This window comes from Lonchura striata, chromosome 5, assembly GCF_046129695.1.
Source record: "Lonchura striata isolate bLonStr1 chromosome 5, bLonStr1.mat, whole genome shotgun sequence".
In the NCBI taxonomy this organism is placed as follows: Eukaryota; Metazoa; Chordata; class Aves; order Passeriformes; family Estrildidae; genus Lonchura; species Lonchura striata.
The window spans coordinates 25,345,025-25,489,203 of record NC_134607.1 but is presented as its reverse complement, the minus strand read 5'-3'; the positions used below and the strand labels follow the sequence as shown (position 1 = coordinate 25,489,203).

Below are 144,179 nucleotides of genomic sequence, written 5' to 3'. Positions count from 1 at the left end.
TGGAAGGAAGAGTTGGTCTTCTACTCAGAGGGACACAAAGCTATTTATAAATGATACTGAGAAGACTGTCCTGTTTCTTTTCTGCCTCAGCATTCCCTGGAAGAAGAGTGAAAAAGGCTATGAATTCAGGTAGAAATAGAAAATCTGCTAAGAGGAGAAATCAGTAAATTTTTTTTTTCCCCAAAAATTTCTCTGGAGCTAATGAAATTTCACAGGTAATTTTGGAAACCAGATGAAGCACATCTGACAGCAATTAGAGGCTAATCACTAGAAAACAGAGGATGGGTACAGTTGGGAACCTGCTTATCTTTATGATGAGGAATAGAGTGAACTGGGGAATTGCAGTCTTGCTGGTTTATCTTCTTCTCCTAAAATGGGAAGAAATAATCCAACCATCAGTAAATACCCAGAAGATAATGAAGAATAAGTAACAGCTATCAGGGATTTGTCAGGAACATAAGATCTTTAGCAAAGGTCATTTCCATTTACAGCAGCATGAGAGGCCTCGTGGGCTGCGGGAAGGAGGTCAGCACCACATTTCAGAAAGGCTGTGACACACAGCTCCTGTTTCTGCACTTTGATGAGCTGGCTGCAGGACCATGATGCATGCTCCATGGCCAACAGAGACACACCAGACATGGTTTCCATGGGCACCTCTCCTGAGCCCCTTGTAACCAAATATTTTTCCCAGTGACTTGGTGATAAACTAAGAACTACATTTATTCAATTTTTAAATAGCAGAGTGCTAGAAAGGGTTGTGAGTGTACTAGGGGGTGGGGTGAGGTGAGATGAGAAAATGCTTCTGACTGATCCTGCCACAATCAGATGTGTTTTCTGTAATGCTTGGTCGCTGACCGCAGTGGCCCATGTGAAAGCCCAAGCACCAAACTGCAGTGAAGGCAAAGGTCTCCTTGCTGGGTCCTGCCAAACCTCTTGTGGCCTCAGCACAGGGCTCACAGACGAGGTGGTCTCAGCACCTTGTCTTCCCCTCTCCTGTCTTGGGGTACCTACACTGCCAGCCTGGCTGACCTGGGGGCATGGAGACTTTCACCTCCTACAACACAGCCAGCATGGAACAAGGAATGAGCCTAGCCAAGGCCAAGCATGATCTTCATGATCTACTGCTCAAAGCTCACCTTGCTGCACAGGAGGTGCTGTGGATGGGGTACATCCAGGCAGCCCCAAAAGGGGCTATGAGTCCCACATGTTCCCCAGCCATGTTCTGCTGCCATGGGGACTGCTTCAGCACTGGGACTCAAAGCCTAAAAATCATCATAACATGATATTTGCTTTCATAATGATTATTGCTTTAATAACGATTTTCACTTGGGCTTGGAGTTGCATATGATCTCTATGTTCTACAGGGACATTTAGTGCTGCCTCCCCTGCTGAGAGGCAGCTTTGTGTGTGGACAAGCAAGTGCCCAGGCTCATAAAGGGAGGGTGTACTCCCAGACCTGGTAATCCTGCTACAAAGCTACTGCTGCCAAAATCTAGAGGGAAGAAAACTGGGCTGTGCTCCACCTGCCAGGCTGCTTCCTGCTCTCACAAATCCCTTAGAAAAATGAAACCAGTCAAAAATTTGCAACCTGCCCTAAAATAAACTTTCTAAATGTGATTCAAACTTTGAAAGATTTCAATCTTGAGTTGTCTTGAAGTAATTTTTTAAATGTTAATTTTCTACCATTGACCTCAAAAATCAGTCATTTAGACAGCCCTGCTCTGTGCAGAAAGGATAAAGCTTATCACAGAACCAAACACAATTTTTCAGGACCTGTTGGGAAGAGGGAAAGACCATACTGCTTTCCATTATAGATTCAGAGCACGTTTCTTTGACCTGTCCTCCTCTCAAGATAAGCATAATGCATATGCAAATAACTGTAACAAATGCCATCAACAGGCAAGTGGAAAATAAGTATCTCAACCAACTAAACTAACAATTTAAACTGAAGCATGCCTCTCTTCCTGGGAAAAGATAAACTAATAAGTGCCTGACAGCATGTTGGGCACCTCACCTTCCTTTTGAATGGTAAATCATGGTTAAAGCCTGGGAGTAGTAATGACACTTTTGTTGTCCCCCATTAGCAGTGGTGCTCCCTGAGGTCCCCTGGTCACAAAGCACAGCAGTGCCAGCACAGCCAGATCCTCTCTGGGGACATGGATGAGGAGAAGACCAGCTCATTTCTGCTTTGCTGTGAGCCCAGAGAGCTCAGCACCATGGAGTGCCAGGAATGGGCTGCAGCATCACCACGTATGCAGTGCCCAGCTGTGGACATGTCTTCTGGACACGTCTCTAAGGGTGGACAAGCCCTATGTCCAGAAGACATTCTCCAGTCATTCATCACTATATCTGTCCAAAATAAGATCTAATCCCTTCTTCCTTCTACCAACAAAACACAGTTAAAGGTAATTTTGAGCACTCAGTTAAAAATCCATGCCTGTGCTTAGTCTGTGTTAGAGGGTGTCACTACAGCCATCCTCACTGAAAACTCTGCCCAGTATTGTGCACTGCCAGGGCTGGAGGCATCAAAGGCCTCTTGTGCATCATCCTGTAAAAAACTCAGAGTTTCCTTTGTGCAAAAATGCTAGCAAGAGGCTATCTAAAATCTCAGTTATATAGATAGATATTTGTAATCTCCCCATCCTTTTCATCCCAAATCACCAAGGCTGGAATTTGATACCAAGGGACAGATGCCTATTCCTGCTGTTCCCAAAAAGAAAACTGTGGGCTAAATATATCCCACAATTTGAAGGCAACTTGTCAAGGTGCATTTAAAATAAAAATCTGATATCGAAAAACTAAGGGAATGGCCTGCACTATCTGACCCACAACAGTACCCCTGTACTAACACTGTATTAACTTAAGATATGTTAACACAAGAACATACAGTTTGCTTTTACCAGGTCAGGAGAGACTATTGCTTATGGGTGTTTCTGCATGGGGAATTCCAGTTCTGTCAGAAATTTGCCTCTGTCACCATCTGAGCTCTTGAAATTTTTTTTTTCTTCCAGTCATTTTAAAATGTAATTACAAAAATGAAAATGCTAACAGATTTGAAATCACTTCAGGACATTTTGCCAACTAGAAACATGTTGACTTTTTAAACAAATGGCTTGCTTTCCCTGTAATTAATTTTAAAACATTTTTGTACTGACAGACATCAAGCAGCTATTCTGCAGCTGTCTCAGGATTTCTGAGCTTGACCTTAATAAATAACACAAAGTTTTCTTAATTTGAAGATTAACATATGCTTTTCTTCTTCCCCACTGAAGTGGGTCCATTTATGTTTCCTGCAGCCAATGTGTTTGCTAGGGCAGCATATGCCTTTTGCACAATGTGATTACCTTTATGTGGGCAAGTAGGCCACACCATTAACAATTAAATATTTCTAGAACTTTACATTTAACAAGAAAAAGATTATTGTCTGTTCCCTTTCCCCTTATGTGATGGAGGATGTAAACTGTGAACTTAAAATCTATATTTCTCTCTGCCCATGAAGGCTCTGCCATTAGCTTCTGATGGTTTTCACCCAGCATGTGCACATCCTCATGGGCAGTGCTGGGAGATGCAGCTGCGACACCAACCCAGCTGTGTCCTCAGGAGCAGAGGGTCACTGAGAGGCACTGCCAGCTTCTGGGCTCCTTTTGCTGGATCTCCTCAGGGAACCCTTTCCACAGCAGGTGCATATGCCCACAGTAATCACCTGCCAGCCTCCTACAGACCAAGGAAGACAGACCACTGGTGAGGCCAGCATGTGCTGCTGGCTTTGTGTGCATTCTGAGTGTTCTGAATTCATTTGGTTTGTGAATTCATCAGGTTTGCCAATCTCCAGAGCCCAGCAGTCCTTAGGCAAAGTCCACAGGCTTGCCCTCCCTTGTCCAGTCTTTATACTGCTGTTTTTTGCTTCCAATCTCCATAAGAATGTTCACAGGTACTTGCAGAGGCCATTCACCCAAACTCACACAAGGGGGATCTTTATACAATCTAGTGCCTGTTGTATATGCTACTTTGAGGACAAAGAAGGAGATAGGCCCAAGTCTGTGCCAGACACCAAGGAGTTAAAGCAATTGGGTGCAACATGTTTTATTTACTCTCCTGACACCATTTCTTGGTGCTGCAGCTCCTCATGCCATAACATCTGCCATCAGTGAGTGCGGGAGTTTGTAATTTTCCCTTCTTCCCCCCATTCCCCCTCCCCACTTCCTGCGCGTTCCCCCTCCCTCCTGCGGTACCTTGTCCCATTCCTGCGTTCCCCTGTCGTTCCCCCTCGCCACGCAGTCCGGTCCCTACCCCCCCTGCCTTCCCATCGCTGTCCCCAGGGTTTCCCTGCCCCTCTCCCCTGCCTCCCGTCCCATTGTCCGTGGCTCAGGTTCCCCCCACCCTGGCATGGGGTATAACCAACCCGTGGGTCAGTGCCCCGGTGTCTCGGGGACACGCTCCCACAATAAACACGTGTTTGCACCCGAGCCCCATTTCGTCCTTTCATCTGTTCCCGCGCTAGAACTGAGCCTCGCAGAGACGAAGGGGAAAGCGGCCCCGCCTCTCCCCTCCTCCCACTGTGTCCTGCCGGCGCCCGCCCGGAGTTGGTAGCGAACAGCAACAAATGGTAGCCGAGGATGGTTCTTCCCATCGATTTGTGAAAGGGGGGAGAGAGAAAGGAACTCTTCTGCCACAAGAGCTCTGCAGACACTAAGAGGAGTGGATTCGCCGGGCGGAAAACAAACCCGAAGTTCCGGGACCCTCTTTGTCCTCGCCGCGTGCTCTCTAACCCGTCCGGGAGCGGCCGCGCTGCGGGGGCAGCTGGACTGCAGGGGCTGGGAGCCGGGTAGACTTACCCGAGGACAAAGAGGAGAGTTTGGCAGAGGCTTGATGGACTGAGCTCAATGAGTGGCCTGTCAGGGGACAGCATTGGAATGGAGACCAGAGGCTGACAGTGGCCAAACCCAGAGATTCAGGGGACGAACTCTGGGTTAACGGGAACACCCAGGTCTCTGGGACAGCCAAACTACAAAAGAATACATCCTCAGTTTAGCGCGATTTTCCACCACCGAGGAGAGAGATAGAGATTTCACCACCCGAGCCCAGAGGGTAAGTTGGGTCAGAGCAGGGTGTGGGACCCTGGCGGGTGGCTGAGCTACCTTTTTATCTTTTGAGTTTTAACCACCGTCCGCGTCCAGACAGGGGCTGTAGGCTTGCATGTCCCTGGCGGCCGGGAGGCTTTTTTCTTTTCCGAGGAGGACACAACATCGCTCGGTCTTTTCTGGGGTAACTCATACTGGAAAGCTCCTTCTCTTTCTCCAAAAGCTGCCTTTTCTACCCTCTCGTTCCTATTCTGGGCTATGGGGTCAGGTGGGGTCGAAAGGACACCAATGGGACAGAATTGTAAACGGCGACACGTCAGCTATGGGAGAATTGTTAACATCCTAAGAGAGGCCCTTCACATCCACGCATTTCATCAGCTTCCAGCCACCTCAGGCCCCTCTCCTGTAGTTTTCCCCCTCAGCTTCTGTGAAGCTTCCCCTTCCCTTTTCCCCACAGACTTCCCCGAACCTCCTCCCTTGGGGATGGCAGCGGCCAAGCCGCCCCAAGCGCCCTGCCAGACACGGTTATACTCCCTTAGGGGCGGCATTGGCCATGCCTCCCCGGGCGAGATGCAGTGCACCCGGCACCCCCTCCCAAGATGGCGCTGGCCACGCTACTTGGAACCCATTTTCCCGCCTTGACCCTTCTTTTCCGCCCACGTTTTCCCGCTGGCCCCACCCCTCTCCCAATGGCCCTGCACCATCCCTGCATGAGGCTAGTCCCTATTGTGGGGAGATGGGGTTGGATACTCCTCAATCCTTCTTCTGGCTCTTCCTCCGGGGGGAAGGATCGGGAGGGACCTTTTTCAGAGGAAATGGAGTCGAAACCCGGGACCGGGAATCCGTCATTTTATTTTTCCCCTAAGATGGTGGTATCCTGGTCCACTCCTTACCGATTCCCCTTATTATTCATGACAATCACTAATTAAGTGATTGTCTGATGTTCCTATCCTATTCCTTAATGTACCCTACCCAATGTTCCCTTTTATTTTGCTACAAATTCTTCTTATTGCTTTTGATTATTTTTGGAATAATCTGTTTGTTGAGTTATATTTTATAGAAAGAAAGATCATCCCATTTAATTAATATCCAAGATATTATGCCTACTTCGCAACCCAATAATCAAATTGGAGAAACCGCATCGCTGTTTGCTGCCTGATTCTGCTCTGCTAGAATTTGAAAACCACAAGTATCGCATCAGGAATCCTGCTTTCATCCTCAATACAGAATATGTTTATGATAATTTAGTACCCTTTATCTTCAGTTGTAATGTAAAAAAGATTTTTGCCCCATTCATTGTAACTATGATTGGTGTATCACTTTCTGATGTCTTTTTGCAACCTTGCTAATTTATTTTAACCTCAGAACTCCCTTTCCTTTATGTTAATACAAAAGAGTGAGCTGCGGGAGTTTGTAATTTTCCCTTCTTCCCCCCATTCCCCCTCCCCCCTTCCTGCGCAATCCCCCTCCCTCCCACGGTACCTTGTCCCATTCCTGCATTCCCCTGTCCTTCCCCCTCACCACGCAGTCCGGTCCCTGTCCCCCCGCCTCTCCCATCGCTGTCCCCAGGGTTTCCTTGCCCCTCTCCCCTGCCTCCCGTCCCATTGTCCGTGGCTCAGGTTCCCCCCCGCCCCGGGACGGGGTATAACTGACCCGTGGGTCAGTGCCCCGGTGTCTCGGGGACACGCTCCCACAATAAACACGTGTTTGCACCTGAGCCCCATGTCGTCCTTTCGTCTGTTCCCACGCTAGAACTGAGCCTCGCAGAGACGAAGGGGAAAAAGCGGCGCCGCCTCTCTCCCCGTCCCGCTGTATCTCACCGGCGCCCACCCAGAGTCGGTAGCGAACAGCAACAAGTGAGCCCTATATTAGTTTTGTGGCAGACTCATTGGTGTGAAGATGCAGAATGGAACGCATCACAGTCTACAACAGTCCTGTTGTGAAAAGTTTTTTAATAACACGGCAAAACAAAAAGGCCTCCCTCAGGGCCAACAAACAGTAGCTCAGGCTGCAAAATGTATGACATTTGCCTCGGATACTGAGGCTGAGTTGGAGGTTTCTCAGCAGGACACGCTGCCATAATCGGCAGTTAAACATCAGTTCATTGGCCATACAGGTGTGGAATACTTTGAAGTCTCCCCAGTGTTGGATTTTTTAGGTTGCCACTCCCAAGGGGTTTGCTTTGCTTTCTGGATTATTGGAGGATGTTGTCACAGAGACTTTTGAATAAGTTTTAAAGCACAGATTCCATAGAACAGCACCACACACAATGGTCCATCTCTCCTTGTGATGGCAAAGATATGGGACACCAGGAGGAGGAGCACAATAACCCAACATCAACATTTAATCATACAAAACTGCATTCAGATGGCTTCTCACTTTCCTTTCCAGGAAAAAGGTTTGGATACCAATGGAAGACATTAACTGGTTAGTGAAAAGAAAGATCTGCATTCATTTCTGTCCCCAGTCACCTGTACTGGGCACATTGTGCCTGTCAGTGCAGTGACCTAGATAATACTGTGCTGCCTGGTGCCATCTCTGGGAAACACCCACTTAAGGTATGGAAAGAAACAGCTATAATATTTTGAGATTAACTTTATATTCTATTTTTTTATTCAAGGCAGGATCAGACCCTCCAGAGTTCATTCCAGTGACAAAATTTCTTGGAAAATGTTGCTAGGAAAGACTCTGGATTTATTGTAAGCAAAATATTAATCAGCAAAAAATACGGAGTGATTCATTTGCCAAACTAATACTATATATCTTTACAGATAATAAAATTGCTGGTAAAATGACAACCACATAAAATGTACAAATGACCTATGGAAAAGAGTGAATGTTTCAATAAAGCAGAGGTTTACTGCATTGAGGAGGTATTTATATTATCAAACATTAGTAAAGATGGGCTGCATTGCTTGGTTTAATCCTTCTTCACTCACGTAGCAGATTCCAACCTAGTGCTCTGGCTAGCTAACATAAAACATAAATATTCTGCAATATTTTGCAGGGGCAATTATTCTGTGCCTTCAGGTGCCTCCTGGGGTTGGCAGCAGCACAATCCCTCTGGGAAGGCAGGGAACAGGCAGTCACTACTGCTTGCACTTATCTGTACTTTCTTGCAACTGAGCTCTTGCCAGCAATTAAGGACTGGTCAATGCAAACCAGTGAGTTAGTACATTTTTTCCTACACTGTTACTACTCCTTTTCTCACTGACCTGCAAGATAACACCCTGGGATCCTCCCTTGGCTCTCTCTGTGACTCCTCTCCACTCCTCTCAGGAACTGGGACCCACAATTGTGAGGCAGAGATGCTTGTACATTGGTTGTGCCCCCTCAAAAGTTGTAACCCATGGGATACAGAGGGCTTGTGGTACCCGTGAAATTCTGAAACCAAACTGAAGGTTAGTAGGGAGGACATAACACTGGCCTTCCCTTTGCCTTCTTTCAGCATCAGAAACCTTATTCTCCTTCTTCCCACCCCTGCAGCTCCTACAGTGGTTGCATTCCATATGATGCTGAGGGATCTTGACCACTAATAGTAATGGTGAGAATAACAACCATCAGTAAAATAATAACATGCTAGAGAGTAATTGGAGATAAATTCAGGACCTGAGCCAGAAAAAGATGATCATGTCTTAGCTGTCAGATACCTTTCCCCTTAGGTTATGCACCAATGTTCTCAATATTAAAAAATCCTATTACAATAAATAAACCCGTAAGCATTCTAAGCCTTCAAAAGTCCGCATATAAATCTTCTGTGTCTGCAATAACACCAGACCCCAAACAGTTGTACCAGGTAAAGCAATTTGCAATGTATGAGAACAGCCACCAGCATATAAGGTGTGATTCCAGCATCAGACAAATATTTTCTCGTGCTCATAATGCTATCAGGCTTGCAAGAAAGTTAACCGTAAGGAAAAATAAGCTGATGCTGTTTTTGTAAACTAGGAACAGGAGGAACTGAGGGCAAGAGAGCAAAAAGACTGGGGAATCATATCCAAACTCTTTTTATGTGCCAGGTGATCAGGGTACATGTTACCCCACATGGCTCTCAGGGTGACCTCGGCTGCTTTCACATTCCTGTATTTCTTCTGTTCTCACATTTCCCTTCCCAGCCCAGCTGTGTGACTGTGACTAGGAGCCTGACCTCCCCACCTGCTCCTCATTTGTGTATTTGTCTGTTTGTCTAAGGATGTGCATACAGCCCTGCTAGCCACCCATACCTCACTCATCTCCTGTGGTAGGAGAGATTTCATGGCCATCACAGACTCTCATTTAAATGGGTTCAAAATCAGCAGGTGACCATGGGATTTGCAGGACAAAGAGGTATTTTGGCAGCACTGGGAGTGTTGTCCAGCGAGCAGCTGACTGCTGTGAGGTAGGGAAGGCAGTATTGTCACCTGAATGTCAACTTTTACATCTAAGGTGATTCGGTACTTCCCTTAAACCAGCACCCTCTGGGTTTGAAGGAAGGATCAGGAACTATTGTTTTTGATTAAAATAGCAAACTATTTTTGGAAAAGATCTTCTGTAAAAAGTAAATGCTGCCAATGGTCTCAGTGGGAGACAAGAAATACTGACAGGCATAGTTACAGCAATGAGGATGGAAAGATTCAAGCAGCAGATAATTTCCTAGGAAGCTCCTGTATCCCATTTTTAGCAACAGTTAGGCACATCTGATTCATGATCTGACTTAAAACCAGTGATGGCTTAGAGGCTATATAGCTTCCTTTGTTACTGGTGGCTGCTATCTCAGGAGATGTAGAAGTGACATTGTTCATTAGTCTATGCAGTGGTGATGGTGCGACACTGCATGTCCATTGCAGAATTTGGGTGTGGAACACCTTGATCATGGTTTATATGAGCTCTGTGGAGACTTGAAGAGCTGCTGTGGATGCTCTTCTTCCATTTTCTCACTTCCACCAAGGTGGAGCATTCAGGTTTGTGTCTCATTACCTGCTCTATTTAATGAATTTCTGTTGTCAGTGCTAGGAGTGCTTTGGAGGAAATTGCAGGATTTTGTGGGTACTCAAGTGTTCCTTTCTTCGCTGTCACTCATGTCCCTCAGTTTTCCTTCTCACACTGTTTTCTGGACAAGGAGGAGATGACAGTGCTAAGAAAAAGGTGGTAATATAGAGGGTTGGAGATTGTAGCAGTGAAGACAAAGACTCCAGTTTTGTCTTTTGTCTTGCTGTCTTAAATGTTACTACAATTCACTATCATGGATGTATCTGCATTTTGTTCCTTGTAGGTGTACCTATATCTAGATTTAAGAAACAATGGAGGAATGAAATACTGAAGTGCATGCGTAAGGAGTTTCCAGCAGAACAAAAATGTCAACAATTTATTCATGCTTTAAATTAAATTTGGATGTTTGGTCCACCCCTGTTTTTATTTCCAAAGATAGGCATTATGCAGTACAACTGAGCTATTGCTGGAATCCCGTTTTTAGTCACCATTGACAAGATAATAATTTCCCCAATTTTAGGATCATGCAGAGTATGCCTCTGTTTCATGGCAGCCTCCTGTCCAAGGCTCTGCTGCTGTGTCTGTGCTGGGAGGAGGCTCTGCTGCTGGTGAGTCAGTGCACAGCAGGCACTCCTCCTCTCCCCTGCTCAGTGTCCCTGTCCTGTGAAATAAAATGTCTTCAGTGGCAGACTGAAATAAGGCATTTTCTTATCCTAATGAAAAAACAGGTTCCTGAGTGCCTTGGTGTGAGTCCCTGCTGGAAACAGGCAGGAGGCAAGCTCTGGATAAAGCTGGTGAAGGACTGGAAGAGCAGAGGCAGGAGGAAAGAGCCTCAGCCACAGAGGGAGGATGAGGAGCCGAGAGACAGACCTTGCCCAGGCTTCTGCATGAGCCACCTAAATGCAAACCAGGGCCAAGATATCACAAGAGACATTTTCTCCTGAGTGTCATGGTTTAACCCCAGCCAGCAACAAAGCACCAGGCAGCCACTCCTTGACACCCCCAAATACAGGTTTCAGCAGCGTGCACCTCAGAGAGCAGAGGTGTAAGGTGCTCACCATGGAAGGGCGAGTGATGGAAATGACCATTTGGCAATCTAAAACCTCCAGAAAATCAAGGTGTCTCCTCATGGATTATTATCCACAAGGAGTCTGCCCAAAATTTAAAGGAATCCCCCAGGCCTCCAAGGTATGAGTATGCTCAAGGAAACAGATTAGAGTGGCACACCAGGCCCCAGCCAAATCCAGCAGGTCAAGAGGTGACTGGAGCCTTGTAAGACAGGGCACTGAGCAGTGAGTTCAGTGAAGCTCCCTTTCTCTTCACACTTTTGGGGAACTTTTAAGATTGTGGAGGAAAATTACTGAGAGAACTGGCTTCAAATTTTTGCAGCACTATCATTTTAGGTCAAGAAAAAACAGGAAACTAACATTGTCTCTTAAATCTTTAAGATGTCAGTAAATAAATGATGTGGTTTTCAGAACTGTAAAGCATCTCATTTCTTCTGCTGACTTCAGCTGGTGCCATTGGGTGCTTCAGCACTTCTGGAAATAAAATCATTTGTTTGCCAAGCCTCGGAAGGAAAAGCTGAGCAGGCTGACTTGAAGTTCTTGTTCTTGCAAATATGAAAATGAAGCAGGAAATAAAAATACAGACTGAATATGAATTGAACCAGAGTATGAAACTTATATCAGTAATGTTCCCTCAGGAAAATCATTATTTGGAAGAAGAGAAAAAGTGCATGTAAAGACAAATTGGTAAACATCATAGGAAAGGAGGAAGGATGGAACTTGTTTGGCATTATTATTATAGTTTGCTGTTTTGGAGCCGGTCTGCCTCTGCCTTTACTTTGCAGTATTTGTTGTAGTTCTGCATTGAACTAATTGCTTCCAGCCCTGGGGTCTGTCATGAAAATATAGGCAGTGCTAATGCCTTGACTGTTAATTAACATGATGGCAAAGAATTGAGGATGGAACTAAAATGTCAAGCAGTAGAAAAAAAGCATATGAAAAATGCCATATTCCTGCACAGTGAGAGGGGCAGGGGCAGGCTGGCACTGCTGCCACTGGAGAGGGCACGGGAGAGCTCCTCCATGGAGTTCTCCCTATCCTGGCCACTGCAGCCATGTGGGAGCCTCTGCCAGCCTGCTCTGCACAGGAGGGGTTACAAAAGTGTTTCACAGAAAATTGATATTTACCACGTTGGGTTTTTTGTGGGTTTTTTGTGGGTTTTTTTGTGGTTTTTTTTTTGTTTTTTTTTTTTTTTTTTTTTTTTTTTTGTTGTTGTTTTTTTTTTTTTTTTGTAATATTCCACTGGAAAACAAAATCCCTTGGTCAGTTAATCTAAAATATTCTTGGTCAATGTCCTTTCCACTGCAGTGTCCCAGCAATCAGGAAAAGATTGAAATGGGACATGAGGGAGGTAATCCCATGGTGCCTAAAGGAAGCAAAAAGAGTATGAGATCCCAAAATATGATTTATCTAATATGATGCCCATTGGGAAAGCCAAAGATTAGAGTCTGATGAAGTGAAAACCTTCTGTCCTGGTCAACCTAAAATTAGGTTCAGGAAGGTTTGATTCCTCAGTTATAGTTTGAATAGAAAGGAAAAAAGTGTCAAAATGATGGGACAATGCAAAAATATTAGGATAAAGTTTTTGGTCAATTTTTCAAAAGATTAGTGTTTAATTTCCTTTTCTGAGTAGTAAATCTCACACATTTTAATTCAAGCATCCTCCCAGCAAAGTATTTATATAAATAATAATTTTAGTAAGAGATTGCAAATTGTTAAGCTTCTACTACAGAGCACAACTTAGGATTCTATTATATAGTTTGCCTAGCAAAGCATTTCATCACACAGAAGGGAGAAATGCCTTAATATACTGTTGTGATGAAAAGAGAGAAAAATAATATTCAGAGTCTGAACAAGATGTCAAGACTATAGGGGGACAAAAAGGCATCTAAAAGCTGCTGAAGAAGAATCACAGACAATGCAGTTGAGACAATCTTTGATTATATGTAGTTTCCTCATTAAAGACATTGAAAAAAACCTTACAAAGGGAGGCTGGTAGCAGTGTTACATGCAGGGGAGGTAAAGTGGAGGATGATGAGTGACTGCCTCCAGCTCACCCTGTGAGCCAAAAGCAGAGCCCAGGTTTGTCAGACACAGCTGAGCATACCTTTTACAAGACTGGGTCCTTTTCTTCTGTGACATGACATGAAGCCCAGAGTGGCTTTTCTCTCTGGATCCTGACACAAGACATGAGTCAGAATAATGAAATACAATGAGCCATCACGTGGACTTCTCTAAATCAAGCTATTGTGTTAATATTTCTGCAAACCTGTTTGGCAGTGTCTTGTGAAGCCTTGACATGTGCCTAAGAGATACGTCACACAAGCCATGGGCTCTGTGTTCCCTGTCCTGGAGCACTGTCTGCAGTGATGTATTGTGCTGCTGAGTTACCTGTGGGATCACTGGGCTTTAAATTCCAAAATGCCAACACATCCCACTTCTTCCAGCCATTGTCAAGGGAAGAGATATTTAATGAATTTGAGAACTGGATGCAATGGATCTGATTTTAGGGACAGGAGGGACCACTGTGATGTTAGTTGATGCAGTTTTTAATGGACACAATTTCATTCAGTATACACAATGAATAAAAACCTCTTGCTCCTCATACTCCTTGCTCTAACTGATCACCATCCAACTACTGACCCAAAGGGCATCTTTAAAAATACCATGCTGATCTATTTCCAGCCCTTAATAAACTTTCAGTTTCTGAAACCTTAATATTCTGTCTTATTTAAACTGTGATTTCTTACCAACCTCCAGATGCCCCCATGAAGTACACTTTTATTTATATTCTCTGTAATACAGCATAAGGTGCCAGCCCAGAATTACAAAATGTGAAACACTGCAATAATTTCTAAAAAAATTTTATGTGTATCTGTCTATTTTCTCTTTTGGTTATATATGCAAAATTATGCTTCTAGGCTGAAACTGCTTTCCTGAAAGGTGCCAATGTTTTTCCAGTATGTATATCAGCAGATCAGCTCCTGACTCACACTTTCCCTCTAGGACTCCTCAGACGGCAGCTGCAGCAGCCAGGCTGACTGCTGGGGCAGTTCCAGACATCTGCCTTGTAAGCAGGGATTTGAAGATGCTCTGTTTTGCATAACCTTTGCCTTAGGTTCAAAATTACTTTTTTTAAGCTAGCCATGGCTCCTTCTGGGGCACTGCTCACACTTAAACCTTTCACTTAGGAATGTGTTCAGTATTATTTTGGTCAGCATAGAGTTTAGCAAAAGTTGCTTGTTAATAATTAACTTTCCCATACACTTATGTTTTATTTTTTTCCTATTTCTCAGTGCTATTGGATTTCCCGTGATGTGTGTTTTCATGGGAAAATGTGATGTTCTATATCCCTAATGTATTTGTCCTCATTAGGTACTTTGTACTTCATTTTCTAAGAATGTCTTTTGTTCTCTGTTCAGAAGATGTACCCATTTGCGTATCACCATTTGTAGGCTGTTCTTGATCCCAGAGCATGGAAGAATTCTCCTGCTGTTTAAAAAACCCCACAAAAGTAACACCTCTTATACCTCCATGCTGATATCTTTCTGTTAGATCAGCTTATGGTGCGCCCAATGTACAAAGCAAGCTGATTTCTGTGCCTTAGAATCAGACTGTCATTAATTGTTTTTATATGTGTTTGCTATGATTACATTGCCCTTATTTCCAGTATCTGTTTTGAAACATGATATTAGTTCATTTATTTCCCGTGTCACAAACCAATCTCATGGTGAATATTGCTTTGCAAATGTATTGGCATAATGCTTCACTTGAGAGTTTTGTCCTGCTGTATTCTTTGTGCTATTTTTTAATGTTAGAAGTGTCACCATTTCATAAAGTAAACTGCTTTGGTTGCAAATAGAAGAATTTGCCCCTTGTGCTGAATAAATTCAGATCTTATTCTGACTGTTGTTATCTTGTTTACAGCTTCTGGACTAAGCTGTGTGCTCACCCTTGACTCTGTTTTTCCTTAGATGCACATCAGCACTGCTGCTGTCTGCTGTCCTTTGTGTTTGGGAATCACAGCGTAGCTTTTCTTCTGCAATGACTCGAGACAAGTACCTTTCTGATAGTACCCTGCTGATTTGTACTACCCACAGGTCTCTTAATTCTAGTTAGTCCATATGGTAACATGGCTCAAACTTTCTGCACCCCTTAATATTAAGCCCAGACAGAGTACTTTGCTTGCTTTGGCTTCCCAGGAGCAGGTGTACTGGGGAAACTATAGGAATGCAGGGACACAAATGGGTTTGTTAAAAATTAACATTAAGAACCTCACTGCCTCTTCAGATGCTTAAATAACATTTGAAATCTGTCCTCTGATATTAGTTCTTTTCATTGGATGGTTTTGAGAATGTAGTTATTGCACACACAAGGATTTTAATCTGCCAAGTTTCTCTCCTGTCCCTCTCAGAAGCTTTGGAAGCTCACATTCATTGCATCTGCTCTGCCTGTGGCTTTGGACTGAGCAGTTCAGGGCACCTCATTGCTCCCTTGTTATCTGAAGGCCAATGTAACTCCAGAGTACAGAGGAGGAGTGACTCACAATGAGCTCATTGGACACTGAACTTCATTCCTTCCCCCAAGCACTATCTGTGTTGCTCTGCTCAATTTTTAGCACTTGGTCTCAGGAAAATCTTACCCTTCAAGGCCACAAGGGACCTTCTTTACCATGCTCTTCACACACAGCCATGGGGTTTAATAAGGAGTTCCTGCACCTGCTCTGTGTCCTTCATTGCGCTAAAAATACCTACACAGATATTCACCTTTGACTTAATGCTCTCTGCAGCCAGGGATATTCCTGTATTTCTAGGTCCATGCTTCCAATGGCTAATTATTTTCACCTGAAGATTTACACAGGTGTCTTGCTTGAGGACATGACAATGCTTTAAGAGGAAAGTTTTGGGGTGTCACAGTCCTTGACCCTTTTACTCTGGTAATTGTTTTTCAGCTGGGGAAAATTCCTCTAATGTCCCACTCTTGGAAGGTCTTCTCTGGGAGCAGGTGACTGTGCCATCCCCTCAGAGGGTACCTTGTCTCCTCCAGGGATTTGACCAACGCCAATCTGCCCCTCTCTGCAGATTGCAACTATAGGCATGAGGTTTTTTCTCCCATCCCTTTCAGTAGTCACTCTGATAGATTTTGCTCAAGGGAAATATAAAGGAGCCAAGGGAAAGAAGACTCCAAGTCTACGTAGGCAAAGAGCATGCTCTTCCTGAACTTCACAGTACAAAATTTTAAAAACTGAAATTCTTTAAGGTCTCATTAATATAGTTTGGGGGGTTTGGGGATTTTTTAGGTTTGAGTTTTGGTTTGTTTTGGTTTATTGGCATTTTTTTCTTGTTTTGGTTTACTTTTTGTTTTTTGTTTGTTTGGGTTTTTGTTTGTTTTTGTAGTTTTGGGTTTTTTGTTGTTGGAGTTTTGTGGGTTTTTTGTTTGTTTGTTTTGGGTTGTTTGGGTTTTTTGTATTATCCTCAGAAACATATTTATGATTTTCCAGTAGCTTAAAAAAATGCTGAACCTGAGATTTCACTAAACATACATGATGTAATCTACCAAGTGAATTTGGGCTGTCAGAAGGTGTAATGAGCTCTGTCCAGCTCCCCTGTGGCTCACCAAACTGGGACTAACAACACATTTTCCCAGGAACACATATTGTGCATATTTTTCCACTTTCCAAGTTTTTGATTGAGATATTGAATGGCACTAGCCTAGGCAGTATTCACTTGGGAGGCCATGAACTGTGTGTGCTCCGAGCTGCAGAGAGGAGCTGCTGGCTTTTGAGGGTCTGTATGGTCAGGGTTATGTTTCAATTAGTGAGAATTAGTGACAGAGCAGATGGTCAATCTGCATGGGCACATCTCTCTCTGTGCTGGGGACGTCGCTGTACCTGTCCCAGGATCATGCTTCTGCCAGGGTGGAGAGCAGAAACTGATGCAGAACATGCATGCTCCAAAGCTGCCAAGTCTGTGGAAGAAATACAGGCTGAGTGTTGCCCTCCTTCTTCCAATTGTAGAGCAAATGGTGCAGGTGACAATGAAAGTGCCCCATGGTACCTCTAAACTCTGGCCTGTGTAGTCCTTGCTGGAAAACTCGGTATGGGATTGTCCTGGCGGGTGTCTCAGCCAAGCATCCACCTAGACCTGGGGGAGCTGCTGGCTCTGACCCTGCCTGCAACTCTCTGTTTCTGCCTGGGCCTTTCTGACACCAGTGGTCACCTGGCCTGACCCCCAGACCTCAGCAAGAGGTGATGGAATCACCAGGTGACATGTATCCCCAGGTGGGGATTTGGGATGAAGGCAGCTTCAGTGCCATGGAAATGAGTCAGCTCCCATGTCAGAGGGTGTTTCTTAATTTAGATGTACCAGACTACTTACTGTTCCTCTAGACATTCATCCCCGAGCCACTGTGCTCACATCTGCTTTATTGTTGGCTCTCTGATGGTCTCCTGTGACTTTCTGAGGGTGACTGACAGTGCCACAGGGGCACCAGCAGGGAAGGAGGAGCTGTGCCATGAAGGGAAACATTGCCACAACATGACCAAGCAAGTATCATCAATTGCTTTAGAAACATCATTGCTATACTAAGCTCCAGAACTTGACCCATGTGTTGTGCTTGTGTCACAGAGGTATTGCCCAAATGATTGTGGAATCAAGGTCTTTGAATGTGTCCCACCTCAATTAATGCACATTGAGGACTAAGAATTTACTCATATTATTATTAAGATTTGTTAATCTAAGTAATGGATCTTCATAGTCAGGTCCCTTTTGCTAGTCTTTTAGGAAATAGGTGATGATTTTCTTTTCAAAGTGAAATCCTAATAGTATCCCATAAAGGGTGTGGTGGAATTCCTAAAATAAACTTCCTCAATCACTACTTGCAGTGGGAGCATGACAGTAGTCAGATGTCCACCTTGACTCACCTTGTCTCTGGCTGTTATCTTGCTCAGTTTCAGACAGGTTAATAGCAAACCTACAGAATATATAATGGAGAGGAAGAAATGTTATTTTATTATTGTTATTAATTATTTTCACTATACTGGCTTCTAGCAGTGGAGGCACAGAACAGGTCCCTGCTGGGGAAAGCACTCTGCAGCTGCAATGGAAAGGCAATTTCTGCCCCAAGCAGCACAAACATTAAACAAAAAAATTATGAGTGAAGAGACTAGGTCTCACTGTCATAAAGCTCTTATTTCCTTCTGCAACGGTGAAAACATGAAAATCAAAGATTATTGCCTGACAGATGTTTCCATAAAGCAATAACACAAGCAGGGAGAAGAGCAGTCTTCCATGAAGATAATAATTTCCCTTTGGATGCTTGACTGCTGGGAAGTTTTCCATGTCCTGCTCCATGCCCCTGACTAGCAGCCATTCTTCTCTGAGAGCAATTTCTTGAAGCCAATGAAGAAAAGCCTTGGGACAAGAAAACCTCTGGAGTGAGAAACCTCCACAACACACCTCTTCAATGCTGTGCATTCTCTGCAACCTCCTGCAGGGAAACTTTTCCCAGGGGCTGTTTTAATATTCAACAAAAATAACTTTCCTGTGTTCTCTGTGAAGTCATGTGTCAGAATTGCTCCAGATGTTTTATAAATGGGGCAATGCCCACATGCAGCGTAATGGAGTCAGCTCTTAGCCTCTCCAGACCAGCAGCAATATCTACACCACCTTTATAAGGGTGAATAAGTAATGCCCTAAGCAGCTAAAGCTCTCAGGTGCTATTTTCTCCTCAATTCCCATACGTGTGAGCTAGGGCCTGGTTTTGGAGTTTAAACTGCTTATTCCATCCCCAGCATTTCTGTAGCCAGTGGGGAAAAGGCAGTAATGCAAATTTCTGTTTTGCGGTATAATCTGAAGAAAGCTTCATTTAGTAATACCCATGTATTATTTAAACATTTATCCCTTTGCTCTTTCTCAGAACTAGTTCTCATCAATTTATCATGTGCCTTACATTTTGCTATCAACATTTTCTTCATTTTGGTAAATCTTTTAAAGGCAGCCTGGAAAGTTACAGCACCAACCATAAGCCACTTTGCATGTTGATGGCTGGGTGCCTGAATTACTCTGCTGCTCAGGGTTCAGAAAATTTTTTCTGAAAACCCCAATCCCACTCTTCTTATTGTAACATCCTACTGCTGGCACCCTCCCTCTGCACCAAGACACCCAGCCACAGACAAAGCACTGAAATAAGACCATAGGGATGTGGAGGAAAACAGCTATTGGTATCTCTCTCTGCCTCCTCTGCCCACCTTGGCATCCAGGCAGTGGGCAGGGCTGGCTGGGGCACAGAACTGTGCCCCTAAGGGTGGGAGCCAGCCAGAATCTGTCTGCAGGGCCGTGGTGAGCAACTGCAGCAGTGGCACCTCCTGCCTGGACAGGGTGTTGGGATCTTTGGTAAGTGCTGTGAGCTGCTCCTCTGGGCCTGGGCTCAAGCCTGGGTGGTCTGCAAAAACCTGACTGGACCCTGGCCAGAAGAAGCTCCTCAGCCACCTTACTCCACCCATTATGGTTAACCAGCTTCCAGATACCTCGGGGACAGTGAACACCCAAAAAGTCAATGAGGAAAGATGGAATCTCTCCCTGGTAGAACAGTGGTATGGGGCAGCTGAGCCCTCTCCCCCCGCTGGCATGGGGAGAGCTGGGACGTGGCATGCTGCTTGTGCCCATCACCCCAAGGTGTTTCCCAGTGCACCAAATTCCAGCTTTGACCATTTAAGTGCAGGCTGACTGCTACCCCCATCACGAAAGAGTTGTTTCTTTGCAATGCATGTTTTATTTATAGATGAACATTAGCATTTGCAAGAGGAATGACTTGAGCTCTGAGTTATCACTTCCTATTAACCTGAAATTATTGAGTGTCTGAAATTCGTGAGGAAACCCAGTGAGCAGAAAGTATAAGGAAAGTGTTTCTCTCCTTTCCTTGGAGCACAGAGAATAAACAGCCTCCTCCCTTTGGAGGGCTGTGCACAGAAATGTCATTCAAAAGTGACAGCAATTGCCTTTTTAAAGAATCACAAACATTATCCATTTTCTATCTCATATGTATACAGCTCTTAATATATATTGCATAAAATGTACATTATCAGATTCCTATTTGCCATAAATAATTGATTTTAGATTACACAGAAGGGCAGGTCCTGCAGCCTTCTGTTGTGCTTTACAGCCCTTGCTCCTATGAAAAAGTTTCCCTTTAGCAACAGTACAGCAGCCTTGGGGATTTGTTTGAACAGGATCTCAGGTGTGTGAGTTAAAAAAAGTACTTTCAACTACACAGGGCTGGTCATGGGGATGGGGAAGGGCTGAATGGTTCTTTTGCCCCACTGCTGTGGGGCCAGACCCATTCCCATCCCCAACAGTGGATTTCTGAGCTGGCTTGTGGGTAGCTTGCAAGGATCATCTTGGCAAGTTTAGATGCCTACAGTTTAGGCATCTTAATCTGATTACCTTCTTCATCCTGTCTGGGGGACAGCTGCCCTACACAGAGGTAGTCAAACAGGCAATAGGAGATGGCTGAGCTGCTCTCCCATCTTTCCCAGTGACAGCAGGGAGACTTCACCAATTAGCTCAGGAGAGATGTTTAACTTCTTTTGAGGCTTATAATTGATCCAGCACGAAGCTTAGGCTGTGAGGAGGAGGGCATTCCTTACAGCCCTAGAGTAACTTTACAGAAGGCCCCTTGTTATCCCTGAGCCCAGATATCGGGGCAAGGCTCGGAAATCAAGCCCTCATCTTTTAACCTCCATGTCTGAAAGACAATATTTTTAGTGCCTCATTTTCAAGTATTCTTCCTCTTCATTCATAGAAATCACGAATAATCACTTGCATTTATGTAGCAACTTTTAGGCAGAACACTAAAATGCTTTACAGATCCAAGATGGCTCTTTAAATTGCTCTTTTTTTTAAATTCTCCTTATGCTCTGGATAGAGACAAGCTGGTATCAATCAATTCTTTTCGTGCTTATGAACTTCCATGATCTGTGACTGACAACTATAATAATCATCTTTATGAAGCCTAGGCAGCATCCAGAGTAGCACCTAAATGGTCCCCAGGAGCTGTAATTAAAATTAAGCCGCCCATGGGTTGCTTTGATTACAACAGGGCAGGCCAGCTTAACCTTCAATTTATGCTGACTTAAAAGATGGCTCATACAGAGAACCTGTTTGCCAGACATAGATTTGAATTAATTATGCTGATTCTCTGGTTTTATTTTACTATCTGATTAGGCTTACAAATGAAATCATGGTCCCATCTTTTGCAGAGGCTTTGGTGTGAATGCCACGTCCCAGCAGCCTGCTGTGGGGTACCTATGGCCTTTCTGTCCACTCCCCAGCACAAGGGATGTGTGTGGGCATCTGCAGGAGGTGCTGGCCTGTCACGCACCCACTGCTGAACTATTCCTGGCTGCAGACACCAAGCTTTTAATTTGATCTCAGAACTGCTGAGCTGGAAATGTGTACTGAGCATAAGCAACCCTGGCAAACCCCAGCTCAGCCAGATGTACTTCTTTCTCCCGCTTCTCACTAATGGAAAAGGTTTTCAGGCATTTCTTGTCTTCCAGCTGCAAGGAATAGACTCTTAATTAGCAGCAACAGAATCTGAAAAACTAATCAGAAGATATGATTTCTTAGGTAAGGTTATTTTCTAACTTCTGTGTACCAAAATACAGCTTCACATAGGACATTTTGCATAAATTAAGCTAGGTGTCTCTCATGTTGTGTAGTTTGAAAAGCCAGAACTGAAAGGTGGTGGATGCATTAACCAACAAGGCTGTAATTTTGTTACAGTCACTTTTTGAAAATGTCAAAATACAGATATGAAACCTCCCACTCAGCAAATTTACCAAACCTATCGCTAACAGTTGAGCAGCATGTAGCAATGCTTCTTATTAAACTTTCTTGTGTTAACTTAATAATTATATTTTTATTTCCTTTTCTTTCCTAAAAGCCTATATCACATCACCAGGTGAGCTACAGTCTCCCTCTGACATATTGCTTTCCCATAACTTGACAAAGTACATGGAGTTAGGGAGTTTCTTTAAATGTCTGTTTTCCTCTGTGTCATGGTTTAACCCCAGCCACCAGCTCAACCCCACAAAGCCACTCACTCACTCCTCCATGGTGGGATGGGAGAGAAAATCAAAAGGGTTAAAGCAAGAAAATTTGTGGGTTGAGCTAAAGACTGTTTAATAGGTAAAGGAAAAGCTGTGCACACAAGCAGAGCAAAACAAGGAATTAATTCATCCCTTCCCTTGGGCAGGCAGGTGTTCAGCCTTCCCCAGGAAAGCAGGGCTCCGTCATGGATAACAATGATTTCAGAAGACAAACACCATCACTAGGACTGCCCCTGCCTCTTACTTCTTCTTCCCCCAGCTCTATATGCTGGGGGAATATGCTGAGCATGATGCCACATGGTCTGGAAAAATCCCCAGGGTCAGCTGGGGTCACCTGTCCTGGCTGTGTCCCCTCCCAACCCCTTGAGCACCCCCAGCCTCGCTGCTGCTGGGGTGGGGTGATGGGCAGAAAGGGCCTTGACTCTGTGTAAGCTCAGCAGAGACTAAAACACCCCTGAATTGGCAGCACTGTTTCCAGTACAAATGCACAACACAGCCCCATACCAGCTACTATGAAGAAAATTAGCTCTACCTCAGCCAAAGGCAGTACACTGACAAAACATTATCCTTTTCCAGCAGCAAAGACATTCCATGTACTCTTCCTGCACCTGTGCTGTATCTAGACTCCATTTTTCATTGGCATCTTTTCATGCAGTACAGATAAAATAAAGCTACTATGTGTCTTTATTGGTAAATAGGGCACAACACAGGCTTGAACTCCTCTTACTAGTCCATGAACAGATGAGTAGGTTGAGGTAAGAAAATACTAGAATGGAGTGACTGCCAGTGCCTGAGAACATACATATGCTGTTCCTATCCCTGGTGCCACTGTCCACAAGTGCCTACCCCAAGAGACTAGCTTTCCAGGGCAAAGCTTGCACCCACACCTCTTGTGGGGCAGCATCCAGGTGTCCTGAGTTGGCTAAATGAGGGGGAAATCTCCCTCTCTCCTTGTACCTGCAACTGGAGCTGGATCCCTCTTGGGGATAAGGGCGCCCCATGAGCAGACCACAGCACCAGCCTGGGCTCTGTGGCACACAGGAGTCTTGTACAGGACAGGAGATATTGGCCAAGAACAGCTTATTTCTCACATGTGATTTTCAAAGTTTCAAGACGCTGCTTTTTCAAGTTCAGGTGGTTGATGTGATAATTTCTGCTGCTCTTCTGTTGAGGGTGTCCATACAGAGAATTACTTCCCATCTTCTGTAAAGTAATTGGCTCAGCACGCAAGCAAGCTTCTTCCAACACCATCCTAAAATGCCCACTGCAAAGACAGCAGAATATGAAGTGCTTTGGTAGGAAGGTTTTGGAGAGTTTAAGCCTAAAATTCCACTCCTCTGTCAGCTTCAGGCACTCAACTCTTGCAGTGAGAGCCACAGTGCTGCGGTTGGAATAGGTCTAACTCTGAAAAGAGAATGAGGCATTTGCCAGATACTTGGCTTATCCTGCACTGTGTTCCTGATGTTTTAGGAAGGCTTTAAATACTGAGAATTACTTCTTAATTCACACAAATTATTAAACTGGCAATCTTCATATTGCTGGTGAAACCTTATTAAATTTTTTCAAATTATAATTACAAATTGAATCTTCTCCCATGTGTCTCATGTACTATGAGTCCTATTTTCTTAGCACAGCAATGTTTCAAGTCTAGAATTAAAGCCAGAAGGATTGGTATAGTAATTAGCCTTTGAAATAACTCAATCTGCAGTACCCTGATGACTTTTAATATTCGGTCAGTTAATGGCAGAGCTCTTCCTAGCAGCAGTTCTGTAATGCATTTTTGCAATGCCATTGGAAATGGGAATTGGTTTCACTGGGAAAGGGTTGGGCACAATCACCTGCAGTAGCTGAGAAATACCTTTGGATGGTGACTATAAAGATAAGGAGAGGAGAGGGACCAGGCTTTGCCTTGCTTTCAGAGACTCTGGGGGACACAGCCTGGCAGGGATGTATCTCCTGTGCCCTGCAACAGCAAGGGAGGAGCCCAGAACCTGCCTTTGCCTTATCAGTGTGTGACCTCCCAAAGATGTGTCTCAGGGACTGGGTACAATCCTGCACCTTCTGGGACCACCTCACCTGCATATGTCACCTTCTGCTAAGTCCTGGCCTGTGGCAGCCCATTTCTAAGACAGCTTCCCAAAAAAATACTGCTGACTTGACCTATGTAAACCTCAGCCACAAAAATCACACATAATTTGTGAACAATAAATTTCAAAGAAAGTTTTAAACAGGCAGGACTGGTCTGGGAGGAGAAACAAGAGCCACTGCCACACAAAAAATTTGCCCAGTGGCAAACCCATCACTAGCAGCTAGCTGCTGGTGTTTCTGGAGTTAGGCAGACTCTAGCCCATCTCTCTGCTTTAATCCCAGTCTTGTGATGGCTTGGGGGGATGGGAAATTGGTTTAAAAGCTTCACAGGCATGGTGGTTGGAAAGCCCTTGTGGAGGCATCCAGCCCATGCTTGAGAAAAAGTGAGACAAACACAGTCAGGCACAGCAACACTTATGTCTTACCTGAATCTTGGGGATCTCCACAGTTGAGGCTTCCACAGGCTCTCTGGGCAGCCTCTCTCACTGTTCTGCTGAAGGGAGTGCAGCCTTACTATGGCTGATTACCATTCCTGCTGATGTGCCAGGCAGCAGGGATTACTCCATAGAGGCATTTTGCTCCTCTGCTTTGAATACAAACAATTGTGTTTGACTGTTAAAGCTGCTCTGCATCACTGCTGGGAGGCAGCACTCTTGGAGGTACAACTGCTGGAGGTTACGTGGAGATAGCTGCTTTTTTTCCCCCCTGGATGTCAGTGGAAAATAAAGCTGCAGTTGTGACCTCTAAGAACATGAATATATCTCTAGTGCAGGTAGGTAAAGTGTTAATTTACCTCCTGCTGTGTCAGTCAAATTTCAAGAAGAGAACGTGCATCATAAAGTACCACAAGGAGCCAAGGTAGGTCAGGTCATAGTTCAGGTCCTTTAAGAATCATTTAGGTGTCCTTTACACAAATCAAATTAATATGGCCATTTTAATGGCTGCTTTGATTACGTTGTTGCTTCCTTTGTAGAGCTCTTTAAGCATTGAGTGTGCAGCTGATAGGCCAATATTAACTGCTGAGGGACAGATTATTATGGGCAACAGCCCTTAGACAAAGAATGTGGGAGAACCAATTCAAACAGAATTAAGTCAATCAGCTTCAAGAAAGAGATTTCAGTAGCCAAAGAGAGATAATAAATAACAGTTTGTAGAAAAACAATCTAAAAGTAAATACTTAGGAGAACTGTCAGTTCCTTGTGCAAAATGACGTTAATATACAATTCTACCAGCATGTAGTCACACTGGAAATTGCAGCACGAGACCAGTTTGGACTACTTCAGCTCTTCAGTAAACTCATACAAGAAGGAAGTATAGAGAAAATGGGCATGAAGTCAAGTGAGAAAGGATGGCTATTCAAAGAACTGTATGTGCTGGAAGGGAGAAAATAAAATTCAAGAGAAAAAGAAATAAAGAATAGCAAACCCCACAATGTGTGGAGGCATTGGAAAGAGAAATGTCGGATGACACATTGGTTCACTACTCACTGGAGAAGGAAAGCTAATGACAAGAAATGCCAAAGAGAGAGAATGCCTCTTTTGAATCAGTTGTTACACGATGCTTTGGTAGTGATTGAACAGCTACTCTAACAGAGGGGAAATGGTTCCAACTCAGATTAAAAGAACAGAAACATGAAAGATGTTAGAAAGTACAGCGATAAATAAAATATTTTTAAATTGTTGGAGCCTCGTGGAATTTGAAAGTTGGATGCTCTCCAAGGCTACTTCAAGAAGTACATGTAAAATATCAGAGCAGAAGTGAAGAACCAAGAAATTCCATAAAATAAAATTGAATCTCTTGCTAAGAAGAGGCAAAAGGAGGCTCTGGTAAATGCACATCATTTGGTTTATTTCTGAATCTCAGAAGAGGTATTGAAACAAAAACAATCCTACTTTTAAGTGCTCCAAATATATCACATATACAAGAAATAGCCACTGTAGATTTGTCATACACCAATAGTGTGTATTGATGGCTTTAGGCTGTGATCTTGGCACCCTGCAGATGTCATGGGATGGCTCCTGAGATTAGACTGTAGGAATGGAAGGATACAGGCTCTTTAGGAATAGCAGGCAGCAGAGATGAGAAGGGGATGTTACCCTCAAGGTCAATAGGATCTGGGGATGTGCAGCCATGGCCTGGGAAAGGGTAGTGGGAGTGGGTCAGACCAACATCCCTCCCTGATGCATGGCCCAGTCTGTCCCTAGGGAATGTGGGAAAGGTGCTGCTCTGGTAAGGAGCCTGTGACAAGCTGCTCCAGGCACCTCTCCTGCCCTGCGGAGTGGGTGTTACCAAGATACCCACAAGAGATAGTGGCAACTCCTTTGATTTCTTCAACAGCTGATGTGGGAGTGACTTTGAGGGGGCCAGGGCCATTTCCCTGCTCCAGCATGTGCATCCATGTGCATCCAGCATGGATCCAGGGGTCCCCCTGCCCTGATCCCAGCCTTGGCAGGCACAGGAGGAGCTGCTTCCCCTCTCTGGGGAGAATGACCATGGTTGCAGGTGACTTGACCAGTGTTGTTCCTAGTGACACCAAAGAATTAAAATGTAATCAGTTCAACGTGGATGTAGGTGAGACAAAAGCTGTCACAGGGCCACAGGACATATAGGAATTAATTCAGGCAATTGTCAAATACCATCAATAACATGATGGAGGGAAAAAATGCATCCTGCTCTAACAGGTCTTAGCACTCTGGCCTTTCCAGTTGATTGTTAAGAGACACACAAGGAATTTTAATCCTCTCTAGAGAGTACTGAACAGTGTCCTTCAACTGATTTTAATTACCATAAATGCTTCACTGTTTTTCAAGTTTCACTATTCAGATGCAGTGAGCAAAGCCTGCACCACAGAAAAAAAAAAAAAAAAAAAAAAAAAAAAAAAAAAAAAAAAAAAAAAAATCAGACTGCACAGTGTAGATTAATTCATGGTCGCTGTCAAGGAACTTGGGTATAATAAAGGAGAAATAAAGTGTTTCTTGTAAACCTAATATTAAAACATTGTTCCTTTCTGTTCTCTGCAAAGAACATTTTAATGGGACTCTGTAGGTGAAAACTGCATTAAAAACAATTATCTCTGTAATTGCTATCTTGCTGCTCTTGACCTCAGAACACACAATCCTGCACTCACTGTAAGGGAATTATTCCTGGAATAGATGCCTATGTAAATGGGGTCAAATATGTGAGACATTTAAGATCGATGGATAACAGGAAAGCAGAGTGATCAGAGGCTACAGGTGAGTTTTCACTTGTAGAGGACTTGTGCAGAGGCTGAGCTCCCAGCATTTCTCACCCCCGCTGCTCCAAGCACTCACACAGTCACTGCGTCTCTGGCATTGAACAGCCAATATTGAGGGTGTCTGACAGCAGCTGTACCCTGAACTGCTTCCAAACACTGCACTATTTACAACTGCAAATGAGTGCCCATGAGCAACTGAGGCTCACATTCCCTCCTACAATGGTACCTGGCACCTAGTCAAAAAAAAATCCTGGCAATTGCCTTTGTGTCAAATGATGAACCTCATCCCAGATTTGCTGCACAAGCTGCAGATTTCCAGTGGGAGATGTATTAAAACAACAGCAACAAAAGTTTCATCCCACCTTTTTAGATATGACTAGATTAATATCTGTAGCACTCAGCTGCTGAATTAGGATTCAGGATTCAGGATTCTGTAAAGTGTTCTGTGCTGCTGGAGAAGGGCTCCCCAGTACCCCCGATGGAAATCATCCAGTTCAGTTAAAATGAAAGCAAGTAACATGACTTTTTAGAAACCCTTTCTGGTTTTTCACTGGAAAATGGGGAAGCAGCATCACATTTATTTTATTTCAATCCCTCTGGCAGGATGGTTCTGCAACTAATTCAACAAGAGGGCCTAGCCTTGGTTGTGCCTGGGACATGATGCTCAGCTGGGGAATTTGAGGATTAAAAGCCTTTTTCCCCATTGTAAAGATGGCTGTCAGGCACACTGCTGCCATAAATGGCATGGGGAATATCTTTCCCACCTTTTGCATAAGACAAAGGATGTTTCTAGATCTTTTTGGCTGCAAGACAAACATGGTATATCTGAAAAAATGTCCCATTGTTCCCCTGAATCTGCAGAGACCCAGAAGCACCAGCCTGGGACAGTGACTACCACATTTACATGAATGAAGCATTTAAGTGTCAGGTCAGACCAGCCACAAAGAGCTGAGCTGAGAGAACTGGCAATGGTGTCCGGTTTTTTTTCTCAGGGGTTAGGGTATTAAACTGTCCCTAATGAGCTGGAGCAGACAAGACTGAAGGCCCTAGGGAGAATTACAGCCTATCACACACAGGGAATCAGGGAGCACACAGGGAAAGAGGAGACTCTTGGCCTCTACTTTTGAAAACTGAGTGCAGATGACTGAAAACAGCATGTGAGTCAGGGTTTATCTATAGGTACGACAGCTACCTGCAAGTAGCTCTATACTGGTAAGTGTGTCAGCTTGACACAACACAGTTACAACAATCTTCTCTGCATGCACCAAGAGAAACTGTGAAGGAAATGATCTGCCTCTAAACATAACCTTGTTATAAACATCCCTTTACCAGAATTGAGTCCAGACTCTTCAGAGGAAAATGCCTGCTGACTCCCCCTTAGGAGAAGAAATGACCTCCCTGCAATGCCTGTGCTGCCTCCAGCTGAATCTGCAGCTCCCAGGCAGAAGGCAATTAGATGGCCAAAGCTACAATTCCTGTGTCTCATCAGCACTGAAGCTGTTCCTGGGTGGTGTCAAGTGAGTTTGTTCAGCGATACAAAATGCAAATTTTAAATCAGTGAGAATCAGTAGTTTTACTGGCTTGGTCTCTTTCTTAGAAGCTCAAAAGGAATTTCCATTTTATTTCTGGTTACAGTTTCAATCCCTCTTACATTCGGAAATGGTTGTTCCTTCTCTCTGCCTCACAGTGTATTAGTCAGAATACTTTTCACAGGCTCCTTTATATACTGAAATTGGTTTTAGAAGAGGGCACCTTGCCAGTTATTTTTCTTCCATTTTCTTGGAAAAGGATCAGACATATTTATTGTCCTTGTATTTGTAACCATGGCAAAGTATCTTATCTTCTCTGATGCTTATGTGGTAACGCTGCTGTTTTCTCCTGGAAGTGTGTCAAATTGCCTCCCAGAGCTTTTAAGTCCATTAACATTTTCATAGGTACCTTTCTTACAGATGTACTGGAGTTGAACTATACAATCTCCTCAGCAGATTTTGGGCTTTGTGTTTTGTAATGACATGAGTTCTGTGCTTACATGATCAAGGCTGGAGATCAGTGGTTTTGTTTGGTGGATATGGAAGAAAAAGGAGGAGTAACATTGTCCTGCCCAAGAAATGTGAATATCTCCAAGCAATGCCAAATCCCTGGGGCCTGTCTGCTGCAGAGAAAGACACTGTATTTTCTCCAGAAATGTACTAATCAAAAAGCAGATCCCTTAGGGACTGAAAAATGACACCAAAGCGTAACAAAACAGGGAAGCACAGGTGTGCAGAAATTGTGTGAAAGAATAAAGTTGCATGAGGAAAATAAAGATAGTAAGATAAAGTGTAAATGTTCTAGATGCATTGAGGCAGTGAGGACTAAAACAAACTGTATTGGAGGAATATTGTAAATTGCAGCCTCCTATATTAAACAATTATCTTCTATTATGATCTTCAACACAACAAATTTTCTTGCTTGGATTTTTGACCACTCTCAATTTCAATTGATTAAGCACAACTAAATCAGTTTAGGACATCTTTAAAGATGACCTGAAAGGGAAAGAAGTACTTCTGCTTCATTACCAAGTAATCATCTTTTTCTTACTGTCACACACCAAGGGTATAGCACTTCTTGTTTTCTTCAATATTTTTAGTTTTTCATTATGCTTTGGGAATTTCTAACTAATTTTCACAAGGCATTTTTGTGCTTTTTGCTGTGTGCATATACAATCAGATCATACAATTAATTTTTCTGCAAGACAGGAGACCAAATATGTTGATAATACAAAGAGAATGACATCTGAACAAATGAGAGAGACAGAGTCAAATTATTTAAAAATATTTGACTTTGTTTTTAGGGTTTACTACCTCCCACAGTGCTGTTTGTATCAGCAAAAATGTGGCCAGCAGGACTAGGACAGGGAACAGACTGCCCAGGGAAGTAGTGGAGTGACAATACATTGAGGCATTTAAAGGATGTAGATATGACACTTAGGGACATGGTTTAGTGGTGGATTTGGCAGGACTGGGCTAAGATCTTAAAAGTCTTTTTCCATCAACAATTCTTTGATTCTGTTTGTTCCAGTGAGCTGCACAATGGAAAGATCCAGCACTGTAAACTAACACAGCAAACACTTTGCCCTGGGCCCTTCACCCCGCAGCTTAGCTCACATCTTCATGCACCTGGAGAAAAGTTTCAATCCTCTTACATTATTGGGATGGTTGGTTTAAGAGTCAAGATATTTAAACCAGAATTGGAGATGAAAGAGGATGACAGAGTCTGTCTCAACAGGGATGAAAGACCCAGAGATGTTAGAGGACAACCATAGTCTGTGTGTGTAAATGGCCACATCTGAGCTGGCCTTCCTTTATAGTCACCAGTGAGAAACAGGCACAACCTCTGTGAAAACTCACTTCATTCTAATGAAGCTGATGGAAATAGTCCAGCTTAGTCACACCCCGTGAGAGCCCATTTCTCACTCTTCACAAGAAAGGGAGCCCAGGGTGATGAGCTCATCTATAGATATTTGCACCACAGACTTCTAACATTAAGGCAGATGAATCCTTTGATTCCTTCATAGCTTCAGCTCCAACACCTCCTGCCTCTATGTGTATTTTTCCTGTCTTCAGAAGTATTATATGACTTACAAGACAAGATTCTTTGGGAAAGAACAAACAAAATTGATCAAAAATGAGCTATGCCCTCTTGATACAGCAAATAGACTTGGATGAAATGAGACAAGATAAAAACCTTTCAATATTTGAAGGCCTTGTAAATGATAATTTTGGCACAATTGTGCTAATTTGCAGCCTGTCTACAGCTGTAGAATCCAGAAGTGGCCCCTTGATGGTGTTATTAGCAGTCATTGATTTCTACTGTGCTACAGACATGCAGATTTCTTTGCCAAAGAAATTGATCTTTGGAGGTGTGCAGGGTTCATGAAACATGTTGACTGCCCTGAAAACTGAGGTCACTCATGTAAGACATAAGGCAGGCCCCAATCTCTCCACAGTCTGTCCCAGTCCTGGTGTTTCCTAGCAGCTCCCTTTCCCTGGAGGTTTGACCCAAATGAATACTCAGGATGATATTAATGATCTTGTAAAAGTGTTAGTGTTCCAAATATGCCAGCCAAAAATTTCTCTTTAAAAAGGTAGGCAGTAATCCAAAACAACAGAATTTCCTATCATACAAGCACTCTCCTATATTTGGTTTTCTTTCACTCTTTGTTGGCTTTCTTCTTTGCCCAGAAGGACATTTATTTCAGTGGTTCTTCATCAGCCCTGTGCTCTTTCATCCCTGGATGTTGGACTACTGGTGAGATCAGTTTGACATCATGGGACTGAAAGCTGAGAGAGAGCAAAATCCGTGGTGTGTCTAAGGCAATCTAAGGTCTTTAGCTAACACCCTCACATCTGTTTTACTAACAAGTGGTCTGTGCTCCTTGGTTCATTCATCTCATAAGGACAGCTTACAGGGCTTTGGGATCGTAGAAAGAGATTATAGCAGATTAAACAGCAGTTTAAAGCCAGGCTTGAGAGGGGAAGGAAAAGCCATGCTGTCCATGGCTCACCACAAACATGAAAATCGTGTTCACAGTTGACTGGTGGCACAAAGGTAGAGCAGGAATAAATCATTTAGTGCAATGTGTGGCAAGATCCAGAACCAAAATTTTTGGCCTGAAAAAAAATGGTTTAAGGTTAATGGAGTTCTCACAAAAAAATCCATGCTTGTCAACCAGTAGGACTCTATTACAACAGTCCCACTCAAAGAATTTTGCTAAAAGAATCACCAGAAAGGTATTGGCAAAAGCAGGTGCTGTTCATCAGGGCTGAGGTAAAACAGAGTGGAAATTTAACAGGGTAGAAATCGATTTCGGATTTAGGTGAAATGTGCTGTTTTGAAGTCTGGTAACTCTGCTGGGCTCAAGGCTCCCTGTCCTCAAAAAAGCTTGTGCTCACTACCTCAAAACTGCCTCAGCCAAGGAAAAGAATGCGAACATCCAAGATAAAAAGGGCTCCTCAAACTTTGAAAAAAACCCAAGAGCCTAAAGATGAGGCTGCAAGAGATGGACAAGATGACCAGAGAGCTCTCTCTGTACAAGAACTGATAAGGACTAATTGCAAGTAATAATGCAAAACCAGTAAAATGAATAGGCATGAACCTGTTGTGAAACTCTATGCATATGTACAAGTAAGGGGAATGAAAGGTTTGAGAATTCTCAGGGGTGTACATGTCTTTTGAGGGGAACAATCCCCACATGTGCCCAGCGCTGTAATAAACATATTCTGATTTTTTCCACAAATCTGAGGCCTACTGAGAATTTCTGGGATCACAGTACAGCTCAGGGGTAGGGGTGGTTCCATCACCACAGGCCTGACGTGTGGTGAAGACCATTCCCTCCTCCTGCATGGATGGTCCTGTGCTTTGGTGAGGGGCAAAGCAGGAATTACCCTGCTGGGGACAGCGGGGCTCAGGCTGCAGGCAAAGTCTTGATAGCGATTTGGGAGCAGTGAGCTGCAAAGATTTATCATCTAGCCTGTAACACCTATTTTATGTTATCAGTTTTAATTTGGACAGGGCTTGTGTTATGCTCTTTCACTGTATCATGGTTCTTGGGGGAGAAGGCTCACAGAAGTACCTGATTTATCTTCCTTCCAGTACTGATTGCTCTTTTGCTTACTGCTGCATCCTCTTCTGGATGTGTCTCAGCTAAAGCCTAATACATCCAACTTTCTTGGTCCTTTCACACAGCAGTCCCAAGACATTCCTAATGAGGACAAATCATATTTTGGCATTAAAGTTTTTGAGATCCAGGGGGACGCCTAAGCTACAAGAACCTAGAAGATATGTGCCATCAATTTGTGCACTGACATTAAAATAGAGCTCTAATGACTGGAAGCTGATCCTGGATAAATTTAAGCTAGCAGGGAAAGAATGACTTTCAAAAGAGTAATTCATCAGTAAAATAGCTGGGCTGGGATGAGGGAATACTCAATTTAATTGAAGATGAGATGTCCCCTTCTGGAGAGGTGAATTGCTTGAATTTCTTTTCTGGTCTCCAAATCTATGTGGGAATTCTCCTTTACTGGCTTTTTCTTTTTTCTTTTTTCTTTTTTTTTTTTTTTTTTTCCCCTTGCCCAGGTTTGCATATTTTGGAAATTATTCTGTCTAGTTGAAAAATCAATTACCTCAGGGAGGTCCACAGGAAAGTACTGTCATGTTGGTTGGCCATGCTAAAGGGAAGACCAGATAGCTGGTATCTCCCTCACAGACTTGTAGGGCTGGTTTTGAGTTTATGCTCTTGCCTGCAGCCACCCTACTGCCCTGTTTGCATTTTAACCTCTGAGCATCCCAAGGAAGTTCATTACTTCATGGTCAGGGTAATCTAGAGCTGGTGTGTGGGATTTCAGCAACAGCGAGGGCTGTTGTAGATACAAACGGATTGGGCAGCTGCTGTTGAAGGTCCATCTTCATGTCCAGGTGTAACAGATATGCAACCCTGCTTCCCCGTGTGCTGCCAAACCCCGGTTGGTGCTCACCCAGGAGTCACCCAACTCCTGAGCAGAGAGGCAGAGAAAAGCCCTGAATTGCAGTGGGTTTGTGCCTCATCTGCTCAGAGGATACGTGTTTGTTGACATCTCCTGGAGAGCTTGACATGCTTGTGTTGGAGAAGCAGAGAGGTGGAGCAGTGGGATCTGGTACCCCGTTCTGCCACATCCCCCAGATGTGCTAGAGCAGCAGCATTGCCCTTGTCCAGACTGGGGAAAGGATCTGCTCCCAAAAACTCTTCTCTGTTTCTTGGCAGTGTTTCTGGTAGGGAAGGTGGTTTGGAGGAGAAGTCACATGAACTTATAGCAGGTCCAGCTGATGGGTATTTCTCATGTGCTCCAGTAAAGGACTCCTCCTCAAGACAAAGGATCTGCCTTGTGTGAGGCATCACAAACCAGAACATCAAATACCTGCACTCACTGTCAGTGTTCAGAAAGCTCTGGCCCTGAGCTGAAACTAATATCAGGTGTCAGGATTTCAGGAGGCTGTGGCTCTACTTGGGAAGAGTGATAGAGCTCTTCTTTGTGTAAGGATTTCAAACCTTGACCAGCCCATGAGAATCAACAAATGAGCCAAGAACCAGCTGTCCACCTGAAATATATGATCATGGCCAAACCCAGCACAGCAGTGTCTCACCTGAAACCTTTCTACTCCTGGGTGACCCCTGACTCTGCAGACAGAGCTGTGGCTCTTGCACCACCAGCAAGATATTGGATATTCAACATGGTTTATTACCATCTGCCTGTTGTCTACTACAGCATTTACCACAAAAGGAAGGCAAATTTTTCTCTGACAGTAAATCTACACCACAGAACAGAAGAAAAAGCTTTGTTTTGACTTGTAATCTGAGCAAACCTGACAAGGAAGGAACAAAAAAAGCAAAAGAACAAAAGACCATTTTTAATAGCATTTTTTTTACAAAATATAACTCATGAAGCTGAAGTAAAACAGCTGAAATGTTCAAAGTATTCCTGCTAGAGCCATTTCCTCTCACTGTTTTTCCAAAGTCACCTTCTAAATAACTAATGCAACTATTACATCTGTGACCACGTCAAAAACATTTGACTGCTTGTTTGCAAGTATTAAGGATTTACAAGGAAAGAGGAGTTATGTACTTAAAATTCATTCTCAAAATAGTTAAAAATAATCTAGCTCAATCTAGGGGTTGACGATTCCCTGTGAAGCCAAATGAGCAGGGCAGGAAAATACAACTTTTTCTGATATATCTCCTGTATCTCATCTCTTTCTCCTCAATATACAAGGAATTATACATTTCAACATCTGTGCACCCCAGACTTACTATCTTGGCATGCTCTTGATCCCCATTAAAACTCCAAATCATACATGATAATATATGTGAGTTTTCCCATACATGATGCAAAAGTAATACTGAATTTCTTCCTTTGGCATTCACTGGATGAAATGCATAGTTTCAGCATAGCAGAGGAGACTGGCATAAGATCTGAATGTGGTCTTTGAAGATGGCAAGCTGGTCCCACTCCAGTGCTCAAGTTACCCAGTGTTTAGTGTGTGGCCTATGACAGGGGCTGCAAGAACCCAGGAGTCACCAGAGGTCCATGATCTCCAGGTGTGACATAACTAAATAGGTACTCCTTGAAACCACTTGGCTTTCCCACTGCAGCAAAAGAGGCATTCAGGCACTCATCACTGGAGATTGCTCCAGAGAGTCATGACACTGTTACTTCAAACCATCCCCAGCCCAGACCTTGTGCATATCATGGTGGTGTCAGAGCTACATTTGGCAGGCTCAACTACCCTGTGAAGAGCTTCCAGGGAGGGAATTTGGAGAATGTACCCCATTACGGTTTCTTACATTTGGTTGATATGCATAGAGCAATCTCCATGTATTACCCTTTTCAATGCTTTTAGATGCTGTCAAGCAGATTTCTCAAATGCACAGAAGAGAGTTTGGGAGCAGATCTTTCCCCCAGCCTGGAAAATGGGGATGCGGCTGCTATGGTACGTGGGAGGTGTGTGGCCTGTTGTACCAGACACCACTGCTCAGCCCTAAATCTGCCTCCTTCAGCAGGAAACAAGGCACCCAAAGTGTTGTGGCACAGATGGAACCTCAGCAGCTCTGGCTGCCATGCAGCCCACACAGGTGAGAAGATGTGTGAGCAGCCATGGTGCCCAGATGTCCATCTCCACAAGCCTCAATGACTGCTGGGATGACACTGAAACTATGAAATATCCCAGTTATTTCTTGGAAGTCAATCCAGAGGCCACTCTCAGTGGGACCCCATCATTTGCTAGGAGAGCAAATACTCTCCTATCATCCTTGCTCTGTTTTTTCTAAAGCAGCATGGTCCTGTGCATTCAGCAAGGAACACAGAGTTGAATGCACCAGGAGATTGCTTCTGAGAATGTAGATCAAGCCACTCCCTTCCTGGCACTCACCTCCACAGACTCCATTTCCTCAAGATCATGTTTTCACAGGGGACTTCATGATGGAAGGAATCCCTGGATGACAGCTGCTCCAATGCCCTGTTCAGGTTACATCAGATTTCTCAAGGCAATACCCAACTGAGAATGTTGCCAAGAGAGGCTAGCTGTTCAAAGGGAACCTACTTTCCTCTCTGCAAAACATGTTGGGTTTGAGCTGGCCTGAAGGATGGTCCCTGGTCTGGATGGCTGTGGTCAGGGCAGTGAAGATCTGGAGCTGAGCTCTGAGTCATGCCAGCAGTACCTGAACTGCTCTGCATTGCCAGCTCACTTCCCCACATAGCCTGTGAGCCTCTGAAACCATTCAGATTGTTTCCTCTGGTTAAAATATTTTTAACCTGCCTAACAGCCCTAAAAAGTGAGATTCTACCTCAGATTTTTTTTCTGTGGATGAACCAATAAAGGAGAGAAGAATAAAGAGATGGAAGAGCTATGAGCTGAAAATAGGACATGACTGTGAGATGAAGCACAAGAGGGACGCACACAAGAAGTGAAGGCAACATGAATAGTGAAGGAAGACAACACTCAAAGGCCAGTTTCTTTAAAGAGCTCTCTTACTAGGAATGGAAGTCGTATGGAAAAGACAAACTTCTCTCATACAGAAAACTCTTGCAACATCACCTGATTTTTGTCCTTGTACCTCCAAATGGAAAGGGCTCTGCCTCCCATACCAGGGAGGGTATGCCACAAAGACCCACATGGAAATGGCAGCAGTTCTTCCTCCACTGCTTCACTGAGGACAAAGTAGAAACTTCAAAGCACAGAGTAACCAAGACATGCAAGGAATGTGGTCATTTTCAGTTATGTTATTCATGTAATTCATTTCCATGTCTGAGCCCTGCTTTGTGTTAGCATCCACCTGCTCTCAGTGGGGATTGCCCCATCACCCTTTTCTCCTTTCAAGCAGGAAGCGGGCAGTGAGTTACAGTGCTCTCTTTGCCATTCCCAGCTCCTACAAAGAGGAGTCTGTGTGGTACAGGGGCCTCACTGCTACCCAGGGGAGGTAACTGCAAGTCCAAGTTTAAGAGGAGAAGATTCATAGCCTCTGTGGATGGAAAATCAAACAGAGCAGACTAAATGGATTACGCTAATTAGAAGATGTAATATCCAGAGAAGAACAAGACAATACTTTCTTTGAGGGTATTAGCTGTTTCACAGATGAAAAATAAAGTCTTCCCAGCTGAGCTGTCCTGGCTAATGTCCTTGCAGATAGGATATGGAATATATTTGCAAAGTCATTGGCTTGGGCTTATATCTTCAGTTATCTCACATCCTCTAAGACTTTTGCTATTGAAGTTCATTCATTGAAAGAATAAATAAAAAATATGTTTAGCAATTGAAAGGAAAACTAATGCTGTTTTCCCAGGACTTGGAAGCATGCAACACTGTCTTGCATTCATCTACATGAGAGCTAAGTCTTGTTATGTAACCATAGTTGCAGGAGGTTTTCTTCTGCAACCCTCTGGCCAGGAGGCTGCCAAGACTGCCCAATGTGATTTGTGGCATTGCTGGTGCAGACCAGGATTCAGCCTCTCGCTCACAAGCCTCTCAGTGCTGCAGCTGCTGGCAGCTGTATCAGGACAGCAACTGCTGCTGCCGGTGACATCTGCCACACTCATGCTTAAAAATGGAACAGCAGGACCTGAAAGCAGGGGAGGGTTGAGCATTGGTGCTTGGGAATGAAACAGAGCTATCAAAGAGCTTGCTGGTGCATCCAAGCCTTTTAATACTTCTGGGCAAGTGGCAATGCAGTGTGCTGTAAGCAGATAAACACTGCTGAGTTTGTAAGATTTAGTCACATCACACTTGCCACAAATAAATGCTACAACAAGGGACAAATTAGTGAAGGAGGTCTCTTTTCTGACTGAAATCTAAAGGATTTTTATGCTGCCACCTGAGCTTCTCCAAATATTACAGAACCAGTCTTGACCCTAGCAAGTCACCCCTGTGGGTGAAGAGTAGAAGGATGCTGCTGGCAGTCCCACTGCTGGCCAGTGAAAATGCTAAGCTCTCCTTTGCCCTCCCCTGCTGCCCAAACTGCTGGGCTGCAGGCCTGGTAGAGCCCCAGATCCCTGCCCACACCAGCTGCCCTGGCAGTGCAAGGCTCCTCCAGGTTTGCCCCCCAGACAGCACTGGAGACACATCCTCAGCCCAAGCCACCTGCCCCCAGCCGCGTGGTCCTGATGAAAATTGCTGTTTACAGAAATGATGTATTTCCCCCTTTGGTCTCTGTTTTCCCCTGCACAGAATCTTCCCAGTTAGGGATAGTTTTTTGGCTGTTTAGTAGATCAGTCCCATGTTTATGCATTTTTTTTCAGCCTGTTTATTCCGCATCCAAGGGTTTAATCAGCAATTATGCCTAAGGGTAGCCTGTGTTTTTATTATCTACTTAATCAGATGAAAGAAGGCTCTTTGCTCTTTTTTTATTTTATTTATTCTCAATTAAGAAAATTATGAGATTTCTTCCATAAGAGGAGTGCAGCCTTGTACCTCCTAGGCAGGAGCAAGCAATACTGCCAGGGGAAATACTCTGTACACAATCTTCCCTTCAGATCTGATTAGAAAAAAGCAGTGGCATGGACTTGATCAATTTGATAAAAACCAACTGTTCACTTACTGAACCCTCCACCAGCCTTGGACAACTTAAAATACACTTACTAGAACAGCTTATCCCTATTTGTTTTTATAGATAAATATATAAAGTTTAAATATATAAACTAACATATGTAATCAATACACAAACACATTTTCTTTGAGGTTAGTATTGATTCCAGCAAAGCACAATTATGCTGAAAAATAGAAAAAAATATAGTAAAATATATGAAATTGTAATTCCCTATAACAGCTCTCTGGTCTTCCCAAACCATCTGCTTCTCAGCCAGGTGTCTCCTGCCCTTGCAGGAGGAACACATACCTGGCTGGAAATCAGGCTGCAGTAGTACAGCACTGGTACAGCAGCTTCCCCACTACTGGCTTTAGGTCAGTGACAACTCATCTGTTTTATGCCTTTAATATTCTCTTCACAGCTTTGCTCTTCCTCTTGGGAGCCAGCACTGCGCTCAGCTCCTTTCCTTGCCACTGCACAGAATTTCTGATCTTTTCGTGGGATCTCCTTCAGTGAGCTCCTTGTGGCCACTTGCTCTTCCACAGGCTGGGGTTGCTGGGTGATGGCATCTCCAGTGTTGTTGTGCCCAATGGTGGCAGTGGAGGCAGGGCTGCACACCCATCCTGTGCTGTGCTTGTTCCTCCACCCATTTCCCACATCCCTGCCACGGTGCCCACACACAGACAGGCACCAGCCCAGCACTGCTGCAGCTGCCAACGGGGCTGTGGGGCTGCCTCCTGATCTGGGAAAGACAGGAGAGGAGTAAGAGGGTCCCTTGGGCAGTGTGACTGTGTTTGCAAATCCCCTTCTCCTCTAAGCCCAGAATGAATGCTCATGCACACACAGGCGCCAGCCCCTCTGCTCTGTCCTGCTTCTTCCACTAGAGCCCATGTCAACAGATGAAACCCTCCAAGACAATCTTTGCTTGCATCACAGCCAACACTTGACTTGAAAGAGATTTTCATCAGCTTCACAGAGCACTATCATGGCATTACTTCAAGTGCCAAGTGCTTGAATTTAAACCTGGAGAACTCCTTGGAGAGGCTCATTGCAGACCAAGACTCTGTGCAATCACTCCTGGATCCTCCAGTGATAATTGGTCATCAGTCGAGGCTGCCAGCTCTGCAGAGAGCTGTATCCTAGGACAGCCTGTACAAGGACAGACTCCCAGCAGAGAGCCCAAGAGAGGAGGCTCACCACAAGACAGTTTCTCAGGGTTACCCATACTGTACAGTTGCTTAATTGAAAGCACCTATTTGGCAAATGCCTTCTTTTTGTGTTGATTTTTTTTTTTTCCCACAGTTCTTTGTGAGGGCTAGTGCCAGCCTGATGATTTCTAACAGCAGGTAAGATCTACGTTGTTGAATTTTACCTATTTCACATCTTTGATCTTTGTGAAATTTGCCTCCCACTCTTTGATGCAACAGGACAGGGGGTTATTCTTGCTTTTCTTGTCAACTCCTACGGGCAGCTGGGAAAATGGTGATTTTCTTGCAAAAAAGGTGCATTCCAAAAACCATCAAAACTGTGATTCTGCCTGCATTTTGTTGAAGTTTTCTTAGGTTTAACTAAAGGTTTCTCAACAGCTACACAAGTATAAATGAGAAACACCTGACTCATCCAATACTCCACCACAACTCCTACCTGGCAAGAGCTCCTGTTCATCTGCTGCAGCATGGATTTCTTGCTCTCAGGAGGGGGCTGAGAGGTCAGAGATCCCTTTCAGGAGTGTGTTTAAAACAAAAATCTGTGAGGTCACAGCTTATGCCCTCTTCTCTCCCAGGCTGATTGTGCACACTGCCAGAGCAAGACCTGCCCTGTCTCCTGGGCTAGGGGGCTCTGCTGGCACCTGGACCACAGGTCTTCAGACATCAACTCTTCTGCCTCTGCCAGATGGAAACACTGGAGGAAACAAATGTGTTCCCAAAAATAGTGCCTCCCTTTGTGGCTTTAAACAGCCATGTGTCACTCACACTCCTGCTGAGTCCAACTCTACGTACATCTGGCAGCTCTGGGTAAAGAGGGCTATTACTTCTTCCCAGAACAGATTGTCCAGATGATGGACATACACTGTTGCTATAGGACACGAGAAAGCACAACACGAGCCACCATGATGGCAAGGTAAAAAGGAAGGTGTTTATTATTCTGATTCTAGGTTTTATACTTTTCCAAAGGTGATAGTGGATTGGAGGGTGAACGGGCTACCTCTCCAAAGACATTTGACAAACTACTAGTACATCAATTTCTCTACCCTTATGAAGGAATGTAAAACAATATGTTGTTTATAGAAAATGTGTGGGAAAGTTTTCTAACAGAATGTAAATTCAGAAGGCTTTAGAAAATCTTAAGAATCAGGGTGACAATACACAATGATTCAATCTTTAGAAAAGCCCTAAACTCCAGGAGAAGGGCTATTGAACCAACCCTAATGGCAAGGGCAGAGGCAGCACAGGGCACCAGATGGCAGTCCTGGAGGAGGCCACTGCCAGCCCTGGCCCCCTAGCCCCACTGGGGCTTGCTCCCTCAGACACCTGCCTGTGGGGCTCAGGTGGGTGGTCATGGTGAAACAGGTGGCTGTCACTGCAGTGTTCTCACACTCCAGCCCTGTGTGCAGCAGAAGGAGCTGGACAAGCCACGAGCGGAGGGATGGGAAGCACGGCAGCGGGAAGAAAGGAAACAGACGGAGCTGCTCCGAGTCTCTGCTGAAGCTCAGATTTGAGGTTAAACAGCACACAGACTTAAAACAGGTTGGAGAGTTTTCAAATCATGCAGGGACTTCTCCCTCCTTCTTAACTCTTGTGACATCTGCCTGGGCACAGGCACAAGCCAGTAGGGAAGGAAAAGCAGTTCATGGCCAAACCCCTGCACTCCAACTCCTAATGAAATTCACACAAATTTTAGAAAGCTATTGAGATGTCTAGAGCTTCCTCCACCTGTCACTGCCTTATTTCTAACTGATGCCATAATGAGGCACCTGGAGGACAAGATCATTTAGTTTTCTTTAGAGTAATCACAATTTCGATGGTCCATAATTTAATAAGAGTGAGAAGGGAACAGCAACCGGAAGAGCCTGCTGGCTTCTCAGGCCTGATGAGCTGCAGAGCAGTGAGCCCTGCACTGCCATGTTAGCATTGCCATGTTTGCAGTGCTCACTTCCAATAAAATCTGACTACTGCTGTCCTTGGGGGTCGAGCATGTTGGCCTGAGGCTCAACCACCCAGCAGCCAGGTGCCCTGGCTGCCCTGCTGCACCTCTTAGGGCATGCAGCAGTACAGCACACAGCAAAAGCCAGCAGCTTCTGGAGAGAAAAGCACATATTGCAGCTCCTACCAACTCAGCTGGGCCTTTGGTGAGCCACAAATGTGCCCAGTGCAGCCAGAGCACCCTATAGAGGCATATCTGCCCTTGGAGAGTCTGGCTGGAATGGCAGAGGACTGCCTTGCCTGGGAAACCTTACCCAAAGACCATCCACACAGCTTGGTGCATCTGCTTGTGTATTTTAAACACAGACTTGCCTGCAGCTATTTCTGCAAAACAAACAAAGCCCGTGCTGCCCTGGGCTGGACTTGAGCACTTGGTAGGCTCCCTTTGCATCCAGGCAGGGCTGGTGCTCCTCAGCTGGGCAGGAACTGCAGCAGCAGCTCTCTAACATGAAGTGCAGATCTTAACCAAGCTGCATCCTCACCGACTCCTGTTCTTAAAAGAAAATCCCTTTTACTGATAAAAAGTCTCCCTGGTGCCAGGAGGCATTTTTCCCCTTTTTTCCCAAAACCCTCTGGATTCATTGATGACCCTGCTTTGTGGTATTCACGTGCCCTCTGAACAGAGAGACTTAGCTTTCTCAGGATTTCTCCTGACAGAAGCTGTGAGAAAAGCAGAGAAAAGAGAATCAAAACAATTCTTATCTTATTCGCTGCTCCCTGTTTGTGCCCATGTGGAATGTGCTCTGGAGATTGTTTACCTAAGGTGATTGCTTGATTAGATTCTGGTGATGGTGTTTGGATTCATTGTCCAATTGGATCCACAGCTGTGTCAGAACTCTCAGGAGAGTCACGAGTTTTTGTAGTTAGTAGTGATAGTTCTTGTTAGTGTAATATAGTGTAATATAGTTATAGTATAATATAGTATAATAAAATATCTAATTAGCCTTCTGAAATCATTGGAGTTCAGACATCATTCTCCCCGAGTCGGGGTTCCCATTACCGATACTGCTTCTCCAGGCTGGCCTCACAGAGAATTTTCCCTGAGAAAACTCATGGAAACAAAGATCCTGAAGGTTGGCTTGTACCTTACTAGCTGTGATGCTGCTGGGAGCAGCCTCAGAGCTGAGCACTGTGCTGCCCTTGCTGAAGCAGAGCCCCGCTGGCGTGGCAGGGAAAGGCTGCTCCTGAGCTGCCACCCAGCCTGTGGGACACGCCAGCTCTGCCCCATGCAGCTGTGCTGGGTGGTGTCTGAGCCTGCTGGGGTCCATCCCTGCCTGGGCAACATCTGCCTCTGCAAATGCTGCCATCGCTGCAGGGAGACCATGGGCAAGGTGGCTCCTGCCCCAGGCTCTGGGATTTCTGCAGCACCAAGAACTCCACATCCATCTCGTGTGGTCCCTTTCCATCAGTCCCTGACAGCTGGTGTGAGGCAGTGCCTGGGGGGTTTCTCCTCCTGGCCTGGGGTGAGGGGAAATGCCCACACCAAGCCGGGGGGCGGGGGGGAAGGAGAACCCTTCTATGGTGCTGGCTTGAGGATGGGAGAGAAGGGAGGAAAAGGAGGGGAGCACCTACCCACAAAGTACAGTGATACTTTAAACATCCTCTTTTTCCTATTTCAGTCTAACAGGTTTTAAATAAAGCAACATTTCAGCTGGTTATGCCATTGTGAAAAAGAGTTTTTGGAAGCCTGGTACTTCCTTGCAATGACAGGTAATAGACAGATCTTTTGCTAATGACACAGTGCGTGCATGAAAGAGCATTTAGAGTCTTCTGTACCGTGAAGTACCCAACAGTGCCAGAAAAACCCTCACTAATATGGTGGGGGTGTGCTCAAACACATCTCTTTTCTTGCTGATTCTGCCAGGACAGTGGGAAATGTTGCAGTGCAGCTGACAGCGTATGTCCAATAATGAAATGCTGTGATTCAGTGGTTTTTCACACTCACAGTGGCATCACCTTCTTCCTGCCTGCAATCTTCTGAGAGGCTTCGCTTCTGAGTGTTCAAGCAAGATGGGAAAAGCTACTTCAGAAGCAACAGTGGTGTGTCTACAACTGAAGTGTAGGTTTGGGATTTTATATACTATAAAACCACTTCCTATGCTGGAGAGCACTTAGCAACAGGTAAACAGCCAATTTCATTAGCAGGTGTGATTTCTCCACAGTGTCAGTTCTAGTGATTGAACCACTGCGTAAAATGCTAGAAAGCAGTTTTATTTTAGGCTTATTGTAGGGCTACCACAGTGGCATTTGCTAAGCTTTCTATAGGTCTGAGTTATAGAAAGGAAAAAAGTTTTGAGGAGGTCTAGATAGGAGAAAAGGATGATGACTCATGTTTAAAACCAGAGGGGTTCTTGTTATCAAATACTTTTCATGGTTACAACTAAAGAGTGAATGTCTCCAGCTCCAACTGGAGGAGAAAACCATGAGCTCAACAGGTCAGTGAGGGAGAGCAATTAGAGCTTGCATTGTAAAGTGATTTCCCCTCCACACAAAGGGGGCATTTATTTCTGAGTTTTAATATGATAAACATGCAAAGCACAGATTTTAGGGCATCTGATAATGTTAAGCTAACAATAGCTTTATTCCAACATCCCTTAAAGATTCTTCAATTCTTTTATGCAGAGATTTGCCTGCTATCAGTGAGTGAATCAGAGATAAAAGGCAAATACCAGTTCTTTTTACTGAGGGAACTGCATGTTTCAGTACAGCCTAGTGCTATGAATCTCGAGGAGTCGACAGCATATTGTGTGTTGTTCCTTTTAAAGGAATGATAGGGAATATTTCTGTGTTTTGGGGTTTTGGTTGGTAAGAACAGTTGACTGAGTACATCAAGCCAAGGTGTCGTGACTGTAAATTGACTGTACTTAATTATCATTTGGGCAGTTTTACTGCTGTTCCAACACCTTGTTGCAAATCCTCAGGTGTACAGGTGGGGACTCCCATCTTGCTGTCCACTTACACCAATTTTTTTGGCATATCCTGCTCCTCACCTGACCTCTACCACAAGACTTTTCCCTCCTCATGGCTTTTGGTCACACACAGGGGCTGGTTATCTGCTGCATCAAATCTCCTAAGAGTCTCTGTGTCCATGAGCCTCTTGAGTCCATTACTTTGGGAACAGGGAAGCATACATATACTTCAGACAAGATCTAACCAGGGCTTTCTTCAGCCCTCCTGGTGCCTTCCTAATTACCCATCCATTCCAGTCCTATTCCTCTGCATTATCTTTTCTTCTTTCTTAATTAGAAGATTAATTAGAATTAATCCCGCCACCTACCTTTGCAGGACCGGCAAGAGGGCTTCAGGAGGCTATTTAACTATTTAATGTATTATTTCCCTGTTCAAAAGGAGACTGCAAAATTAGGCAATTCCTAGCAACTCTCCAGAGTGTTCTAAACCAATTTCTAAGATAAAGGTGATGTAATTTCCCTGAGATGGACTAGAAGGGGCCTCCAGACAGATTGGGAAGTTTGTCTATCTGCTCATGGAAGCCACCCATGCTGCCAAAGACAGCGACATCACCCATCACTGCCAGCCTTTGAGAACAGCACCTGTTGCAGAGACAGTTATCTGCATACAAAACGCACCTAAGTGCTTTAATTTTTTGCTCACAGGTTAAAAACCATCTGATTTTTTTCCTTCCTGGACTCTTTCAAAATTGTCTGTGTTGTTCATAAAGTGTGGCCCCATGGACCAGACACAGCACCATGTTCAGGCATCAGCACAGCTTAGCCTGGAGAAATGATTCTCTCTTGCCATATGAACACAACTGCTGTCAGCATCTTCCAGGGTGATCTCTGCTTTTTATGCAGCACTATCACAATTTGATTCATATTCTATTTGCAGCCCACTTGTAATCTACAAATTATTTAGTACCAAACTTCTGCTTATAAAGGTGTCTTTTATTTTGATTCTATTTGTGCTTATTTATCTCCCTCCTGAATGTAATATTTTCCACTATCTTTTTCCCTGACCTTCCCTCCAATTCATCAAAATCATTTTTTAATTTATTCAGGCTTCCCAGCCTGCAGTCCTGATGAACTAGGACTTTTATTCACTTTATAAATGTAGCCTCTAACTCATTTGTTTACTGCATTAATGACAACATTTGCCAGAAACAGTCATGAGAGACTCCTGCTGGACTCTTCCTTTCCTCCAGGTTTGACTACATATTGATATTTTCCATTCCCTCCTGTTCACAGAAAGCCACCCATCGAGGCTACCTGGTTACTCCTGTACTTTGAGGGTCTTTCTACCTCGCACCCAGGGAAGTATTTAATCTACTCCACAGTCTGCAGTGGCCCTTTGCTCATGGAAGAGAGACAATTTCCTTCTCCTTGAATTCCCTCTGGCTGGTGATTGTGTCCTGATGGTCCACTCAGTTTAAAACACAGCATTCAGTGCTAATCACTCTGCACATCCAGCCAATTGCTTTGATTTCATGATCAGCCTGAAGCAAAGCAAACCACAGAGCAGCCTGTGGCACAGGGACCCAGAGGCCCTCAGTCATGATGGCAATCTTGTTCTCAGAGCTGGGCAGAAATTTTGCTCTCTGGGAAACAAAGCAGAGCAGGAGTGATGGAATTGTTCAGTGCATAGGCACAGCCTGCTGGGGCTTGGGAAGGTTCTCCCACCACCTGTGGCACACACTGCCCCAGGATCCACACTGCACAGGTGTCTCACAGCAATGTACACCTCCTGCAGGATGGGATATCTGTAAGAACACTCAGTTACTTCAATGCCTTCGGTGGTTTGCAAAATAAAATAATCAAATAAAAATTCTAATGATGAAATTAATTTTTGTCAAGTGTTCAGCTGTAGGCATATGCTCCAAACAGAAGTACTCTACACCCTTTCTCTAGCTGGCCAACTTGAAAATACCAGTAATCTACAGACACTTGCACACTCATGGCAATGGATAATGCTGGCTGGGAAGGACACCTAAAATCATACCCTACCAACTCAAAGAAGCAAAAATCCACCATGGAGTGCTGCAGAAAATGTGCAAAAGTGCCATAAGCCAGTTTAAAAGTAGAGGACATTTCACATGAAAAAGATGAACAGTATGAAACAACAACCCAACAATGGGAATGGATTTCTGAAAACATTTCTGCTGCAGTGACAGCCACCTGCTTCCCCACACATTCATTCACTAGGGCTGGTCCTGCTCTCATGCATGACCCTTGCTCTGGTAGTTCAGAGTTAGAGATGACCTCTGATGGGGAGGGCAACCCCACAGAAATCCTCCCTGATCCCTAGCCCAAACTGTTCTGACAGTCCTCAGAGCCCCTCTGAGAGTCTTTCCAGTTGATCCACATGATATGTGAAGTCTCAAAATTGCACCTGGTACATAAGCCAAAGCCTTATTAATGTGAGAACGTGGATTATCTCAGGTGGCCATTATTCAGCATTTTTACTTATGACACCTTGCCCTCACTATCTGTTTTTTGATCCACTACAACCTCAGACACTGTTTTAAAGACTTGCTGCACAACCAAAAAGTGCTATAACTGTGCAGTAGATTTTTGTTACTCCAGTACTCTTACCTACTTGTCCTAATTGAATTTTGTCCTCTTTTAGGCAATTTTTCTAATTCATAAAAATAATTTCAAGTTTAAATTCAATTTTTGGAAGTGATTAAATTATCTCCAGTTGATATAATCCAATAATTTAATAACAAAATATTATATATTGCTTTATCAATGGAAATGGCTGAATAATACCAAAAGCAATACAGGTCCCTATGGAACAGCAATTGTTCTATTCTATGTCTTGAGTTTGATGATGGAAGAGTGATAGCATTTTTCTGAACAATTTAACCAGCTTTTTAGTACTTCACAACACTTCAAACAAAGCCAGTATCCTGCTTTGCTTTTAAAATGTCTTAAAGGAGCTGTTTCTCTTTTTTATGCTAAAGCTCATTATATTGCTTTTTAAGAACTGTGTAGTAGTAGCACATTTTTATTGGTAGAGGTAAACCTTAGTGTGGATTTATTTATTTTTAATTGACTATTTAATTCAATGATTATCTCTCTTCTGTGAAGCTTGAAGAAAAAAAAAAAAGAGTATTTAGGTTTTCCCTAATGCACTAAGTGCTCATCATTTTGTTATATAATTGATTTAACTTCCCTTTCTATTAGAGGTTTCATTAGGCTTTTACAGTAATAAATTTTTTTGAGGTTTTCTGTTCTTTTTTACACATATCTTGCTTTTACATTTATACACAGCTACATATTCTTTCTATTCTTGTAGATTTTTCTTTTTAAAGAACTTCTGGAACAATTATAATGGCCTCTTACTAAGCTCCCAGGTTTCCCATTGCATTGGTGTAACTTCTTATTATGCGTCCTTTTATTAGTTCTTTAAGATGATAAATAATTTATCATTCTGTTTGTTTCAACCATTTTATTAAGTATCCTGGAGTGAATTTCATCTGCTCCTAGTTAGATGAGAATTTCCAGCTTTCCAAAATGCAACTTCTCAGAGAACACCACCCTCCTGAATCCTTTTTCATCTCCTAGAGACACCTCCCTGTGGCACCACACAACAAATTCTTTTTGTAAACCACTGAGCTGATCTGAATTCCATGTAAATTCTACTGTATAGCTTTCCATCTTGGCCTAAAATTACAAAATTCTATTTTGTAACCAAGATCAAACTAGTCTCTTCTTCCAGATTAGCAAACAATTTCTCACTAGTCTGAATCAAACTAAGGAGTCACTCTTTAATAAAACTACATGAGCCAGTGTCCCCCCTCATTGGTAGGAAAATTTGTGCCAGAAATTTTTCTGCATGTATTACGAAGAAAATATCTACTCCAAGATGGATACCGAGAGAGAGTTTTTGTCAAAGCCAATAGTTTCTCTCAGGATAACTCATTTGTCACATAACGTGTCACCTTTTACCTTTTGCAAACATAAATACTCTCTGCTACTCTTCAGGCATGGCAAGTTAGTAAGCTTTGGTAGCAACTAGCATTTCTTGGGAAGGAATAAGAATTTTGTGTTCCATTATTCTTGAGAATAAAGCCAGGAGTAAAAATGGCTGTAGGTGATCTTTTGGAGAAATTCAAGCCCTGAGCATTAACACTCATCCCAAAACTGGAATGAGAATTAATATGTGGGTCTACATAATGAGTGTCACATATTACACATTCAAGATGTCAAGCACATGGACAGGGAATCTCACAGGTCAGGAAAGGGCCCTTTTCCACTAGAGTTCTCAGTCCACTTACCACAACTATTTCTTTCCATTAGTATGTTATATTTAGCACCCAAATACTAAACAGAAGGAAAAAGCTGCAACAGTGTGGAATAGTATAGGCTGGTACCTAGGCTGGATAGACAAAATAACTTTGATGAACAAATACCTTTCTTTAAAAGTTCTTTCACCTGCTAAATGAATTGCTAGATTCGTTTTGAGATTTACCTTTAAACTAATAAAATGTATGGATAAATGAGGGCCAGTAAATTTCTCTCAGCTGAGTAAGTTTGTTGTCTGGCCTTATCAGCATAAAGATTTGTTAATCAAATGAAACAAGAGAAACATAGTATAACTTCATTTTTTTCAAAAGTGTCAACACTGTTCATGCAAAAAATAAATGTAGAAGATGAAAGGAGAACACCACCACCATATATTAGATTTAAACTTACTCTTTATGATGCACTTTCATCAAAATTTGTAGTTGCCAAGTATCAAATTTCACTCATGCAACATCAATCCACTAAAAAATACATATTTTGGTGAGAAAATTAAAGTCCATATTTATGTAAAAACTGTTTCAAAATAAAAATAAAACAAGATTTTTTTACCAAAAAAAAGATTTTTTTTTTGTTTTGTTAACAGAATAATTATTTGGAAAATGTAATTTCCCACATGAAATAGTTAAAGGAAGTTAAATATATTTAAAAATGGAAGATTCTGCATTTACACAGTTATGCAATTAATACTGAATATATGTTTTCTGGCAAAAAAACTTCTCATGCTTAAAAAATGCACCTTAGTTTTATACTGTACATTACAACATACAGTAGAAACATAATTAGTAAACAGTTTATATGCAAAGAAAAAAGTTACATATACAAGACAATTACAACTGTGACACAAAAAAATTAATGTTCAATTTAAACAGTATTTGAAGGCAATTCACAATCATTTCAGAAGTTCTGTGAAATTTAAGGCCATTAGTTCTAAATAAAATGTATCTGACACAAACTCACAAAACTCTGTATTTTGTACAAAATATACATGCAAAACCATTTTGTAATTATATATGAACAGGCATATAATACATTTTTTTGGGCAGTTCCGTACACAAAATTGTGAACAAAGCAACATAGTTGTGCAATTTTAAAACCAGTTAATTAACTTCATTATTCATGCACCCTGAATGGAAATGTGATTACATGACAATATCAAACCCAAATATTATTAAGCCCAATATCCCTTTGAATGGGCAATCTAGACAAAAAAAAAGTTAAGATTTTAAATTTTTAGAGTTTAAAATGATCCATTATAAAACATCTGCTGTAATCACTTCAAAAGACATTTTTGATGAAAAATTTCCAGTGCTTTAAGGAATGCATGATATGATTTAACAAGCTCAGTGAGTCAACTATAATACTCTGATAGTTCTGGATTGAGGTAATTTTCTTTAATTAATTATAGCAAGTAACTACTCTAATTTGTTTCAGTAGTTAGTTTAAAAAATTGTAAACTTAGATAAACTTAGAAATTGGAGAATCTCTGAAAAAATAGACATACCTCCCCCTCAGTCTGGAGCCAGTTATAAGTCATATGCAATTATGTTACACACATTTAGGAGTTAAAATTTTCAATATATGAGATGAGTAGATTACTGAGAACTGACTGAAGCACTTCAGTTACTTTAAAACACATCGATATATTTGTCCTTAGTTTTCATTTATATTTGTCTGGACAAACATTCAAAGAGATATTGCTTCTCTTGTTATCTTGTGACAAACTACTGCAAGCTAGAAGACATGTGAGTCAATATTCCAAACTTTTATTCTTAAGAATAGTTATAAAAGTACTGAAATTTAAAAATAGTAACATGTAAACATTGATACAGAGTAATAGCATTCCTATACATTTATATATACACAGTATTCAGAGAGGACCCAATCTTCTAAGTTGAAAATCTGACTTGTGCTTCCCCTCCTCCAATAAATACATCAAAAAAGTAGGGTGTTTGGACTAAAAAAAAAGTCTCAGAACATCAACATTTTGCTCCTAGCATTTAAAAGCTTTCCAGTTGCTTATGCAACTATAGGAGAATTTTGGTATGTGAAGAGAACTTTTCTAGCTCCAAAAAGTTATCAGAAGCTACTGCTGCATCCAGAGATTTGTGATAAATGCTAAACACTTCAGAGCAGTCATATCTGAGTCTGCAACACGTGAACTGGGGGTGTGTAGGGTGGTGGTGCAGGTGATGGCTTTATTCCTCTGACTCTCATGTAGGACAGAAACTGCTCTGGGATTTCAGCTAAAACATCTTTAGCAAGTCTTGCCATGCTCAACACGTGGTTTCCACTTCTGTCAATGTAATCTCGGAATGGTACAAACTACAAAACAAAAGAGATGTTCACTCAGGCCATTATGCAGACATAGAATATAGCTTACAACATTAAAATAAGAAAGCTTATCCTAGGGGGTTAGAGTACACGAACATGTTACCTCACACAGTTTTAATGTACATATACATACATTGTATTTTATGTTATATATTTTACAAATACACATTGTAGCTCAATTTTTATAGATCTTCCTTCCAACAGAAATAGTGTAACACTTTCACTTGGGTGAAGCCCTTCCCATGAACCATGGCTACCTCAGGTTGCTGATGGCATGTTTCAGTGATATATTTGGGTTATCTCTCAAACCCTTTCCATGCAAGAAGGTAATTTTGTCTCAGCCATTCTCAGCTTACATTCCCTGCTCCTGGGGCCACTCACCAGACTGCCTTCACTCTGTCACTTGGTGAGTAGTTTTTTTCACCTCTGAAGTAAATGAAACAGAAAGGATGACTTCAAATTTTTGACCATTTTGCATTACACCTAATAGAACTATGAACCACCTGAACACTTTTAATATGATACTAACAAATGCATAAAGAAGCTAAGCAAATAATTGGATCAAAAAAGAACTTGTTATGTGATATCCAGATTTTCCACACTTAACCCATTTACCTGCCCAGCCCTGGCTTGGATTTTGTAATACTTAATGAGAATCCTGTGCTACTGGCATACAAAAAGGAAACAATCCAGGCTCCTTGGTATTTTTTTTTTTTTCCTTATGTAAAAAGTACATGCAGTCTGAGTTAAAGAATATATATCCCATCCTAAGAGATCACTTTACCCATTAGTCTGCAGACATGAAATCTCAGACCACTGTTCTATAGCAAAGTGGGGCTATTTCAACAGTGTAATTGTTGAAATGCAATTATACAACACAGATGGCCTGATTCAGCTCATCTCCTCCTCTCCTCACACTGCAGAAATGTCACAGGAGCTGGAGGAACTATGGACAGGTAAGCAAACCTAGAGATGTACAAGGACAGCTAAAACGGAGATGGCAGAGGAATAGAATGAAAGGCATAAGAGAAACCAAAGGCAAACTGGTGGAACATCAAGTGTTTCTTCTATAATTTAAGAGTTTAATTAAAAAGGCTAATATGCAATATTCTCAGGAGAAACAATAGGGGCATCACTACAAGTAAATATTCTCCTAAAATGTCTTAAACAGCAAAAGGATAAGAAAGGAGCAGAAATTAAACAAAACTGAGGAAGAATTCGTACACATGCGTGAAGAACACGCCTTTACACGAGTTGCAGTCAGTAGTAAATATAACACATACAGTGACTCGCTGTTAACAAACTTTTCCTGTGCTTATTTAATAAAAATACTTAACAATACTATTAGAATCAATTGGTAATTTCACTAGTTAATTTTAATTAACCAACACAAAAAAATATAAACCTTTTTATTTGAGTAGTTTGGTTCTATAAAGACAAATCAGTTTCAGCCCACTAGATACAAAAGAAAGGTCAAGCCAAATTTAGACTGTTTGACAGAATCCCTTTTTATTTATTTAGTTAGTCATCAAAGTAAATATATGTTAGTATTGAGACAGAAAAAGAGCACAAAATAATACTGCATTGAGTAATTCAATATGGCATGGGGCAACATTCTGATTAAAATATATTATTAATAAATAAACATTTTATTACAATTCTGATATGCAATGAATTTCAAAGAAATACAAAAGGGTATTCACTGCATGTATTTTTTCAGCACAGGTTAGTAATCTCTGATGCAAAGCATTTTCACAAATCTTGTTTAGATTTGTTAGAACTCTATCCATTTATGCTCTTTAAAGCTTTTTGGCCTTCTGTTATTAGAGAAATTACATTGCTTATATTTAAATGCATTTAAACACAAATGTAATGCTTGCCAGAAGATACCTGAATTAGCTTTAAAAAATCTGACATGGCACATAGGGCTTTGCAGAAATACTAGCTTGGGGTCCACCCCTCACACTGCTCTGCTGAAAGCGCTGACATTTACAGAACAACAAATTACAGACAGCCCTTCTCCAGCCCAATATGGACACCAAGGAACCCTACAAAGACTTCGACAAAATGAGAAACAATTCCTTATCTCCTGTTCAGCTGTCTTTCATCACCCCTACTTTCAAATCTGACAATGACCAAAGAAGCCAGCATGTTTTACTCTTCTAAGAGTTTTGGAATCTCACTTTCTCATCAGTTGTTATCACTGTATGTTGCAAAAATGAAAAAAGTATCTTTCTCAACTACTAGAATCCAGAAATCCATGACTTTCTTTAATATATATCCATAAAGAGTATGAGGGTAATTTAATTTCTGTCATTTTATACTAATTTCTGATACATGTTAAGAAAAAAAAAGAGGGAATTTTAATGTAGCATGCAAGACTGAAGAAGATTGAAAAAAGTGTTCTGATAATTTTTAATTTCCATACATTTATGTAGCTTTCTTTATCTTCGTATTCTAATAACACCAAACTATAAAATCAGGTGTCCAATACGTTTTGAACACATCCTTGGATTGAAATACTACACCCACCAGCAGTTATCAATCAATCCTTAAACATTCACATATCAGTATTTGTAACATTAAACATTTTGAAATTTCAGTTCCTGCAGATATTAAAGGAAACAAATAAACATATCCCGAAGTTCATCAGCTGCTATCTGACCTTAACTATCAAGCAGTATGAGCTATTGATATGGCTCACTTATTCTTCCTCTATATATATTCTACTAAACAACAATATACAAATCCAACCTGTCTTGAACAGAAATAAGTGCAAAAATGAGGAAACACTATGAACACTATGAAGTGAACACTATGAAGTTTGACAAATAGGAGGAATAAAGGAAGAAGAAATGGCAGGTCTAAGATGAGGTTTGAATCTAAGGATGCCTGTCAGTGTTTAAGAGGCATTTGGAATGACCTTATTAGCAAGCTCTAACTTTTAGACAGGCCTGTACTTAAATGGTCAGGTAGTAGACGTCTGTTGTAAGACCCCTCCAACTTAAATACTCCAATTTATAAATGCATTCAGCCACTACCAGGAAATATGGGTTCCATATAAGATTTACTTTTAGCCAGAAACCAATTTTTCTAGAAACATCATGTTTCTCCAAATTTTCAATAGCTAACTCTTCTCCATGGCTGTATAACACCAAAACTTTATAACAATGTCCTGCCAGTTAGGGGTCATTTCCTAACAAATGCAGATCCACTACCGTGTCTTATAAAAAGACTTTGAGCTATCACAGAGAGTTTCTGAGCTTGTTATATACACCTCAAGTATGTCAGTGCTAAGGTAAAATGAAAGGCAGGAATATGGATAGAAACGAGAATTCAAAACAAAGAGGAACAGTAAAATCTATCTATGAGAATATATTTTCTCTCCCACCTGCACAATGTCTCTTTCTGCAAACCTTCCTCTTGAAGAAATCCTCACTACATCCCCATCCAGTTCTTCCATAGCTTAAAAAAACAAACAAAAACCCTATGAGTTCAGTTACACAATAAAATCATCTTACTGAGAAAAAGTCCAGACAACTTACACTTCTGAGCAATAAAAAACCAATTCTTTAGATAAATCTGTTAAGATCATTTGCATCAGAAAATACATCATGTTTTGTAGCTGTTTTGCACTTTCTCATGGTGACAATACATACTTTTATCTTTATTGTCACCTTCAGAAAATAACAGACTATGACAAAGTTTTTATCTTTTCATCTCTCAAAACAACAAGTATATCTGGTTTTGTAAGGCAATATATATATATTTTCAGAGGTGGAGAAGAATTCATCTTCAGCAGCTATTGTGAGAGAAGATAGCAGAGGATACAGCACAGAGAGGTAATAACTCATATTAACAATGAAAAACAGTATCTTCTAATGCTATGGAATGAGGAGTGCTTAAAAAATATTAAATTTATTGGGCAATTATTCCTGTATTTTCTGAGCAGGATACAGGAAAGCTCTGTTGTCCCGATACCTGGAAGCTACTCTATGTAGAAAGATGTACCTGCTCTCTTGTCAGTGTTGAAATGGATGGATTTGGGATCTCAGATTACTGCTGAGATGTTGGATCTGCAATTCTACAAACCTTCTTTCAGTGTGTGCTATGAAAACCAAAGCCCTGCACCTCAGCTTCTCAGGGGTTTAAAAACTGTGCTAAATTCACTGAAACCAGCACTTCAAAACCCAGTTCTTCTGAAGCAAGAACTAGAAAGTATAAATGACACCATCAGGAACAGAGTGTATTTGTTCAAAGAAACAGACCAGTAGGTCTGCAGAGCATGGTGCCCAATGATGCTGTTGCAAAAACATCCACGTGTTCAAACCAGGAGACTGAACAAGTATTTGAAGGAGTTTCATTAAAAAATTTCAAAACAGACATAAAGCACATCCTACCCAGAAAACACCAACCTAAAACCAGTGTTCAGGGAAATATCAAATTTGCTTAGTCTGTTCTTAACATTCTCCAGGGAACTAGCCATGGACATGTCAGATACAGAATAGTGGGCAAAAATGCTTCTGTTGTGACCTGCTACAGTCATCCTCACATCCTTTAAGTAAAGCTTTTGCCAAATGTATGTGTCATCTACCCAAGATTTAAACTTTTAAGAAACCCTCTGGTATCCCCCAGGGGCTGGGAGATCTAGGGAACAGGGAGATCTGCAGAGGAGCAGCTTGGTCTCTCTAGGGCAGAGCTAAAGCTTCAGGGGCACTCAAATATCCAGACACCCTAAACATCACATCACCCTCCTGCAGGCACACTGCTTCAGCATGCACAGCAGACAGGGAATCTGTTGTTTATTCCAGAAGGAATTTCTGTAAGTGGAAGTAATTCCTCTGTCCTTTTGGGCACTGAGGGACCACAGACTTGGCATACACCTCAGGGTGAATCTTGCTGGGCAGTACACACTGGGATTGTGGCTCCAAAGATGGAAACTGCATCCTGCAGTACAAACAGAACCCAAACTTCAGGAAAGGGGGAGGGACGACACCCCAAGAACATTTCCCAACTGAGAAAGGGAGCCTGGGCAAATCCAGGCACTAGGTGGACAGGGAGAAAGGGAAAATGCAATGGAGGGGTCAGAGAATGGTAAGTAACACAGGACTGTGTTGGAATTCTCAGAAGTAAATATGAAGTTTACAAATCTCCATCATATGCATTTATGAATATAAACTGTCCTTTCTCACTGATTGTGGCATACAATCTTCTGAAGTGTAAGTGTTCACCTGGAAAATTTCTTCATGGAATAAGATACTTAAAATTCTGACTACTATACCACTTGCCAAACAGCATAAGCATAATGCTTGTAAAAAAAATAAAATAAATTTAAATAAAATAATTTGTATGTTTTTTCCTCTTTTTTCCTACACTTAGAGTATTTGTACAAAAATTAACATGTACAATCATTAGTGAACACTAAACATCTGTGGTAGTAGTAGTAAGTATATTTTATGTACAACAGAAGGCATACTGTCTAACTAGATGTACTAGAATTAAAAAGAAATTATTTAGGACTTTGAGGAACAGACACACACAATGTCTACACTTCAAAGTGCAGTGATACATACTTAATAAATTAATACAAATAATGGAAGCAGCTTAGTTATTACAATAGAGAATGGTGTTCCAGAATATCATAGAAAGAATATGTAAACAACCTGGTAATTTCTCTCCTGCTGTAATATTCTGTCAATGCTGCTGCACAGTAGGGCTCACTCCTGTTACCAAGTGAAACCCTGTTTAATCCAAATCACCTCAAATATATTTATTTTTCTCAAGATTTTATTACCGCAGTAAGATCAGTATTTCCACTCAACTGACACTTCACAAGGCATCTAAATATTTGTGTTGAAGAAATTTAACATTTCTTGAGTATACTTACTTTACTGTGAAAGCTAAGCCCCCATATGGTTCTGACTTGGAGAGCCTGAGGGGCTACACAGCTCCACATGGTAGCTTGTAATCACACTGAGTTATCAATCAATCCATCCAGCTGGAAATGCCAACAGCACTCACTCCTCACTTCATATAATGTTCTTTTAAAGAACAATATTTGTTTGAAAAGCTACATATTACTAAATTATAAGCAAATATTTAAAGAATCAGAAAAAACACTAAAACACTTACCATCAAACTCTGCTGGTCCTACCCCCACTATAATTATGGACATTGGAAGCTTTGAAGCCTTCAAAAGAAGAAGAAAAAGAAGTTTAATGCATTACATAATCTCTGCCAATAACAGGAGATCTGAGAACAAAGTGAACAAAAACCATGCAGAAATTATGTTTTAAAGAACAATTTTTCCCCCTAAAAAGTTAAATGGTGTAAACTGTCTGCTTAAGTGGTACAAAACATCTTGGATGAAGATAGAAAGGCACATGATTATTTTATTTTTTCATTACCAAGTCTTTGAATCATATAGGATGCTAATTAAAGACAACAAATTATATTAGCATTTAATATTAATATGACAACTAAGAGGACAAATTTCTCCTAGAAACTTTTGTAAACTGACAGTAATTGCAAATACACATCTAATAACATTAGGTTAAACATTTATTTAAATGAGCTTTGCTGTTTCTTGATCTTACACAGCTGCTTGCAACTACAGGACACTATTTTGTACATTGATCTCATGCCAATTTTTAAAAGAAAAAAATAATCCATTAGAGCAATATGTATATTACATTTATCCCATTAATGAAATTTTACTCTAGTCAATCATCCATGCCACAGACAAGCAAGACATAGAATTGGCCTGTGGTAGGATTTTTTATTTTATTTTTCTTTTTCATTCAAAGATGATATCTGGTTTTCTCTGAATAAACTCTGTAAAATCCTTAAAATTACAAAGACACTGTCTTAAATATTGGATTCTCCTGCCCTGATAGCAACATCCATTTATAGAAATAATGTGAACCTGCCTCTGATGAAGAAGGTATCAACTAAAACTAAAGAACATTCAGTAAACGTCAGGGTGGACAACCTACTGAGATAATTCTGGTAACTCTGTTGCTTATTGAGATATTCTAATAAACTGTAAAATGTCTACAGTAATTTTAAACATTAAAGAGAGCATACACTAGTAAAAAAAAATCATATATGTACACCTTCTGATTTCTTAGTACAGAACCTTCTGTTTTCTAGAATGTTATTTTTTGATTGTAAAGAAAGTATCCTTTAAAGAGATTACTACTCACAAAGACACAGAATTTTGTGATACAATGAAATATGAAACACTAAGTGGCAAGGACAGTATAAAGACAGAGTTAAACTTTTGCATATAAGCTCAACTGTTGGCATTTCCTGAATGACAGCATAACCTTTAAACAGTTTGGTAAAACAGAATGTGTCTGACATATATGCTGTAATGAGAAAGATGCCTAAAAGCACAATTAATGTTAAAATTTAAATATACTCTGAGTTTTATACACATCAAGTTGCACTGGACATCATTGCCCTTTTTAGTATTATGGATATTATTAAGACTGAAAAAACTCTTATTGAATAGCATTTAATTAGTTCTGTCATGGTGTATTGTGCTCACACTTCAAGAAACATGCAGAAAAATGAAGGTATCTTCATAAAAAAACAAAACAGCAAATATTCCCAAACTTCCACTTATTCCAAGCTAACAGTACATCTGCTGTGTTTCCAGACAGTTGTAGACTAACAGCCATTATTTGTTGAAATGAACTATTACTGAAAACAAGGGTTTTCTGTATGTCTTAGTGGCAAATGAATCAATCCTACAAGGTATTAGCCAACTGCACTCGCTAGTCTCTTATGCACAGATTTCAAATGGAAGGGTGAGTCAGAATCAAGAGCTGCTCTTTTTCTCCACTGAGTCTTTTCATCACCTAAAAGCAGCTCATCTAAAAGAAATTATGCTTCAAACTTCTAGTCTGGGCTAGAGAATGAATTTCCAAGCTTATGATTACACAGATTCTGTGTGTGTGCTGCAGGCTGGGACTCGAGGGCATCGTGGTCTCCAGGGAAGGGCAGAACACTGGGGCAGTATTTTCATGTGCACCCCACAAACTGAAACAGCATCATATCTCTACAGGAGGTACTGAAAGTTGCTCTTCAAAACTTTGACACCTAATTCTACACTACTCACATGGACATGAAGCTAAATTACTTTAATGTAGGTTTTTCAACTCACCACTCTGCTGTTAACTAGATCCACTGTGGTATGTTACAAATTACTAGTAGAGATCTTTTCCAAACATGTCCAGGAGTATTTCTGTGTGTACTTTTATCTGAAATTTCCCATGGGCAAAAGCACAATAGAACCTGCTCATAATACAGCATATTACCTACACCCATGGCAGTTTTGAAGAGAAAAATACTGAAAATAATGCAGAAACTAAGAAATAAGGGACTTACAGAGTTGTAGGGGACTGTTTTGAGGGAATCAGATGATTGTTATGCTTGTCATTTAGGATCAGAAAGTTTGGGACAGTTTTTAAAAAGTGGGGAGATCAAAGCTGACTGTAATTATGAGAAAGATGGAAGAGAGTTTACTATGCAAAACTGCATGGTGGGATGTGCATGAGGAAGGAGGAGGCAAGAAATAGATGAGCAAAATCATACAGACGTACAGTGTTAGAGAGGAGAGAAACACTACCATAGAACATTATCTAATTAAGTCAAGTTCAATTTTTGCTTTCTTTTCATCTTTATGCATAATAAACTTTTCCCGTTTGGTAAAAATGGGTACTCAGGGAACAAATCTAGTGCCTGAACTATTAGTCTACTTACATTATTGCCTAAAATATGAATTCCTACAAGTATTATTTTAACATTTCCAGTAAAACTTACATTCACTATGGATTCTTTTGTCTGAGCCATATCAGATATAACTCCATCTGTAATAATGAGAAGAACAAAATACTGGGAGCCATCTTTTACTGAAGCAGCATATCTAAGGGAGGAAAAACCAACATTATAATAGTAAAAAAACATTTACAAAAGGAATTAATATGAAAACAAGCTGTATTTGTAAAATTTGACTATCAAGTACTAAAAACCACTTAATTTCAAAAGTAAAGACATTCATAACTAAGCCAGACTTGATACTTTTAAATGAGAACATTTAAAAAACATAACCAGTACAACATCAATAATCTGTATGTGTTGCATTAGTGAAAAATGGGAACTGCCCCACTACCAAAAGGAGTAGAAACAGAATGTGCTTTATAGAATTATGAGATGTTACAAAGCCTAAGTTGTTTAATAGGCATTACCTATAGGGTACATATTACATAGCTTTGTATGAAGGGTATACATGAATATTGATAGCACAAATACTGAATAGCACAAATGAAACTTAACAGGGATCAACACGTTATGTACATGTTATGTATTTTTCTCTTTTGCTTACTGTTTTCAGTTTGCTTACTGTTGACCATGACTGCAGATTTATAGTTCACATTCACATAAATGTGAAAGAGCATGCTTGTAAAAGAGCTGAACGTACACCCTGCAACCCTGGCTCTGATATTAATTTCTTTGTACTAGCCACAGATGTCCTTTCCTGCAAGACTCAAGCTTCTCCTTGTGCTGTACAGGAATGCAAGATAAAATACATCCAGTGCCATTCCCACCTCAGTCAAAGGACCCAAGAAGCAACTACTCTTTGAAAACGAACAGCTTTTGAAGGTTTGCAAAGTCCTGAAAGAGAGTGAGCCCAACTAAATTCGATGGCCTGAACAGAAGAACATTTTTTGTGGGAAGCTGTTTGCTGCTTTCCAGCCACTACAGTTCCTACTTTTATGAAGGCTCTTGGTGCTGTGAAGAAGTCAAGAAATAGAACCTTTGCAGTGAGCTGTACAGAGAGCAGTAAAGAAAAAAAATAGTTGCCACAGCAATATTTTTTAATACATGCCCAAATACCCTATATGACTGTCAAATAACTCACTGTTTTTTTGGCCACTGAATGTAAAAGGCCTGACTCACTGAACAGTGCATGTTCAGTGATGGCCACAATGGTTGCATACGCTTACAAATTCTCTGATGATGACACAGTGCATTGGCAAGCAAGTACTTGTGATAAATACAATGCTGCAGCCACAACATTTATGAGAGTTTGGAGAAAGGCACAGCTGACTTACAGAACAGTCATTATTTGCCTAAAGAGTATCCAAAGAACACCAAGATCACAACAGGATAGTAATATCTGACACTGGTTACAGAGACTTCGTCACAGGCATTCTTATAAGTAAGAGGAATGTGGAAAGAAGAAATTTCTTTGAGAATGAAAGTAGGTTCAAAGAGTAACTGCAGGGCAGTACCATGTCTATGAGAATCAGCAAAGTAACAAGAGATTGAACCTTGAAGGAAAATGGTATTACTGAGAACTGGACTGATACATAGATTGCTCCAAGGATGACCATGCAGTAGAAATCCTTGTGAAGACATGTAGCTTTCCCACTATAATGTAGTATGATTTGCTACTAGGAGGAGCTCCCAAAGTTTGCAACAAATTGATATTTAGACAAAAGTTATTTAGATAAATGTTCAGTGGAAGGACTAATACTAGTGGACAGTCTTCTGATATTCTGCAAAAGTTGGCAAATATTCCTGAAAAACAACTGGTGAGAAAAAGAACTAATTTTATGCCAATGCTTTGACAAAACTGGGTCAAAAATTTCAATTTTTGCAATCAACAGCAGGCTTGAGATAAACTGCCAAGTTCTGGGTCAGGCATCTCAGCTGCTATGACCAGTTCTGAAGAAAGAGCCAGAAAAATTGTTGGGTTAGATTTCCAGATAATGTGGCTAATGCAGAGGCTGAGTGCCACATATATGGAAAACTGCTACTGTAGAGATCATGTCAAAGGAAAGATTAAAGGAGACAGATACTCTCAGATGATAAGCAATGTAAAATATGTGTACATAATTTTAATGGCATGATCTGAAGACAAAACAACTAATCCTAACAATAAATAGTTGAAATCAGCTATCTAGCCATGCTCTTTGCCCCACAGAATTTGCAAACTATTTTCTGCTGGTCTATAGAACTAACAACAGCAAACCAGATAGTACATAAATATTTCTTGCTATTAAAATTAGCTATTTTGCAAGCTCATAAATAAAACATTACCAATACAATGATTTACACATCCCTACTTCTTTATTTTGTAACCAGTAGCTCTTTGTTTCTATAAATAAAATAAAAACTGTTCCGCAAATCACCTAAGCCATATCATTTTCCAATATAAATTCATGGAGGTGTTATACTGCCAAGGTCTTGAGCTCAAGATTATAAGTCAAGATCCTGTCTGCCAAAATAGGGCAACATTATCCTTCTTAAGAAACTTCTATAAGCACAGGAAGGTTTTTACTTTGAGAAGTTAGACGAGGTGTTACAAAACAGCATCATGGCTCCCCAGTGGTGACAGCTGTATCACTGCCTTACGAGTACCACTACCAGCTGGGAATTGTTGGCACAGAGAGACCTGGAAGATTTTGTTGATGTTTGGGACATTCAGAGGTTAGAGAAACTACACATAATTAAAAAAAACTCAGAGCTTATACAAATTTTTCACAGATGCATGTATTAGCTGTGAAGCAATAATTCTGTGCTCTAAGGGAAAAAAAGGAACATGACATTACAAAAATGTTCTTTCCTTAGGATTTCTGCTGAGATTTTGACTCAGGCTGGTCAACTGGAACACTTGCATTTCTTTTTAATCAGTAATTAAATTCTGCATAGTGCCAGCACATGGTCTTCAAACCTACTCAAAGTCACAAGGTAGTTATGGGACTGAATAAAAAAAACAACTGTCAACAAATACCTTTCTTTGTAACTGTCAGCCTTTTATATGCAGCAGTTGTTCTGACACGAAGAAGTTCCTGCACAGCATCTGTTGCAATGCTTACCTGGCTACATGATTAATTACAGGAGCAAAGTTTGTTGGTCCATAAAGCTGTACAGATTTTAGACTCCTGTAATATGCCTCCATTACACCATCAATTCCATGGCAGTATGGATTCTGAGGGTTTCCATTCTAACAAAAGCAAGAGATGATTAATCAGTATAAGTAATTATGAGGTAAAAATTACACAGGTTAATGAACGCTATCATATTTAAGAGGCTAATAAGACCTAAGCATTCTAGGATCTATTCAGAGATCCTACAAATGCCCAGTGTATGTGCCACAGCTGCTGTGAGTGTTAATTGCTGAGGTAAGGAGGTTGTACCAGCCTCAGCAGTCTGCATCCCCAGGACTGGCTCCTAGACATAAACAGCACCTTTAGTGTAACTAAACACTCCTTCATACATACAACAGTAACAGGCATTTCCCTGTGTGGATTTAAGGTATGAATTACAGGTCAGATGTAAATCTGGAAGCATTTTTAGGAGAACAGTTCAGGCTTTAGGAGTTATTCTTTTAAAAATGTGAAAAAAAGAAATTATAGTCAGATCCTGAGTTCATAAACTTAAAAGTGTGTAAGGTAAACAATAAACCCTAAAATTTTTTTGGCCCGATATTTCTGCATTGAAAATATTATTTTTGACCTGGTATAAACAACTGAAGAAAGGAATTTACTCTTTGGGAGCCCACAAAATGGCTAGTAGTGTAAATTCTTAGGGTAGGCATTTTACTACCTATCTCTGTAATGACTCCTTAATGAGGATGGCAATACAAACATAAAAGCTGAATTCCAGACCAATGTCAGGCCGGAAAATTATCTATGTAAGGCTTCAAAACATTTCAAATCATCCCACACCCCTTTATATGCCAACACCTCATTGGCTTAGTCTGCCAGTACCTCAGTCTGAGGTAAGGTATACTTGCCTGAGAATCTACAAAATCAAAGGGGATTTTGGATAGAATTTGTGTAAAACATTAAAAGAGAGAGCTGAAAATACTGCTGAGCTTTGCATGGGATACACCTATATATGTGCATATATGGAGGCAGGAAATACACACACACATATATATATGTATATGTATGTATGTATGTATGTGGTGCTTTTTCTCTTGTAAAAGTATCACAATGGCTCATAAAGTAATCAAATTAATTTTAGAAATATCCCTAAAACTGAAAGTTGTATCAATATATTTGGACTTGCTCTACAAAGTCTGCAATTTAATGAGCACCTGTTTTAAATGACCATCTATGTGGAAAATATTTCCCTGAGGTAAGATATGTTGCACTCTTTTCTAGCACAGGCTGACAGAAGACAGTCACCAATCTGCTGCCATGTCTTTGATGCTATCTGATTAGAGCTCCCCTGATACACCTACATTTGCTATAATTCTGACAAATTTATCCTCAAAATAAGCAAGTAGATAAAACTACAACACCAGCCACAAGCATCACCCTTCTGGCAAATCCTGGTAGATTTTAGGTTTGTAATCTCTGACCCATGGACCAATCTCAGATTTGTTCTTATCAACTCATCAGTCCACCTAGATATCCCTATGTCTCTGAACTAGCAGCCTGTAAAGATAGAGAGCCCAGAAAATGAGACAGAATAATAAGAATAATAATGGCATACTATCTTGGCATATGATTCATTTGCTTCTTTAGAGATATTGGCTTCAGTCTAAAGTCTTTAAAACAGCTGTTTCTCAAGCTGCTACAGCTGAGGCTAAAGATTTACTTTTTCTTAGTACAATTTTTGGCCTACAGGGACTTCTTGACTCCAGATTTCTATCTATAACTTCAAGTGAAGCAACTTCACAGTGATGAAAAGTTTTGAAACAGCTATTTAGAGTAAGCACAGAAGACTTAGCACATTCTCTGTTCTTTACTTGTCCAGTAACTGCTTAAGACTACAATCTTAACTCCCAACATTCTGTTGTGATAAAGAAATTTTACAAGTATATATTTATTTACTTACCAGTGCAAATTCATGTGATACTCTTCCATCTGGAGGAAGTCTAGCTCCAAAACCTAGAGCTGGGAACATTTTATCACTATCATAGTCCTGAATTATTTCACCAACAGCTCTCAGTGCCATGCCATAGGCATTCAACTGATAGGGATTCATGTAGTGCAGTGAGGTTGGCTGTAAAGGGTTACCTGTTGGAGCAAGGATCAGATTTACTTTAAAATTGAATAGCTTCAGAATTTTCTCTCTTAAAAATAAGAAGTTGTATCAGGTAAAAATGCAGTGTTCTGAATAAATCTTAAAAGCAGTAGTTTTTTAGTAGTTCTAAATACATTTTAGCAGAAGTAGTTGTATTTCAGCATTGAAAAGGTAGCAAGAAACTTTGTAGATTTTTTATACACTTTTAAGACGAAATTTACAAAATTATTATGACATTCTGAAAGCAGTTTTGGAGGAGGATCACAATATATCTCTCTTTCAACCCACTTCAGCCTCACTCTCCCTGGAATTGTTTGGCCCTTTTCAGTGGGTTCTTCTAAGTTTTCTCACAGCAGTTATAAAAAACCAAACAATAATAATAATAATCAAAAACTACTCAGGTATTTGCAAATGGCTTCTGGTTATTACATTTTATATGTAGCTTTTTCAGCTTTTATCTGTTCTGTTTGTCCTGCTTTCCTAGAAAGGAACTGGCCTCTCATCTGTTCCTTGGCAAAATGGAATCCCCAAGTCCAGGTGGTGCCAGCTGAATACTGTTACAAACACATATGTACACTTGAAACTGAACACAGCACAAACACACACAAGATATTTATTTTCATTCTTACCATTGGAGGCTGTGAAATCAATAGCCACTGTGAAATTGATTTGGGTTCTGCAGAAAAAGCAAACATAAATCTTATTAATAGTGGTACTGCTATGGAGAAAAATAAACAAGAGATAGTAACATCATTTGTGGACAAACTGTAGGACACTGTAGGATACTTTCTAATAGGGGAAATAAACACTGAAAATACTCTTATATAAGGTTCCAGCCAAGGGCTACACATTAACTTATTAACACACTGAAAACAGTTACTTGACTCCATCATTCTGTTTTTCATTATTTATTAAAATTCCTAAATAAATAATTAGCAAGAACTTCCATAAATATTATTAATTCCTTTTAATGGTAATTCGGATTTTCCCTTGGACATATTTTACCCTGGTCATGCAAGATGTCCTCTCCCAACTGAGGTGGAATACCCAAAGAAAGCAATGTGCCTTATGGATTCAGTGCTGCATAGATCACTACTGCCTAATTTCGTTGGGATTGAAATACATGATGTAGTTGGAAGTGCACAGGTGATTTTACCCTATCTTCCTATATACCACAAAAAATTAATTATCTTTAAAGGAACAGTAATCCTCACAGCCACAGAGAGAGCAAAATGAAACCTGTCATCTTTTAATAAGAGTTCCATCAGTACTGATATACATAAGGGAACAAATTAAGACTGAATGTAGTTTTTGACTAGGCTTGATTACAGTTTTTTAACCAGTACGTTGAAAGGAATCTGCATTTCCCCCTGTGGCTTCAGAATGACAACCAGCTGCTCTGTCAGCAGGGGGGAGCAGTTGAAGGTTTGAGGACCACTTACTGCACAGAACTGTACAACAGAGCTGTCAGAGTGAGTAATTCTACCAAGAGGCTGCAGCCTCTCCATGGCATCTAAACCCCCAGTGCCATTATGATTTTCCCTTTGCAATGCTTGTTGAACCAAATGCTCTAACAAGACAGAAGGTTTTTCCGATAAAGTCTCTTCAAGATCTTCCTCTTACATAGTTTTATTACTCCTTGATCGTCTCCAAGGATACAAGAAACACATGGCAAAGCTTCCAAAATACTTAGCTGTGGCAGCCTTTGCTTTATAACTTTCTCATGCCAGGTCTCCTGTGAACAGCAAATATGGCTCCCATTACAGTGGATAGTGTACTGCCTGGATTAAAACAGCTGTCATGAAAGGAGATCTGAAGTTCCCTTTTGATCATCAATGATTCAATACAGTTCAGTTAAAAATATGTGACCAAATCCTCTTGAATCCAAAAAATGTATGGGTGGTCATTTCTAAAGACCTGGAAGAATGTAAGGCTTTTAACATGATGGAGGAAAACATTTCCTCTTATCTGCCAGTAACCTGGGACAGAAGAGATGACAAGATTTCAGTTGCAAAAGGATACAGTTCCTGAATTTTACTGATTTACAAATAACTAGCTCACTACCTTTTCCCATATGTCAAACCAGCTAGAAGCATTTGCACAGAAATATCTTTTCTGTCCACTAAGTCTTGGAGCTTTGTAGCTTCTGGTTTTTCTTCCAGACAAAAAAAAAGAAAAAACATTGACACTAAACTAGGGTCAACAGGCATTCCTGTAAATTCAATTGCCTTCCTTTCCAAGAGTGTATCCTTACATTGCTGAACTTACTCATATATTTGGAGAGGTTTTGATAGGAATACGTTACTAACTGGGGGCTGTGATTTTGAAATATATATTATTTTTAGCACAACGTACTCACTTTAAATGTGGGAAGGTCGGTGTGGCAAAATATATGATTAAATATCAAGATATAAAGAAAAGTCAGGTATTAATAAGGTGCTATTTGATGTAATATTCAGATGCAAAAGAGACATCCTCCTCTATTCTGTCATACTGCTGTAAAATCCAGTCTTATGGAGTAAAACGGGATCTGAGTTTATGGACAAACCTCTATTTCATTCTCCAAAGTTCTTTAAGAAAACAACAGTCATATATATGATAGTGGTAATGGAATATCCCAATTAAACAGATGCAGACCCAAAACATATATCAATACTGTAATTATAATTTTTTAAAGCTTTCCATGACCTCTCCATTAGTTCTTAACACCTCAAATTAATTACAATTAAAGATTTGAACATGAAGTATTTTATAAGCACCCATTTATGGAAGAAAAAATATGCAATGGTGCCTATTGCAGAATCAGTGTTTTCTACCTCTTGCATATCTAAATGGAAGAAAAAGAAGGAACTTAAAAAAAAATCAGTTTTAGAAGACATGATGGGAAAACAGACTGATTAATGACAAAATCTTCTCTTTCCCCTTCCTTCAAATATTTGTCAACTGAACTTTAACTGATACGTAGTCATATTAAATGAGACAAGTGAAGAAAGGGAGAAGCCTAGAAACTAACTGAGTCTGAGCCTCATGTCATGTTTAACTGCATAAGTTGCAGAAAGAAAGGTAAGATTTTACACAAGTACTTCTACAGTTTTCACCGGCATGTACATAAAAATAATTGTATGAATCACTACAAAACATTCTATATAAAATAATTAAATAAGTATTACTGCTCATACTTTTAAACACAGAGCATTCCACTGAATGATATTACTATTTTGTAAAATGATCAGAAAAAAGTTCAAGTTGAAATCATTAATATCACAAGTCTTCTCTGACTTGCAGTTAATGAGATATACTTGCATTGTAACATCTCAGTGAGGAACGTGATAGACCACTCTGGAAAGATTACATAAGCAGCCCTTATATAATTTTCTTTTCAAAATTTAGACATAAACCTCAACTCCTCAGTTCCTTATACTTGCTCTTTCTGTAGAGATGAATTTTGAATGAATGGGGAATAGGATGGTCATGGCATATTTGTACAGCACACTTCAAAGGAAACAACTGCACTAGAGGCAAGACTGTTTCTTCATGCATTTGTGCACACACAGACTTCAATCAATAGAAATTTCTGGTAAACATGGATGGATGGCCATTTTCAACTTCTGTCAAAGTCCCCAACAGGAGTGTAGGACTGCCACTGTTGGGACTGAAGGCAAAACCCTATACAGTACTGTCAAAACACAGCACAGACTTTTATTTTCACTGAACTCTGGTTGAAAACTTAAAAAAACCAAACCAAACCAAACCAAAAACAAAACAAACAAAAAAACAAAACAAAACAAAAAAAACCCCAACAAAAAAAACAACCAAATCAAAAAATGGAACTTGTTTCTTTCACAGGTAATCAATGCTCTTAAAAACATGTGGAATGTATACACAGAGTCTATGCCCCAAAAATCCAAAAAATAAGTGCCTAGGAATGCATAACAAATTTCCATTATTTTAGAGAAGTATAGTGTTCTGGCAGAGAATTTTTCAGATTTGATCCCATTTCCAGGAATGTTCTAGGGTAAGACATTTGACACTTCCGCCTCTACTTCTCTTTATAAAAAAATGACGATAAATAAGAAATCAAATATGTTATAAATTTTAATTAGCATTGAAAAAATGCCTTTGAAGGGAAAAGCTCTAAATAAGTGCCAATATTAAATACAACAAAGCTCAGTATAATTGGAAGAAATAGGCAGCATTTCAATAATTTAATAATACATAGATAATTCCCTTGTGTTTAATCAAATTTTCTCTGGCTGATCAGAAGTCATTCTTACTCAGTGTTTTAGCATCAACTCCAATTCCAAAAGTATAAGTAAAGTTCCATAACTTAACTTAGTGACTATATCCACACTTTATGTAGGAAAGTACAGTCCCTAAAATGAGGAAATAATACAGCTCCTTACAGATGCTACTGAGAGCCATAAACAAATTGTGAAAACAAGAAAGGTTTGTTGCTTATCACATACCCGCCTTTAATATAGTCAAGGAATGAAACTTCTGTTTCAATTAGGAAGGAAAGCAATGTTACCTGAAAGCAAATAAAAGAGAGTCAGACATGAATTGTGTGTTTCCCAGCTGAACAAGTAGAGACATAAGCACAATGTTTTTCGAGCTCTGTCCTTAGGACGTAATTTCCTACAGTATTAAGGGAAAAAAGAAGATTAAAAAAGAAATGAAATAATTTCAGGAGGCAGCTCTTGAAAGGGAAGATAATGGTTGAGAAGTCTATAATTGCCTTAATTTTTTTTAAATTTAAGAAGATAAGGGGCAGAAGATTGTATTCCAGAGCAGGTTACCACATACATGCTTTCTGATTTCTGTGTAGTACACCTACAATTGAATATTACAGGGTATATGATAATGCATCTATTCTATGAGCACTTCAACACTGTTTAAAGAACTCAATTACCATTATTTGTGGAATTACTCATCTCACATTAAAGGTGGTATTGAGTATTGATGCAAGCCTAGAATGCAAAAATCTAGTAAAGTATACACATATAAAAAATTTTAAAGTAGTATGTGTATATTTATATGTATGTGTATACACATATATCTGTATATATATAAAAATGCAATGGTAAGAAACTTTAGCAGCCCCAGATTTTATTCCAGAAATGACAGAGATACAAAACACAGAGTAATCTAAAGGTGTTATTGGCATTTTCAGCAATCAAGTCACACAGGTATAAGCCCAAGTGGAAAATATACAGCATTTAAGATCTTCATATATTGTGCAATATTTATGAAGCAAAGAATTAAAATTTTAATTTTATTTACACATATTCTCTCATTATGTAAGTGCAGCAGGCAGGCAGTGAAAACTGCTTCAGTAACTACTCAGAGCAAATCCATGAATAAAGATACATGGAATAAAAAGGAAGTGGAAATCTACCACAAAATTTTGTGTCCACTTGCAGCAAAATATAAAAATTGAAAATACTCCTATGTTGTAAACTTAGACTCAGAATGAGATTACATGTAGCAATTCTGTCTTCTATCCAACTTCCTTTGGCACAGCTCTGTGTGATTGAGTGATAAGCTAAGCTAAAAATCACCAAATTACCATTCCAGCTGAGAACAGAAGACCATAAAAATGTTCTTCCAGGCTATTAGTAGCACAGCCTTGCAAAAAAGACCAAAATTTCTATGCATTTTCCCACTGGACACAGTAATAATAATGGTTGATCTGCTGTTACAGCTGGTTCTCTTGTTCCTAATTAATTTAAGCAAATATTTTCACTGTATCTGGATTTAAAAGTCAAAAAATGGAAACAAGCAACTTCCAAAGTGGCTGAAGTATTTAGTCACATATCGACAACGACTACCAGTGCTTCAAGTTTTATGCAGTGAATTTTTTATTTCACTACCAGGCTTTGTTTAAAACTAGCCATGTATTGTGAAACACCTCTGCCTAGCATGTGATTTGATTGCCTGAATTTAAAGTGACACCTTAAGTAACAATAAATTGAGATATGCTCTGTATGTACATAGTCTTTAAAGGCAGTAGTGAGATAGTAGTCAATTATTTATATCCACTGTAAGTTCTCCAGAACTCTACTTCCTATAATAAAAATTATGGTCTTGGTGACTGGCTTGAAAATTTAAAAATTTGCAAGATAAAGAATATTTTGAGTAAATGATAAGGACAAGAAAAACAAAACTGCAGGCAAAAACATAAGAAAGTGACCATGTGGAGAAGCAGAAGGGAAGCCTGAAGTAAGGGCAAATGGGGACAGAGATGACTTGATATCAAAAACAATCTGCAACAGAAAAAACCAACAGAAGAGAAGGAAAAAGAAAAAAAGGGTAAAGAAAGAAAAAGGAAAGAAAATTGCCTACAGCCATTTATTGGAAATTTTAATGCAATTGCAAGTAAAGAACAAGACACAGTTGATTTTGCCTGTTCAAACATGAGTAAAATACATTTTTTCAAAAGCAGACAGATACTTGTGAAGATGTTAAAGTATTTTAAACCAAAATTAACATGAAAATTGACTGTGAAAATACATTTTTTTGCTCCTCTGTACCCTATGCCAGATTTCATCCCTAAAATTTAGCACTGGTTGAAAACAACCACTTAAGTTTCTCACTCACTAATTTAATGCAATAAAACTTGATTTTAACATGCTAGATTTTAATAAAAGGAATATGTTAGCAAGGAATAAATTACTTAATGAATTAGATATTTTATGGTAAATTGTAGCAGGCAAGCTGCTTCTGCCAATTTTTCATCATTTAAAGCAAAGATAGAAAAAGAAGTGTTTATTTTCTCATTGATAACAGACTTAGACAAGAATGTGAGAATGTTGAAACATTCCTTCAAGGCTACTTTTCAGCATGAAAGTAGCCCTAGTGAGCCCTGCTCAAGAGTGGAACTGTTCATGTGGAAAAAAACCCACATGTGTTTACAAAAAACATCTCTTATAACTGATTAGGCTTTCCAATATAGCAATCTTCAACATTTATCTTCACTTTTTTGTAAATAATGGTGTGAACATCATGGATGCCAGGACATCAAAGCTGAGCAAGTGCTTAAGGGAAATACTTGCATTGCTAGCAAATAGTTCATAAACATGAGAACCGAACATAGAATGCAAACCAAAAAAGATAAATTCCCATCCCAAACAATCCTAACACATCTTTCAAAATAAATTTACAAACACCTGTTGGCAATAAAAATTATTGACTATTCTTGATTTTGCCATGATAGGCAATACTAGCTTTCAACAATGTTAACTCAGCAGATAAATTTTAAAAGAAAATTTATTTGTAAAAGTGCAGGAATGTTTCAGATAAAAAAGTGTTCAGTCCAGTATTTTCAATTATTTGACTGAAATTTTGGTAGTGCTTATTTTGAAAACAATTGTTGACTTGACAGCGCATTTGGACAAATTCTATATTAAACTCTTTAAATAAAAAAAATCTGAAAATAAATGCTGTGTAAAAGTAAATAGTTTATTGTGGCCTTGACAGAAAGTTCTATTCTAATCCTGTTAAATTAAAAGTCAATTACACCGTGTTTGAAGCAAGAATAAAAACGCCCAGTAATATAAAATACATTTACTTACTGTTCCAGAATTAACATACTTTTTCTTTTTTCCTTTTTTCTTTGGATTTATTACCTAGAAACACAGATACAAACATTAAAGCAGTATGATTCAATATAAGATAAGTGTAAGGTATTTTCAATGCAGAAAGTATTCCATTTTCAGTGCATCCTGTTTACTGATGGATCTCGATGCTGGGATATGTGCATGTTGAAAACCAGAGAATTTACTTTCATGGTACTTGCCAGGGGAGCCACTGCTGGTACTCGTATTTAACAAATAAGGGATGGGGGCAACAGAGGTGAGAATGTTCATTACATCTGAGAGCTCAGTGAAACACGCTTTGAATTTTCACAAAGTTCTGCATTTTCTGCATTCCTGATCACAGTGTTTCACTGTATAATGCCATTACTTTGTCACCTCACAATGCCTCTCTTCACAATCCAGTTAATCTCTTTCCATCTGCTCCTCACAGCACCTGAGAAACACCAGAGCTGTTCTACTCTCAATTTCTGTACTTGGTGCAATGACAGGACCTGGCTGGCAGGAAGATCAAATTTCATGAAATAGGTAATTCCATTAAAATGTTGAAGATCACCACCTGACTGGCATACAGGAGTTGGGTGGCCTCAATGCACTCCCCCTGCCCAAGAATCTTCACAGAGCTGGACCACAAAGCATTAAGCAGTTTTCTTGAATGTCTGCAACCCATGGCTACAAAATTTCTCACTGCAGCCACCAATAATTTTTTTCTCCTTCTGAATACCTACAAAAGGCAAGTCTCAGTTAATTTTGTTACATACACATGAAAATGTACCCCTGCTTTTCCAGAAATGCACATGGAATTACAAGCAAAACATTTAGTAAATTAGGTCATTCAGCTATCTCCTATATATCTAGGAAATTTGATGCCTTATGACTTACTGCCAAGTTTTACTGTAAACTACTCACAGATGTTCTGCAAATGATAAGGAATGAAAACATTCCCAATTGAAATCTTAGTCACTTATCTGGTATAAAATATTTAAAGAACTTTTCCTGAAAATGGGCAAACTAGTAATACTCGTCTTCCAAAGATTTTCTCCCCCACCCAAAATGAAATTACATTTTAAGATCCTATTCCTTGCACAGCACAGAACAGCTGTAAAATGTAAGGCAGGAAGAGACAACTATGATTTGAAGTCTTCCCAAACAGGCTAAACAAGTGACTCCCTCTTTTCCCCCAGTATGGCACTTGTTATATGTTATACAATAAATATACTGCCAAACTTTTACTCCTTTACACACATATAAGCCTGTTAACACTTAAAAAATCCCAAGTAACTCCTTCCCCTCCATTTAACAGTGTCTGATGACCAATAGATTAAGCCTGTATAATGGTGGCCATTAAACAATGCAGCAATTCTTGTTGAACCAAAATCTTAGCCAGAAATTGACTCCTGCTGACATTTGCCCAGAAGAGGAAGATGAAGGTAACAGGCTGCCTGCCTGCCCTGTGGCAGTTCATTCATCGTTCTCCAGAATTCAATGGCCAGGCCTGAATTAGCAGCACATTGCTTCCCAGCAGTCATTAAATGCCAAAGAGAAGATTCATTTGAACTTTCTGCTTCAGGTAACTTGACAATTGGCTTCTCAGGAATTGCAAGAAACTGCATTAGAGCTTGGAGTGAAATATCATGGCAAACAAGGCATCTACTTGGAAGCAAAGATGAATTAAATGACAGCTGGTTTCTTTCTTATATTTCATAGTACTATAATTATTAAAATATTTACGTGGAGTTCCTTTTTGGATTTCAGATAACTTTAGCAATTAAACAATTTTTTAGCCTCTGAAAATTTTACATCCTGGCAGGAACCTAGAAAGCTACATGACTTATAATGAACCTGTTAAAAAAAGCTCAGTTGCAAAGAGGTGGTTCTAGCAAGGTTCCTAATCTTTTACATATGGGACACTCACTCCAACTTCTCTACCTGCCTTGGGTTCATCTGTAAAAGCAAAACATTTAAAAAAGAATTTGCCCAGTATCTTTTGTTCTGATACTGTACAACCTAATCAAGTAGAGGCAGTACCCAAGTATGGAGAATTGCAGTGTGGGGAGGCAAACATGAGCTGTTCAGGCAATGCACACTCGCTGGGAGTATGATACCGACTATATTTAAGAAACTGAAAAATTACTTAAGATGTTATGACAGAATACTCTTGGTAGGGTAGGATTTGTGTCAGTGATACAACAGGAGAGGACATTTTCACTGCACACAGTAATCTGTGTTATGACACTATTCACAGGAAACTACTACAATTTACTGTAACGCTGGGGTTGATCTTGGATATAAATGACAAAAAAGCCATGGCTTTCAGTTATCTTTGTCCTGCTCTGCACAGCAGCACCTTTGCTCATCTTCAAAATAAAAGTGCTGCACGTAATTGGAGCACCCTCCTTCCCTGACTTCTTTAGTGCTTACCTAACCATCATATTTGTTACCACCTATATGGACCATGAAAATACTGAAGTTTAATGGCAGTAGTCTGAGACCAATTAAAGGATACCTTAAGGAATACCAAAGTTCTGCACACCACACAGAAGCAAAAAAAAAAAGCGTTACAGCCACACAGGCTTGCCTTCTCATTAGAGGCAATAACAGCTTTCCATTGTTTTCAGTGTTTTCCATTGCTGTTTTCTTATTTATTTCCTGAGAGTGAGTACAATACTTACCTCATAAACATTGAACTGAGACTGCCCTCTTGACAATTCTCTGTAACTTGTTGTGAATTCTCCAATGAAATCATGGCTGTTTGAAAAATAAGATTTTAAATCAAATGCACAACATTTAGGAATTTAAACATGTATTTTATCTATTAATGCAAAAGAGACACACAGCCAATATGAACTGACACCCAAGAAACAAGTAATGGCAACAGATATAATTTGCTTTAAAATCTGTATTACTCCCTCTGTTTTCATCCTATTGGTAATGCAAATTTAGAGTTGGAAAATATTATCTTAAATCTTTTTGCTGTCTTTTGCTTAACTTAGCTGCACAATGAGGACTATGCTGCAAATCAGTGACTGACCCCAATGTAAGTTTACAGAACCTGAAAAAACAGAGCAGGCTGCCAAAATCTGTCACCATTTCCTCAGTGGATGACCACTGGCGCTACAGACTCTGAACTGTGTATGAGGCTATGTGAGAAAAAGGGAGTTAGTGAAAGCAGGAAAGGAGTACTTAAACCAGAAAAGACCAGCCCTCCCAACCTGTGTACCATGACATTGAACTTTTATGGGAAAGCCCAAAGCTTTATTTCAGCTTCTCTGTCTTCCCATCTGGGAAGAGAAAAGCAATCAATAGAGGCTACTCAGCTCATGGTATTATTGGAAAGCAGATCTTAACAATAAAGCAGTGGTTATCAAGCTTCTCCTTTCTACATTTTATTCCTGCTCCAAGAATACATTCAGCACTCCTGTTCTGTCATTCACATTTTAAAAACTGCTTTGCCAGTGCAGGGGCTGGCACATGGCCCAGGAGCCACTGTGAGCACGGTGCCCAGAGGGAGCTGTGGCAGGGGAAGCACCCCTGAGGAAGGTGCCTGGGGTCAGGGAGCTGGGGCACAGAACCTGCGGCTGCCAGATGTGACCCAGCTGCAGGTCCGCATCTCAGACAGGTATGGAATGGAAGGACTGCGGGGGTCAGTGCCCCAGCTGTCAACTGCACAACTCCCAGAAGTTCTGTTCCCATTTCTCTGCTCTGCCTAGCTGAATTTTCCCCACTGCTGCTCCAGATTTGCCCAGCTGTGCTCCAAGAAGGCATTGTATTTCCTCTACACTATGCCTCCACATCCAGTGAGCTAAGAAGCTATTTTACCTTCCCTCCAATGGTAAACTACAATAGAAATTCAAAGTTTTATGACCTTGTGACTTGAAAAATTTGTTCTTAAGAAATTAGCACAGTTTTAATTAAGCTGTAAATATTAAAAGCAAATTTAAATAAATATGAATGTTGCAAAATGAAAAGTGGAAACAATCCACAGCAACATGAAATTTCTTTCTTGCTTTATTCATAATGAAATAAAAAACCCTCAAATATAAATCTCATTTTCTAAAATCATCATGAATTCACAACATCTGTGAATCAAACAACTAAAAGGTTCAATCCTCATGCTGATACAACACAAGCAAAGCATATTGTAAGAAATTTTGAGAAATACTGTTTGTTAAAGATATTCCTCATTACCCAGATTCAAAAGGAACCACTTCATATGAAACACTCCCCTCTTAGCTGGGAGATCATCAAATTGCTTCCAAAACAAAGATTTCTCTTAAGAAATGTATTTGGAGGTGTATCTGCTTAAATGCTCTCCAGACTGCAATGACTGTTTAAGCAGGGAATGGAGGAAGCCATCCACAAGGTGTATTTAACCTTGGATAACCATGGCAAACCTTGGAGAAGAATGTGTAACGCTTAAAATGGAACTTTTCCCTTTCGTAAAAGTTCTAAACTTTCATTTTCATATCAGGTTGTATATTTAAGGCAGAAATTCAATCAATAATTCAATGACTACCTACAAGCATGCTGCAACACACATGAAAGATGATCCATTCCAGACAGAACTGTCCCTGGGGAGCAAAAGAATCTGTACTGCTTAAAAGTAATTGCTCCTTTAATTCTAGGAGACACTGGAAAGCCTTCTTTCCCTATGGCTATATCCAATCACTGACAAGACCTGAGCTAGAAAGATATGATTCCTCTGATGAATCATGTTAAAAAGGTATGGGCACACATAACCAGTCTCAAAGCACTTAGAAGAACAACTAGGATCTTTACACTGGGTGTTCAGGTGGATGTACATGCCACCACTAGGCTGGCTCTGAAGGCTGAGTGCCTGTTGGACAAATATGCCTTTGCCATATGTATAAGTCATTAAGAAAATATTCTAATATTAATCATCACACTTCAGCAAATGGATCTCCTTATTAGTCTCTGGATTGAGAATCCAAAGTACTTATTTTCTTTGTCTGCCTAACACCAAATTTTCCTAGACTTACAGACTTTCATCTATGAGTAGCATATCAGAACACTGAAACAAAGAATCTTAGCACACAAAATTATCTTAAATCTCATCTCCCTAAGTTTTCCACATTTAGCCCTGTGTTTTGAAGTACTGAAAATCACTTTCAAAATTGTATTAACTTTGATTTTTTTTTAATTATCTAAAGGAAAAAAACAATAAAGGACATTCATAATCAGAAGCATATCAGTGAATAAGGAGAAAATGCAAGAATTTAAAAATCAACTATCTAGTTGGAGAAGGAAGATGAAGGACAAAAAATAAGGTGGAAAAGCTTAGAATCTGAAATTTAAAATCTCTCCTGCAGTATTGATATTTTCAGATGAATGCTTCTGTGGATCTAGGTTAGTATGACTACTTACAGCTTTATAACCCAACCCCCCCTTTTTCTATGTAACAGTTCATAAATATCAAGACTGAAAGGACTTTTGCAACATGTATGCTAAGTGATATTTTTTCTGAAATTAAATTACAAAGCTTTTAAAGAGAAGTAAAACCATCATAGTATTGCTGATGTGAGGTTGGGCATTATCTTATTTTTCTCCTTCTGTTAGACCTGTCTGCTTCATATATAAGGTCACTCAATAAAAAAAAACCCTAAAAATGTGACTCTGTCAGACAACTGGCACAGTAACAAAACCAACTTTTGTGACTTCTTATAGCATTAAATATTTTGGGGTTTGTCACAGCTCTTGAAGCAATAAAAGATATCAGAACAAGTTGTTCATATTTTGACAATTTTTATGCAAAATTTTTTATGCAATTTTTATGCAAAAACTGGTTTGACACAAAGGATGTTTAATATTTAATAGTGTTAATGTTACCAACAACATGTATAACTTTTTGTCAAGAAGTTTTGTTTGATATTTGAAAATAAATAAGAGTTATTTGATGACAACAATACAATCATGATATTACATTACAATTACTCCAGCAATGTAGTTTAGGAACATGAAGAAAGAAGCTCAACCCAAAGCACACCATGGTGCTATTTTTCAAAGCACAGGTAACACAGAATGGGGAAAAGGAAAAAAATCTTCTTAGTCAAGACACAAGAAGTCAAAATCAAGTCATGATTCAGAAATCAAGTACATGCAATGTAATTTTGTCTTCCTGATTGCAGAACAGCCTGAAATATTCAGAATAACTTGCTTTGCTATCTAGAGAGCAATCTTTCAAAGATTGGTTCTGTCCAGTCTGCACATCCCTGGAGCAAACAGATTCAGCATGGTGATGTGTCCAGCTGGTGTAACAACAGCTTATAAAAACTGCTCATCACAAATGGAGATTAATATAAACTGAGGAACAGTAGAGTTATACAAAAAATTGTTAGAGTAACTCTTGAATGGGATTCATTTCAGATATACTTGACAATGTCAGAGTTAAATTAGGCACTTAGGTTTTGCTACGATCACTCTGTAGGTTTACAGGCACCACCAAATGGCAATTTATTCCAGGTAGGATGGATTCAATCAGATCATTTTCCCCTGTAAACCACTGAGGTAGCTTAAATTATTAGTTCAATCTACTTGTCTGATTTTTGCATTGTCTAAAGTCACATGAGATGAGTGCTGTGTCATCTTTCAGAGGAATTTTACATGAAGGATGTCAGTGCTTGGTGTGCTTATAAATTCAAAATAGAGAGAAAGCAAAAAGTAAAAAAAAATCATACCATTAGAATAAAAAGGAAAACATGTAAATGGTATCCTACACTTTTGGTTTTTAGATCTTAATTTAATCTTAATTCAGATTGTGATGTGAGCAAATGCAGATAATATTTGAAACTATTTGAGACTGGAGAGGCTAATGATTGCCTAAAATCCAGAATATATTCAAAATTTCACTCAGACTTGCAGTTAGTGTTATCTGTCAGATTTTTTCCTTTTGTTTTTAATCTTACAGATTTTGGATGAAGTGAGACAGCACATGGGGTTTGATACCTTGATAAAATATAATACTTGTTTTTTATTAACATGGCAATATGATTTAACTTTTCATTGCTAGCTTATTTTAAAAAAATGTGGTTTATACACAGACATATATAATTTTTAAGGATTTGCCAAATCTCATTGAGAAAAGAATGTTACTATAAATTCTAACAGGGATGCAATGATTTTTTGCTGGTATGGCTTTTTAAATTTAAATACACTTATTTTAAATGGTAGAATATGTTATGTATATACGTTATTTATCTCCAGGGAATATCTAATCAAGAAGGATGAATTTACACTGGTAGGTATTCATAGAGGGTAAACATGAGATAAGAATGCTTAAATCAACAGGCTTCATGATAAGAACGCTTAAATCAACGGGCTTCATCATGGGAAACCAAAAAGACAAAATTATAACACAAGAAAGCTGAACAGGCTTTTGGATCTTGTCAGCAAGGTAATGAACAGTAACACAGGATAAACTTGCCTATTATGATTACAAGACATCGCCAGAGAAGCACAATATCATTATCTATTATACTATAAGCAAATTACTTTGGCAGTATTAAAGATATTACTGTAAAATAAATAATATGCTTTTAAAAATCAAAATGCAAGTCCATTCCATATATTTTAAAATATTCATTAGGATTAATAGGAAATAATGAAGACATACCAAATTAAAGATAAATGGAAATAAACATATTACTGTATTACATTTCAGTTCTAGTACCAAGATTTATGAATACAGTTTCTAATCAACATATGAAGATATAAGTTCAAACATTTTTAAAAGAACAACAGGTATCAATCCACTGTGTTAAAAGATAATTGTACCTTGTTTGCCAAAATAAAGACAATTTGAAAGGCTCATTTCTTCAGAAAAAAATGTACAGTCAGTACACTGGGGTTCACAGCTCTTAAGAATATCAGATATCCCTCCTGAATTCAGCAACAGAAATTCCACGTATATTCTGCTGTCCACTTTCAAGGGGAGTTACACAAAGCTCAGGTCTTCCAACTTCAGAGTTTACAATAACGTTTTGATGAAGACAGACATGGAAATGAACATTCAGACCAAATCTGAAATTAAGGTAATGAATAGGTGGCTTCTACATTGCAATATTTAGGCCACCATGAGTAGCCACTGCAGGCATGTGCATTTTATCATGTTCCATGGATGAAAATACACACAGCAGGTTTGAAATAGCCTAATGCATCAGTATTTACCACAACTGCAAAACACAGAGCTGTATCACAGCAGAATTCTTCAAGTACCTGTACCTCTAAGTATTGACAATTAACTTTCTATAATATTATGCTGGACACTAAATATTTATATGTTTTGCAATATGTATATACATGCAGGAATAACCCTTAAGTTTAACAGAAATAATGTCTTACCTTCCATCTCTATCCCAATCATATACTTCTACTTTAATTGTCCTAAAATAAAACAACAACAACACAACCCTATTAAAATGTTAAATTTGTACCCGAATTGCCTTTAAGATTAATAGCATAGGGGTGCATCAATTATGCCAAATCCAAAAAGCAGAGTTTTTCAGTCATTTCTCATGGGGCAGCAAATAGCCTGTCAAGTTACACAACATTTATTCATAAATCAATAGCTAAATACAGTGGAAACTCAGGAAACAATTAAACACATTGGAAGTTTGGCCAACATATTTTTACTTGCTGATGCTCTGAATTTTCTGTGGTTTTTAAAATAAATGACTATGTAAACCTTGAAGTCTATCAAAGTTTTTAAGAACTGTTTCATTATTAGTAAGGTGAATCCTTGAGGGCAGCTCTAACCTTGCTTCAGGGATGACTGGGAAACAGATAAAAAGGAAAAAGCAGACATTTCCCAAGTAAAGATATTTCACATACTTACTTCAAGAGTAGATTTCTTAAAATGCAAATACTTCAGAGCATATTATTATCAACATGCTTGATAAAACAGGAAAGATGTATGAGGATATAGTATATAGCTTTATTAATCTCCTTTTACTACAGGAAGTCTATGTACACAAGCAAATTCAACAACTGCTAATAGTGAATCCTATTTGGCCTAAAATCAACTGAACATAGGATAGAAAAATAACACCTCCACACCTCCTGTATTTTAAGCAACAATGTAACTTTTACTCTTCAGAACAGTTTCACATGAAGTGAACTCATCAGGGCTGTCTCATTAATAGAAGGGACAAGAATCTAAGCAAAAACTTTATAATTTGCTTCCATGGAAGCTGCTCCTCATTCTTCCAATTACATATAGTCAAATATATATATTGATTAATTTTCTTTACTAAGAAGGGACCCATTGGAGATAAAGCTGACCAACAGTTGATATTATACACAATATAATATCAAGCAATTCACACCTCAATGTTTTTCACTTTTTTTTTTATGATTTTCCAAAAAAGGTAAAGAATAACTTGCTTTGTCTGGATGTACCTCTTTTCAACTCAAATTTAAAGGCTCCTAACCACACAATTTGTTATATTTTATAGCTATTGCATAATTCAGGTTGGATTTAAGTTACCTTTCAATGAAAAGTGATTAAAGTGAAAGTTGTTCTGCAGAACAAACCTCTTATCCTACCAAGTATTTCAACCTTCAAAGGAAACTACTTTCACCTTCAGAGGAATTTAGAAAAAAAGGCAATATCACTTTTTTTCCCCTAGACAACCATTATTTTCCTTACTTTTCAAAAACTGTTATGACAGACAGAACGCACCACGAAGTTAAGATTAATGTAAGGTTTAGTGGGATTTAAGTTTTGAATAGTCTTACAAATCTGTGTCCAAATAGCAAAACCATCTCAGTGAGAAAACTCAAGATTATTAAAATAAATTATTAAGAATATCAAGATAAATTCCTGAGAAGATCTTCAGACAAGTAACTGCAGTAAGAGCAATACATCCTTGAATAAAACTCCTCTCTTTAATATGAAATTTATTTTATATTAAAAAATTAATTAAGGATCTTGACTTTTATCTATTTTGCACGATATTCAAGATATTAAAAGACCTTTCCAATCTTCAAATACTGAAACTTAACCTTTACCTTAGAGGACACAGTTTAGAGGATGGGTTTCCTATTTTAGTATTAAAAAAACCCTTTCATTTAAAAATAATCAAAGTTAGAGATGGGTATCTCTGTTTTAAAACTTCTATGCAGAAAATAACTGTGCTTTTTGATAGCTTATACTAAGAGAAAGAAAAAGAACAAAGATATTAGACACTAAGTACTACTGCAGTACTGAAATGCCATTCCTGTGCTGTCTGAAAACACTGTATATTGCATAGTTTGAGAAAAATTAAGCAAATCCTGGTCATTCCATAATGAAAATGTGGACAGAGTTCACTCAGAAGCATGCACAAGCTGAAGATTTAGTCTCCCCAACAGCAGAATAAACATTTACTGTGATATACTTTTACTAATGACATTATTCCTACTTTTCACATCTATCACAGAACCCAGAACACCAAAACTATCTGTGAAATTATCACTATCTGAAAGACACCTTTAGGGTTTGTGTTTTTATGTATTACCATGTGGATGTTAGGAAGTTAATCCTTACCTTTAGAAAGAAGGGTTTTCTAACTAAAAAACCCCAAACCTCTGAAGTTTTTTTCTGGACTATCAGCAGGTTAATTTGAATTAACCTGACAGCTAATGACTACTTCTGAATTTAAAATATGATTGTTGTATGCAGGACTATGAAGTTCCATGGAGCCTTTATTCACTGAGCACATCATGTTGAAAGCAGGTCAACAGTAGAGACACAAAAATAATTTGAGGAGTGCTATTACACCTTTAAGTTCCCTTAATTTTGAATGCTGGGGTTATTTTAATATGCCTGCACCACAACATCTTTTCTAATTATTATCAAAATTTTTGATCTTTAATATGATAAACAGTGCATTGTCCAGAGAGGAGCTTAATGAATACTATTTTGTTTATGCATTATGCACATTAACCCAAATACAAGTAAAAAATTCTATTTGAATATGCTCATTACAAAATTGCTTCAATTTTATTGCATCTAAGTGAAAGAGTAACCAACATGGCCATTCTTAAGGAGTCTAAAAATACCCATTTGCACTGAACTAATTTGTTATTAGTGGTAAAATGTTGATTAAAAATGTCATTATTACCACCTAAAGATAGATCCTTTTGCATGGCACCACTGAAAACATCAAATCTGAAGATGACTACCTTCTGTGTTTCTTATCTATTGATCTATGTATTTTAAAGGCTTTCATTTATCAGCATCCTCTGATATTGCATTGTCACTCAAGGAAAACAGATCATCATTGTTTTTCATTGAAACATTGAAAAATACTTGTGTACACTTGTCACAAAGACCATGTTTTAAATTAGGTTTTCTTTCTAATTCACACCATAGAGAACAAAGAACTTTTTCCAGAAAACACTACTACCAATGCCTACAGATTTAGCATATTTGCTTTATTTTTCTAAATTCTTTAATGTGATGAACAGTTTTGAACACCTATTAGCCTTTCAAAATGTTGATTAAATAAAGAACACAGAGAGTTAGGGATAAAAAACTTAAGTTACATCTTACCGGTCATAGTCTCCATTACACAGTGCTCTCACAGAAATCTTGAATGCCTGCCACACTGGATTCAATGTATTTTTTACAACTTCTGTTTTGTGGCAGATTGTAAAACTGCAATTAATACAAAAAAAATAAGATACATTTTGTATTTATTTACTTTTACTTTAGTGTCACTAAAAGAGCTGTAATCATTCGTGCATATTATGTCCATTAAAACATATGGGAAGAAAAAAGAAAGATGGTGAAAGAGTCTTGCTGGAGAGAGATTACAGACTAGAGTGCTAAACAACTCTTAATCTAAAATGTTTTTACCCAAAACTTCAACAGGAACTATAACCATTCAGTGAGTATTTCAGGGAAGAGCAGTTTCCATCTCACTAGTTTAAACATACCTTGTACATGCAGGAATTAGTCACAGATCCAGAGAGAAAGCAATCTTGTGAGGATCTGACTCTTGCTTAGAGATTATGAAACTGAGCCGTGGGAATGATGGCTTTCAGATTTTTATTTCCCATTTTATGTCTATGATTTTTTAACCAGGGCTGTCTTAGGTTAAACATATAAACCTCTCTGAGATTCCATGATGACCTTCTCTCATGAATTGTATTAGCAAATTATGCTTTCTCTAAATTATGCAAAATTAAAATACCTCTTTTGAACCCCCATCTTGGGGACTGTATGTTCAAAAGAAAGCAAGAGACAAGGTCACTGGTGAAATCATTACTGAAATGCCTCATCCAGTTGCAACTAAAGTTATCCTTTGAGGGAATGTCCTGTTTGCACCCCAAATGCCTACAGTTTTATCCTGGCTATGATTCAGAAGACATGCCTGAAGACAAAAAAAAAAGAAAAAAAAGAAAAAAAGAAACATTCTTCTGCCAGAGGTGCAGAAATACTGGCCCAACATCCTGTTGGATTCAGGAGACCTATAAAGCATTACTGGCTCAAGATGCACCCCTTAGAAGGAAGTGGCCAAGAGAGGCTGCATGTACCAGCACTCCCAGTGATACCCAGAGAAATTTCACAAGTGACCTTAATACCACTCACAAAGGAGCCATAACTCCTCCAGGTTTGCAGTTTTACATAGGCAGTGTTTACTCAGGAAACTGTTCCTATCATCTGCCTCCAAGAGAAAAAAAAGTAGGTAATAGATGCACACACCCATACACAGATTTATGTTAACAACTGTTCCAGTTAAGTTACAGAATAAAATAGTATCATATATGTCTAACCTTTGGTTTGATACATGTTAGATGTGGGGACTTTCAATTTCCAAGAAATCTTAACCTGCTAGTAGAGCCCCACAAAGGCAGTGTTGTGTTGACCAGTGCATGTCAAGGCTTAGCAGAGGAACAGAAGAGATTAGTCTACTTTAATAAATTAAAAGCATGAATGTAGCAAACAGCCATTTGTAAAAATACAAATTCTGTTTTGGGGATTTTTGAATTCAATTTCCTAGAATTCTGTCAAAAAGATAAAAGATACTTCCCAATTTAAATTTGCAGTATAAAATGTTTTTATCTAAACACGATTTCTAAGCATTAGCATATTTTGCAGCTACAATTTTCTTTGAGAATTCTATTTAATTGAAATGCATACTATATCTTCACAAACTATTTAGCTATTTTATTACAATTAATTGTCATAGTGCTCTGTATTTATGAGACATTTACCTCTTAAAACCCTAAATTGCAGTATTTGAACAATTTGTTGTAATAGTTTTATTCATATACTGCCTAACATGACAAACTGAAATCCAACAAACATTATAGAAGAAACACAGCTTAATCTGGAAAGTGTAAAAAAAAGAGAACTACATTATCCATATTATTATCTATATGTTATTATGATGGAAATAATTAAGTTGCCTACTGATTAGCAGCAAAAATACTTAACAGGTACCTACCTGCCATCTTCATTGCTTCGATGAAATACAAGGAAAGGATCAGATTTCCCAAAGAAGTCCTTCTTGTCCAGCTTGTTTGCACAAAACTGCATTAAAACTGAATCCTGAAATGGGTAATATAGAAAAATTACAGACAGCATGCACTCCACTACACTAAAAAAAATTGATTAAACTATGCAAATAGAAAACAAAATAAATGGGGGTATCTGTCTTCTAAATGCCCTCTACATATTCACATTTGTGCAATGGAGATTTTGTGGGATTCAAAACCCAACTGCACAGAGCCCTGAGTAGTCTGCCCTAAGAGGGGCAGACTAGACAATTGGACTAGACAATCTTTCAAGGTCTTTTCCAACTTCAGCAACTCAGTGATTCCACAACTCATTGATATTCTGAATATTAGATGTAGAAATTTGGATAAAGTACAAAAATCCAGAAGACCAAGTATGTGACAGCTGCTGAGACATTGCAAGAGACTGTGAGAGAGTAAAGACATGAAGGAGTATTAGAGACATTGAAAGATACATTGAGTGTTGGCTTCTGCTTCTTTCTGCTTCTCTCTAGAACTAAGGGCAAATTAAATAGTATTGTAACTACTTACATAAATCAAAAATTTATAAGTTATACCATTAAAATCCAGTGCAGTGTAAATCACAAAATTTTCATGTTATTTTTGGAAAGCAATGAGCACACTTACTCTGCAACACCCTAGTTCCTCTGCTGTTACTATGACTGTTCCACACTTCTTCCCAGGAATTCCTCTGCAAAAAAACACAACCACATCACCTTAGTTCCTTAATATCATCTATGAAAGTTACAACTGACACAGAAAGCACAAGGTAAGTTTTCAAGTCACAGAGCTGATGGAATGCAATTCAGTTTCCATCTTCTGCCACTTGTCCTGTGTAAAAAAGTTGGTTTATCCTAACTGAATTGGTAAATGAGTTGCATATTTATTCTAACTAGCAAGAAACAAATCAGTTTTGATTTTAAAGGAAGCAGTATTCAAAGTTTCAATAGGCTGAAAATATCCACCCTCCCACTGACGTTTCGTTTAGAGATGACTCTACAACTCATTTGTGAAAAACATCCTATTGCAAATTTTACTTAAAAGAAAACCTAAAATATAGTTAAAAGTAAACACTAGCATTATTTTACAACATTTATTCTGAAATGTCTATGAAGACACATTAATAATCTCACCATCATATCTGATACAGGAGTTGCAAAAGAAATTACTATTCACCCAGACAGCAATTAAAAATACAGGCTGCAACACTAAAAATCCCAAAACATCCTCAGTTCTTGAGCATAAAAAGCAGCAGAGAAACAGAAAACCCACACATTAGCTGATAGTAGTCAGTACCAGCAGCCTTTTGGATGGGGACACACTCAACACAGAAGCCCATGGGCCTTATAAAAGAAAGACAATATTAACACGATGGTTCATAAAGAGGTTAAATACTTCATCAAGATTAGCACAGAATTTCTCTACAGATCAAGTTCTCATTATTCAGGAACTAAAAGCTCTACCAAATAATTTGTACAGTTTTTGATGCTATTAAGTACAAACTTCATACGCTTAAGTCTACATGCATGAAAATAGTACTGGACCATCCCTTAAAAATCATTCATTAAGAAAAAAAAATCGTTACCCTGAGAACAACTTCAGTGGTCACAAATCAGGCAAATGGAACAAACTTTAACTAGCAATAATGCCCTGTAAGAAAATAATAAAATAATTTCAAGCTGGTCAAAACTTCAAGTACCAAAAAAAAAAAAAAATTACTTGGAGATTCATCATTACAGACCAGTCTTTCCAATTGCCAGAGAAATACTGACAAATACTATGTTAAAGACAAGCATGTAAGAGTTCCACTTGTTTAAATCCAGGATGCAGTGCCATTGCTCATCTTCCTTAGCTCTAAGGGATAGCTGGTAGTGAGCTACCCTGGAACTGGTTCTATCAAGTGAAATTACAATAGAAAATTTATATTTGGGCAACTAGTTTCTCAGGGTTTTTCTGGAAAGAGTTACAGATCAGGGTTTGTGAGGTAATAATGAGTATGATAGCTAGCTAGCTAGCTAGCTAGACAGTCAGACAGATATATTAAATGCAATCTGTATTGCATAACTGTAGTCAACTCCACCATTCAGGGCTATAGAAAATGTGAGATTATTTGAAACTCAGATATAGAAAAGTACGAGCAGAGTGCAAACTGAATAAAGGAAAATAAAATGTGAAAATCTACATTTCAGTGGGTTCTACTGGCTTGAAAGTCCAGAACCTGTAGGCTTCTCTACAGTGATCATCTCTTTCTGGACAGTATTTGAAGGAGCAGGAAATGCCAATGTTAGAAGAACAGAACAGACAACCATTATCAAAGAAAGGTTTTCAACAATACCTGCATGTCTATATAAGATACAGTCTTGAGAAGGAATTATTGTGTCCTTAGAACAAATGATTCCACAATTGAGACATCACATCTGCGACACCAAGAGAAGTTTAAAAGGACACTCTGAAGAGTACTTGGGCTTTAACAAGGACTGAAAGGAGGACCTTTACAGAGCCTATGTAAAAGATGACTATTTATGTGGAAATTCAGACCTGAGAGGTGAAAAAGGGCAAATTTTGCAAGCTGGAATTGCAATGAGGCAGAGGATGGAACATCTTTCATGTCATTCAAAAATTTACAGGCTTATCCCTGAATTTGCAGAGCCTAGCCCTCTGACAGTCACCCACAGATAACAGGATAGGACAAATATATATGGGAAGTTCAGGTATTTTTCGATCAATTATGTTCACAGCAAGATGACAGGAAAAAGAACTTCACATAATAGGCCAGCTGGCTCCAGTAGAGCCTCATTAGCAGGCAATGGCACTCAGATGTGAATAACTAGCATAGAATGCTCATTAAGCTTTGCAATGGCCCCATCTCCTCATCAAAGGAAATCCCTACAGGAATGCACTTAGCAGATCCTGAAAAAGAAAAGCATTGCTCAGAGTTATAAATGCAGCTAGCATCTTCTCTTTAGGAAGACAGAATGTTCAAAGATCTAATTTTGGATAATATCTGAGCAGGTGGCACTCTCTTGAGAGAAAAATGAAACCATGCCATTTCAGGAAATAGATGTATCTGTATTATCCTTTCATGCCAATACAGCTGGAACACATGAGGCCAGGCAGAGTAAATCTTACACATGGAGCTTGTCTTGAGAAGGCATTTAATGAATCTAGTAACACAACAGTAAAGAAAACAAACATTACTGTTAAAATGTCACATTATCCATTTCACCTCCCTTGAATGACTAGAATTATTTTCCAACAGAAATTATCCAAAACAAATGTCCATATTTGTATCTGGCCAGTCTGTAAAATAAAGTGCAACGCTAAAACATGTTCTTAAACAAAAAATGTTCACTGTCACAAGGATAACAGACTACCACACTACAATACTGGGAGCAAGACTCTCTGTGACAGACTGCATATAATTCCAAGTCCTTAATGATATCAGAAACAGAGAAGGAGGTTCAGGGGACAATCCCACAACTGCCAAGAAGAAATACTGTCAGGTTCATGCCTCAGAGGTGCAATCCACTGGTGCCTGCAACATCAATGAAACTGCAAGGCATGCATACCATGTAGGCAAAGAAAATGTGAACTGTGTACCTTCACTTTTGTACTTCCCATAAACATTAGTGCAAGGTGTGTTTCAGCCCTCCTGCCTGACCACAGCAATGATGACCTTCTAGGCTTGAAATGTTCTCCTTTAACTTTGAGGAAGGACAAGATTACCCTTTCACTATAGACTTCCTAAGGGAACTTCCCCTGATGATACACAATCTGGCTTGAAGCTGGACAGCTCACAGCAGCCATGGAATCCTAACTATGTAAGACTTTTGCAAATGCCAAAAGTAGATAGAGCTTCTTCTAGAGAAAAATAAGCTTCATGTCTTTCTAATTTTCATTTTGAAAGAACATCAGAGCTTGCTTGAATGCCAATCAGAGAATGGAATTCAAGTTTCTCAAACTGCTTAAGTATAAAAAGTGCTACATCTGTAGGGTAGCTGATTGGGACTAAAACAGCATCAAGCATTCTCTTCTTTGTACATCCATTGGCAGAGAACTGAAGAGGGAAAATGTTAATGAACTTCAGAAATATGGTGAAAAGATAAAGCTCTCTTAACTCATAGATCATAAAGAGCATTCATGCTATGAGAACACAGACTTGACTTCATAAAGAGAACAGAAAACTCAAGGCAGCAAATATCCCTAAGAAGGGAAGACATGCAATATTGTGAATTCTCATTGTTTGAATATTAAGAGACATTAACCACACATCTACAAGCAAACAATTCTGAAATGGAATGCAAAGTTTCATGAATAACAGAAATGTCTCCTAGACACCCAGACTTCAGAGTCCAGGATGGACAAATACTCAGGCACAGTTGTCAAGTCACAGCACTGTCAAAAGCAGCAAAGACAAAATAAAACAGGGACACTATGAAGAACTGATAAAAAGTCAAACATTCTCTCATTAACATGTGTCTACCCACATGTTGGGTCCACTTAGTAACTACAATACAAGACAGTATCAGAACCAAGACCTGAGAAATGCTTGTTTACCCAAGAGAAAATATATTACACAGGCCAATACAACTGTGAAGTAAGACCTCTTTTCCACAGAATCTTCACTGATTTTTTTTCCTGATAGTTTCAAACTTTAAACTTCACCTGTAATTCATTTCAGACTTCATTTAACCTGTACCAAATGCTAAACTACTGAATGAATGCCTTTTAATCTACATGTTCAAAATAAATATCAGAAATTTTCTCAGAAAAAAAAATGTACCACACTGAATAATTTACTAATTAAGGACAGAAACAAATTTGAAGACTTTCAAAACGTCAGGTAAGATTCATCTTATGAAATACAAGTGTCTTCAAAGTTAGCATTTTCTCTGACCAAGTGACCACAGGCTTCCAAAATAATCAACTGACATTTCACTCAACCCAGTCCATGGAGCTGTGACAGTGCCATTTGCTGTGGCAGCTGGCATGAGCCAGGGCTAGACAGTGAGCTGTTGTTTTAGTAGAACAAAATAGGGCCAACCTCTTGTCCTGATTGACAAGACAGTATTTCTGTGCTTAAACTGTGCAGCCAGCAAGAACTAAAACATGCCCAGAACAAGCAGTGACTTGTGTGTTGCCATCCCACAGTGCTGGGACTCTGGTTCTCCAGGAACAGCCCTGGAGCTGGGCAGGGGTTGCTTCCTTGTGTTACTGGAGTCCCCCTGCCTGTGCCTTGTACCTCAGTGACTCTTTGAGTCACTGTGTGGAGATGGGTTTCCACAAGCTGATGACTCTCCTGGAATGGGTCTGAAAGCAGCCAGGGCAGGGTATTTGGGCTCCCCCACCTACCATTGGGACACACTTCTCGTTTGTTCACAGACAACCTTTTTAATCGTATAACCTAATAACACAACTTTTCTATTATGACACTTACTGTACTGGTCCTCAAGGTTATTTCGTAGATATGTTTTAAAAAGTTTAAAATCCAGAATGGGATTAAGGGGAGAATCACAAAATATTCTTGTCTAATAACCACAATATTTGCTGATGTTAATAATTTTATGTGATCGTATTAGAAATCTGATAATCTGGTCATCTGATTCTTCACTGTTTCTTTGTGAAGGTTTTTTGCAGGAACTCAAATGCTTGAACAAAAGGTAATTAAAGTTTTATGATGTGCTAATTTGCAAACTAAAACAAAAAACATTTTTTAGATTAGTACACTCAAGCTACTTCTTATGCAAGATGTAACAAGGTGGACAAAAATTATGGATTAGTTAATTCATTTGCTAATTGTCCAAAATGAAACCTAAATTATTATAGCCTATATAAAGAAAGATTTCTATTGCATGTAACTATTTACTCTCTCTTAAAAGCCATATCAATTCAGTATATCAAGATATCTCACAGCAAAAAAGCTCAACTCTAGCCTCACACAGCAGTATTCATTCATCCAACATTCCAGAATACTTACACAATTGATTTTTCCAGTCTGCTCCCCTGCGATCCCACTATTTCTCCCAGTGTGCAAAACATCTGTCCCAAAAAATCCTGAAAAGTAGTAACATAAAAACTCAGAATTCGTATTTCACACAATGAAATCAGGTTTCCATTTACCTGAGCTGTTCCCTACTGAAGAAGAGATTCTGTTGAACACCACATCTTAGTAATAACTATGCAATAGTGAATCATAAACAGACTCACTACCACCTATTTGACATAACAGTAGGTTACACTTACAGATGTAATTCTAAGGCACTACACTATCACTACAGTGAGGATGTAATTGGAGATCAATGGCCAAAAGTCTCATCTTTTCACAGTGAAGCACACACACAGTATTCCTTCTACTATGTGCTTTTCCTTTGCTCCAGGTTCTCAAAGGTTCTCTTACCAAAACCTTCCTGCATTTATGAAAAAAAAAAAAAAAAAAAATCACTGAGATGCTTCTGAATTCTACTCTTGCATCTCTAAATGTTAAAGTTACTATTTCATCACTCCCACTTCAAAACAACATGAGTATAAAAGGTTTCTTCTAACACTGAGACACAATAAAACATGCTTCAATTTTAGGACCTAAAAAAGTATCAACTAATTGCAGCATATTACATATCAGAAAAGGTATACATGCATGCTCAAATATGCCCTTTGCAAGAGAAATGTCCCATTAACATTATACTCATCAGCATTATATGTTTTCAGTCATAGCCAATCACTGTATTTGTCTCTGTGCATTTGATACTACTTACAGTCAAAAGAAAATAAATATACTTAAGAATTGCAAGCATTTTAACACAAGGAATTATAATAGTGAGGAAGAACTTACATGTTTTGACAGGTTAGGACTCTTTGAGTCAACATCATAGCTTAGGGAAAAAAAAAATTATATCAGAGTTGCCAGATGACATATCTGAAGACAATTATGTAAAGAAACAAAAATCAAACAATTCTTTTACCTATTGCCATGTGTGAAATTTACACAAACAAATTTGTGAATGGAAGTTCCCCAGTAAGGAAGATAAATTGAGTCATCCCATATTACAGGACTATGGTTCACTAGTTATTTGAAATTATATCATTTTCAACAAAGTGCAAGCTTTAATGAGAAATTCCTCTGATATTCCTGTTTGAACAGTGAAAGATGACAAAAAGCAGACCAAAAATTAAAAATTAACCCTAGAAAACAAACTAACTTGTAAATTACTTTCTTAGGTAATTTTTCAGTCACTTGAATTAACAAACAGAAATAACTGACAGTAAACTAAACTGCTTTTACTGCTTTTAGCAAGAGTGTTATTTGTTCTTTTGAGTTTATCATAACCTCAATCTTTCTCCAGCTAGAAAATACCATAGTTTCCCTTCCATAATCAAGTCAAGAGTTAAAAAATGTTTCTCTCCGAATTTAAGAGACTTCAAAAAAAATAATGTCAGAAAATCATACAGGACTATTAGTCGCTATACTTTAATAGTCTTCCATCTTTATCAGATGATGCAAGTAATATTCTTACCAAACAATCCATTCAGATTCAATACCAGTAACTAAACTGAAAAAGTTTTCATCTGTTATGTTACTGCCCATATCAGGCTCCCTGCATGGAATTCTATCCCTTTGGCTGTGCTGCCACAACTGGTGGACCAGATCACATCATGGACCAGCTCACAAGTCAGGATGACAGGAATACCAGAACACAGCTGGATGTGGTGCAGCACAGTCAAAGCTTTAGAAACATATTCATAAAGAAAATAAATTCCTATAAATACAACTAACACGAATTAAAACCTCCAATTAAAAGCAACTATTTGGTGAAATTGAACAGGAAAACATAACTTATACTTTGGCTACAGAAGTAAAACAAAGAACAACTTCACTGGCAAAATCACTAAGTACCAGTTGTGAGCAGAAAGGGGCCTGTGACATTGTTGCCTGTACATTGTTGGGGGGGGGGGGGGGGGGTGTTGTGGTGTCATGCTCATTTATTGAAGCATCAAATATTAAAGATCTACTTGCCACCTGATTTTTTCCTCTGCAAAATATATGAATCATATAAGGAATTTCTTTGAAAAATAACACTTTTTCAAACAGTAGTACACAATTTTGCCAAGGAACTGAATATAGGAAGCTTTCTAAAGCTTCAGAATTGGGATTTAGGCCATGACTGGCTATGTGAGATTCAAATTTCTAACTCAGAGTTCTAAGATATTTAATTTTTCATCTATCATTTTTATAGGGCTCTACAGTAAATTCATGCAATATGGCTATGTGGTCCCTTGCAGGCAAAGACAGCAACAGCCATTCAGCTTTGAGCTCAGAACAGCCTTGTGTCCAGGTAACCCAGGACAGCAGCAGAAAGCAGTCAGGTCATTCTGGTAAGTACAGAGAATGTGTGATAGTTACAGCTTTTCATAGACAGTCAGGAGCCCATTTCTCTAACTACATAAAGAATTAAACAGGGGACTGTGTTTTCCCTTCCAGGTCCAAGTGCTTTCCAGATGACACTTATCCAGAAGGTTTTTACAGACTCCCCTTTCTTTCTGTAGATCGAGCTTTCTCTTTTTCAGTTCATTTCTTTTACTTATTTCTACTGCACTGCCCCCTCCCCATACCCTACATGCATCCTATGAGAAGCAGGAGGCAAACTGCTACAGATTTCCACACAGCCCCCACTGTGTGGCTATTTCAGCAATGCTTTATACTTGGAGAAGAATCCTTTATTTCACTAATTGATTAGCTCTGACTTAAAACTTATTTTAAATAACCCACAATAGTTATACTCCACAGATTGAATGACATTAAACCTAACTTTCAAAACTACAAATAAAGTCTGCATCAGGCTTCCATTGTGATTTGTACCCAGCCGCCTCAAAGCACCCTGTAATCTTCCTGGATTTAGTATTTCCTTTCATTCCTTGAAATAGTCTAGTATATCTTACAAAGGAAGTGAAAAGAAATATGAAAAGGGTTCTTCAACTAAAAAAGGACATACAAAGAAAATTTGTGGTCACAATGCGTAGTGTGATGCAAAACTGCAGCAAAAACTTAATTATCTATGAAGATTATTCATATTCTCTCCTAGGACAAGGTTAAGAAAGAACAGCTAATAAAAAAAGAGGATGAAAATTAAAAAAAGCCAAGACAACCTTGATTATCACGAAGACCAAAATAATCAGAAAGGACTGAAATGTAAGAGATGACATGCAATGGTGACATGACCTGGTGACTGGACTCTCAATTCTATTTTCCAAAGAATGAAGTGAAAGTCAAAACAATTCCACCAGTGGAATGAAATGAGCACATCTGGAATAATGTCAAAAGTCATCTACTTCTCAAATAACTGCTGGTTTTTTAAAATCTTAAAATTTAGTATATTTAGGTGCATAATGAAGAAAATTTTGGCTCTGTACTACTTGTACAGTATTTTATTTCTGGACAGTATATCCGTGCCTGTTTTGCTGGATGTGTTGCAAGAATATTTTAATGCTTTGACATTTTTTCATTTCTACTTTCTGGAAGTAATAATTGTAAGTGTAGTTGTACTTTGACACAAGTTAACATCTGCCAATTTCTTAAAACTCAGTCATTATTATGTTACACATTTATTTCTGAGGAAGCAACACTAAATCATGTATTATATTAATTTATCCTATGTCAATAGATACCATCTCTCTTCAAGTAAATTTTATCCTGGACAAAACCTTACATGCTTACAGAGCTGCAATATTAGATCAAAGATTGTTAACTTACAAATCAAATCGCAGATTCTCTCTTTCTTCAAAGAAGTAGTCCATTATAAATTTTCTTACAAAATCTGGATTTAAAGTATTATCAATTACTTCTGTTCTTCCAAACTGTAAAAGAAAAGTGTAATTTTAAGCTATATGTTATAAAGAAGTATAATTAGATTGCCAATACCAGGAATATGTGAGATATATGACAGCCTGTAAAAACCTCTCAAACAGATGCTATGAAAGAAAATTACTGTGTTCAGATTAATAGACCTGGATGAAGACAGAGTGGCAGAAGACCTCATATTACAATATAGAGTGGTACATGCCTTGTATAGTATGACCTAAACTTCAGAATCATCTCCAAAGCCAATAAAAATCCACAAAAATTTGAATCAGTAACAAAAATCCACTGTTTCCTTAAAAAAGCGCACCAAAAAAATCCCAAACCAAACACAACAGCAAGCAAAATCTTGCATATATTATTTATTTCTGACAGTTTTAAATATTAGGGAACACAATCCTACCATTGCTAACGTATAATTTTTGCACTGTCCATCTCCTATTTCACCTCAGTTCAGCTCTCTCTGAGCTTTTGGCAAAATGCCTTTTCCTTCTTGATGTTTATAGGAAGTGCCTCAGCCCCTGTCAAGCTGAAAATATTTTCTTTTTAAAAAACTCAAAGGTAGATCTTTACACAAGTACAAACCAGTTTGCTGACATTGCCCATCACCACAGCTCAGTCCTGTTTGAATGTCTTCCTCTCTTGAAAGCCACAAACCTTATCCAAACTGACAGCTAAGTCGGTTTATTTTATCTGAGGGAGACTGTAAAATGGGAAACTCATGTCTTTTCTATATTTTGTTTTCTTTTTTGATGGAAATGTGTGATACAGATATAAAGATTGAGATCAATGAGACTAATTTTAAATGTTTGCTAGTAAATAGGACCCCCATAAGCCTAGCATGGCATTCAAGAGGTAATGACATGCCCTCTTCTGCTAGGACAAATGATCATATACCCAAAAGTTTCATACATCTATGAATATGCATCTTACCTCTCTCCATTCTTTGTTTCCAATTGCTTGTGTGTACAAAACACAGACTGTGAAAAGAAAAAAAAAAAAGTTTGGCTCTTTTCAAACTCTTACATATCCTTAAATTAACTAATTTTGTAGTCTCTTGTGCTGTGGAAATTAGTAACTAGGACAAATAGTAATGTTTTTCCTCAGCTGTCAACAAGCCTAACCAGACTGGTGATCATGTGGTCTAGTTGTTGCAGAAATCAGCTAATAAATGAAGTACTTCTAAAATGGGAGGCAGCACTTAGGCCTGACCTCCAGCAAAGCATTTGACAATCTTTAAAGGCAAAATTAGATAAAAGCTTGTCTTCTTTAAATGTGGGTGGTCAGGCTATTCTAGATAATCTAAAGCACAATTACCCTAAAATATACTTCCTCCAAGACAGAAGAAAATTAAAGTAAAAAACCAAATGAGAACCCTACTAAAAAGAAACAAGGGAAACAGAAGCAGAGAAAAGGAACAAGAAAGACTTCTTGGATTTTCTTCCTTAATTTTGCTTCAAATTATTTATATATATTTAAACATCTCACATATGTATACTTTATTTTTTTAAACTAAAGCTTGACAAAAAATAGAGTCAATTCAGTTTGTTGACCTAACCTGATTTTGAAAGACCAAGCAGAACAATCCCACAGGTGTCACTCAGATCTCTATTTCCAGTAGAGCACTCACTACACATTAAGTTGCAGCTTTCATCACAAGGACTGGTGACAGGGGTGCAGTGATTATAATCAGGTCTTTTAAACACTATTTTAAGTACAGATCATTTGCACTGAAGGAGTGCAAATGGTATGTAGAAAATAAACTTTATTTTCTACAGTCTTGAACAAGTTGCAGGTAACTATGATAAAGCAATTTTTTACCTGAAACTCCTTTTCAATCCCTTTCTAAACAACAGAAATACGTATATTGCAACTTTTTTTTTTTCCTCAACAAGTTCTTTTCCTCTAAAAATAATTATTTTTTTAAAAGAAGGTAAGAAGAATACTATTTTAGGATGTAGCTTGGAACAACAAAGGTAGAGGTTAGATTTTATTCGCAATGAAGTCAGAATCATCAACAGACGAAAGCAGAAATGAAGTCCACATTCTAACTACATTTTCTTCTTACTTAAAATGCATTTGCTCCACACCAAAAAAAAAAAAAAATCCCCTTAGGCAGTAGCAAATAAGATGAGAAACAGAAAAAAGCAATTTCAATATTTTAGCTTACATAGAAGCTAACAGTTAACACTTTTATGTTTTAAGTAAGATGTCTTGTAGATGAGAAAAAGTTTTTATAAAAAAATATTCAAAATAATTCTCATGAGATGTCCATCTTTCTCCATTTTCTCTAAATAAACCCTTGCAATCATGTGCCTACCTTTGGTTACTATTTATACTAAGGTGAATCCAAAGCAAAAAGCCTATTTTTACAACACACTCTGGAGTAGGCTGCTGGAGTATATTACATGAAGAATGAAATGAAATGGGAAAATGTGAGAAAACAGAATGAAATAGAAGCTATGAAATCAGCTAAAGAAAGTTCTGTAGGTTACTGAACTTCTGACTACCCATCCAGAATTGTAGAATCATAGAATATCCAGAGCTGGAAGGGATCCATCAGGATCATTGAGTCCAGCTCCTGGCCCTGCACAGGACACCCCATAGTCACCCCATATAGTCACCCCATGTGCCTGAGAGCATTGTCCAAACACTTCTAGAACTCTGCCAGGCTGGTGCTGTGATCACTGCTCTGGGGAGCTGTTCCAGTGCCCAACCAACCTCTGGGTGAAAATACTTCTTTTCTAGTACCCAACCTAAAGCTCTCCTGACACAACTTGAGGCCATTTGCTCAGGTCCTGTCACAGGTCACCACATAGAGAAGAGATCAGTGGAAGATGTAGACTGCAACAGGGTCTCCCCTTCTAGGCTGCAGATGGGGCTGATATTTTAAATATAATAAAAATATAGACTAATAAGCAGTCACCTCATACAACATTTTACTGTAAGTAAAAGGTACAAGTCTGACAGGGATACATACATGTCTGCATCTCAGATTGACGTTTCAAAAAAAAGTGAGCCCTAATGAAAGCTATAGACAAGACATATTTCAGTCTTTCTGATAAATACTTTGTAAATATAGAAAAATTTAAAAAATGTTTCTACCTGTCCTCTAAAATGCATGGTTGGTTTTAGGAAACCAACCATGATACTGGTCCCCATCAATGTTAAGATTCACTATCTCAAAAGGCTCTTGGAGAGAGTTTTGTGAAGATCCTAGTACACTAATTGCAGCAATCACTAAAAAAAACTTTGTCAAATTCATATCCAACCGGAGAAATGCAGATAAACATGGTAAAGTTGATCTAAAGCATGTGAAATGCTCAAACCAGAGATTAAAGGCTTCATAAAGCAACCCATTTTTTAGCAGAAAACAGTTAATAGCATTGTCATGAGGGAGAAGAAGGAATACAGGGGGATAAATAATATTTCAAAAGCATCATGCAACATCCTAAGATAGAGCTAAAAAAATAGTTTTTCTTTCATAATCTCAAAAACTGAGATAGCAATGAGAAAGTTCACAGCAGCACACTGATGAAGAGTAACTGAGAAACCCTTTGGAAGGCTTTCCCATATGAGTTGTTCTAAGAGAAGATACAGCTACATCTATAGTCAGGAATATTAATATTTAGTAATTTTTAACTCTGGACACTGATTCCACAATATCATATTCAAGGTAAATTTAATTAAATCTTGCAATGAAAATGAAGGTGGAAATGTCAACACTTATTACTCTGCTATAGATACAGTTCCCAAAATATTACAGATTATTATAACCTGCACCTTGCTATTTTCCAGACAGACTGCCCTCCCTTACCTGCTCTGGTTCTTTCCCTTTCAATGAATATATGCTTATCCTTTAGTCTGGCAACTACTGTTACATCAACATTGCCCATCTTAGTTTTCCCCAACACAACAACCCATTTATTCTGTTTCAAGGAAGACTTACCCACAATGAAATTGACCCTTTCCCCATGCTACCTAAATCTTTCCATAGTACCAGTTCTAGCAGGGCTCCCCAGTATTCGTCACTGACCAGCTTTTATACCTTCCAGGCAGAGGTGCCCTAAGGTCCCTTTGTCCCAGCCACCAAGAGATTCTTCTTATTGTTACTATCCTCTGTGGGGAGATTCTCCAGGGAAGACTTTTTATGTTTTCAGTCATTCATCCTGGACTCTTTTGATGATCAACACTCAGCAGCCACAGGGCTCCACAGGAGGAGTGTGCTGCTGCCAGCACAGCTCTGCAGGGCTCAGCTTGAGTCATCAGAGCATGGGAAGAAAACAATTCTGCCTGTCATTAGACAGAAGAAACGTGCCAAAATCTGTACCTCCTTGGCAGGTCTTATCCTTGCCTCATCAAGGAAGCACTACTTTAGCTCAGCTTTCTATAAGAAAATAAAACAAACCAACAAAACCCATTGATTTAAAGAAAAATATTCCTAGAAAAAAATGGTCTCCAAAGTCTCCAGCTGTACTGGAGAGCAGATTGCTCCAGACGCTACAGTAAATCAGTATATATGATTTGCTTTGACTCCACTCAGCAGAAAGCAGTGTCAGTAATACGCTTCAGTATTGTTTAAAATACTTCCTGAACAATGGCTATCCCAGTCTGCTCCATCTATATCTACCATCTCTACAGTTACTTCTGTCACTTGCCTCTGGGCACGCAAAGTGACAGATTCCTCTTGGCATGAGTAGTCTAGATCACAGGGAAGTGGTCAGAACTGTAATACTGAATAACAATTACAGTATAAAAAAAGGCCAAGCTTATCTCCTAAGAGAATCAGGAAAATCACAAGTTCCTTTTTAATTTTAGGAGAAGGCTGTTTATATTGACATGGAAGTCAGCTACATTCATGTGTGTCCCTCTGAGAAAATGACCAAGAAGATAAAATTGGATTTTTCCTAACAGTAGGATCCTTAGATAAATACATTGGAGTATGAAATGCATATTACAACTGGCCTAGCCAAAAGCAGTGAGACCTCAGCATACAGAATGACTCTATATGGTTCTTACTCCTGAAATCTAATGGCTGCAAATTCAGTGGCTGTAAAAGTGGATCTTGTGGCAGCAGCAGGATGCTGATTTTGACACCTTTTTAGCTATAGAATAAACTCACTGTACTCAAGTGAATAGACATTGAGGAAAGTTGTCCTGCTGCACTTCCAAACACTTTATACGACTCACTCCTTTTACAGTAGGGACATATCTCTGTGCCAACGAAAGGACAGTACAAGCAAACAAACTAAAATGGCTATTAAAAAAAATGCAGAGTACTAAAATTGGATGCATCCTGTTTGGAGAATACCCAAAATCAAAGCTGCTCTGACAAGTAATTTCTAGAGTGCAAATATAATATGAGTACTTCCAGAGTCAACAGTTTCCTCCTCCTCTCTTCACCAAGGACAGTATTACTGTACTCCATGGTTTTATACTGCTTACCTGTGACAGACAGGCCTGATTGGGTACTCACAACTCGAAACCAGACCCTAAAGCACACCTCCAATTTGAGTGCCTTAAACAAGCTATTTACATTAATTGAAAAAACAGTATGTCCCAAATTGATAAGCAAGTTTATGATACTTTTAAAATATTTCCATATATTCTGAATCCATTAAAACATACCACTAGTTTACTTCTCAGACACATTTTAAAACAGATACTAAGATTTCTTTAGGTTTTCCTGCCACTTTGTTTCCATGTTTTTCCCAGAAGGGGTCACCCACCAGCCAGGATCACTTTGGTTCACGCACCTGTGTGTTTTTGGGCTGGGCACAGGCTACAGAGCCTTTGGAGGCACTTCCCTTTGGGTGGAGCATCTCCTCTGCAGAAGACATCTCCAGCAGTCTACCTGCACACATGCAGCTCTGGCAGAAAGTTCAGCAGCTCTGTCTCTAGCTTGCAGCTGTGATGTGTTTGAGCAGGGCACTGTGTGCTCCCCTGGCTGGCAGAAGTTCAGGCAGTCAAGTGCCACTGACACAGTTTCCAGAGCTGGCTGGAACCAGCTGTGACTGTCACCGGGTGGTTCATGGGCTTCTCCCACACAGCTCACACTGCAGCACCCTGCCACTCAAACCCTGCAATTTATGCCTCATACAGCGCCCTATCTGACAAAAACTTGAAGCATTTGTCCTTAATAATATTTGAGCTTAAGAACTATAGACACCCTATCCCTTTTGCCAATATGAGAGATCTCTGAATTCATTAAGGGCAACAGGTCATTGAACATTCTTCAAAATACTTAAACTAAGGGTCTTTTTAACAGAATCACAGAACTGTTAGGGACCTTTCAAGATCATCCAATCCAACCCCCAGCTAATTTCTACTAAATTTTTTAGTCAACTAAAATTCTTTATCAATATGCAAAAGACTCAGTTTTGTTTCTGTGTTATCTCAATATAGAGGCATGGGATTGCCTATGTCTCTTGTTTTTTTATTTTTTAAGAAAAAACTTTACAGGTTAGAAACTTCAAAGGTACTCCTAACTTCTTGTAGTTTTTCCCCAGGAAGTAGAAGCTTTCCCTTCAGAAGTGTACTGTGGAATCTCTCTCAAGAATTTTTTGATGCAGAATGGAAACATACGCTCTCACAAAAGTATTCAAATGTCATAATGCTACATGACTCAGTATTCAAATATCAGGACATGGTTGCATGTCCAGAGGCTTGATACAAGTGTATGTATCTTGGGTTATTTCCAATGCCACTAAGCACAATATGTGGTATCCTAAGGAAGGAAAGCCCAGGCTTAAAGAAAGAAATTGAACTTAAGGATAAAAGCAAATGAAGAGTTGTAGAGGAGACAAGATGACACCACAACCTAAGGACCAGTTTATTAAACATGCAAAACTCCTTTGAGTAACATTATCAGAACAGAAAGGAAATTTTTTGTGATCTTGGTTCCTTGATTAAAGTTTTTATAAAGTATCCAATACAGGAAGATAATAATGGATTTTAAATCAAAAGTCCCATTATAAATTTATAGACATGAGAGTTTTGGGGGATCCTGTCATAATACAGCTTATGGAAAGTGAGGAAAGTCAGTGGCACTAGCTTACAATTCTGAAAAGATTAACTAAAAAACAGCATACCATTTTTGATCAGGAAAGACAGTGTTTCCCAGAGATTAATTAACCTAATTTAACCTAATATTTTTCAGTATTTTATTCTAAGATTAGTGGAGAGTATGTACTAGCAGCAACAAATGCTTCTAGTTTATTTAGTATTTTGCCTAATTGCTTTGAAAAATAGCTAAAACAACAGATACTAAAAAAGAAACAACAACCCAACTTTCCAGAATTTATTAATTTTAGGAAACTTTAGATTAAATACTAAATAAGAGACTAGCTTAGGAAAGCAGCATTAATAACAGTCTTTAAATTTTCAGTTTGCATAACATTAATTATAAGTGTAACTTATGCAAGTGTAACTTAATTATTCTAAGTAATTGTCACAAAGACAATATAAACCTAACTGACACTGAAGAAAATCACCCATCTAATTTTATTCCAGTGTTTGCACATTTAAAATACATAATAAGAAGAAACAATAAAATACTATATACTCACTTGGATCAGATTTAGAAAATGTATCTCTGTCCAAAAGATTTCTATAAAAAAAAAAAAAAGAGATAAAAATAATCTTAGGTATAAAAAAATTATGAAGATGCAACCCAGATACCAATGCACACACATTGTTTAGATCTTTAATCAAGAGTCAGCTTAGTCTTCTCCCCTCCTAATACACAAGACTTAGTCAGCACTAACACTGGAGTCAGCTTACATTTCATTTTATTATCCACTTTGGATTTGCGCAAACTGTGGCTCATATACTCCAATGTCATGAATCAAAAAACAACCACATGTATGTCATATCTACATTAAGAGGCATCAGGAAGAGAAATACCTTTAAACCACAAAGGTCTACCAGAGATTAACTTACCAGCTCAACCCAAAAACCTTAGACTTTACTTAAAAGATTAGCTATAAAAGGAAGTATATAGTATATATTAGCTATATAAAGGAAGTATTAGCCATCAGGAAGTATCTCTATGAATCTGTCATAGAGAGGTAAGGTACACAGAACTAATGCATACATAGGACATACCTAGGGATAAATATTAATTTTGTTATGGAATGCAGTCCCAATATCATAACCATACTTCAGCCAGCTGAGAATCATACACAGACAAATGGACTTAATAATTGTAAAGAATCAGGACTGGCCAGAAACCATTCTCAGCATAGCTATCAACATTTCATCAATGAAAAAAATTCAAATAAATAAATTTTAAAAACTGCCTTGACAGACAAAAATGTTCTGAAATCAGGATGACATTGAAAAGAGACAAGAAAGAGCTAATAAACTTTGGAAGCTATTAAACTTAACAGCAAAAACTCAGCATATCTCCATGGAACTGCATATACAGCAGTTATGTCAAAAATAGTCCTAGACATTACAGTTGACCACAAAACGAATGCAAATCAGGAGTCTTGTACCTTGGGGAAAAAAGCATACTGGAATACACAAATGAAAATACAATTTTAGACTAATAGTCTGCTCTTCATAATACTGATAAACACTCAATTCAAGCAATACGTTTTGGACACTCCAATTTCTTGCAATCTAAGACAGATATGGAGCCACTGGAGTTTAGAGAAAACAGAAATAATCGGAAGTATATAGACTGTATCTATGAGGCAAATATTGCTACAAATGGAAGCTGACCTCACTGTAGACAGAGCAAGTAGGAACAGGTTTAACCATAAATTGAATCCTCTGCACTGCAGGCACGGAAGTTGAACTTTATTCCATTGTTTTACCATCTTTCACTGTTAAAGATGATGTGAAATCTCCGCTGAATTCAAGAACACGTCAGATAGCTACAATTTCTAGTAAAGGTCTTTGATCCTATCCCAGAACAAAAGAAGGATTAAATAACTATTTTATATCCCTCATACCTGATTATTTTTAATAACCAGTAGAGCCTCTTCAAGGGACACCACTAACTACTCTCATTCAGATCTAAATTACATTATTTTTGCGCTACTGAACAGTGCTGAAAAGCATATTAAAAATAAGTGGTCCAATTAAGACTTCAGCAATGAAAAGATGCCATAGTCCAAATTTAGGTATTGTCAAGTTCATACTTCAGAACAAGCAATATGAACAAAAAAAAAATATCTTGAACAGAACATTGGACAGATCTGTTTTATTTAATCTAACGCAAGTACACACTAGATTTAATATCAGTATTTGTGAACACATCTGATTTCTGCACACACTTATTATTCCGAACTTCTCTAGTCCATTCAGAAATGTGATTTTTATGCATACAATTATACTCAGTGAAATTGTATCCTACCTTGATGAAAATCATGCAAATATAAATTGGAAGTATTAAGAAACACAGGAAAATCAGCGAACCCAAATCAGTAGTTGAGAACAATCACTACAAAAGCTTTAATAGATAGTTCTTCAATACTGGAATTGCCAACCCCAAATGAACCCTATTCCTCCTTAATTATACATACCTAGATACACAACTAATTCCTGGATTATCCCAAAATGAATTGCAATAAAACCTCAAAATTAGACTTATATGGAACAAATTGTACATTAGATTTAGGAACAGGCCTCCCATACTCACCATTGTAATTCCAAACAATGTTAATTCCTCTGCATGATGACCATACAGTGATCTTACAATTGATATTTTAGTGCTTGTCACTGTAAATTAGGATTAAGGAATTTTAGTTATGTTTATACTGGGATAAGGTGCTTTGAGTTCTTGAGATATTTCCTACTCTTTTTGTGTTCCTTTTTAAGTTTTGTTCTCCTCTATTTTCCCATATACATACTAACATAAAGAGTGGCCTGGTACTGCAAAGCTTAGCCTATCCTGGTACTTCCAGCAGCTGCAAAAAGCAGCTACCACAGGAACAGCATAAAAACAAGGTAAGAATCTGTAGATGAGAATCTACAGGTTCTTAAAGAATCTTAAAGAATCTAAAGATAATGAATCTTTAATGAGTAAAGAACATTTCTGCAGAAGCAGTATCCCTGAAAGGATTGCAAGAGTAGACACCCAAATTTAACATTGTAATTCAGATGAGTTCATGCAATGAAGTCGTGGTTTTGAACTCGTACAACTTGCAAAACTCCTCAATTCAACCCTTCACACACTTTCCTACAAATAAACTATGCCTGCATGGCTGATTGTCCAAATCATAAAGAGCCAATCAAAATAGTAACATAAGAACTTGCAAGCTGTTCAAGCAATGCAGCCAATTTCCAAAAGAACTTTAAAGAAAAAGTGCCAACAGGGGAAAAAAATAAAGAAAAAAAAATCTGATTTGGCCACTAAATCACCTAACACCTCAATAGGCTGCTCAATTTCACTTGTGCATTTTCATTTCAGGAGAATAACAATCAATGTGCTCCTTTAAATATAAGAAAACTACACAGTAACCATGCATAGGACAATCTACAAGAAATGATATCGCAAAATAGAAAGCAGATTGAATGTATTTCTAGAACTTTAGGTGGTCATTGTACTCTTAATTTTCATTTACACTTTCTGCACATGCTGAGCACTATAGAGTGTATTTTTTTAGTAAGAAAAGCAGTGTCTTTGGTAGTAAGCTGTTTTGTCTCAGGAAAGCTCACAAACTTGGAAACCAGAAATATCTGAAACTTCCTTTTCTTTTTCCTAATCAAAGTATTGAGAGAAACAGACTATTATTTTAACTGAACTCAATGAGTATATATTTTGCTAAGGTCCATTAAGCCTTGAAGATAAAGAAGGTAAAAAATGAGAGAGGGGAAAAAAAACCAAAACTTTTTTTCTTGAGAAACATGCCTATCAAACACTTACAGCAAGGAAGTCTAGGAATATCTGTGCAGAAAGCATTATTCTACTAGCACAGATATTGAAAGAATTCACGTTGCACCTGCCCCCTATGTAGACAGTTGCAACAGCATAGATGACTAAGGGGAAAAATTTAATAGGAGCCATGGCAATAATGCTAGAAATCCTGAGATATTTTTTTTCTGTATAATGAGAGCAATTTCCCCAGGGTGGGAAAGCAAGTAATCAGTAAATAAGAAAGTTAAAACGTGTTTAGCTTTGTTTGCATAGTTTCATAAACTCCATAAAAATTTATCAAAATAACAGTCCAGTGCTCAAGAAGTTTTTTAGAATAGAATGCTTTGGTTAGAAGAAGCCTATAATGATCATCCAGTCCAATGGCCCGACTACTTCAGGGCTGACCAAAAGTTAAAACACGTTATTAAAGGCATTGTTCAAATGCCTCTTAAACATTGCCAGGCTTGAGGCATCAACCTCTCTAGGAAGCCTGTTCCAGCATCTGACCACCCTCTCAGTAAAGAAATGCTCCCTAATGCCAAATGTTTTGTACTGTTGAATCTAAAACAAGTCACATGTACAAATCAGATGTTTCAAGATTCACTGACCTAGCTAGCAGGGGTGGCTCACCAGGAACCATCACAGCCTTTGCTGCTTCCTATGATCCCTCACCCACTATGTGCCATGTGTACGTTGTCAGATGTATGCTAAAAAGTAGCATTTACTCTCCTTGTCCACATACACTTTGCTTCCAATTTTACTTTATTTTAGTGATCAGTATCTGAACTTCCTTCTCTGTAAGGTATCATTTAAGCCTTTGTTGCACCAAACTGCTAAGCAGAAGTAAATCCAATTCCTCCGTCAGAAATGATAGCATTCTGGCCTTAAAGAAAACCACAGTAACTACAGAACTGAGTAGTTTAAAATCTGCTTTTCTAGTTTCAAAATTTAAAAAAAAATCAAAATTCTGTATTGACTGGAAAAAGACTTACCTTGCTTTCAACAATCCTGACATCTTTAATGAAAACTATGTGGTTCACTTCAGATTAATTTGTCAAAATCTCTCTGGGTGTGATGGCTTTATGTTTCTCTTCCTCTTTAGACTTACATTTAAATGCACACAAAGAATTTCTCGGTTGTGAAATAAAGCACTCAGCAGTTTGCAAACACAGAAGTTGGTTACTCAAGAAAAATAATTTTTAGAAAATGTATATTTTCTAATATATATATATATCAGTATATCATATTTGTATTATATATTACAAGCACACACTAATTCTCTCACACTTCTATCAATCCATGGGAAAAGGAATTGTCCATAGTTCATTAAATAAATGCATTTCTGTTTCCCTCACTTAATGATGGGCCCACATCACTTTTTCACAGAAGATCCTGATAACGAAAGGAGCATCCTAATTACTTTTTATGTGCAGAATAGTATCTATTGTACTCCTAATTGTAACATAACTGTATTATTATCTAGTAGGCACTACCCCTCAGCCTTAATGGTATCACTGAACTTGCAGTGATCAGTCCTAAGATGACGTATGATCCAAAGAGTCCACTCAAGTGAAAAGCCCACTTGACCTACCTGCAGAGTGATTTCACAAATTACTTAGTGGCAGCTTAAGCAGTCACCCTTCCACAGCTATTTACTCTCTCTTTCTCTATTCTATCAGAGCACAACAAAGCCAGCTATTAGCCTCCAGATTTCTAGACTCAAAATGCCCTGGACCTAACAGCAGATCAGACAACCTCTCAGAATTTTACATTATTGTCAAAATAACTGGTTTTCTTACAATAGGCTCACAGGTGAGACAAAAGTGACTCTACTGACTAACAGGCAATTAGGGTGACCTGCTCCTTTCTGTTCAAACCATCTCCATTCTTCAGGGCTCCAGAAGAACCGGAAAGCAAGCAAACATATCTCTGATGTGCAAGCTTAACAAAACATTTACAATACCTCTTCATAACCTCTGGAAAAGTAATTCACCAGTAAACAAATAATTTTCAGCCTCACAGTAGCTTTCATTGTCAAGCTAAGAATATACTGATTCAGAAGCCATAAGGGAAAAAAGAAAGGGAGAAGCAACGAGAAGGATGAGATCAGCAGTGCTTCCATGAGTTTTAACATAATCCACAGAAAGCCATCTCTGGCTAGATGTACACAAACAATTTTAGGATGAAACCTCTATTAAAACTGCTGATTGCTCCTGAGGGTTAAAAAAAAACCCAAAGGAATTGCCAAGTTTATTTACTCTAACAAAGCAATAGTTTTACAGGAATTCTGTTGAGACAGATGGGAAGTACTAGGTTGTAAAAATACATTTCTGCAGATGAAACAGAACTAAACATAATCTTAGACTATCCCAGTTTAAATTAAAAAAAAAAAAAAAAAAGACCAATTAGTGCTATCACAAACTGGTAGAACTCTGCTTCCAAATTTCTATTAGTACCAACCCAAATTTCTATTTGAAAGCGACAGAATAAACCATCCACATTTTTGTTGTTAGGGCGGGGCAGGTAAACAGTCTCTGGCTCTGAGCTGTTGGTGATGTATCCTGGGAAATGGCACTAATGACTGCTGGTGGTCAAAAGAGATTTTCAATCTAGTGTCAACTCACCATTCCTTTCCAGTTACTTTCACCCAGACCATCCAAACCCATGGATATGCTGCCCTACGTGAGATCTAATTTCTTTAGGAATGTACAATACAGCTAATACAGTGTTTCATAAATGTATAACAGCATATAAAACCTACAGATCGGTTTTGTAGTTTTTCTGAAACAACTCTTTAAAAGGTATACCTCCAAGAAGTAACTTTAAAAGGAAATATATACCATCAGTGTAATATTCATCCTTTCTCTGCCAGTACAGGACTGTTGGTCGATGAGCCACTGCTCAGATGAGCAGATTAAAAAAATGAGGAAAATTCTACCACAGAAAGTCTTCATAAAAACACACAAAGTCATTGCACACTTTGTAGCACCTAGATCGTTTCCTGCTGCCGGACCTTCCTGTATGCCACCCTTCTGAGGCCCAGACAGTGGGCTTCAGCTGAGGGAGGGTATTTCAGTGAGCCACCATCAGTGTCCCACCTCCTGTCTGAGGACAACCATGAAGTTTACAGCGGTGGCAGGGGTGGAAGAGTTGTTCTTGGAAGGAGTACGATGCTGACGACTTCTTCCTCCCCACTGCAAGGACCCCAGCTGAATTGACATGCCCTGACTTCATTCTACAATCCATTCTACATCCACATTAACTGTACATCATATACAGCCTGTATTACATCTGCTTGAGACCTGTTCCTTCATCACTTTTGGTTTTGCCCAGCTCTCAAACTGCACTTCTTCACCAACCACTGGTGACCTCTTTAAAGCACTGGGGCCCCCAGTAGGGGGAACATCCCGAGTAACCTCTTTTCACCCTCTGCTGCCACACTCCATCCTGTGCCCCCACTTGCAAAGCCCCTGCTTCACACCATCATGATGCTCCTCTGCACTAAACCATTCTGTGAGGGCCACAAATACATCATTATACACATAATAACAACTTGCTACTACTACCTGCTGAAGGAAATATGGTTATACCACACAATTATACAAGGACAAGCCAAAGGGAAACTAACTAAGCAGTAGCCACCCAGTAATTAGACAAAAGACATCAGGTTTGGGTTTGTAGCCAAGTAAAACCAAACAAAGCTCCATATTGCCAAAGGCACATTCAGACAGAACCTGACAAGTCCTAACACTCCCAAGGTTGCATGAAACCTGAAGCCTGCATGACAACAGAAATGTTAAAGGTTAAGACTCAAAAATCAGATTTGCAAAAGCAACAGGTGATTTGCTGAGGCCAGATTTGCACCCCTGAAACAAAGGGGAGGAGAAGAATTTTTGGGTGTGGTGAAACCATTGATCTTCCTAAGAACAATCCAGGTGCATTGGAGGTGCACACCCACCCACCAGAGGATGACCACAACAAACTGAAAAGGCCAGAAAGAAGCAGATCCTGCAAGGTGGGGTAATGCTTTTTTATCATGCTAATGTTCTTTCCTGATGAGACTCAGGTGTAAAACCACACCCTGGAGGAGGTATCGGGAGACTCACAGGTAAGCCTGAAGGTATTCATTCATTCTGATAAGTCACACCTGGCTCAACCTGTGCAGTCATGAGAAACAGTGGTCATGTCTTAGAAAGGGCCACAGATCTTCAAAGTCCCCCGAAGCACCCCAGACTGTGCATGATCCTCAGTACTTCATAGTGTAAGACTCCACTCCCAGGGGAGGCACCTGGGCCTTCCCACCTGAACATATATTAACCCACTGAATCTTTTTTTCACACCCATCACTTCCCTGTATTTCTTCCCATTCCAAAGCATGACAGGGGGATTTCTCCAGCCCCAGCGTATAAAGACTGTGACCACAACTTTGATCAAGAGACATTGAAATTCCAACAATCGAGTCTGCTGGATCTATGAGTAGTGATATCTTTCCTCTTCTTTTGTACTCTTATCCTTTCTTTCTTTTCCTTGTATATTTTCCTAAGTGATATTTTTATACCTTTATATAATTATATTTATATAAATAATAAGCAAAGCATATACATACCTCCTCTCCAATGTAACCAAACTGTTCTGAAATAAACCTGCCATGTGTATGCACACTGGTCATTCAGTCTCATTTCACTTTAATCCACCCCAAGGAATCTAGTAAGAACTTTCAGTTATCCCATCTCAGAGGTGGGTTAAAACAGTCCATGGAGTGCAGAAAATCACTCTACGAAAAGCCACTGTCCATGAAGACAGAGAAGTCCTATGTCATTATTCATATAAAGGGAGAGAGATGACTCGGTCATATGCCCGTGGGGTTTCTCTCTCGAGGGTTCAGAGGACACAGCCCCCTTTTATCCTAAAATCCCAGCCACAGGTTGTCCTCTTCCTTTCCCCAGTGGCTGCAGTACTAGGAAGGTACAGCCTTTCCAAACCACCTAGGACATTCCCCCCTTGAACATGTCATTTTTCTCCAGAGTTTAGAAATTCAGGCTATGTGGGTTTTGCAACAGATTTTGTGCTGACCCATTTGTCTATTACCCTTAAGTTCAGGAGTCAAACTGTCTGAGTTCTGTAGCGTGAGGCTGGCAGAGGCAATAAGACCTATTTCAAAGACATGAATGCCCATTTCTCCTTAAGACACTCACCCATGGAATTTTTTGTATAGACATTAGCATCCATCTTTCCCATCATTAGCAATCATGAGACAGAACTTACAGTGCAAACAATCTGCTTTAAATTCTATTAGTCACACTCCTGCATGTTTGAATTTCAAACAATAGAGACACACAGGTGAAAACTAAACTGTGCACTCTATCAGGAATACATCATCACTATAGACACTGTAAACCATTTCTATTTCTTCTCATCTGAAACCAGCTAGTTCTCTAGGCAGTATAATTTCAAAAAGAACCATGCCAGATCAGCCTTCTGTTGCCAGTCACACATAACCACTCCATGGACTTTTAATCCAACTTAGAAACACATACACAAAGAAAGCAGGAAAATGAAAACCAGATTTACAATCAAAGTTTTATATTCTGTATTTTGTACTATACAGAGTTCCAAGCTTGAATAATTCGTTATGAATATCTCTTTAATCATTATATCTTTCTGTGACAGAGACTTCTAACAAATTATTAATATTTTAAAAAAACCCAGAAGGTAAGTATGATGGCTGGAGAGACATGATCTTGCCAGAAATCAATGCCTAGGACAATCAAAGATATAATTTAACATACGTTTAGGTATTGCAAATTCTCAGAAGTGGCTGGTTAAGACTTTCAGACTGCCAAACAAAAAGAAAAATTCTGAAGTCGCATGCTTTGTTTGTTTGTGCAAGAAACTTTAAATTTAATAATTTCAATTACTGAGAATAGGGGTTGCTTATTTCCATTCACCTCGTTCATTAATGTTAAATTTCTGTGCAAATTGTGAAGTAGGACAGGACTGATCCAAAACAGGCATAGGCAACCAACTGTACTTCTGTTGAACTGTGACAAGATGCTTATGGTGCCTTTATGCATATAATTCCTGCTGTGGAAACACAGGCAGTGTAGAGCTTATCCAACATAAATCCAGACCTATAAAGACATACTGCTGGATTGAACATAAAGCATTTCAAAGCAGTATTAGCATAACAAACATTCTGAATTAGCAAAGTGACCCTGCACTGTGTCAGTAAATTAAAACCATCTTTCCAATAACCATCTCATCTTTGATACACTACTAGAAGTCAAAATGATAAAACTACGGCTTCACTTTCCTATAGATATTAAAAAAAAAACACTCTCAATAAAATAATTCTGATAAGTCCATAAGTAAACATTAACTTGAGATATAACGAAACTCTTGACCTTTTTATTAACATAAGACTGCAGAATGGCTTCAGAATTTTCAGGGACTACAGGAAAAAAACCTAGGCCTGTCCACACAGTAACCATGATAGACAGAAATCATCATTATAGAGATCATAACCAAAAAATTAAAAACTTAAACCCATTAAACTACACTGAATTTTGTGTGCTCACTCAGAGCACAAACTTCAAGGTATGTAATAACCACAATCTTGTGGTTCTCAGCATCAGATAAACTACATCGATCACACAGTAACAGCACTAACAGGGAAAATGGGAACAGAATATTAAGTTTTTCCAAGACTTAACTAGATGGGAATCGGTGGAAAACATCCACAGAGGGAAAACAGGATGACAGGCATATGGCCTGAACCTTACCTGAAGCTCACATGAGACCTTAAGCTTACACACACAGCTGGTAAGAGAAGAGTCATCTCTAGACACAGACCTACAAACAGCATGCAGTGCCAACACCCCTGTAGAGGAAGAGGAATCTCTGGGCTGCAAACACAGTGAGTAAAAGGATAGAGTGCAGCCTATTTCCACTCTTTCATACAGACTGTACAGACAAGTCTTGGTCCATCACCACATTGCACAATTTTATGCCAGTTATGACAATTGTGCAAAATTATACCAGGCAGCAACAAATAAAGACTGCATGGCAGGTGACAGTAACATTTTCATCAGACCCTAAATACCCTTTAGCACATGTGATGAAGGGAGAGACAGGGTGCAGAGGGAGACTAAAACAATTGATCCAGACAATAGTGGACAATTACCAACACCAGAGGATCCTCTGGGATACATATGTAAGTTCTGCTATAGCACAGCTGGCTCTTGAGTCAAAGACTTGTGCTTCCTGATAAACTACATCTTAGAGAAAGAACTGTGACATTTTTATTTGATAGGCACTGAGTAGTAATAGCTAGAATTAAATTAATTTCTTGCTTTTCTGGCATTTTTAACATTACAGCTAATGCTGGCATTCAAAAGTCATGGGAATGATATAAAAAACTTTTAGTCATAAGGAAATTCCAGAAAGAGCATTGCCTGACAACCAAAACATTTCTGGATTTTACAGTTGTCACAGAATTTCTCATCCCATGAGATGCATTTCTCCTAAAGGCTACTTGATGTGACCCTGAAGCTAAACCACAGTGGCTTGGAGAATATCAAGTAGTGCAATGCCATCTGCACAGTGCTGAATCTGGATACTTTGGCAACACTGGCAGTATGAGGATGCAGGCAAATTGGGAAATGCTGACAAAGAAACAATATGGAATTGAAAGTTAAAGGAAATATAAACAGAATCTTTACTGAGTAAGACAGGCAGAAAGACACAACAAAGAAAAGAAGAGTCACAAATTTACTTTATGGCACAAACAGATTGCACTACTTCACTGACCACACGTTACATCATCTGTACAAATTGGAAGAACTTCCCTCAGGTCTTACAAGGAAAACACGCAAAAACCCACAAAAAACAAACAACTCCCCTCCCAAAAAAAGCAAAAAACAAAAAGAAACCCCACAAAACATCATCACAACAACAAAAAAATCCCAAAGCCAAACAAAAAGTAAAACCAAGATAAAAATATCTAGGAATAAATTATAGTTATCAACTTACAATTATTGATGAAAATCAGTGACCACATTGGTCCTACAATCCTTCAAGTATCAAGGAAAAAACCAACCAGTAACTCAAATTGTTTTTAAAAGCATTTCTCTCCAGGTATTAAGGAATACACAACTGCTAATTATTAAAGAATTTTCAGCTATCTCTGAATTTTGCAGTTTGCTCTTGCAGTCTCACAACTTCATTTAACATCACATTTCACAAGCTTTAGCCGATGAATGTGTTTACAGATGAATCACAAATGTGTTAACCACTGATCTCTGCCCTAGTGTCACTCATTTTACACTCCACTCTGAAGCATAATTTCGTAATCAAAAAATGTCATCAACACATACAGAAGAAAGGAATCTCCATGGAAATTCCCATCCTTCTGCTCTTGAAAAAGTTTTAACAAAACTGACATGGCTTTTAACAACGTCGGCAGAAAAACTGCTGCTGTAAACTATATACTGAAATTAGCTACAAGTAAGGTCAGAATCGACTGACTATATTCTGTACCTGCATTTCTATATAACAATCTGATGTATTATTGTGAAACATGGCAGGTTTACACAAATGATACCTGGAATTAAAGGAACTCCTATACTAAGTGAATTGGGTCAAATTCAACATTAATGCTCTGACACCTGTAACTGTGACAGGCTATCTGAAAAACTTAAAAGTAAAGGTCCTGGATTGCTTTTACACATTACAGCACACCCTTCTTTGGACAACAATTAGTCCTTGTGAACCTTGCAGAGACAGCAAGTACAACGGAGTGTTAAAACGTCTGCCTGGAGACTATTTCAGTATTAAAAATTTAATATTAGTCTATTCTCTCACTGCTTCAGCCCTCTTTTGAAACCCACACTTGATAAATCATCAAATCATACTTTATTTACTAAGCAAAGAGAGGGAGTGGTCTGACAATTTAAGTTTAGAGCACTGCCGTCCTAGCGTGGTAGTAGTACCGGTAAACAGCAACAATATAAAACGAGGAGCTACATTATAAAATTATGCAACGCATTGCAGAAGAAACTGTCTCATTTCCCGTCAGGAAATACACGGACAGTTCAAATTTTCCGCTAGAAGCTGCCAACTCTGCTGGTGAAAGGCGTCACCGCTTTGCAACTACTAGGAAATACTTAAGGAAGCCGCGGAATGTGAACGAAGACGTGAATTAAAAAGCGCACAAATAAAACTACTTTTTAGACGTCTAATGAGAGCATCACGGGCGAAAAGAGGATTTTTGAAACACCGATAAACAAGCGTCAAAGGAACAAACCCACAGACACTACAGTTGGTCTTATGGGTTGGCATTCCCTCAATTTCTCGACAGCAGCGGTACGGTAAGACATTACGGAGGGACACAACATGCCCGTAACTCCTAAGTTTTGCAAGAGAGCCTTGAAGAAGCCGGGACAGGATTACTCCGGTCTCCGGCCCCACCACGGCACTTGGGACAGCTCCAGAAGCTCCCGCTCCCGGCGGCGGCGCGGGCAGGATGCGGGGCGGCGGCAGCCGCTGCCCGTCTCGGCAGAGCCCGGAGCCGCCGCGGGAGCCGTGCTCAGCGCCGGGCCCGCCGGCGGCAGCCTGCGGCGGACACGCCGGTGCGCGGCCAGCGGGCTGCAGCGGGCTGGCAGCCGGCCCCGGGCTGCGCCCGGCTCTGCCCGAGGACGCGCCGGCAGCTGCCCGCGCTCCGCACGCTCCGAGGGCAGGAGCGAGAGCGCCTCGCACAGCGCCGGGCGTGCGGAGCGCGTCCCGCGCCGCCTTCTCCCGCCCGCTCCGCGGACAAGCCCGGGACGAGGGGCCCCCGCCCGTCCGCCCCCTCCGACGCCGCGGGGCGAGCGGGCGGCGGGCCGCGAGCCGCCGCCGTACCTGCAGGACACGGAGAGCTCCACCTTGGTGGCCGGGATGCTGGAGCCGAGAACGTTAAAATCCCCCACGGACGCCATCTTCGGAAGCCCACCGCTTCTGCCCGGCTCCTGCTGCCCCGCCGGCTTCCCCAGCCCGAACATGGGACAGAGCGGCGCGGGCGGGAACGAGGGACGGAGGGAGGCGGGGAGGAGGCGGCGCCCGCCGGCCTCCACAGCGCGACGCCGCTGCCGCCCGTGGCGCGGAGCCCCGCTCCGCTCCGCTCCGCACCCGCGGGATGCGCCCGCCGACCGGAGGGCGAGCCGGGAGCGGGCCGTGACGTCACCGCCAGCGGGAGCCGCGCGCGCCCGCCCCGGGCGCGGGAGCCCGACGGCCCCAGCGAGGGGACGCGGCGGAGCCCGCGGGGGAAACGCGGCACCGGCGGCGCCGCCGCCCCGAAGCGTGCGGGGCGGGGAAGTGCCCCGGGGGAGACGTGCCCAGGGTGCCGTCCCGAGCGATTTCGCTCCGCGCCTCCCCGGTCTCTTCCCTCCTGGCCCCTGCACGGGGCTCCCGCTCCGTCCCGTCCCGCAGGCTGTCCGGGAAATCTCCTCCCCACGCGTTAGTGAACGAGGAACCTCCCCGGTGCCTTCCCCTCGGCCTTTCACGGAAACTCCCGCGCCGTTCCGTCCCGTTCCGCGGGCTGCGCGGGGAATCCCCTCCTTCCGCGTTAGCGGTGCGCGGGTCCCCGCGCCCCGAGCAGCCGCAGCGGGGCTGGGCCAGCGCGGGCGGGCCGAGCCGCCGGGCCCGGCGGGGCCGATCCCGGCGCCGCCGCCGCAGAAGCCGCGGGCGGCGAACGCGCGAGGCCGGCGGGGCACGGCCGGCGCGGCGGGGCCGCTGCCGCCAGGGGGCGCGGCGGAGCGGCCCGGAGCGCCGGGCCGGGGCGCTGCGAGGGGCGGGCGCGGCGAGGGAGCCCCGCGGGGATGCCCCGGACAGCCCGCAGCCCTTCCGCTGGCAAAGGAGGCGAGCTGGCCTCGGCCGCTGTGTGCCCGGCACGCTGACAAACGGGGCTTCGCTCTCTCACACCTGCGCAGACCCATTCCTTCTTTTCCAAGACCATCAATCCAATTGCACTGAATCTGTTCGTAGTAATTCGCAGTAATCACGATTACTCCATCATCTTATATGCAATGTGTTTAATTTGCATCCATTATTATGGCATCTAAGTAGTCCCCAATATATATTTCTCATCACAGCACTTTGAAGAGAGATAGGAGTGCTCCCATTCCCATGTCACAGGTGGGAAGTTAAGGCACAGGCAAATTAAATGCCATGTCTGTAGCTACACAATATGTAGGACAGGTCAAAGTCCCTGAAAATCATATACTGAAGCCCAGAATCATGTACTGAATTCCTCTACTCCTCTGTCTGTTGAGAGTTTTATGTATAGCAATAAAGAGCTTAATGTGTTTATTTGAAAAAAAAAATTAAATCCAAAGCCACAAACATTCTCAAAATACATTCAATTTTAATTTCATTTCATGATTCTTGTTACTGTAATTCAAGTGCAATGTTTGATCTCAGGCAGTACATCAAAATAGTGATAAGAGAACCTGAATGCCAGCACCTGGTTAGCTCATAGCAAACAGAAGGAACAGCAGCGGGAATGCAGACGACAGTAACACGATCTTATGTACAGGAGATGTACTCCCTGTGCACAGCACACATCTGAAACAACTCCAGTGGCAGAAACTCAAGGAAGATACTATGGATATTTTATTCAGAAACTTCTGACCACATCCCAGTTCCAATCTTCTCTCTTTTTTTTTTTTTTTTTTTAGAAAGTTATCACCTGATATTTCATTTCTTTATTTTCATTCTCTTGTCCAGCACAATTTGTTAAGCACAGAGCAATTTCTCATCAGATATCTCTAAAGTACTTCCTCTTAAACCAATCTGTCTAAGGTTCTCAGTACAGCCAAGAAGGCACGTACCTTCACAAGTATTCTAGGTGTGTCTGCAGGCAGCCAAACCAGTAAGCCTATAGCTGAAATTCCTTTAAAAAGCCAAACCACAAAACCCAAACAAAAAACCAAGAAGAAATTTAGTTCACTACAGTCTTTGTCAACACAGTAATGTGAAGGGATGAGTGTAGGACCAGTGCTGTCTTGAGAGGCTAATGCTGACTATAAATAAGCTACTAGATGACTAAAAGCTAAAGAACACTTTTTGAAGAAAAAAAACCAAACTGTTTTTCAGCTTTATAATACAGTTCTTCCCTCTTTTATAATCCGCTATAACGATCTAACTATGATCAGTGTATCCTACATGGCATGGCATGAATAACCAAAAACTTATGAAGAGTTACTCTAGTAAGGATAGTACATCACTATAAATGATATTAGCAGTTACAATTGTATAGGTGTGAGTAATTTAAAAGTATATCTTGTAAGTGTGACATGATCTTACATTATTCTCTACTAATCCATTTTATTTTTGGTTACGTGAGAGTTTGTTTGGATCCTTTTATACATTGCCTGATCTTAATATTTTATTCTACTTAGAAAAATGGAAATTGTTGGCAATTGCTGATTCCATAAATAGAGCACCCTATGAAAATAATGGAGAAGTTAAGGAAATTCAAGTCTTCAGTGTTGCTGGGGAGATATTCATCTTCTCTCATCACATTTATGAAGGCACAACAATTTTGTCTTATAATGTTTTAGCTTAGAGTAAGTACATAATTCTCATGCACTGAGTGAGTTTCATGGGAAATAGAAACTAAAAACTAAATCAATGGAAAGATAGGCACCAATGGGACTAAATATATGATATTATCATTACAGACAGGCACCTTGTATTTTCTCATTCTTAAATGGCACTAAGGTGTGGAGACTGGAAAAATGTCCAAGTATTAGGACAGAGGCAGTTTTAGTATCTGAAATTAATGTACAAAATACCTATCAGATTACGGTGCAAAAAGAAACATAAGAGCTGTGTGTGGTACATGGTAAGCTGACATTTGAGTGACATCAGTGACTCCGAAAATTTTGCAATGGAAAGCAGGACATATTTTCCTTGCTTTCTTTTGTGATTGTTACCTTATTATTACTAGCTGTTGCTAATTTTCAGATGCCTACATACCTCGTTTCAATACCTGGAACCTAATTTAAGGAATGAGGGATATATTTGCAGTAATTATAGCATAAACTATGAACAAACTAGAGATTCCAGAATAGCTGTAATGCGTGACACTAGATGATTGCTTTAAAACATCACAGCTTCCAGGTTTCAGCAGTATAATTGAAGCAGAATGCCACAGGATGCAAACATTGATTACTTCCCTCCACCCCCTCAGCTTTCTGCCTTGTAGATCATTATCAGACATCTCAAAAAAGAAGTTGTATGATTAAATCTTTGTACTTCTAAAAAAAAAAAAATAAACCACACAAAACCAACACAGACTAATCTGTAGGAAGTTAAGGAACTGAAGTGGCATCTATTCCAGTTATGTGATAGAATAGGTGGATGATTATAGAAGTGAGCTTGGAAGTGAGCTTCAGCATTGCTGGAACAGAACAATGGGACTCCAATGCATTTTCATGACAATGACATGCCTACTCAGTCTGTATTTGTGATGAACATATCATATTCCCTTGCTCTTCTTCAAGTGTCCATTCAATAGATCGCTCAAGTAACATTAATCAAACATCATATTTTTATCATGGGTGCCACCAAACTGTTTCTTTCAAGAACCTGAAGAATGGGGTGAACTTAGCCATAACTATTCCTTTCTGATAACTGAACACAGCACTGAAACAATTCCAACATCCTAAGGTACACTACAGTTTGAGAATTGTTATATCTTTCTTTCCTGCCTTTGATTAATATCATTAATTTCCTCCTTCTTTGCTAGTGCTGATTGTTTGAATCCCTTGAACAAAGACAAGGAATTTAGCATTTGCTGGGACAAGTGGAACCATGAGTGCCACCATCACTATTGGAACCATCAGCAACAGCCGTGGCTCAATACAGACTACAGGCTTTAACCATCTATAATAGAACAGCTGATGGATACATTCAGTCCCTTTATTCTTCTAGGATGAATTATCTCCTATAACTCCATGATTTTGTGATCTGCTTTCAAAACACACAAAAACTGATGAAGCTCTATTTTTGTGCAAGTGAAGTCTAAAGGAGGTGTCAGACTCAGAAGCTAGGCAAAAAGAAAAACTCTCCACTTCTTTCAGGGTTTCACTTTAAACACTACTTTTTCAAGGGCTAATGTCTACAGTCTCACAGGTGTCAAGAAGAATACATTTCTTCTTCTTAAAAAGTATCTAGGTCTTCTGTGTTTAAAAGCCTTTGAAACCTATCCTTGCTGTCTGCATGAGAGCACCTCTGTCGTGAGGACCCAGAAAACCTTGTCACCATGGCATAAGCGAGGAAGGTTAGTGAGTCATCAGTGCAAAGACAGCTAAAAGTTTCACCCTTTCTGTACCATGATGAAATCAGTAGTGCTTTTGGTTTTGTACCTCTCTACTGTTTCCATGCAGAATAAAATCACAAAGCATAAATTCCACTTCCCCTCTTCATGCACACAAATGACAGCTATCTGACAAATACACTTGTCTGACTATATTATATTCATTTACACTAGAACTATGTTATGTATCAAAGTACCTTTAGCACTAGATAATCTTCCTGTATTATTTCAAATTTTCTTCCAGTTTGATCCAGGCCAGAAGAGAGAGACCAGCAGCACAACCATAAGGTTCCTTCCTGCCACATCCTAAGGAAAGTGTTCTTCCACAGAATCAGGTTAAATAGTGTCATTTCCTGACACAGTTTTCACTTAGTTCAAGAGCTCTTCAAAATGCCAAAGACAGCTGAAACATTCTCAGAGTCATTCAGGAGCTGTAATGGAATCCATTTCACATATTACACCTAGTACTGCATAGTAAGGTCTCTACATCTACGAACAGAGGAATTTTAAATCTACTGAGCATTTTTTCTGTCTCTCAGAGTGAAGCAAGTAGGGTGGAACTCATGTTCTGAAAATGTGACTTGGAAGTATTTTTAGTGCAGGCTTTTAACTGTTAACAAAGTCAGATTAAAGTTCAGAAGTTCAGGTTTCATTTTAAAGGACAAAGAAAACTGATTAGATGCTTTTGGGTGAAAAAGTGTTATTCATGCACCTTCAACTAAGCACTGGCCATCCAGATTTCATTTGTGGACACGCTGCCAGAAAAATGTAAGGATGCATTTAAAATACTTGTTCTAGAAAGGCAGTTTATGACTGGCTCATGGTAGCAGATAATTCCGGGTACTGCTAAATGAAGTGTTTACTATGGCAGAAAGGATAGTAAGAAGAAGATTGTCTGCATGCAATTAATTAAAAAAATTCTAAAGAACTATGTTCTTTCCAATGAACATAAGATTACACAGCCACAAAATGAAACCTCAAGATGTTTGTCACAAGATCAGCTGAACAATTCAGGAAAGTATTTTAGTCTCAAAAGAGGTAGAGGAGAATCTACTTCTTGCTCTTCATGCTCTTCATGCTTCTTCTTCTTCCTCCTCTTCTTCTTGCTCTTCTACTTCATGCTCTTCTTCCCATTCTCTTGGGCTCTTGATGATTAGAATTATTTTTTCCTTCCCTTCCATGTCCAATCACTTCTAGGCCTTCCATATTTCTAAGAAATACCAACTGATCTGCGGAAAATATATGTTTGTTACAAATCTTTTAGGAATAATATGTTTCATAGTTTTTTTTCTCTGCCTAATCTTGACCCATATCTTTTCCCTCAGCATGCTTCCAGAATATTCATAAAATCAATGCCACCATTAGCAATACACCTTGGGAGGCCAAGTCTTCCTATGTAACAGTTGCTTTGTGAATTTGGCTAATACAGTAGAAATTAGCACATAGCCTCTACAATTTAAAAGTGTGTTATCCAGTTATTTCCTTCATGGCAACTAAAGTCAAACCCAGTTATTTTAAGAAAAAAGTCACGACAGCATTTCTGAAACCAACAGCAGCAATGCCCAAACTGCTACATCCTCCTCCATCACCCGGGTGGAGGCTTCAGTACTCATGCACATGACTTTCTGTATTTCCTGATAACGTCAAGGAGATACTGGGTCATGCCATTCTAGTTGTGGAAGAAATCAGTAACTCTGCCAAAATAGACACAGATTTAATCTTTGTGAGTAGACTCCAACACAGATGTCAAGCACCAATTGCTTATCTATTACCTACCTACCTGTAAATATTCAGACCAATGTGTACACAGTGAGGGGGATGACCTGGACTAATCTGGATAAGTGTTGGATCCCCTGCTTGTCAATAGTTACACACTTGAACTTACATAAATAAATACTCTGGATGATATATCTGGTTCACTTATCATTTCATCTTCCCAGAAGGATCCCTGTGAAGTCAGGGTAACACTACATATTCTAATTAGCCACCAAGAAGCAAACCCAAACTTTTCTGTCGATTGCTTTAACAGTTTCTTTCACAAATTTCTCAGTGTAAGCCAAGATAGTGGAATTTCAGAAAACCTGTCACTATATGTTCTCATACCATTTCTATGGCTTCCTCATTTTGAAAAAAAAAAAAAAAGTTGTGGGTGTTTCTGTATTCCTTCAAAGATCAGTGAAATCCCAACATGTTGCCAGGCCCCTCCATGTACTATTTTTCATGCAGTCAGGCTTACAGTGAAGCTCTGTCCCAAACTAATTTTGAAGGCTGCATTTGATTTACTTTATTGACTTCTTGATTATTTTTTTCCCCAAGATTGTACTTGTTTTGTGGAAGAAACTGACAAATGCCCTCTGGGCACAAAGAGTGCATGGTTCTATTTTCACAGAGGAAAAGCTTTGTGGTTCCTTTAGACTTTCTGTCATATTTGATAACTCACTGTTAGACACAGAGCCAGAAAGCATAAGCCTCTCCCACACAATGGTTCTGGAAAGAGGAGGAATTGTGCCTGGAAAGATCTGTGAAATCATGAGGATATAAAACATTCTGTTTCCCGGCTGAAAGACTTTCTGAGTGGATAACAGATCTTACCAGTACTATCTGTGATGTTGATTTGGCTTTTGCAATTGATTTTATGCCTCCACCTCCAAGGACTCAAGCAGCAATAACTGCTTGAGAAATAATAGGAATACCATGAAACACCTCCACTCCCATAATTACCAATCATTAGTCCTCAATAGGAGCTTCAAGGTCATATGCTCAGTCTGACAAAGCAGACTTTGATCCATTAAACACTTCGGGTTTCACCTCCAGGCAAGGCCTCTAGCAGAAGGGGCTTTATCTTCAGCTACTCAAAGAAAGTTAATCATTTTAGATAAAATGCAAAATTCTGAGCTTCAGGATGGTTGGGTACTACAGAGCCCATAGATTTTTCCCAGAGTGCAACCAGACACCAGATTTCTCTCAGGAGAGGAGCTGTGCAGTGATCTGGGTTGCTCTGACCCTCAGCAGGCCTGGATATTTCCTACGCAGCTGGGAGATCTCTGCAGCAAAAGGGAGGTCCTTGTACACAACATATTTTGAAGAAACACAATTACTGCAGGACATTGTCTTCTTTGTCTTCCAATTTACCAGAAGCAAGCTCCAAAGCGACAATACAAACTCTCAGAGAAGCTGATTTTAATCACTCATGACTCATTTATAACTATGAATTAAATTTTCAAACTATACAGCATTTATTTTGATTGCATTTTATAATGACAGTTGCCATCCTAGTTACCAAACACTAATTTATGATATAGGTTAATTTTGTGTTATTAATGAACTATCAAAAAGGCAGTGTGACTTACAGTACTGACATTTAGCAAGTCACTAAAATATCAAGAGATGAAGTAAGAACTTGAGAGTTTCTTCTTTTCCTTTCAGGAAAACAGAAAAGAACCGCAGATAGGAAAGTGAATTTTGTCAGAATATTTATTCTTTTTTTCATCCAGATGTATTCCTTCATTTATGAATTTTAATTTTATATCATTTTCCATTCAATTAAAATCACTTAAACAAACATTTAACAGCATGTGGATTGTCTTTTGGGAACACTGTCCATCAGATTTTTCTCATTTCATGGCAACATTCAAGCAATTAAGGTTTTAATGAGGCTGAAAATTTCCAGCCCAAATAATGTAATGAGTTTGAGTATCTTCCAGAACAACTGTGGCAATAATTCGGGAATGCATTTAACCGTATGCTTGAATTCATAACTGTGTTGTTGGGCAGCAGCTGTCTGCCTCTTAAGTGAGGTGTAAAGCTCACACTTAACATTTGCTGAGCTCAGAGGGTTCATTGCACCCTTGCTTTGCCTGTGTGAGAAGTACAAAGTACAAGATTGCCATTTTCTCACATCACATTCCGCTAGCTCAATGTACCAACTCATATCCACAGATTACTCAAATCCATTACTTATTTTCAGTTTTAAAATGTTACTAAAGATTACACAGTATTTCTCAAATGGGAGGTAAATTCGATTCTGTTACTGAACAGAATACGAAAAATTAAACTATATTGGCACCATGGACTAGGCTGTGTTGATGAGCGTCAGGATTTCTAATTCTGTATCTGTGGTAAACGAGAATCCTTCATTTCCTCTTCTTTTAGAAGGTGTCTTAGGGTGACTTTATGATACTTGTATCATCTGTACTGTTTATGCTGGATTTTAAGTCCTGCACCTGCAAGGCTGGTTCTGAGAGCGAGGCGGGGAGAAGCAGCGCGCAGTTTGTTTTCAGGAGCTGCACTCGCTCCTCCACGTTCCTGCTCCTGGACTGAGCTGTCTGCAGCACGGACAGACAGCGGGACAGAGCTCTCCTTTGCTTTTAGCCAGGTTTTAGCTGGCTGAGCCAGAGAAGTTCCCTGGGCAGTGGCTTTTGTTTCTGGGAGCTGATCAGACCTGCTCTGGACTGGACACCCAGAAGAGCTCTGGGAGCTCACACCCGGGGCCCACCCAGGCCTGGGCTGGGGCATTTCCAGCGCAGGAGGGGCTGAGAAGAGACTGAGTGAGCCGAGCTACAGCCCACGGAAAGGACTCTGAGTTTGCCATCTCTTCAGGACAGTGAGAGGTGTTATTGTTTAATATAATTTCATTTTTTATGCTTGTGAATGCTTTGCTTCTTAAATAAACAGGTTTTTCCCACTTTTCTCCAAGGAAATATTTTTCCCAAACCATTTGCGGGAGGGGCTACTTGAATTTGCTTTCTAGAGGGACCCCATTCAGAGGCTTCTCCCCAAATTTGCCCTAAATCAGGACAGAAGGGTTTTGCAACCTGATAAAAGCAGTATTTGTTTTCTTAAAATGACTTCATACACATTATTTATTTGACAGTGAAATAAACATTCATCTTCAAAAATAAAGAACTAATTAGTTTGAGGCAATTTCCAGATGCCAGGAACATACGTTCCAGAGCCACAGTAGCAAGAATTCTGTGAAAATCATTCCACTATTTAGGGAACCATAGCACAGTTGTCTTCAAGTTATTCTGCAAGAAAAGATGCTGGCTTGCTACCAGCATAACCAGCATTTGTCCCAGCCAAGAAAGTAACTTCATAAACACATCAATATTTTTTTTTTTTTTTCTGGCGAAAAAAAATAAATAAAAAGGAAACAAACCACCAAAGAATTCTAAAACAAATTTAAATAAAAAGTAAATGGCCAATTTTAAAACTGTCACATAGACTTTGATTCTGAATGTTCTTCAGAGATAAACCCAAAACGCCTTGAAATAAGAAAACTATTTTTTATTTGAATAGTGGTTCCTTGTTTCATATCTATATGTTTGATTTAAAATTTAACTATAAACACACGAAAATTTAAAGTAGCTAGTTCAGTTGCTTTTAAAATGGTAAATTAACTTTACTTTGCATGATTAAAAGAAGGATTAGAATGATTCTTAAACACATTGTATTTTATCAACCTAGGCCGAATTCATCCTTAAAGGAACTCAACAGAACTGAAATGATCAATGAACAAATTAACCCTCTTGAATTTAACAGATAATTCAGTACAAATTAATATTACACTTTAAATATTAACTTCAGGTCCTTAATTATTTATAGTTTTGGTGTACCTTTTCCATAATGATATAATTAGCATAGCCATGTGGGGATATATAGTAATTTTTGAAGAAGTTTGATTGCAAGATATATTTTGAGTCTAGTTTGTGTGTCTCCCAAGAAGTATTATAAACTTTTGAAAGGGAAAGGAACTAAAAAATATTTTATTGTTGAAAGTGTATACTTTTAAAAAGCCTTTTGGGAAAATATTCTGAAGTCTTTGGCATTAATCTATATAAAGGACAATCTTGGGCTCCTAACACAGGGATAAACTCCCTACATATAATTGCAAATTCTACATAATACTACATTATTGCTACACATAACACTAATCCTAACACTCAGACGTTTTAGTCTTGCATCATACCTAAACGCAAGAACCAGTCCTAATTCAATACAGAATAAAATCCTCTGCTACTTGGTACCTGGTAGAAGCAGACTCTTAAGCATTCTCCCAAGTGTCATTTAGATCCCAAGAGCTGCATCATGCACTGTACATCAGAAAGAGTCACTCTCAGCTATAGTGAGAAGTCAGCTTGTTTTTGCAGATCCATCAGTAATCTTGATTTTGCCTTCTGCAAGACTAACCTTTGCTTTGGCTTAGCATTGGCTGAGAAGGCACTCACTGCAGAAGTTTGGTATAACAAGGAAAGTTTAGGAGTCATGCTTCAAAACCTACTTTATAATACATTTTCAAATTAAAAACATGTTTTACCTAGTATTCTATGATTCTAGCATCTCTAGACTTAACAGTCTTTCCAGGTAGAAAATCTTAATAATGAACATTAGTTATTCTCCATTATTATAATCTAAAGATTCATTTTTATCCAGCTTTCTAAAATCACTAGCTTCCCTTTTACTTATTGCTGTAGATAATTGTCAAACTATGAATCTTACATGAGCCTCAATACATCATGAGGCCATCTTGCACAGCAGCTAACTTAGGAGGGAAAGCACTGTTTCACATTATCAAAAGCATGGAAACCTGCTGGTTTTTATCAAAGAATGGTGGGATCATTGGAGTTGAAAGTGACCTCTGTGTTTCACCTAATCCTCCCCTCTGAGCATGGCCATTATCAATGCTCTGAGCTTGGCTATTTTCAAAGAAAGGACAAGTTGCTCAGGGTCTTTTTCAGCTGAGGTTTGAAACTCCCTAAGGCTGGGATTTTGCACATTCTCCAGGTGGCCCTTTCCAACATCTGAAGACGTATTAAAATTTGCTTATATCCAGTTAGGTTTTTCTTTGCTGCAGCTTGTGACTCTTGCCTTTTTTCTTTCTGTTGTGCACCTCCAAAGCAACACTCCCAGATATCATCAGAGCTCCACTCAGGTGATGGACAGCAGCAGTTCAACTCATCATCCTTTTCATGTCCAGCCTACACAAAGAGAGTTCTTTCTGCTCCTCTTGCTCACTGTGATCTAATCATCAGCTCCCTAATCATTCTAATGATCTTGCACTTATGTGTCTCTGCAGTTGAATGTCTTTATAGCAGTGGTTCCAATGCAGTTCAAAGATGTGACCTGGGGGAAAAAATCCCTTCTGGCTCTGCTACTACAGTTGGAGTGTTGTGGTGCCTGGAGTGGTCTCATTCGTGTTCAGTTTGCTGTCTGCCCAGGGCTTTGCTGCAGAGCTGCTGTCCAGCCCCTCAGACCCCCTCCTTTACCCATGTCTGGGGGCACCCACACCAAGTACAGGCCTGGGCACTTGAAGCCCACAGTGAGCCCTGCATTGAAACCCACAGTGCTCCTGTTGGCCTGACACAGGGCCTTTCTCAACACAGCAAATCAGTGTGATAAAAGCCTTATTGCTTATTGTCTCAAACTTGATCACTGTTTTTTTGGTGTCTGATGATAGCTTTTCACAGCATAACGTAATGTGGTAAAGCAATAAACGTCAGTTTACCAAAGTTAGTTCAATTTATTTTTTTTTTAATAAACCATTAATTTTTGTTTCTTTCAGAAATCCAAATCATAGGCAGAATGTAGTGTAGGTCTTAATATCATCCTTGGCACAGCTTCCCAAATAGTCTGTGCACCTGACACAGTAAAAGAGTGTCTCAGGTTGCAGAAGCCAAGCCATAACCATCTTCTGCACCATTGACTCATGTCCTCCCCACAGCCCTTGATGTTCCTAAAAAGCAGGTACAGCACGAGAATCTATTTTGCATTACTCTTCAAAACTTAGATATATATTTCACTACACAGTGAATCTTTGCACTTTACATGTACTTCATTCTTTATATTGTCTGAAACTGAATTTCTAATATCACCATTTTAGTTTATCTTTGTAAAGCTCTCTTAAAATATGCTGCTCCTTTTATAGTTGCTTTCCAAAATAAGCTTCTTACAGACATTTGCTATCTAAATCTAATTAATTAAATTGAATCTTTTTTTTGTAATAAAGGAAGACAAATAGGGCGAGAAATGCAAATACTAACACATATCACTTCTCCAGCAAAGGCTTTTTCTCCCAGTATCTTTTCTGAGAAATTGCATTTGCAATGCAAATGAAAAATAGTTAATATACAAACAAAGAGATGATATACAGCTTTATTTAACTCTCATTTTTTTATGTTTAAAACATTTTCTAGATGTCCCTTCCTCTTTGCAGAGAAAGGCCTTTGAAACATGTATCTTATTTTAGAGCAGCAGAATTGTTCAGATTTTAACTAATCTCTTTCATTTTTGATGTCAGTGGACTGCATATACTTTATTTACAGTCACTCAGAAAGAAATACTTTCATGATCTCTTTGTAATAGCAAGAAATACTTTCATAATCTGTCATATTGAGGAATAGATCAGATATGTAAAAAAGGTCTTACAATGAAAAAGGAAAGCTTCAATTGTATAAGCAACATTATTGCTGCAGACTTTAGAACTGCACAAATTGTCTAAATATATGGAACTATGACTACAGAAAAAAAAAAATCTATCTTTTCAAAACTACTTGCTTAGAATAAAATAAAGTTTAAAATTAATAGGATTAAACTATGATGCAATGACTTTTTATGTTGCCACTGCTCCATACCAGTGTTATAGCATAAAAATGAATTCTGAGAACAATGTTACATTCAAAATCACATTATGGGCAGGAAAGAAAACACCTTTTATGGAAGCCAAGAATTTATTATCAGTCCTATGAAAATCTCAATACTAATTGCAAAACAACAAACAGTTATTAAGATTTGTTTAGTCACAATAATGCTTCCTCCTCCAGTACGAATTATCTAATTCAGAATGACATTAATAATGGAGTCAAAACTGTTGTACAAAACCTTCCTAGTTATCTTGCTCTGCTCTTGAGCTCTCCCATGGGCTTTCATGTTTGGTCCTGTGTTTGATGGCATCAGCACTGCTTGAGAAAAAGAAGGCTGCAGCAAGCCATCAGCACCTCATGCCCTTTGCCAGGGCAAGTGTAGTGTTCATGATGGAGCTCCTTCTTTCCTGAAAGAAGGTGTACGATGTTGATGGTTTCTCCCTCCCTACTATGAGAACTCTCACTTGGGGCAGTTTTTCAAGTCTGGTTCTGCGAGCTCCTGCCTCATTGCCCTGCAACTCCATTTTACATCCAAATTTACTGTATATGGTGAGCTTTGCTCCTTCAGCCCTTTTGGCTTTGTCCAGCTCTCAAACTGCACTTCCTTACCAACCATGGATGACTTCTTTACAGCACTGGAGTCCCCAATAGGAGGACATCCCAAGCACTCTGTTTTCACCCTCTGCTCTCACACCTGGTGCCCTCTACTCCCATTTGCATTGTCTCTGCTATCACACTGTGATGATGCTCCTCTGCACTGCACCATTCTGTGAGGGTCACAAATACATCATTTACATCATTATACACATAATAACTACCTGCTACTACTATCTGTAGAAAAATTCTAATTATCTCTCTTTTCCAGATGTTGGTGAGTATATATGTTCTATTTAAGAAGTGTGAACTTCTAACATCAACTCTAAAGTTCTTCTTAAAGGGAAAATCTGATCATTTGAACATTTCAAGATGTAACTTGTAGGGACTTTGGTACTTCTGGACTCAGTACTTCAAATTCTGTTCTGACCAAAGTAACACAATAAATGTGAAACAACTAAATCACAGCAGAGAGCTGAAGAATAGCTGGCACACAGTTATTATTAATAGTTCTCTGAATTCCCTTTGTGCTCTCTACTGTCTCAACACTGGAATTGTTCCTGCCTCAAAGAGATTAAATTAGGCTAAGGTTCAACCTGTGGATTTTAAAGATAATTTCAGAGGATGGGTAACAGAGAGCATACAGAAAACAAATAATGCTGGATAATTACTTCTGTTGATAAAATCTGTGAATGGAGACAATGCAATGCAATACATCTAGATTTCACTAAAGGATTTGATATAATTTCTCACCAAATGATGTGTTGATTAAGAATTAGCACTATACAAAATAAAAGCTGCACATGCTAACAAGAATATGATTCAGAAAGTAATTCTAGAGAGCATCTATAATGGTGTATTTCAGGATCAGTTCTATTCAATGTATTTATCCTTTACTAGGAAACTTCACAGACAAAACATAATGGAGACCATTAAAAGGAAAAGAAGTAGATCAATCAAGTGATTGGAATTTCATGGTAAAGGTAAACTGGGAATAATGTGCAGTGTAGTTCAATGCAAACATATGCCTATAAGATGGAAAGATATGGATTGTTCAATTAACATACAAAGCCTTGTTTTAGAGAGCAGCATGTTGAACACAAAATTGGAGACAAGATGTATAGCAGCTTGAAACAGTTTATAATGCTATGGAAGAGCAGGAGATGAGTTGTAGCCCTGTCCCCAAGCACAGGCTGGCCACAAACAACTTTTCAAGATGACTTAGGAAATACAGAACAGGAGTCTGAGTGTCTCAGGAGACTTAAATCAATGCACCTAAACCAGGAAAATTTTTCCCCACTAGCAAACAGTATTTTGTACACATTAGTTTAAATAATAAAAACTTTTAAGCCAATTTACAGCAAGGAGAACTGCCCTTCCTCAGAACATACTGGCCGCCATCCGCTCCTCTTTTAATCATCCTCATTTTCATTATATAATCCACCAAGTCAGGAACTGGATTGCTGTTCCAAAAGACAGAGCTTGGCTGGTGCTGCATCAGTTTACCATGCCACCACTCTGTGTTGGTTCAGGGAAGCCAGAAAGCCCCTGTGCTCTTGCCACTGCACTCGGCTGCTCAGCACCCCTTGGCTGCTGGGCTGGCTCACAGCTGCTCCTGCCAGCTGTGCTCTCTGCCACTTGTCCCCTCCAGCTGTGCTCTCTGCCAGCTGTCCCCGCCAGCTGTGTTTGCTGCCTGCAGGCTGCTCCGCCGTGCCTCTATAGGCAGAGCAGCTGCTCGGCACCCTCAGCTGAAGGCTGCTCCCATGTTTTGCTGGATTCTTTCACTTGGGGTGTTTCAGCTCTTAGGGAAGATTCAGTGATGTGCAGGAATGTGGTAAAGTCATTGACACAGAAAGAAGAGTCCCCAAATATTATCACTTAAAGATATATCCAGTCACTTCTTGGGATTATTTTTGTCAAATACTTCAGCCACTTGCCACAGATTTGAAGGATTGTCCAGGATTTACCCATCCCTATACCTTAGCAGATTTTAAAAGAAATGTTGTCAATATTACAAAACACCTATGAAATTTAAATATGTTAAAGCCTGACGTGTTGTCTGCTGAAGTCAGTAGTTCTCACTGTTCCACAGGTGTCCAGAGTGGCTGCGCCCTACACCACAGCCTGCAAATCCCAAGGAAGTCCCACTGGTCCCTGAACAGCTTACCTGAGCAGAAATAAAGCCTAGAAGTTAATGCATCCCAGTGCTTGCATGTGACAGAACAAGCAGCAAAAGCATGCTTGTAAAAGTGATGCTTTAGGTTGTGGTGGGGTTTTGAGGTTTGGGTTTCTTTTGGTGGACTCTCACTCTGCAAGAAATTGTTTTCATTCCTTGTCTTTCTTACAGCTTCAGCTACACAGTTTGAACATCCAGCTTTTCCTGTCTGTAGCATTTGCTGCAGTATTGAAGCAACAGGAAAAAAGCAAACTTGTTAGGCAACATTGGTAAGACTGATCACTTGCCTATTTTTGGCTGGTTGTCAGAGCAAGATTAAGGAACCATTTATCCCACAAACTAATCTTTAATGGCACCCTGCAGTGCTACTATATATCACTTAGCTGAGACACCAGTTAGATGGTCATTGCTGTCATACATACAGGATTTACCAAATTTAATGCTTTAACTATTAGCCTTGCTCTTCACTTATTCTTCAGATAAATTTTAAAAACTCAATTTTAAGAAAACTGAAAAAACAGAGATGACTATCTAAGGGATTGTGTGGTAGGTTCCCCCAGGCTAAAAGAACTGCAATTTGAATGGGAAGGAGGAAAAGCTCTAAAGCTGCTGTTCTGTGACCAGTTGTGCTATTCTGAACAGTGCTAATAGGAAAACCATAGCCCATTTTCATGTCTCCTAAGTCCATACACATGCACAATTATTGTGTCCTTTCCTATCTGTTGACAAAACCTTTATAGGTTATAGTGCAAATAGCGTAAACTACTTCATCCTTGTGGTTGGTTTTGCAGTGTTTCAGTTAACATTATTTTTCTGCATCACAATACATTTCATGCTGAAGGACAGTTTATGGAAAGTGTAGGCCTCTCACCTGCTGTACAAACTGGCTTGCCTGGGGCCTTTTGGGTATCAATCTCAAAGGACCATCTCAAGAAGGAGCCCTACCTCCTATACTTTCTTGGGGACTAATCTAAGATGGGCAAAAAATTTCACAGTGAGATTTGCTATTCGGTTCCAATATGCTGCCTGATGACCTGAATAGCTGCAATTTAGAATCAGTTGAAACTCCTTGTATGGAAACCTTCTTATCTGGCATTAAAGTCTACAGAGTAGATGTGCACGTGGGGATAGGTGTCTAGGCTCCTGCTGGGATCAGTGAGAGCTAGCAAATTCTAGCAGTGGAATCCAGGCTGGGGTAGACCCAGCCAGATGTAGGAGCCTGCTTCAGTGTGGGCGATGCTCTCTGGAGGTGCCATTGTCTGCACTGGTGGCAAGGGGCAACCCCGCTCACGTCCAAGTCTGGGCTGCAGATACCACATTTAAACAGGAAGACTCTCACTCCATCTCTTTTATTTTCTGTGTTCAGTAAGTCCATAGCAATAATCCTGTAGCAATTTATAGTCATAAGTGGTATAAAACAAATAGCATTAAGAAAAGGAACTGCAATAGGCTTGACTTGTTAAACATACGCAAGCATTGGTTGCATAGGAACTAGCATAAAACTCATTGTAATTGTGTCAGTTATAATAGCAATTACAGGGAATGTAAATTTCACACTCTCTCAAAATTAGCATCTCCTGTTTTCTAGAGGTGTAAAAGAAGAAACCATGAAGAAAACATTTGCAGTTTAGGGGTGGATTGTGAGATTTACTTATAATAAGATAATTATTGCTTTTTAAGTTTCAGCAGAAGATACGCTTATTAAGCTTAATAATGGCTCTACTACAAACACAAAGCCAAATAATCAACAATTGTCCTGCCTCACAAGAGTAACAATTAAAGGGTGTGATGATCTGGAGCAGTAAAAAGAATAACAGCAAAGTAGACAAAAGTGAGAGAGAAACCACTCTGCTTGGAAACTGAGCATTGCAGAACAAAAGGCTATTAAAGAATATCTAAAGTAACCATAATGCTTACAGTAGAGAATAATTGCCAAGTCAGTGAGTATCATTAAACAAAAACTGAAGTCACATTTAAAAGCATACTGCTTTATTTTTCATAAAGCAACATTTCAGTTACTGATCTAACCTCTGCACCTCAAAACAAAATATCACAACAGTATTATAGATGTAACATTAGGAGTTTGAGAGTTGATTCATTGTCCTATAAAAATAAGCAGTAGCAGGCTAAACTGATAATGCAGAAAGAGGAGTATTTTAACATTCTGCTGGTAGTGATGGATTCACATTGTCCTTCCAGAAGTTAGACTGAACATTTTTCAAATTTCTATTAAGAATGATGTTTTGCAGGGGAAAAAGATACAGCATGTATCCTCCCTGATGTGTAGGGATTAGCTCAAACAAAAATAAAATGCCCAAATTTATCTAATTGGTTTTTTTTCATTTTCTTCTGTCCTTTCACAAGTTTTATTAATCTTTAGTGAATGCTTCAAACAGTTTTCAGACAATTTAGCCAAACTGCTGGGCTTAATTCAACCTGTCTTAGAAAGTAATACAGTGCAATAGGACCAGACTCCTGGGAAAGACCAGGTGCTGAAGCACCAACAGCAACCCCATGCCCTTTGTGGGTGACTTTCTTCCATACAGCATCAATGCTCCTTGATGGCTGGGGCGCATTCCATGCTGTCTTAGAGAGCCTGTTCTAGTTTAGCTCATGTGAAAAAGATTCACAAGATGCCCCTAGACCCAAGTGGAGACAGTCAGGAGGTTCACTTCAAAAGCCTGCTCCTTGCTTGAACTAAAATGCTATCACAGGAGCACCTTTGTCACATACACTACTTGCAGAAAAGTCAGTAGGAATTCTGTGCACTGCCCAAAATATGAAATTGAGTCCTCAGACAAATTAAAAACAAGAATGTATACAAATATTTTATCTAACAGTGGTTTCATAATCTCGTATAAAAGCTTTAATAAAACATACTGTTATTCCATATTGATTGCCAGCTTGACATGAACATTTAATGACCAAGTCTATTTTATGAATATATAAATAGCTACTTTTTAAAAACAGAATTCAAATGGGAATCTGCAAGTGATCCAGAAAGAAAGAAAGAAAGAAAGAAATACTTATAGCACACACAAAAATACTATTGTCTGGTAAATGTACACAGAAGAACATCATCCACATATATAGAAGAAATCTTGAAGACATAACAGTCATCTTTAAATTGTTGATTCCTGGTTTGAAACTTCCCTTAGGTGCTGAAAGGCAGGAAGTGTCTGTGTCAGATAAGCAAACAGACTCTTGGCATCACACTGGAAATACTGTTTTAACTTCCATTGCTTTCCAGCTGCCTATAAATTCCAGACATTTTAAGTTAGAGTTTCTTAAACACCTTCTCCTTTTCTAGTCTCTAAACCTCTATGATCACATGAAACAAATTAGGAAATAATGAAATGCTGCATAGTTTGTGCACTATATTATTTTCTTTTATATGTTACTAAAATAAGTGTTTCTTTCCTGCCATTCAGTACAGTACTTCCAGCTGCTTGATCTAAAACCACATCAATGTTATGAAACTGCTCTTTTGTCTTTTCCAACTTGGCAATGGATCAGAACAGCTTTCCCATCAGATTTTGCCCATGGAAGGAAAAAGAGAGGAACATTGCTTGTATCTTAAAAATTATCGTGTGAAGTTTTTTATTTTTATATATATATATATATATATATATATATATATATATATATATATATGTATGTATGTATGTATGTATGTAATTGCCATGCTTTTTATCTTAGCTTTCTCAGATTTATTCTCCAGAAAGCATAATCAGGTGGTAAAAAAACCTGATCAACACCCTTTCAAAAAGCAGAGAAAAGTGTTTCTTTCCTTTTTCTTTCCTCTGAATTCATATTGCAATGTCTATATTTTATCTGGACCTAATTTTTTCTTTTTTTTTAATACTAGGAGTTTAGAGACCTTTTATGGATGATTGAAAAACAATTGTGGCATCATGGTCTACCAAAGAAGTACTACAAATCTATGATCTCAGCTCTTGATATAGAGGGAAAATATTCCAAAATGGCATTATTACTGCTTGGAGAAAACATTGGGACAAAGATTTAAAGGAAAAGGTTCAGACAGACCTAAAATGGGCATCCATGGCAGAACTGAGAAGAACTTCATCATCCACCATCACCTGTTGATAAAGAGAAGATCTGAAGAAGGCAACTAGCAACTGAGAGAATATTTCTCACACAGTTTTAGTAATGGTTATTCATCCACAGATGTCCTGCCAAGAAAACATCTCACTTGGCAGACACAAGGCAGTCTAATCATTCCTGACCAAGAAAGATCAACTAAGAGTGATATCTGTGGGGACAGCATGAAGTAAAAGCAGGGCCCAAGAACAGAAAGGGTAAAATTTTGAGCAGTTTGCCTGATGTGAGCAACCTTCCAGGTGTTAGTTCCAGCATTATCCCAAAACAGGAAACTCTGCACTGTTTTGCAATTTTGTTTGATTAAGTGAGAAATAGATTGTATTTCACAGCATTTTTCCAGCTAAGAGGCCACTCCTTTGTTCTCCAGATAATCCTGTATCTGCAGGAGTTTGAGATCAGCAACACATTTAATTTCTACACACCCTCATTATCTCCCCTCCATACGTGTGTTTATGTGGGGGAGAGGGAGAGAAAAGGCAGAAGAAAGCAGCATAGTCCTGAGCTGTTGGCAGGAGACTGGAAAGATTTTTCTGTATCCCACAAGTGCCAGACTTTGGTCTCACCAAAACAGGAGGTGGGGTGGGGCTGCTATCAAGTGCTTGTGAAATTCAGGAACCAAGAAGGAGTGGATAGAGCATAAACTTAGCATGAAACTTTGCTTTACAAATAGTACCCCAAAGCGTTTTTGGTACACCCCTGAAGCTCCATTATATTTGAGCACATGCTACAACTACAACAACCTCCAAGCAAAGTGAACAGAAAGGATGCACAACTCTCATTATTTTATATTTTTTTCCATTTGAATCTTTCTGTATGGTGAAACTCTGAAAAAACCTTTAGAGAGTGTCTACACAATCCCTTCTGGGTCACCAGGAAAAGCCTCACCATCTGTCTCAGGCCTGGAACTGCTCAGAATAGCTCCAAGGCTCTGCTCCTGCTATCCATACACCTCTCTCTGCCTCTGTACTCTCAGGGCTTGTCCAGCTGACTGCATTGCTCCCAGGAAAGGGCATTTTCCTGCCCTTCTTCCTTCATCACTTCACTGTGCCCTGAGCACAGCAGCTAGGACAGTGCACAGGAGTGTCTGGGGACTGCCAGCCTTGCTATCTGGAACTGTGCTGTTTCCCTAAAATTCACAGGGCTTGCTCATTTCACTCAGTGACCAACACTGACCAACGCTGCACATTTTTTTTTACTTTGAGATACTTGTAGGATGACTTAATGGTAGCCATGAGGCAGTGGCTGCCAAATCTGGGGCATGATCTGGGAGCATCTGCATCTGCGCTAGTTTTAATCCCTGTAGTTTGTTAGTCCCTATAGAGAAACCCCATGTTTGTTGGCACATCCTCTGGCAGCTCAATGTCCTTCTTAGGATGGGAATGTGCCCCACAAGAGAAAGCCCTGGCAGTCTCCTTCCCTCTGAGCCCAGTAGGTTCATCTCACCTTCATTTCATAATCCTCCATCATAGTACTTGCATTTTATGCATTTGCAGCGATCACAGTGGCAAGTCCCTAGCCAAGGTCTCAGTGTCACTGCTGAGGCTCCAGACACCTGCCCCATGGATCCAGGAGCAGGGAAGCCAAGGTGCTACTTCCCAGTCCAGGCTGTGGATCCTGGTGGGTCCCTGCCCTGGGGAGCATCCCAGGAGAGCTGCACTCTGGCTTGCATGATGGAGCTGAGCCCTGATGTCCAACTGTTCCTCTATCCAGCCCTGGTCACCAGACCACAGGGGAAACTGGCATTCATGCATGTCACACTCACCTTTCTGTGTCACACCAGCAGCTGGGTGGCTTTTGCCCCTGGTCAAGGGGTGAGGGCCAGGAACAGGGTCACTGCTCCCTGAGCCAGGCACCAGCTCTGCTGTTGGAGGCTTGTTGTCTACCTCATGCATGCTCTAGACCCAGTGGTAGTTTTCATCTCTGTTGCAGACCTGTTGGCAAATGAGTGGCAAATAGTCCCTACATGAGAAGGGCAATGAATTGCTTTAATTTTCAGGCAGATTCAGATTTCATCTGGTGACAGGAAAAAATTAATTGCCAAAACTTTACAAGAAGTTATTAAAATATATTCAAAATATATTACGTACCAGTAACATCTGATTACCATTACCAAAACATCTGATAATATCAAAGATATTTTATAATCTTTGTAGCTACATGGAGACCTCCAAAAGCACTGACTTGTAACAGAAATCTGAACTCAGGGTCCTCATAAAACAGGAAAGCTGGACAGGACAGAACACACGTCAAACCAATATGATTAATGCAACATTCTCCATTTATTCATGAGAAGATGGCAGTTTATATACACTTCTACATAGTTTACTGCTTACAAAGGCACTTCCATTGGCAAGCTAACATTGTTTACCTTTGCCTTAAGGTGGTCAGGCTTTTCACACTGCAGCTGTACCCTAATTCACACTCAGATAGCTCATTACTTTGTCATTACCTTAACATAATTTCTAACTGCTCCACAACTGAATTCTTACTGCATCAAAGGCTTCCAGGCCCCACCAAGGCCGCTTATCAGGGGCCTAGTCTGAGGGGTAGCTCAATTCTCACTCCAGACATAAATCGTGCCCTCACTCTCTCTCTCAGAAATTCTGCAACAATTCCTTCTTTTTCTTTTTGAGCTACCCAGGCTGACTTGAAGGCATGGTTCACTATCTTCTGCATACACTGTAATAAACACGGTATAGAGACTAAACTAATTATAGTAATAAGAAAAAATACAATACCAAAATGAGGTAAATCCTTGACTCAACTAGCAAAACCTAAAGAATTGAGCCAATTAGCAAATGGAGGGTCTACAGCAACAAGTCTCTTCATAATGTCTTTCAGTTGTGTTAACTGTTTGTGAATTGATTGAGAGTGGTCAGCTAAATTCCTGCAACACATGCCCTACTACATATTTCTCATATTCTTGATTGCCCTGTTTAACATGAAAGGAACAAACTTAATTATAAATACAAACTATAACTTATGATAAACTTAATGTTATGCTTATGATTATCTAACTTATTGTCCCTCTTTTACTTTTGCCATTGAAAAACAATGGCAAAATGAACAGAAGAATCACAGGCCTTACTAAAACCAATCAAAACCTAGTAACCAAACTTTATAATATCACTAAAAACATAAATTTATGAAAAAACCCGAAGTCCATGATCTTCTGTGGGTGAAACACAAATCTTTGCACAATCTGCATTTTCTGTGCATCTTCTGCTCCCACTTGTGGAGAGATCAGTGCTTTCTTGCTAAGATAAGTTCCACATTCTTCACTGAAATCCATCTAGATTCTGTACCTGTTAAAACACAAACAAACCCAACATCCCACAGGAACTGGAGGGTTCTTTCTCAATTCTGTTCCCTAAAATTGTATGAAGAAATGGAGATATCAACATCTTTGTTACAAACATGAAAAACATCAAGAACAAAACAATGCATATAGTAAAGAAACTAACAACAAATAAAAATCAATCAGATAATACACAATTAATATTACATATAAAATCACAGTTACCAAGTGCTACACTATCAAATTGTCATCCCAGAGTCTGCAGCAGCTGACAAGCCTGAAAACAACAGAGATTTGGAGAAAACATGTCTGGATCATGTCTCTCCAAACTCCCTTCGAGGCTCAGCTGTCCTGTATGGTCAAATTGTCAAGCCAAAAGGACTTGAATACTTTTTGATGCAGAAAACACCTGGGTCAATCACACCATCCAAGTAGAGCCAGAGCTTGGCCAGAGCTCGAACTCTAATTGGAGGATATCTTTTAACACATTATAAAACAGAAGTCTTAGAAATAGCAGTTATGAGTAAAAAACCTTTTGATTAAAAGTTTATCAAACCATTAAATAATTGAACCTGTCTAAAATTACTCCTCCCCCCCCCCTTTTTTTTTAACAGAAATTCTCTAAACACAACAAATTCTCTCTTCAGAAATATGAAAATTTGAAGCCTGAGATCTTGAACCAAAATCTGGACAATGAGTTTGTAAAAGAAGATGAATTGCAGCTGCATAAAACATTGGATTAAAAAACCCACGAGTAGTTAAAAAATAAAAAACACAGGATCCTGAAGAAACACATCTTGTAATCAATCACCTAAAGAGACAATAAAACATATGAAAACTGACTGTAAATACCATAACACCTTAATACCTTAACAATAATTTTTATCACAAAAATCAGACAACTCACATTATATGATCAACTTATCAACAAGAAATGTTTAAAATAGTTTAAGACAATCTTTTTAAAGCATTCATATAACATTAACAACAATCATTATTTATCTTAACATTACCTACAAAAACTTAACAACCATCATTATTAGTATTATTATCTATAAAAATCCAAAAGCAAGATTACAAACTCAATACCAACATTCCATCTGACTGACATTTCTCAAATGCTTTGTTTTCAAAGACATTTTTGGTAGGTAAATCATTACTAATACTTCTATCTTTATACAGTGATTTCCATCTATCTCGTATTTGAAATTACATTGATTTGCATAATGTTCATCTTTCTTTGCATCTTAGAGAATGACTTGGTTTTGTTACACTTTCTATCACGTTTTCTGACTCTTGTAAGAAATTGGAAAAATGCTGTTGAAATTTTTGCTGTGGTGTTGCAATCCCGCCATCAGCGGCGCTGCTGCCCTCAGCGTTGTCGTTGCCATGACAGCCACAGTGCTATGCAGACATCTCAGCTGCCATGGCTGGGTGCTGTGGGGAGATGAGGGGGCGCCGCCGCCTCGTTCCTGTCCTTGCTGCATCACCTTGGGGATGTGAGAAGAGACGGCCCCACTGTGGCTGCACTCTGCCTGCTCCAACTCCAGCACGGCCGAGCCCCCGGAAAGCCCCTCTCCCCCCTTGCGTTGTTGTGTGGCAACAAGGAGCCTTCCGTCTCTCGGCCAATGTCCACACCACCCCGGGCCTGCCTCAGGCTCGGCACCAGCCAGCCCTGCTCCACCTGGCCCTGCGCCCACCGCTCCTGCAGTCCGCCCAGGCAGCTGGCTGGTGCTCACTGCCACAGCCCACTGCCTTAGTTCTGCCACCCCGTTTCACTAGGGATGAGGGAGGGCTTTCTGTAACTTTTCTTTTCTTCCCACAGAGTCAATTGCTCTAAAATTGTACTGTTTTTATCTTTGCCCTCTCTTGGAAAGGATATGTGAAAGGAGCTGTGGTGCTCTTCCTTGGACGCTCTCTGTATGCTCCCTTTCTTCCTCTTCACATGCGGTTTACCTCAACCACTTCCGCAGGGCATGCCATTCGCTTTTATTCGGCATGGCAGCAGGTCCACTCCAGGTCATGGCCCCGGCTTACATCCACACCCGCTGTTTGGGCCTCTCGTGAACACCAGGGACTTCTCTCTGTGCTCCAGCAGGCTCCCGCAGCCAAACAGCGATGCCAAAATCCTTTTTTCTTCCATTGTGAATGGCACGATTTGGAATCCTGGAGTCTTCCCGCTATGTTCACTTGATCCTCGTTCACAAAAGAGTGAATTTAGGATCCCAGTCTCCATCACTATAAAGCAATGTGGACCTGATTTTCGTCGCGACTCAAACTCAGCTCCCGTTACCCTAAAAGTAATTTAGGAGCTTTTGGAGCATGCTGAGTCCCTGTTCGGGCGCCACTTGCACTCAGGGTCCTCATAAAACAGGAAAGCTGGACAGGACAGAACGCACGTCAAACCAATATGATTAATGCAACATTCTCCATTTATTCATGAGAAGATGGCAGTTTATATACACTTCTACATAGTTTATAGTTTACAAAGGCACTTCCATTGGCAAGCTAACATTGTTTACCTTTGCCTTAAGGTGGTCAGGCTTTTCACACTGCAGCTGTACCCTAATTCACACTCAGATAGCTCATTACTTTGTCATTACCTTAACATAATTTCTAACTGCTCCACAACTAATTTCTTACTACGTCAAAGGCTCCTAGGCCCCACCAAGGCCGCTTATCAGGGGCCTAGTCTGAGGGGTAGCTCAATTCTCACTCCAGACATAAATCATGCCCTCTCTCAGAAATTCTGCAACAGAAATCTCCGCGTGTTTTGCAAAAAAACTACAAAATGTGCTTTCATTATTCATAATCATGAACCCAAGAGAGTCTGCTGTGATCACTTGGCATGACACAGGCTAGGGATACAGTTCCAAAAAACTCCAGAATTACTGAGCAAGAGCATTGCTTTTAGAAAAGCATCCACTTCCCTTGTAAAAATTTCTACTGCAAGAGATTTTACCATAACTCTTGAAAAGCTATTCCAAAAATTAAAATATCAGTGTTTGAATTTGCCTGATTTTTTTAACAGACACCAAATCTTACCTTTGTCAATTTCAAGAGCTTCTGTCACTGCATTTCTGCCCCCATAGGTACACTGAGACTCTCAAGGGACTGAGCCTTCTCCTGGCCATTAGAGACAGGTTGAGCTCCTCAGGGCATTCACAAGAAATT

General features: G+C 39.6%; 1 protein-coding gene across 2 annotated transcripts; it reads right to left on the bottom strand.

The window, feature by feature from the left end:
* Positions 1–49,983: 49,983 nt before the first annotated feature.
* Positions 49,984–117,942, bottom strand: LOC110467628 (copine-8). 2 transcript variants are annotated; one of them, XM_021524840.3, is made up of 20 exons: positions 117,718–117,942; positions 104,522–104,562; positions 97,887–97,933; positions 96,849–96,952; positions 93,933–93,972; positions 93,081–93,157; positions 87,731–87,794; positions 87,034–87,137; positions 85,134–85,238; positions 81,941–81,982; positions 76,255–76,330; positions 73,562–73,615; positions 70,457–70,518; positions 66,620–66,666; positions 65,802–65,983; positions 63,830–63,957; positions 60,768–60,870; positions 58,071–58,128; positions 55,330–55,403; positions 49,984–51,929 (listed from the first exon to the last, which is right to left on the bottom strand). In XM_021524840.3, exons 1-20 carry the CDS (start codon positions 117,855–117,857, stop codon positions 51,741–51,743), a joined length of 1,737 nt encoding a protein of 578 aa, XP_021380515.2. In that variant the 5' UTR covers positions 117,858–117,942; the 3' UTR covers positions 49,984–51,740. The 2 variants fall into 2 exon arrangements, with proteins under 2 accessions (XP_021380515.2, XP_077639547.1); XM_077783421.1 differs by lacking the exons at positions 70,457–70,518; positions 73,562–73,615; positions 76,255–76,330; ... (8 more) ...; positions 104,522–104,562; positions 117,718–117,942 and adding an exon at positions 70,519–70,751.
* Between the last annotated feature and the right edge of the window lie 26,237 nt (positions 117,943–144,179).

Excerpts from the sequence above, each read along its gene's own strand:
- LOC110467628 (XM_021524840.3), bottom strand. The coding sequence starts at position 117,857 with ATGTTCGGGCTGGGGAAGCCGGCGGGGCAGCAGGAGCCGGGCAGAAGC. Across the intron at positions 66,667-70,456 it reads CTTGACTATATTAAAGGCGG|AACCCAAATCAATTTCACAG; the intron begins GTATGTGATAAG and ends CTTTTTCTGCAG. Across the intron at positions 60,871-63,829 it reads GTAATTAATCATGTAGCCAG|ATATGCTGCTTCAGTAAAAG; the intron begins GTAAGCATTGCA and ends TTCCTCCCTTAG.